The sequence below is a fragment of the Rattus norvegicus genome, chromosome 10 (assembly GCF_036323735.1).
Source record: "Rattus norvegicus strain BN/NHsdMcwi chromosome 10, GRCr8, whole genome shotgun sequence".
In the NCBI taxonomy this organism is placed as follows: domain Eukaryota; kingdom Metazoa; phylum Chordata; class Mammalia; order Rodentia; family Muridae; genus Rattus; species Rattus norvegicus.
In genome coordinates, this window is record NC_086028.1 from 14880980 (window position 1) to 15020676 (window position 139697).

Consider the following 139697-nt stretch of genomic DNA (forward strand, 5'->3'; position numbering starts at 1 on the left):
TCTGGCTCAAAGACTTTTATTTCTGGATCACTTAAAAGTTTGGACTGCGTGAGGGGCTTCAGATTTTCACTGGCCGCTCCTTTTTTCTTTTCTTTCTTTTTTAAAACGGGGAATGCTTTTTTTATGGTGCTGCCCCACAGCCGCCTGAGTCAGGACACATCTAAAGACACTGTCATCGGGGATTCTCAGGAATTGTTTAGCACTCGCTTACCACCTCAGTGGGAGAAGAAGCCAGACTAGAAGCCTGGGTGTACTTGGTCTCTCTTCTGTGTCTGTCAGTCTGATGGAGACGGTTGGACTATTCATTCCTTTTGCTGGGCTTTTCAGAGCCTAAAGTTTCCGATTAATTTTGTAAAATTACACTCAAGCAGGGCCGTCTGGTATTTCTCACAATTAGACTGAAGTCAGACATCTCCTGACACCATCACAGATGTGACTTAGACCTAGTTGTGTCTTATCAAAAGCCTGCCACTTCGGTTCCTGGTGCTTGATGCTTGATAAAAGGCCCCCAGCCTGCCCAGAGAAGTCCCTCTGTTCCCCCTCACTGCCATGCACTTAGCCATGGACCTAGGGCGGAGAGTGAAACTTTATCAGATTTCTTAACAGAATTTTAATCACTGATTCACTTATCTGTGACTCATAGTCTTCTATTTTAGTCAATGAATCTCCATGTCTTTCTTTCCTTCAGTTCCCATTCGCTATGCGAGGTTCCGACTGGGACTCCAGGGCCTCCTGCAAGCTGCTTCTGTCTTTAGGCTCCTGTTCTATTTCTTTTGCATCATCTAATTATGGAAAATAATTGCAAGCTCCTGCTGCACTTCCTTTGATCCAGAATCCTTCCACTGTCAAGTGATGTTTAGAAACCCCATCTGGGGATGGGTGCTGTATGTGGTTCTTGGAGTGTCTGCACTTTTGTCCCTTCTCAGGGGGACAAAGTTAGGGATTACATGCGCGCGTGTGTGTGTGTGCAAACTCAGACACACGCATGTGCATATGCAGTGCCCATGGGCACACATACTGCCAAATGAACTCTTTCTCTGGGGAGATTTAAACAACCACCAGCCCTCTCCTTATAAAAGCACTAATGACAAAATCAAGGAGTTGATTCCAAAGTCAAACTTGGGAAACTGTGGGGCAAGTGGACTGTGCCACCAGACAGAAGAACTGGTAAGGTCAAGCAGGCTCAAAACCCCGGGGAATCTCAGAATTGAGAATGGCAGGCACAGAGCCAGCTCCCTGCCAAACTACCTGATCCGGAACACGTAACCATGACACCCCACTGAGAGGACTGAGGCAATCAGTCAGGTAGCACCAAAACTTGGAGTTCTCCATGCTAATGGAGTGTTCAGCCAATGAGAGAGCTTCCCTTCCTGGGCGTTCCTTTCCACAAAAGGTATTAAATTCCTGGTTCACCCGGATTACATCCGCCATCAAATAAAACAGTTCGGACAAGCAAGGACCATCTCCTTTATCAAGGACGGCTATGGGGGGTTCATGGGGAGGGAGGCCTTCCTTGCAAAGAGCCCCACCTAAATCTCCCCCAAAAGGCCTTCTCTCTTCAAACCCCTCAGTACTCTTGGCACTCAGTCAGAACCAAATAGGATTCCACCCCAGTCCCAAGCTCAGCCATGCCCTTCCTGCCTGATGAATAGATACCCCAAGAGGACATGTGGACCCTGTTCCCAACTCCCAGTGGCACCCCAGTGGCATCTGAGCACACAGGAGACGGGGAACCACAGCATCTGTCTCAGACTCTGCTGTTTCTCACCAGGGACCCCTATTATGGACTGTGTTCTGTCTACCCTGAGCGGCTTGTGGGTGGTGCTCATGTACGCCAGCAGTGAGGCAGACAGGCAGCCTGACAAGGAACAAAGTGTTTCTTGGATTTACAGGACATGGATAAGGGATTGCTTACAGGAGGGTGGGTAAGCCCAAAGCAACTGATCTAATAGTCTCACCTCAACATGGACAAAGATTCCCCCTTCCCCACTTAACCTCCCATACTCTGTATACACTTGCACCTCTCCAGCCAATGAGGTTGTGTGCACTTAGGGCATGACTGCATAACAGCTAATGACCCTCACTATCCCTTCCTCCTCCTCTTCCTCCTCCTCCTCCTCTTTCTCCTCCTCCTCCTCCTCCTCTTTCTCCTCCTCCTCTTTCTCCTCCTCCTCTTTCTCCTCTTTCTCCTCCTCCTCCTCCTCTTTCTCCTCCTCTTTCTCCTCCTCTTTCTCCTCCTCCTCCTCCTCCTCCTCCTCCTCCTCCTCCTCCTCCTCCTCCTCCTCCTCCTCCTCTCTTCTTCTTCTTCTTCTTCTTCTTCTTCTTCTTCTTCTTCTTCTTCTTCTTCTTCTTCTTCTTCTTCTTCTTCTTCTTCTTCTTCTTCTGAGATAGGGTTTCTCTGTGTACCCCTGGGTGTCTTGGAACTCACCGTGTAGATCAGACTGTCCTGGAACTCATGGAGATCCTCCTGCCTCTGCCTCCCAAGTGCTGGGATCAGCTGTCTGGCCACCACTGTCTGGCTGGTCCCTTTTGTCTACGAAGGAATCAACTGACAACAGGCTGTTCTGATGAAGATGATAATTGTATGCTGTAGGATAGCACTCTCCGACACATCCCCGTGTGTGTACTCATGTTCACACACCCACACCTCATGCCTATGTTTCTATAGCTACAATGAAAACCTCAAGCTCTTGGTTACAATTCTCTCCCAAAGCGTCTCCCAGGTTTACTTCCTTTTTATCTTGGGCTGCTGGTCTACATTGACCTCCTGCCCGCTCTCCAGGTAATGAAGAGGGCAATCGAGCACCGGGTTGCCCTAGGTCTCCCAGCAGCCCTGATTCTGGCTCCAGTCTCTGGGTAGACCCCCTTCTCTCTCCATGGGGGAAACTAAGGCTCAGAGTGAGGTTATCAGCCAAAGTTTCATGTAGAGGCTCTGCCTATCCTGGTTCACTCAGTTTAGGCTCATTTCTAGGGGCTTCTATCACACCCCTAGGAGGTACCTAGCATAGGCTGGCTTTAATGTCACCATATAAGAGGCAGGTGGCTTAGGGGAGTCCCTGTTAGCATTGCACCTGGGCAGCTGGCCCAGAAGGCTGGTCACAGCCTCCCCCGCACCCACGTCTGGCATGCCCTCTGCTGGAGTCACTGAGAACTGTGGCGTAGGATCAAACCCTGCTTCGCAAATCGTTGTAGCTTACATAGGAAAGCCTCAGGGTTCCGCAAATGCAGGGATGCCCAAATTTAGCAAGGCTGCAACATCCAAAAGCAGCCCACTCTCATGCTTCCACAATAATTGGGAAATAAGCTTGGAAGCCAACGCCAGCACTAGCTGTAAGGATTATTATACATCTTCTTGGCTTTGTGGCTTCTTGAAGCCAACAATTATTTTCAGTTACGTTTTGAAAGTTCGCACTTAAAGATCTGTTCATTTCCAGAACATCCTTGATGCTGAACTAGACTGTGTCCTCTTAACACCTCTTTTTTGGGGCAAAACTTTCTCTTCGGATCCCAGGTTAGCAGCGACATTGCTACCACACCTCAGAATCTGCCATGCTGAGAACACCTTGCTCCTTTTGAATTTTGTGCCGGGATCTTTCTATGTGGTCCAGATCTCAACTCTCTTCCAGAATTACATGCATGGGCCACCACTCTCACCTTCTTACATTAGCTACTGGTTTGGTTAATCTCAGGTCTGAACCAATCAGCATTCTTGGGAGTACTAGGTCCACAGCCCCCAATTCAGTTGTGCATGCAGGCCCTAACCCCTATGGGCCCTCCATGGTTGGAATCTCCTGTATGACCTTAGGACATTCTCTCTCTGTCTCTCTGTCTCTCTGTCTCTGTCTCTCTTTGTCTCTCTGTCTCTGTCTCTGTCTCTCTCTCTCTCTGCCGTTTTTGGACCCCTGCCATTTCTGTCTTGTCAGCTTTGTTTGAGAGTGGTGGGGGCATCTTGTTAGAAGGTGAGCTTGCCCTCAGCTGCCCAAGGAATCCAGATGAGTAAGTCTCTGAGGTGTGCAGAGGGCAGGGCGGGGCAGTTCTCAGCGAAACCCAGGAAGTGTCAGTGGGGACCAAGCTTGTGATGGACTAGAGTTCAGGATGAAGAGGAGACTGTAAATCCCTGACCTGCAGGACAGAGGAGCCAGACAGTGGGGTGGATGGGGAGGCAGGACAGTGTTCATCCCTGGCTCTGGAGTGGTATCATCTGAGGAGAGGTTGGTAGCTTTTCAGGTTGCCCTCCTCTGCATGGGTTGCCCCTCAGTTGATGCAATTCTCTACGAAGGGCTCAGCTTATCAGATGTCCGATAAGCAGCGCCCCCCCCCCCCCATGCACACACATCAGGAGACCTGGGTAGATGTGGCCTGGAGGTCACAATGCAGGGTTTATCTGTAGAAGCTGCGTCTCATGGTCAGCAGAGCCCGCTGTACCAGGACACTTGGTACTGATCTCTGCCAAGATCAGCTGATTGCTATTTTGACAAGGGGCCGCATGTGATCCTCTCCAGTGGAAAGCTGAGCTCAACCCTGAGGACTTGGAGGACTTAAGACGAATGACGCTGTTACCCCTTGTGCCTTCTTGCTCCTTTTGGGATGGCTGGCAGACACCATCGTCTTCTGTCCTGTATCACTCTTGTAAAATGTTTTAGAGTGTGTCAACATGGCATGCTAGGATGACACTGAGCCAGGAGTCTTTTTGAGCCCCCTCTATATCCCAGGGACAGGATCCCCATCTGAACAGTTGGAAGAAGCACCAGTTCAGTGATGTAGAACACTCAGCTGAGAGATATCCTCAGTATGGGGTGCTCCGTCTATGGTGGAGGCCCCAAGACACAGAGCAGACCTAGTGGAGCCATATCTGCCCAGTTCTCCTGATGTGGAGGGCTGAGCCTTCCATTGGGCATTTCACCAGCTGAGGAGCAAGACACGAAGAGGGGACAAATCTGAGAAGAGGCTACCAGTCTCCTCTCAGAAGATACAGCTCCCCGGAGAGGGCTGGGGATGACCACTGTCCTGCCTGCCCATCCACCCCACTGCCTGACTCCTCTGTCCTGCAGGTGGACCCAGAGGAGTGATCTCAGAGGCCTTCCATAGCCTGAAATACCGAGACCCCATGCAGGGTGTGTGCATGTGTGTTTGGCTGGTCCTCTGGTTGTGCACTCAACCTCGTGACCTGTGGGCATCAGAAGGGCGGTGGGGACATATGTTACATGGAAGCTTTTGATCTAAACCATCATTTCCTTCATGTCTGGATTGGCGGGTGCTGTGTCCCTCCTCTCATGCACTCTGGTCTGGGAACATAAAAGGGCAGAGGACAGCAGGCCGATGAGAGAGGAGCCGAGACAGCCAAGGTAACATCCTTTCTCAGAGCCCCTGGTGTCTCTATGTCACCCTGAAGCAGAGTAATCAAGCTTGTGACCTTTGTAACCTGGTGCACCAAGACCCCAGACTCCTGAGATGAACCTACCCTCCATCTCACGGGCCCTGGTTCCATTCTGGACTTGATAATCTGCCCACCCCAGTCCAGCCCTGTCTCCCAGCTGGACTCAGACCGTACTCCTCACTGCTTTCAGATGCTGAAGCTGCTGCTGCTGCTGGCACTGTCCCCCCTGGCTAGTCTGGTGCACGCGGCCCCTTGTGAGTTGTCTTGATCCCTCCCCATCTCTCTCCCTGACCGTCACAGGCCACAGGAATGGGGGAGTTTGGAGAATCCATAGGATAGCTCCAACTCGGAAGGGCAAGCCAGGACACTGAGGTTGCTTCTTGTCTTTCTCCAGGCCCAGTCAAGCAGCGAGTGGGCATTGTGGGAGGACGAGAGGCTTCTGAAAGTAAGTGGCCCTGGCAGGTGAGCCTGAGATTTAAATTCAGCTTCTGGATGCATTTCTGTGGCGGCTCCCTCATTCACCCACAGTGGGTGCTCACTGCGGCACACTGTGTGGGACTGTAAGTTCCCCCACCCGGGCTTGGCATGGTGGGATGGGGGTCAAGATTATTCCCACAGCCCCCAGTGTTCCTGAGGATGTTCACATCCAAGCTGGAGCCTTCCAAAGCAGGATTTTACTCCTCTAGGCACATCAAAAGCCCAGAGCTCTTCCGTGTACAGCTTCGTGAGCAGTATCTATACTATGCGGACCAGCTACTGACTGTGAACCGGACCGTTGTGCACCCCCACTACTACACAGTCGAGGATGGGGCAGACATTGCCCTGCTGGAGCTTGAGAACCCTGTGAATGTCTCCACCCATATCCACCCCATATCCCTGCCCCCTGCCTCGGAGACCTTCCCCTCGGGGACTTCTTGCTGGGTAACAGGCTGGGGCGACATTGATAGTGACGGTATGTGGCACGGATTGCTGCCTGTTAGGCAGGGACTGGTCCATCCAACCCCAACACTGGAGGGTGGGTAGAGATCCCAGTGGCTGGCCAGGGATGATTACTAATGAGCTTCCCTCAAAGGCTGTGCTTCTCTCACCCCAGAGCCTCTCCTGCCACCTTATCCTCTGAAGCAAGTGAAGGTCCCCATTGTGGAAAACAGCCTGTGTGATCGGAAGTACCACACTGGCCTCTACACAGGAGATGATGTTCCCATTGTCCAGGATGGCATGCTGTGTGCTGGAAATACCAGGAGCGACTCCTGCCAGGTGGGTCCTGTGTCCCCTCTGCACCCCACCCCTTCTGGTCTCCATATGGTGTGCTGACTGACCCTGTCTCCCCCAGGGAGACTCAGGGGGCCCACTGGTCTGCAAAGTGAAGGGTACCTGGCTGCAAGCAGGAGTGGTCAGCTGGGGCGAGGGCTGCGCAGAGGCCAATCGTCCTGGCATTTACACCCGGGTGACGTACTACCTGGACTGGATTCACCGCTATGTCCCTCAGCGTTCCTGAGACCCATCCAGGGTCAGGGAAGAACCAGGCACCTGCTGTCTTTAACTCACTGCTTCCTGGCCAGATGGAACCCTGGCCTTCTTTGTACTCTGTCTCCCCTGTCTTCCGGGTGTCCCTCTGAGCCCCCACTTTGTTCCACCTTGAGTCCCTCGCCACTCCTGTCCCCTCTGCCTCCCACCACACACAGCTGCACTGTGCGGCTCCCTCTTTTCTGTGGCTCATTAAAGTATGTGAAAATTTTGCTCCAAGAGTTCAAGGTCATCCTTGTCTATGTATTGAGTTTGAGGCCAGTCTGGGATATGTGAGACACTATCCCAAGACCATAAAAATAAAAAATAAGTTCATGCAGTGGCACATCTGGCTGCTCTGGTCACCCAGTGGCACATCTGGCTGCTCCGGTCACCCAGTGGCACATCTGGCTGCTCCAGTCACACAGCGGCACATCTGGCTGCTCTGGTCACACAGTGGCACATCTGGCTGCTCTGGTCACACAGTGGCACATCTGGCTGCTCTGGTCACCCAGCGGCACATCTGGCTGCTCTAGCCATGCAGTGGCACATCTGGCTGGGTATTCTCATTTGAGCCTCTTGGCCCTTGGGTGCTCATGGCTATTCCTGCACACACATATGCCTGTATCTGAAACTTTCTGCTGAAGGGAGCTGTTGGCCCACGGATGGGCCAACATTGGGGTGTCTATTTCCTGTTGGTTGGAATGTCACCCATGTTCCATAACCCTGCCACAGCACTGCTGCCTCTTTCTCTCCTGCCTTCTTTCAGCTGTTCTGTATTGAGATACATCTGATGAGGGTGAGGTCCACATTTTATGATTAGTGCTGAGAGCTGACCTTTCCCTTTCTTGGATGGAGCCCTCATCCTTGATGGGAAATTAGGTCAGCTGTCCCACCCGGTGATAGGTGTCATCTCTGGGGGTGTGTGTGTGTATCACACTCTTAACCGCTGAACCATCTCTCGGCTTCCTTAGTTTTCATTTTTAATGTCAAACATAACGGACCCATCTATCACAAAAATAAAAGGTAACGGAATTCAGTCCCTTGTCCCTCCAGCCCGCCCATCTCACTCTTAGGGTGCTGTGGATGCTGATGGGTGGTGACAATCTGATAAGGGCATTCAGCCACCCTTTAGTGGAAAATGGGGGGATGGGAAGATGCAGAGTGGACTAGGATCCCCAGTGAGAAGCTCAGCCCAGCTCAGCCCAGCTCAGTCCAGCCCAGCTGAGCTGAGCTGTCAGGTGACAGATAAAAGTGGTCATTGGCTTCATCTCTGCCATGGGCTACAGGGGCCAGGCCTAGCTGAGAGCTTTCAGTGAGCAACACACAAACCCACTGTCTCAGCCAGAGGCCAGTACCCGGGTGAGCAGCCTACTTTAGCAGATGGAGCCCTAAGCTCTGGCTCTCCTTGGGGTCTGAGATACAGGAGACTCTGGTAGAACATGCTCTCTCTCTCTCTCTCTCTCTCTCTCTCTCTCTCTCTCTCTCTCTCTCTGGTGTGATGTGGTGTGGTGTCTGTGTCTGTCTGTGTCTGTGTCTGTGTCTGTCTGTGTCCAGGGCCAGGCTACCCCTGCCCTTGCTTTTCTGTCAGGTGGAAACAAGAATCCACTCCTGTCTTACATGGATGGAGTTTAGTCTGGGTAGCCGACCTGGCAGGAGAGTGTTGAGGGCTCTACAGGGAGTCGGGTAACAGTATATGTAGGGGTGTGTGTGTGTGTGTGTGTGTGTGTGTGTGTGTGTGTGTGTGTGTGAGAGAGAGAGAGAGAAAGTGAGTGTGTGTGTGAGTGTGTGTGTGTGTGTGTGTGTGTGTGTGAGAGAGAGAGAGAGAGAGAGAGAGAGAGAGAGAGAGAGTGTGTGTGTGTGTGTGTGTGTGTGTGTGAGATTGGGTCTGCAAATACCAAAAGCAAAAGGAGGTGGGACAGATAGGGGCCCTGAGGTTCTCCTATGGGGACCCAGAGAGAGTTTAGAAGTGTGTTTGATTCCATAAAAACACAGTGACATCAGGCTTGAGTTGGTTGGGATGACTTGTAAGAACACATGGACCCCCTTCCCTCCACTGCCTGCCATATGTTGGGATAAATTGGCAGACAGGTCTCATGTTCCCAACAGTCCCCTCTCAGGTGTATGGCTACCTAAGGGAGGCCAGTCACAGGGGCTGGGCTGATAGTGTACTTGTCTGTCACTAAGTCAAACATTTCGAATGCACCCTTGTGCTGTGGGCAGGTGGGCAGGAAGCAGGCAAAATTTACCCTGAAGGAGCCATGAGCAACTTTTTTTTTTTTTTTCCGGAGCTGGGGATCGAACCCAGGGCCTTGCGCTTGCTAGGCAAGCGCTCTACTGCTGAGCTAAATCCCCAACCCCCACGAGCAACTCTCTACTGACGGTTTCCCCACATCTAAGAGGGAATTCCTGACCTCAAAAGTGTCAGTGGACCCTCCAATCTTGGGTCTGTGATTTGGAGCTGGAAAAAGTTTCTGGCTCTGGCCACACTCTTGGCCAGCAGATCATTATGCTCCAGACGGACCAGAGCCCTATGCAGGCAGCCAGATCTGACTCTCTTTATCTTGGATGGAGTTAGGAGACTCGGGGCTGGATATGAGAACAGGGACACAGAGGAGCCTATGTCCTCAAGAGGGCCGGCCCCTCTGTGGTGCCTTGGAGGCTGAGAATCTAGAGGCTGGGAGATGCATACTCTGTAGGAACCGAGGCTGTGCTGCCTTCTCTCTACAATGGGAGAGGAGAAGCTGGGTGTGGACAGCTCGGTCCTACTCTGTCCCTACTATGTTCTGTGTCACTGGACTTGTCCCTTGCTGCCAAGGCTGGGTGTAGCCTTCATGTGAGACAAATGAAGTGACAGCCCCTCCCTGTGGTATGTAACAGGATCAGGTGAGGAGCCCGTATCCTTCTCCTTCCTGTCCTGCAGCAGGTGTAAGGCCATCTCTACCCAACCCCATTCTGGAAGGCCCAGGGCTGGGCAGGGGGACAGGGTGGTCCTGCCTCTGCTGTGGGAAGACACCATGGCCCTGGGGCCCTACTGTGGCTTCCTACTGCTTCTGGCTGTTCCTGGTGAGTGAACTGGCTTGGGGTCAGTGTGGCACTGCATGTATATCCTGTCCTGGGCTGGGAGTGGGCCTGCTTCCCCTCTGGACCCTCCCCTGCATTCACCTTATTTTCCACTCTGGGCTGGATCCCTGAGAAATCTGGGAGCCAAGTAAGAGGGATCTGGGTACCTTGAGGTTTGGGTACAGGTGAGCAAAAGCCAAGTTCTTCATGGTGGGCCTCTGCCTTGTCTGGGCTTCTCAACTGGGTCACTTGGCCATCACTGCTGGAAACAGGCTTGGGTGTATGTGTGGGGACACCTACAGGATCAGATCCTGGTAGGACCCACCTCAAGGAGGACCTAGAGGTTGTGAGGGCTGAGACTGGTCCAACACTCACTATCTCCCAACTGTTGTTTATGGCCCATGGCTGGTCCCACCCTACCCTGGGATTGGGATGGCAGTTGGCCAAGTCACAACCACCTAGCTGGGCCCCACCCAGCTGGGCCATACCTCCCTGACTAGATCCTAGCTTTAGCTGCCCTTGGGACCTTGCATGGGGCAGTGCTTAGGCCCACAGGACCAGAGTCACCCCCATGGACAGCTCCCCTAATCCTTCTGTCTCCATCCTTCAGGTATCTCCTGCGAAGCTTTACAGTCAGGTACGTCTCCAACAGATATTTCAGGGTTAGAGACCAGTCCTGGCAGGCAGACCCTAGAGGGGCAGTGGCTATGGTGGGGGAGAGTGACCTGGCCCAGGGAGGCTATGCACTTACTTGCCCCAGGCATCCCTGGTATTGTGGCTTATGGGGCACAGGCCAGCTTTGCCTGGGAAGCTGCATGTCTGCCCCATCTGTATCTTTGAGAGTCACTTTAGATCTCCTGTGCAACGTGCTGGTCCCTACGGCCCCTCCCTTTCTTCTGCTGATGTTGCTCTTGGGAAAGAGACTTAAGGCATCTTATTAGATGTCCTCAGGACTTACCTGGTGTTCTGGGTAGAAGGGGTGGGATCTCTTCTATTTCTTTTTAAATCAGTGTGAACCCAATTTCCAGTTTCATTCTGCCGTACAGATTAAGAGGGAAGCCCTCCCCTGTGGGTGATCTCTAGATTTTTTCATGAGAAAAAAAAAGAAGTCGAGGTGAAATTTACATCAAATTTACCCACGATACAGTGTAGCATTTGGTGACATTTAACACATCTCCAGTGTTTTGGGATATCACATCTATCTAATTCCAAACATCATTCTAAAAAGGAAAGCCCATTCTCACTGGGAAGGCATCCCCCCACCCCCAGCCTCCGGGGGCCTCCACAGCTCCCATCCATCACTCTCAGCCCTTCCCCACGTCTTTAATTCCAGGCGTAAACCGCTTACCCAGTTCCACTGAGCTATCTTTCTAAGGAGCCTGCCTCTGGGTAGTGTTCAGATGCCAAGATCCATGAACTTACTGCTTCTAGGGCAGCAGTTCTTAGCCTATGGTTGCAACCCCTTGTGGGAGGTCAAACTCTTTCACAGGGTTCCCCTAACATCATTTGCATATCAGATATTTATACTATGATTCATAACAGCAAAGATACAGTTATGAGGTCACAACGTAAATGATTTTATGGTTGGGGGTTTCCCCAATATGAGGAACTGTATTACAGGGTCCCAGTATTGGGAAGGTTGAAAACCTCTGTTTTGGGGCATGTACCCACAATGCGTCTGGAGAGAGACCAGCAGATGGGGAGCAGAGACATGTGTAGAGTCCCCAAGATGCTAGGATTCCCAAGATGAGAGTTATGGAGGGCTCCTAGACAAAGGGCATTGAGCAGAATGCCAGTCTTTGGATCCCCTAGCCAACAGTGCCTCCTCTGGATCAGGGTGTGGCCAGCCCCAGGTTTCACATGCAGGAAGTCGAATCGTGGGAGGGCACGCTGCCCAAGCTGGTGCATGGCCGTGGCAGGCTAGCCTCCGTCTGCAGAAGGTGCATGTGTGTGGAGGATCCCTGCTCAGTCCAGAATGGGTACTCACAGCAGCCCACTGCTTCTCTGGGTGAGTTACCTCATGAAGCCTGACTGCCTGGGCTTATGGGGCAGTGACAGCAAACAGGACGTTGCTTGGCCTGTGACTCACCCTTGGTCCAAGGTTCCCTATTCATTAGAGAAAACTACATTAAGGTCCACCCACCTGAAGTGGCAGCCTGCAGCCCCAGTGGGAGTGGGTGGGGCTCCTTTCCCACATCCGACATGGGAGGAGAATGCAATCTCTATCGGGCATAAGTGTGCTCCTGGCCACCCTTCTAGCTTGTATTTGGAAGTATCCTAAACCTAGTCAGCCCAAAGCCCTTCCACTTGTCTTGTACACTTCTGGTTGGGGAGAGTTTCCTGTCCCCAGAATGCCAGACACCTTCCAGCCAAAGGTGGCAGGACCAAAGACTGCTGTCCTTGGGTCCTTAAGTGGGAGGCACTGCCAGGTTCAGGCCCATGCACACAGTAGCTGTTTTTGTGCCGAGTACCGAGGACAGATGGGACATTGGGAGGGGTGGGCGGTGGATATTGGTGGTGGTCGTCATTGTTGGAGGGGGACACTCACGTCTCTCCCTGCCTCCCAGGTCTGTGAACTCGTCGGATTATGAGGTGCACTTGGGGGAGCTGACGATCACACTGTCTCCTCATTTCTCCACCGTAAAGCAAATTATCATGTACTCTAGTGCCCCAGGACCACCGGGGTCCAGTGGAGACATTGCCCTGGTGCAGCTGGCCACCCCGGTGGCTCTTTCCAGCCAGGTCCAGCCTGTGTGCCTTCCAGAGGCCTCAGCCGACTTCCACCCTGGGATGCAGTGTTGGGTGACAGGCTGGGGCTATACACAGGAGGGAGGTAAGGAGCCCCTTCTGAAATCCCCCACCATGGGGATAAGGGAAGGTAAGGGAGGGCTACCTGGGGAGGAGCAAGAGCCACTGGTGCCACCACTTGCTCCTAGTGGCCTTGCCTATCTCCCTTAAAGACCAACCACCTATTGGCCTCTGTCAAGACCCACGTCTGACCCACAGACTGGGGCCCAATAAGGCCAGCATGGTGGGACATTAATTACGTGAGAGATACGTGGCCTGCCGTATGTTTGCTCCCAGCACAGTGAGGCCGGTCACTCAACCTCCTCCCGAACCTTCCTTTCTCTCAGAGCCTCTGAAACCCCCATACAATCTTCAGGAGGCCAAGGTCTCTGTGGTGGATGTAGAGACCTGCAGCCAGGCTTACAGCAGCTCCAACGGCAGCCTCATTCAGTCAGACATGCTATGCGCCTGGGGCCCTGGGGATGCCTGCCAGGTGAGCTGGCTGGGAACATGGAGGAATGGTACGCCATGAAGCATGGTGAGAAACCCCCAGGTCCTTAGAACCCCATCTTGTTCTGACCTTCTGTCCTGCAGGATGACTCTGGAGGGCCACTAGTCTGCCGGGTGGCTGGGATCTGGCAGCAGGCTGGTGTTGTCAGCTGGGGTGAGGGCTGTGGCCGCCCTGACCGCCCTGGCGTCTATGCTCGGGTTACTGCCTATGTAAACTGGATCCACCGCCACATCCTGGAACCAGGGGGCTCAGGAATGCAAGGGCTCTCCTGGATTCCCCTCCTGGCTGGCCTCTTCTTGCCAAGTCTCTTCCTGCTGCTGGTCTCTGGAGTCGTGATGGCCAAGTACTGGCTGGGCTCTCCCTCCCACCCAGCCTTGGAGTTCTGACTGAGGTGCCGCAACCCAAGTGTCTTTCTTAAATAAGTTAGTGTTTATTCAGATTTGCCTTGCCCCTCCCCTCCCCTCCCCTCAGCTTTGACTTAGGAAGCCAAGTTTTCTGCATCAGATTATTGCAACATTTAACCTGAATTTGTAGAAACGGATGACATAAAGCAAATGGATGTCAAATGAATGTTGAGCCCAACAGCCTGGAATGGATGGGAAGCCCCACCTCAGTTGGGACTGCAATGTCTTATTGCATGGGTCAGTACTTCCCAGGGTCACTGCAAAGTTCTAGACCATCTAAGGGGATGGAATGGGGGAGGGGCACTGTGAGAGGGAAGGATGCCGAGTGGTGGACAGAAACAGGACTGTGAACGAAGGTGATATTGGGTGCGGTGGCTGCAGGACCCAATGTACACAGGCTCAAGCCTGTACTCCCTGTCGGAAACCTGTGTGTCACATGGATGGAGCTGTGGTGCCCTCCTGCCTGTGAGGAATTACTGGTCCTTCCCAGGACACAGCCTCTCCTCCTGAGACTGATGACCTGGTCCTGGTACAGCTTCTGGTGGTGGTTAAAACTCAGGAAAACCCAAACCTGAATCACCACGAGGGAGGCTCGTGGGGCCCGAGGCTGCTCCTGTGTCATGGTGCAGAGACGGGATGTCTGCTGCCTCTCCTGGGATGGTTATCTCCCGGTCCCTCTGCCTTAGTGGGGCCTAAGCCAGGGTCCACTCATGGCCCTACCACCCTGCAGGGAGCCAACAACCTCAATGCCAAAGCCCTGTGGACACGCAGCCCCATCTACACAGGCTCATCTCCACTGTCATCTGGGGCAGGAGTGGCTGGGGTAGACCCTGGTTTCTTCAAGGGGGTCTGGGGCACAGTGAGGTACAGTCCTTGTTCCTTCTCTGGGCAGTCACCAGAGGGCATAGAAAGTTCAGTTTCTAGTATCAGAGGCACTATAGCCCCCAAAGAGGAAACTCTGGGTTCTGGGGTCACACTTTGGTCACTGTCCAAGAAACAGTCTCCACCAGGTCCGCCCATGTCCAGAGGCTCAAAGGCAAAGTTGGGGACAGTCAGATGCTCTGCTCGGCAAGAGGCCTGGCCCCAGCGCTCACCCTTGGCTACAGGGTCCCCTCCGGTGCCTGGGCCTTCTGTAGGCTCTGGGCAGTCCCTATGGAGGGCAGCCTCACAGGATGGGGTTCGGCGCCTCAGGGTAGTGTTGCCTCCTTCGGCTGCAGGGGGCCGGGAAGAGCCCTCATCCTCAGTGGGAGGTTCAATGGAGATGCAGGGAGGGCTCATCTTCTTCTTCCTTCGTGACCCAAGAGCTGGTTCGAGCTCTGAGGCCCGGCCCCTCACTTCCCCGGACTCTAGGTGGCTTTCTCCGTTATCCAGTTCCACTGAGGACCACCGTTGTGCATCTGGCCGACCTGGTTTGTCCAGGAAGCTCTGAGCATCTACACTGCAGAACCTGCGTGGGTCCCGCCCACTGCCCATTGTGCCTTTCACAGGAGAGGCTGTTGGGGAGGCCTCAGGGCTGTGGGGCTCTGTAGCCGGCCAGGGGTGGGCTGAGCTGGTGATGTGGCTGACCTCCTCATCTGCTGGGTCTGCTGCTTCAGCCTCATCTCCTCCCAGGGTGGGAGGGCGGCTGGAGATGCAGCGTTGCCCAAACGTGTGCTTGCGGGTACGGACGCTGGCAGGTCGCGGGGAGCACGGAGGGGACCTCGGGGCACCTGTTGATGCCTGGCTCGTGGACATATTTTCAGCAGGCTCTGTGTAGTCTGGGATGCTGTCTCCTCCAACATCATCAACCTTCCCTTCCAGGGACTCAGAGTGCATGGCCTCCTAAATGACATGGAGGTCCAAGTCAAAGGCCCTTCTAGCACCCAGTAGTCAGGCTCCTGTTTACCCATCTGGGCCCTGGGAAGGTCAGGGCTGGCAATACTGTAGGGTAGCTCTCACTTTCTAGGCTGGTGGCTCGGGACTAAGTGGGACTGGGAGCTGTTGGTGTGAACATCCCAGACTTTGACCCACTGGCCTATCAGATGTCAGAGCATGAATCTGCTATACTGTGGGCAAATGGAGAAGAAGCCTGTGGGTTGAGCGCCTATAGTCTTCCAGGGCCTAGGGAAGCCTAAAGGACCCAGGTCACCTCCTTACTCTTGATCCCTACAGCCCAACTTGGTACTCCAAGAACAGGAAGTTCCCAAGAGCTCCCATGTTGTGAGAGACTCCTGTAACAGGGAGTGGGAACTGAGGGGGAAGGTCAGGCAGAGACTATGGACCAGGCTGGGTGGTGCAGGCACATTAGCCACTTTGGGGTTTGAGGTTTCTGCCTAAGAAAGGGACTTGAGTCCCATGAGGGACTATGCTACCACAGCTGGCCTGAGACCCACTAAACTCCAAGTCCAAAGATACCTGTAGCACATGTCCTCTTGAGCCTCCAGGCATGCTACCCCACCCCATGGAGCCCCCTCCCCCCCCAAAGACCTGTGAGATGAAGGTTTCCCTTACCTGTCTGCAGAGTATCCGTGAGAGACTCAGAGAGCGGGGTGTACCCCGGGGTGAAAGGGCACAAAGGGGGTCACTGACCCTGGCTGGGGAGGACGCGGCTGATGGGACCTGGAAAGAGGCGCGGGGCTCCAGGGGTGGCGAGTGAGCAGAGGTGACCGGGCCTGAGGCAGGGATGCATCTGAACCATGTGGCCCGAGGCCCGTGGACCCCATCTTTGCCACCCACCCTCCCCTGCTATGCTGCCCAATTTCCCATCTGCCCATCCTCCCTGCCTAGTCCCAGTTCCCTGCTGTCCCCGCCAGAGTCCATACCCAAAGAGATGCTACCTGTGTAGGTCTCCATCTCCACTTCCTGCAGTGGGTGGGAATGTGGGGCAGCCGCGGGAGCCACCGGCCTGAACATGTAGCTGTCATTGGGCAGCGAGAGCATCCTGGACACAGATACTTTTCGCACGACCAGGAGGTTCGGGGTGTCTGGCTGGGTACCTTGGCTTTCCTGTGGTGAGGGAGGCTGCTTATCACTCAGCAGCATCCCTCAGCCCCAGAACCCCTGGGACAACCCTAGGTGCCTGAGAAGCCTTACCTGTGCTGTAGGTGGGGGCTGGGCTGTGGACCCCTGTGCCATCTCCAGCTCGATCTCGGCGTCCATCTCTGCATCCTCGCGGGCCTCCTTGTTGCTCTCCTCCAGGTGCTTCATGAGCACGGCCACCACCACATTGACCAGCACGAACTGAGCCACCAGCACGAAGGTGACGAAGTAGACGGGTGAGAGCGCGGGCAGGTAGCTGAGGCAGTGCTTGTCCTCACGGGTACACTCACGGAGGGTATCCTAGGGCGGGCAGTGGGACCACGGCTCTGTCTTCCCTCTCTGTCAGAGCCAGGAACCGGGGTTGGGAGAGGAGCAGCCTCGCAATTACCTTCATAATCCCATTCCAGTTGTCCCCAGTGGACACTCGGAACAGTGTGAGGAAGGCCATGCCGAAGTTGGTGAAGGTAGCGTGCCTGCTCAGGCCCTCGCAGGGGTTATCCTCGCTGCACTCTGCAAAGAAGCGTCCCCACCTGTTCAGAGCACGCCGGCCTCTGGGGGACTGGGACAAGGTCAGCACACACATCCCATGTCGGGCTGGCTGGGACCCAGGCCTCCGTTGTACACTGACCTGTCCTCAGCAGACAGCACTGTCTGAGCTGCTAAGCACCCTCAAGCCCTAGGCCTGGCCTCCCTGCTCATGGGTAGTAGATACCAAGCAATGCAGTTGTCTGGGGTACAAGGTGGCCTGGCCGCCTAGTCTGGATCCCAGACCTATCTTGGGGAACTTGAAGGCAGGGAAGAAAGGATTCATAACTGTTGAGATGATTATGTCTGATGACTAGGTATGAGTCATGCCTGGACTCAGCTGTCCGGGCAGGTAGACAACGGGCTGTGACAACCTGCATGTCCTCTGTCCATCCGGGGCATATGAAGGCCCCCAGAAGATCCTCACAGTTAGGGCCTAGTAGAGTTGGAGAGAGTCCCCAACATGCCCTTGGCCTAGATGAGATAAGCTCGCAGACTTGCCTTAGGTCACAATACAGAAGACACATCACTGACATTTCCTGGGACAATGTTCAGGGCGAGGCAGGGGTATGTGTGAGCGTGTGCATGTCTTCTAAGGTACACATTCACCCTGGGATGTGGCCCTGCCTGCCTGGCTGGTTTGAGTGTGGACCGGTGCATTATAGACGTGGGAACGTGTCCCTGCGTGTACGTGTGTGTGTGTACATGGGCTCTATGTGTACCCACTCTAAGTGTTGGGTTGGTGAGGTGAAAGTGAACAGCGGTCTGAGGACACGCTTAGAGGCTTGTGGTCTACCTAGGCCAGTACCCTGTACTCTCCATCAACCTGTGGGGAGGCGGGGTGGGGCAGACGGAAAAGCCACGTTCCTGGGGAGGCACCGTGTGGCCACACTCACCTAGCCTCCCAAACAGCTCCACTCCCAGGGCAGCATAGATAAAAAACAGGAGCATGAAAAGAAGACCAAGGTTCCCTACCTACACAAGAGAGAAGCAGAACAACATCAGGCCTGTGCTGGCCTGCCCCGCCACCGATCCCAGCCCCGGGAAGAGGGTCCAGCTGCAGCTCCACTTAAGCCCCTCGGCCTTCCTGGGTGTCACCCATCCTCAGAGATCTCCGTTCTGACCCAGTATCCCTCTGCAAGTCAGCCTCTGCCCCTCCTCGATTCTCAGGGCAGCTGTCCTGGGAGCTGTTCTACCCTCTGGCTGGTCCCCAAAGCTTAGGGGGTCCCACTCAGGGGTCATGCCTACCCCATGCAGGGGCCACCTCAGTCCCCACACTGGGCTGGTCCTCAGTGGACAGGAGCACTAGCAGGGGTACAACCACCCATGAGCATCTGCCCAGCCCCAGCACCTGCACACACCACACCCCTGAATCTGCTTCAGCTCCTATTCAGGGCATTACCCAGGTCTCCCTCACCAACCCCATGGACAGCAAACATGGTGCAAAGTCACTCGGATGGGGCTCAAAATCCGAGCTGCTTAGGCATTATCAGGCAAGATGGAGACAGGCAGTCCAGGGGGCTGGAGAGTGGGCAAATGCGTGTAAGGGATCACGACAGACAGGTTGCTGTGGGCTGAGTAAGTGCATGGGGAGCCGGGTGAATAGGGACATGCTGAGTTTGCGGCCCGTCAGCTGGAGGATACGGGTGCAGGTGCAGGGGTATCCGGGCTGCAGGACAGGCTGTGGAGTGTGTGTGGATGTCTTCCAGGGTGTCCCCGCCTGGTGCAGATGGAACTCAAAACTGCAGGGGTGTCCTGCAGTCCAGGGATAGGGAGGCCCCGGGCAGGGCTGGAGGTATAGCAAGTCAGGAGATTGGTCTGCATTGACTCAAACCCGCCGCTGGAGACTTCTTGTCCACTGGCAAGCTCACCTGGGACCCTGCTGGCCTGGATGTGGCCCCTTACCTCCCACATGCACCAGCTGGGCAGGTACCAGTCACTAATGCTCTTGCCTAGAGCCTGAGGCCCAGGCGGGGGTGCCATCTCCGACCTCTTCCAGATCAGCTGAGCCAAACAGTTGGGCATGAGCCTGGCCTCAGGACAGAGCAAGCAAGCAAGCAAGGGACATACGCCAAGCCCTCCCGGAAGCTTGTCCCCTGAAGGCTTGTGTTGGGTCTTCGGGGTTGCTGGACCCCAACCTACCTGAGGCAGAGCTTGAACCACAGTATCCAGCAAGGCGCGCATGCCTGTGGCCATCTTCAGTAGCTTCAGCACTAGGGCGGGAGGCAGACGTCAGTCAGCAGGGCCAAGCTGAGCCAGAAGCCCAGGGGCCCCTAAACACAGTTCCCTTTGCTTTCTCGATACAGACCAAGGCCCCGCCCCTGGCTGCAGACATCCCAGCATCTGCTGAGGATGTAGCCTGTCTGTAGCCCATCCCACTCTGCGGCCTTCTGACAGCCTAGGTCACCCTGGACTGGGCCCGCAGGGGCCACCTACCACGGGCGATTCGAAGCACACGCATGATGCGGATGATGGTGGGATTGATGGGCAGGGCGGCGTTCATCTCAATCTCCTCCAGCGCAATGCCCATGATGGATAGGAGGACGATGGCCAAGTCCAGCTGGTTCCACCTGGCCGGCCGTGGGGGAAGTTTAGTGTTGTGTTGCCATGGCCTGGAGTAGCCGCAGTTCAGCCAAAGCTCACCCCATAGGGGAAAAGGGCCTCCTCCCTACTACCTGCAGCCTGTCCCAGGCCACCTGCGGCCCCAACCTGCCCTGCTTCCAAGGCCACCCACCTGTCCTTGAAGAACCTCCGGAACCCAAAGGCCACCAGCTTCAGTGCAGCCTCAAAGACGAAGACGATGGTAAAGACGTAGTTGCAGTACTTGAGGGCCTCATCCAGGGACTGAGGAGAGAGGAGGGGCTGTCTGAGGTGCCATGCGTGGCTCCTAGCTGCCCTATCTCCTTGATCCCTGAGCGCCAGCTCCGTGATACCTGTGGCATGCTTGAGGCTATCACATGAGCAGGCTGAGGATGTTAGGAAAAGGGATCAGGTGTTCCCTGCCCATACCCCATCAAAAAGCTCTGCTCAGGCGAGCCAGCCGCACTCCCCAGGGGAGGGCAGAGGGAAGCATTTCTGAATATGAGTGGAGGGCCATGAAAGGGACAGTGGCCCTCATATTCGAGGTCCCTGGCTGGCCCTCGTCAGTGCCCACACTTGCAGACAGAGCCCTGGTGAGTTTTAGCCCCTAGTTTGGTGTTAGACCACAAGCTCTGTGTCCCTCCCACCCCTGCTGGGGACCCTCTTCCCGGTCCAGCCCCTGCCTCTGGCCACCTTGGGCTGGTTGTAGTGCTCCATGGACATGGTGATGACATTGAGGCAGATGATGAAGGTGATGAAGAGGTCCAGGTAGTGGCTGGTGCACAGCGAATGGATGGAGCGGCGAGTGTGTGAATAGTCTGCGTAGTAGGGCCGGCGCTGGGCCTCTGTGGAAAAGGGGAATGGCTGAGCCACCCGGATGCTGAGCGACTGCCTGTGCCCTCCCCGCTTTGCCAGACAGAGGCCCTGACCTCAATTTGTTAAGAAGTGTTTCCTAGGAGTACATTATACCCAGGGAGCAGGACCGGGGCCTCCAACAGTGTCCAGGGCTGGATGAGCCGTCCCAGCCTCCCTCCGTGAGTGCCTGCCTAGACCCTATATTCCTCTGAGGCTTAGTCTGGGGAGCAGGGGGGACCATCCTCATCATCAGCCGTGTGCTCACAACACGGGGCTTCAGGCATCTCCCTGTCTGGGCTCAGCAGGCTCCATCTGGACAGAGATGACATAGAAGCCATCCCTGGCCTTCAGGCTCAGCTCCTCCCAGCCTCTAAGGGGCCACTAGTGACCGCCTGCGGCCTGGGATGTACCTCCAGCCAGCCCGAGGCAGATGTCAGGACAGGAGGCCACCTGGGGTAGGCCTCACCACACGCAGCCCCACAGGCTTATCTACACTAAATGTTGTGCCTGCAGCAGCCAACTCTTAGGGGACCTCAGTGTAGTTAAGGAGTCCCACCGGTGAGGGTTTCAGTCACCCTGCACCCCAGAACCCACATCGGCCTAGAACCACACACTCAGGGCCTGGAAGAACGGGTCTGATGGGCAACCATCCCACCCTGGACCCGCATGCTCCTCAGCCCAACATGCAGTCATCAGCAAACTCAGCTCAGTGCAAGCAGCCAGGGGGCCAGCAGCCAGCTGAGATGCCAGGGAGCAGCCAGGAAGCCTGGGGAACCAAGATGGACCTTGTTCTCTGGGCTCGCCAGACGTGTGCACATGCTAGCCACGAAGAGGGCCAAGCAAGGGCAGGGGCAGCAACACGGACACTGGTGGGCAAACCTTCTGCTCACCCTCTGGCACCCAGCACCCTGGCACTTGTGCCCCACCCTGAGGTGGCCCCTGGAGGCCTATGACGCCCATCTTTCCCACTGCAGCCATAGCAACAGCAGCAGTAGCAGCAGGCTGAGCATGCAGAGCAGGGAGGTACCTGGGTTGGGGAAAGTGCCTGGAAAAACAAGGACATGTCTGAGCGGTTGTGGTGGGGACACTGTGTGGGAAGCCCTCCGTGCTCCCAAGCTAGGGCCCGCTGTCCTGCCTCTCCAACTCATGAGGGGCTTGGGAGTGTCCCCTCTTTCTCCTGAGCCCTCGTGGGGGTACCCTGCATCCTGTCACAGCAGGCACCCCAGCGGCTCACTCTGGTAGGTCCCTCTTCCAAGACCTGGCCTCCATGCAAGGTGGCCACATGCAGAGCCATCTGGGCTGGGGGCGCTGCAGGCCCAGAGCTGGGTGCCACACAGCATGCTCTCAGGTACCGACCCTCCACCTTGGGGGCCGCCTTACTCCTGCGCCTCCTCTCCAGGCGCCGCAGCCGTTTCTCCTCCCGGCGCCGAGCCTCCTCAGCCTCCTGGTGCTGCCGGCACTTGTGGAAGTTCTCCACCACCACGCCCACAAACATGTTGAGCACGAAGAAGCTGACGATGAGCAGGAAGGAGATGAAGTAGAGCAGCATCCAGGGGTTGTGGTTCTGCACGGGCTGCAGCACACAAGAAGGTGGGTCCCCCACTATCCTCCTTCCTGCCCGGAAGCCCTCCCTGGGACTGACCTGTAGGGCCAGAGGAAGGGGCTGCACCATGGCAGCCAGAAATTCTGGGGGAAGGTTTCTGAGGCGACTTGCTCCAGTCCCAAAGACATGCAGGATTTTTTGTTCAAGGTCACCCATGAGAATGGTCCCAGCCTTGCTCACCTGCTGGTCGATGCCCACGGCATCCAGCCCGTCATACATGATGTTTACCCAGCCATCCTTAGATGACAGCACGAACAGAGACATCAGCGCCTGTGTGGGAGGGTAAGAGTCACTGGAAGGGTTAAGGACGGTAACCATGTCCCCCGCACAAGTGGTCACCTCTGTGGCCACACAGCACACCACCCGTACCTACCTGACCCAGGTTGTCAAAGTTGTATTTGCGCCTCACCCAGCGGTAGTGGGCAGCATGGCACTCGGCCTTGGTGGTGATATTCCTGGTATCTGTGCCCTCGCAGTAGTAGAATTTGCCCTTGAAAAGCTGACCGGAAGGGGCTGTTACTCAAGAGAGCCTGGCACAACCGCTGGCCCACAGACCTGCCTACCTCAGGCCTCTTAAGATTCCAAACTAGAGGTGCTGACCACCCAACCGGGGAGGACAGGACCCATCCCACCAGTGGGGAGCAGAGGCCCAGGGTGGGGCAGACTCTGGGCGAGCCAGGGCCACACACCTGCACCCCGAGGATGCCAAAGATGATGAAGAAGGCGCAGCAGATGAGGACGATGTTCCCAATGGGCCTGAGCGATGATATCAGAGTCTCTACAACCAGCTTGAGGCCTGGAGCTCGGCTGATGACCCTGCACCCAGGCAGAGGGGATCTAAGAGGGCGACCGGTGGGCAGAAGCGATGGTTCATGCAAGGCCCCCCCAGGGTGATGTGAACGTGGGGCTGGAGAGCCACACAGTTGGGCAGAGGTGGGGGTGGGCTTCTGGGTCCTTCCTGGACGTATATGGGTGGCCCCTGCCCCCTACACCCCACCTCAGAGGCCTCAGGGTCCGCAGCAGGCGCAGCACACGCAGGACGCCTAGGATCTTGGCACCGCCAGCTGAGGCCATGGCCACGATGATGTCAACCAGGGATACCAGGACAAGCAGCCCGTCCAGCACATTCCAACTGCTCTGTAGGTAGGCATGTTCACCCCACAGCAGTCCCAGGGCTACCACCTGGGGGAGGGGCAGCCATGTAAAGGCTTGGCAGAGAGCCCCAGGACAGGACAGTTTGGGACGGAGACCCAAGCGGGGAGGGGAACATCATACCTTCACCATCATCTCCACCACGAAGATGGCTGTGAAGATGTAGTTGGAGACGCTGAGGAAGGCCCGCTCCTGCAGGGAGAGACCAGTGGGAGGTCCAAGTCCACCTCACCCTGTCCCACCCAGAGGGCCAGCTTGCCTTCGGAGACTCACAGTGCTGCCTGGGTCAATGTCTGGCCTCTCCAGAGCAATGGTGATACAGTTGAGGAAGATGAAGACAAGGACCACGTGGTCAAACATCTTGTGTGCGATGACTTTCTGGCAGGAGACGCGTAGCCTGAGGTGAGAAGACCCCCCCGAACAGACTCCATGGCTGTTCCTGTTGCCTGAGGTGAAGTGCTTGGCCACCGGTTGGGTTAAGGCCAGCTCACTCTGCCCTCCCAGCAGGGTGGCTCACCTGTTCTGCGGTGGGAAGAGATACAGGGCCCAGGACTCCCGGCTACGGCACCACTGGGGTGCATAGGGTTCCAGCACTTTGTGTAGACGGAAGCAGCAGCTCTGGGGACACAGATGCATTCTGGGTCATGGTAGAACCCCTCCCCCTGGCTGCCTCCTAGCATAAGACTACCCTGACCTCCCCGCCTCAGGCCAGTCTTTGTGGCTACTTCCTGCCCCCACCATCTCACCTTCTCTACTTAGACAACAGGAGGGTGGCCCCGCTGGGAGGCCACAGAAATGTTAAGTGTTGACTGGCCAATAGGAGCTGCCTCCTTTCTTCAACCATAGAGGCAGCTCCTGACGCTGGGGGCCTGGCCCCCGATGGGCAGTAACTCCTAACCTGGGACAAACTTGAAGTTGGACCCCTGCCCTGGCTGGCCTGCTCCCTTCCCTTCTGAGTCACCATGAATGATACCCGGAATGCCTGCCTCAAATTCTGCTCTGAAGAGCCAGCCCTGAGACGGCTGAGTATAGTCCACGCCCCCTTGTCTCACCCACTCACATCCTCTATGTCATCATCAAACTCCGCTGCATCCTCCTTGTGGCTGTCGATGCGCAGAAAGAACTCGCTGGGCAGGGCCACCATCTGCCCGTTGCAGTCATGGAACTTGGTCGGCAGGAGGGCCGCAGGCCGTGGTGGACACAGGTCCAGCGTGCTGCGGTGGTCCAATGACTCGGCACGCCGCAGTGGCGTGGCTCGGGGCCCTGGCGAGGCCCCTGGGTGGGTTCCCGTGCTTGGTCTGCTGTCCTCGGCCTCGTCATCGGTGCTGCCCTTCCCCTCTCCAGAGAGCAGGGACTCGCGCTCCCCACACTGGCTGCGGCGTTTGAGGCTGGGTGCGCGGCCCAGGCTGTTCCAACTGGAGCGCCTGCTGCTCCCAGCGCTGTTGGGGCCCCATGGGGTGCAAGGGGAGCTGCGGAGGCTGGCCTGAGGGGTGGCAGGGAGTAAGCAGACTGGCACACCCCTAAGGATCACCACATAAACCAGTTTCTGGAATAGAAGGGACCTCCCCCAGATATTACTGTCAACTGCTATCATGGACATCTGTGATGCCTGGTCACACGTGGCAAGCAAGCTCTCTACCAGGGCACTACTGATGTCCTGTTTTCAGATAACACCTGACTCAGCTAGACACAGAAACCCAGAGTCAGCCAGGACTGGCAAACCTCTGGCAGAGTAGACAGAGCTCTTAACCTCGGAGTCGTCTCTCCAGCCTGCTTGGTTAAGCGTTTATCTCTGCTGTAACCTCACACTGCGGCAAGCAGAAGGTATCCTAACACACGCCCACTCCCCCCTCGTGTCCCTACGATCATTTCACAGGCACGGACACCCTGGCTTTCAGAAACAGAATGACCCTGGCTGTCCTAGACAGGGCTGGGGTGTTACAGGGACCCTCCCTTATTTCAGAGACTGGGGTCGGTCCCTACCAGAGACTTCTGGTCCCCCAGCTGGGGGTCCACAGAGCCGCTGCTGCTGCGCCGAGAGTCCAGGAGAGCATGGGCCACGTCCAGGTTTGGGGAGCTTTTGGGAGTAGGCATAGGCGTAGCTGCCGTGTGAGTGATGAGGGGCGGCGGCAGGCTGCCTCGGCCCTCTAGGTGCCCGTTAGGGGTCACTGCCAGTGAATACATCTTCATCTCTAGAGGTGAAGGGGCTGTCTGAGCCTCCAGAGGTCCCAGCAGTAGGAAACTACCTACCAGAACCCTGCCTCAGTCCACACCAGTGGTTCTCAATATCCCTAAGGCTGCAACCCTCTAAGGTAAGTTCCTCGTGTTGTGGTGACACCCCCTCCCCCCCCAAAAAAGCATAAAATCATTTCATTGCTACTTCGTAACTGCAATTTTGCCACTGTTATGAATCGTAGCGCAAGTATCTGATAGGCAGACTGTCTGGTATGTGACACACTCCCCACAAAGGGGTTGTATCCCATAGGCTGAGCAGCCCTGGTCTCCACCATCTAAGCACATACCTGTGGCTCGAAGATCTCTGAGCTTATCGAAATCTCCCTCTAGCTGGGTAGACGTCTTATCCTCGTCGGTGTCAGATCTGGTGGCGTCACCCTGCACCCAGGCAACACACGGTAAGTGTGGAGAGTCCCACAGCAGGACCCTCTGTCCCCAGCCCAAGTCCTGTGCTTAGGAGCACAGAGTGGATGTAAGGGCCTAGAGGTTGCTGCGTGAAGATGTGGGGGAGTCTGCCAAGGCAAAAACACCTCCATACCCAGACTCTATCCTCTTCACCCCTCACCTCTGCCTGGAAACCTTCCACCAGGATGGCTACCAGCAGGTTGAAGAGCACATAGTTCCCAAAGGTCATGAGGGCCACAAAGTAAAGGGCGGCCCAGGACGAAGTGGAGGCCATGCCGTTGTACAGAACCACGTTCCAGTCTTCCTGTGTCAAGATCTGCAAGGACAGGCGTTTGCAGGGCTCGAAATGGCTCTGGTCCCACAGGGAGACCCTGTGTACCTCCCTGGGGGATAGAGCCGGGGGTCTCTACAGTCCTTTGGCTCCTTGGAGCTTTAAGGGGCACCTGGGGCTGTACCTGAAACACGGTGACGATGGCCCACAGTAGGGAGTCGAAGTTCTTCCTGTCAGGGACGGTGTCTCCAGAGTCTGTCTTCAGGCTGAACTTACAGCCGAACAGGTGCATGCCCAGGATGCTGAGGGGGATGGGCACTGAGTGGGAGGGGCCCAGGACCTGCTCTGCCAGGGTCAGCTGCCAGCCCCTCTCACACGCACACACCCTGTGTTTTCAGTAAGGGCCAATCCTGAGGCTCAACAAGTTTTCTGTAGCTGAAAAGGCCTTGGCCATTAAAGGGGTGGACACAAAGGCCACCATTCTGCCTTTGGACAGGGATGGGGACAAACAGTCTCAGTGGCCTGTGAGATGCTCACTTTTCCACACTGTCCCCAAGGGTCGAGACGGGCACACACAAGGTGCTAAGCAACACCCACTAAAAGCCTGGCACCATCCCCGGGGCTTGCATTTGCGGACCTCACAGAGCAGAGAGCCACCCCCCCCCCCTTACACCCGAGGCCTTAGCATCAGTGTCAGTGCTGCCTGAGGGAGGAGCTTGGGCCCCACCCACCTGAAGATGAAGATGAACAGCATGAGGAGCATGCAGAAGGTGGCCACGTTGTCCATGGTCCTCATGAGCACCACGAGCTGGCGCCGCAGGGCCGGCAGGAAGCGCACCAGCTTCAGCACCCGCAGCAGCCTGAAGGTGCGCAGCACAGACAGGCCACCGTCTGCCTGCCCCACGATCTCCCAGACACTGTGGGTCGGGATGGTAGTGTGAGGGTCAGGATAGCCCATCCTGTGACCCCTGGGATCTTCTCTTCCTGCAGGCAGGATGGCCAGTCTGGGGGCCACCGTAGCCTCCGTTCAACACCAAAGCTGGCCCAGCGAGCAGCCCTGTCAGTCTCAGGGAGGCGCTGGCTCCCAGCCATCACTGACAGACAGTCTTCTACATGCCTGGCTCATCTGTATGTTCAAACCATCAGGCACAGGACCCTCCTCCTCCTCTGAAAGGAGCCAGAGGCCTAACCTCAAATGTTCCCATCATTCTGTGCTCCTTTTGCTATTGTAAATGCAGCCCCACCCCCACCCCAGGACCAGTATTACTCTGCTCATAAGCCAGCCCCCCCATATAGACATGGCTACCAACTGTACAACACAGACAAGGCTCCAAGGTGGGAGTTCAGGCCTGCTGGTCTGTTACATGTATGACCAGGGGCCTCAGGCTGTCGCCCTGCACACTATGAATTCCATCACTTTGCTCTCTTCGGTGCCTACCGAATGGGGCTCCCTGAGCCTCCGACCTGGGTGGGAAGGGGCCCTACCTTATGACGACAACAATGCCATCGAAGATGTTGTAGGGGTTCCGGATGTATCCCAGTGGGCCGCAGGCCAGCAGCTTCAGTAGCATCTCCAAGGCAAACATGCTGGTGAACACGATGTTGCTTATCTCCAGGGCGTTGGTCAGCTCCTCAGGCTATGGTCAGGAGAGGTGGTCAGGGCCCACCGTGGTTCCTCCCATTCGAGGGGCACAGAACCCAGGTACAAAAGCTAATTTACTGCCTCAAGATTGCCAGGAACTGATGGCTTCCCAGCACCTCAGTGAAGAGTGCCTACCAGGCTAGAAAGGGGATCTAGGGCCTGAGAACGTCTCGTCTAGACAGACAGCCGGCTTCTCCATGCTCTCCACTCAAACAGCCCCCCATCCTGACCTTTCGGGAATGACAGCTGTGTACAAGAGCTGCCAAGCTGCCCAAGATGCCCCTTCCTCTTCAGGCTCTGTAAATGCAGGCCAGGTCTGACTGACACTCTGTGCTGAGGCCTCAGGATGGGCTGTGGAGGCACATGGACAGCACTACAGTCTCACCTCCCCTTCCTCTCAAGAAGACCCCAGCAGCTCTCTTACTGTGAGTGTACGACCCTCCTCCACGTGTAGGTGTATGTGCATGTATGTCTGCCTATACCTGTAATGTTGTGACCTCCATGTGTGAATTCACACATACACGTCTGTAATGCTGGACAGTGTGGGCGTGTGTACTCTAGCACAATTTGAGCACAAACATGAACGTACATGTACTGGACACCTGATGTGTGGCAACACGCCCATATCGTCATACTCATGAGTTTACACGCACCTGCCTGACTGTGAAGTGTTTTTCAGGCTGGTAGGTGAATTGTGCTCGAGGTGCAAATGCGCGTGCACTGGCCTCCATGTAGATAGGTAGGTGTCGGCATATGCATGATGTGTGTGACTGTTCATGCATGTGTGCAGTGGAATCATGCACGTGCATTATACGTCCATGTGTATTACGTGAGCTAGATGTGGGTAGCATTTTCACATATGATGCACACAGGGGTTCAAGATGGAGCTGACCTATCCTCACCCACCTAGGTCTGCCTAAGGCCACAGTGGGTAGATTTTTTTTCCTACCTACTGTGAGGTAAGAAAAAGGAGAGGAAATGTTGTGGTTTGCCCTGAAGTTATCTGTATTTTGATGCTAATTCCACTGCCCCAAGGACAGCTGCCTTGCCTTGTCACTACTCAGAACTCAGGTGACTTCACCAGAGCCACCTCCCCATTGAATTTGTAAAGTACAGGTGAGGGGCAGGTACAGGATAGAAGGAGGCCTGTCATTGGAGGAGAAGGAAAGATGGGCGGGAGAGAAGTTTGAAGGAAGAGGAGGAGACTGGAGGAGGAGAGGGTGAGAAGCCATGGCAGGTGACGTTAAGATTCTGCTCTGTGTATTTACAGGTTGTTATCAATGTTCCTAAGGGATCGAAGGTACTGGGCTTTGTATGTTTAAGTGGGCAATTACATCTTACCAATTGGGTCAAAGATTATTGTGTTGTGTGTTCTTTTATGTGAGGGTTTGAGTGTAGGAAAGTGTGCGGCTGGGATGTGTTTCCGCCAAGATACCTAGCAGATATCTTGGGGCACCGCTGTGCAGACCTAAACGGGTAAAAGACAACTCTACTTTTTATTTACATATTTTTACAACAACAAGGAAAGGCCCCCAGGAATGCCTGTCACACCAGGCTTTGCCTTGTTTTCCCTAGTGTGGTGCTGAGGAAAGAAAAGGATGACCTACAGCATCCAGGCAGGTGTGGAATCCCAGGTAACCCTTGGTCCTCCTTGAAAACCAGCCGATGCTGCCGACCCCTTCTAGCCTCAGTTCCCCAAGGACATGAACGTTGAGGAGTCATAGGGAGCCCCTCCCGAGGGAGTCTGGGCAAAAGCTTGCCCCTTGGGATGAGGTAGCTGGGTGGAGGGGGTAGTCTGTGGTGATCTCAAGTCACCTGTCCCTCCCACAGGGGGAGAGTGGCTGAATTAGAGCCAAAATGGTATTGTGTGGATCATTCAGCAGAACCTAAAAATCCCAGATCAGATGGCTCCCTCAGAGACCTCAGGAAAGGGCTAGGAATTCCAGGCAGACACAGGGACCCTGAATTGTGCTTCTAAAACTGGTGTCATCATCCTGCAAGCCTGGCCCTGGTTTGCCCTGGGGGTCAGGGGAAGGAGGGCGTGTTTGCACACACACACACCTGTTCATGATACTCAACGCCCATGCTCAGAGTATTGACGAGGATGGCTGCCATGATGCCTCGGTTGAAGTACTTGCTGTCTACAATGCGACGTAGCTTGCCACTGAAGGATGCCCAGAGGTGGCCTATCCCTCCTGGTTGTGAGGCCTTCCGCAGTGGTGTCCGCCGCCGCTCATTGCTGTGGCCTGGTGTGCCCACTTCATGGGGCTGCTGCACAGGGTCCCGACAATCCCCATGCCGTACATCCTGGGTAAACTCATAGACTCCGTGGGCATCCGAGTCCCCGCTCTCTGAGCCACTGAATTCAAACTCGGGGTCCTCCAGGGCGCTGGCACAATATGGGCAGCTCTTCAGCTCACAGGTCAGCGTGCCAGCCTGGGGGCTGGGCAGGGGGCAAGGCACACTCAGGCCTGACAGGTGGCTAGAGGCTCGGCCTAGTCCTGTGAGGCAAAGGCATAAACAGTTGTGGCTAGGCCACTGCAGCAGTACCCAGGGCCCTGAGACTCTGGTCTCCATTTCCCCTCCAGCACAATCCCAATTCTAGTTTCTCCACATAGAAAGGGGCAGTGTTTCAGAGATAAATAGATACAAAGAAATGGCCTGACAGTTCCTCTTGGGGTCAGCCTGGAGCAATGGGATGAGGGCCCGGAATACTCAGGACCAAGGACCTGCCTTGCCTGGGTCCCCACTCTGCTCAACATGGCGGGGCTGGGTCCTCACCTTGTTCTCCCACCACATGCTGGATCTTCTCATAGGGTCTGGGGCTTCCCAGGCTCAGAGGGCTGTGTACTGCAGCCCCTGGGGCGCCAGCACCTCGTAGCCCCTTGGGTCGTGAGCTGGTGCCACCTTTGCTGTTGACTGTTCCTGAAGGTAGGATGGTGGGGTAGTTCATGGTACCCAAACCTGAGGCCAGCTTGAGGCTAGCAGCAGTGGCTATGGAGTGTGCCACTCGGGCTCGTTCCTGCGGCCCCTCCACGTGGCAGTCAGCATGGTAGATACTGTGCACAGACTCAGAGTCTGGTGGCCCATGGCCTGGGGATGGCGGCGAGGGTGGCGCACAGGCCCTGACCAACCTGTTGTCACCAGCACCTGGCTCTGGGCTGGGCCTGCGTGGGCCACCGTGGCTAAAGTGGTAATGGTGGTGATGGTGGTGGTGGTGGTGGTAGACCAGATGGTGCACTGAAGCTGTACGCCTGCCTGCCCGTCGTGGCCGCCGCCCAGGGCCTTGGCCATGCACGGTACTGCTGGGATCCACCTTCTTACGCCAGCGGCTCTGCCAGCGGGCATAAAGACGCAGGCTACGGCGTTTAACCTTCCGGAAGATGTGGCCTACATACTTGAGGAGCTCCTCGTAGCAGCTGCCGGGCTCTGAGAAGCTGGCCAGAGTGCTGTCGTTGGACAGATAGCGGGCCCGCTGTTCTCGCATCAGCTGGTTTTCCCTTTGCTTTGTCTCTGAGAACTGTGTGGCTATCACCACCAGGCACAGGTTGATCATGAAGAAGGAGCCCACCTGTGGCAGGGTGTGTGTGACTACCAGCACCTCCGCATCCAGCCCAGCCCGAACCTCTCTGGGGACTGGGGCCTAGTCACAATGCCACAGGCACTGATATTCTGGGAAGTGGCCTACTATAGGTACTTTGCAACTGTGTGATAATGGGTCAGGGACCTCCCCTTGGGGTCCTGCATGAATTCCTGATCCTTAGGTTTGTCCTCAACAAGCCCTCCACTGCAGCCACACTGTCCTTTGGCTTTCAGCGGGGCCTTCCCAGACAAGCTCTATGGCCAGTTCTGCCATTGCTGACTCCCCCCTTGTCCCTGCTGTGGGCTGTCTGAGACTACAACTGTATGACATCCCTTTCTTACCGGGGCCCTGCAGGCGGCTCCCTAAGCATCCAGGGATCTGGAAACGTCTGTTCGATGAACGGATAACGTCCTATCTGAGGACCATGGGATATTGGGGGGCAAGATAAAACTACATCTGAGACATGGATGCTTTGGGGGGCTGTGTGTGGGGTGAATGGTAATGGGGAGTCATGGGCCAAAGAAGTGTGCGGTGATGGATGTTTGAGAGACTCCCAGAGATCCGTGTTCACTACAGGGGGCTTTGCTAGGAGATCCCATGTTTGTTGTGGGAATGCTATGCTAGAGGTACAGTGGGGGACGTGGGGGGGCTGGGACTGACTGTTCTGAAGATTCTGAGCCTTGGGCCTAGGGGCCATATAGGTCTCCTCCCATCCTGAGTTCTTCCTTCAACCATAGGCTGAGCAGAAAAGCCCCCTGCCTGCCCACCCACCGAAGCCCATCCCGCAGCTGCCTCTGTACTACTGACAGCACTCTAGGAGGTCCAGAATGTATGAACGTCAAGGGGGAAGGGGCGGGATATGGCTTCCTCTCCCATCAAATTCGGGATGCCCACCAGCCGGTCACACCCACACTCACAATGATGAGGAGGATGAAGTAGATGAAGTTGTAGAACGAGTGGGCATCCATGACGTAGTACATGATGTCCACCCAGCCCTCCAGTGTGATGACCTGGGGAGGCAGGCAGCTGGACATGGGCCCACATTCTCCGGCCCCCAAGGACAGCAGTGCGTGTCCTACCCCAGTATGGGCACTTTCCTCGGGGTGCCATCACACACCCCCAGGTAACCCCAGGCTATCCCTACAGTATACCTGGAAGATGGCAATCCAAGCGTAGCCAATGTTGTCGAAGTTGATGGCACCGTTGTGAGGGTTGAATTCCCCCGAGCGGCACACGTTGTAATACTGGTTCCAGTTGATACAGGCGTTGCGGCCAGCACCCCCATCCTCAGCCTGTGGCTGCCCATAGGCCTCCCAGCCGAGTGTGCACTGCACTCGAAGCTCACGGCGGCTGGGGATGTGCGAGCACTTCTGCATGCCGTTGTCACGGCGGGAGGAGCAGATGAAAGGGTTCTCCTCACCCTCCTCCGTCTGGTAGTATGGCCGCAAGAAGGTCAGGTTGTTGTTCCTGGGTTACAGAAGGGCCAGGGCATCGCTAGGGGTTCCTGGGCAAACATCACTCCCCTCCCCCATCTACTCATCCAGTCTCACTCAGGACTGCTGAGCCTAAATCCCACATGCCCATCAACCAACTCCCTCTACTCCTCAACTGGGCCCTAGACTTGAAGATGAGGGAAAGGGTACTGGGTAGACAATGTGATTCCCAGCTGGAGTCTTACCATGGCAGTGGTGACTGACAAGCCACGCCTGAAGCATCTCAAGGCCTCTGGACCAACCACCATCAGTCCCTTCCCATGGTGCCCACAACATCCCACCTGACAATGAGTCCTTCCAAGTGGGGCTGGCAGCATAGCCAAGCAGGGTGTCTCCAACAGTTCCCTGCAGTCTCCTCATGAATGCCCCCCCCCATCTTCCTCTTTTTCAGTCCCTATACTCCTATCCACGAGCCTCTAAGAAGCTCTGAGACCCAACGACACAGAGAGCAGCAGGCACCTTGGCCTATAAGGTGTCTAGAGGCTTCGTGCACAAGTAACTGACTGGAGCTGGAAGGGGGCAGACAGTTCACTAGCAGTGCCTAGCAGAGAGCAGAGTGCCTCACAGAGCCATGCACGGTCACTTTCCAGGGATGCCCTAGCAGGTCAGCCTTGGGTCATGCATCTTCTAATGCTGTAGACTAGGGTCCAGGATGAAGGGGCTGGGCACACGTTCATCCCCGTGTAGCAAATGCCATGTTGGCACAGGGTGTCTACACTGAGGAAGCTCTTTAGTCAGGCAGATGCTGAAAAGCAAGGCCAGAGGGCAGCAGCCACCGGGGATACTGTGCCAGGAACGGGTAGGCGGAGAAGCACAGCTGCCTCCCTCAGGCAGGACCTCTGAGACTAAGGACACCTGGTGTCAAACCCTCACATTCACTCAGAGTAAAAACTTCTGAGAGAAAATAGCCTCCACCCAGGCTCTCCTAGAGCCTGCCCCTGAACCACCATGCGTACCTATGTATTCACCCCCACCTGGATCCTGTCTCTGGGGGCTGTACTTGCACCTATGGCCTGTCCTCGGACCTCAGCACAAGCTAGGACCCAGGTTCACTGTATGGGTATCCAAGGAGAGCACGTGTGTGTGTGTGTGTGTGTGTGTGTGTGTGTGTGTGTGTGTGTCCGTCCAGGTAAGGTAGAAGAACAGCCTTAGAGGGAGGATCCCTTTGGGGGGCGGGACCTACAGAAGGGGAAAAGCATCGCCCTGACGGTGAAGCCTGAAGGGCGGGATATCAAGAGAGAATATTCTGGGGCCATGGCTGGCTAGAGCGGGTAGAGCTGTACACCAGAGGTGGGGCCCTGCACACCTGACGAAGGCGCTGTCCAGGAAGCATCGGTTCCGAAGCAGGCCAGCCCAGAGCTGGACCCCAACAATGCCGAAGATGAAGAAGACGAAGAAGCAGAGGAGGAGGACATTCCCAAGCATGGGCAGCGTGTCCAGCAGCAGAGTGACCAGGATCCGCATACCTGAGGGGGCGGGGCCAGTGCTCAGCATCCTAGGGGCGCCTCCTCTTAAGCCCAGCCCACTACTCACAAATCACCACTATCAAGGCCATCTGTGGGCAGAGGCCAGGGCCGGGCAAGGCCTGATGGACTCCCACAGGCTGCAGCCCCAAACGGCCAGGGCAAACCTGTCCATCCCATCAGGCAACATCTCCAAGGCCCCAGTGGACCAGTCAAAAGGCCAGTGCAGGTTCTGTGGTGACCCTGGCACACTGGGCTCTGGGGTTCTGCTGTGGGGATGGGCTTTCTTATTCCCAGTGCAAGAGAGGGCCTGCATCAGGGCCCAGGGAAGGTATGAACCAGTGCAATATCTCAGAGAAACTCTGAAGACCCTTTTGCTGGGTGGTGCATGAACTTGAACAAATCTAGAAGTGGCCTGAGGTTCCCTGTCCTCATCCTGGGTCTGCCCCTTCTCAGACATCAAAAGAACACAGAGCACAAAATCTGTACTGGGTGAACTGAGGCTGTGGGCAGAGCACTGGGCCACACAACTAGGGCCCTCCGGTCACAGGCTTCTAGTCCAAGCTTCTAGAGGCACTAACATTTCAGCCAGGGAGAAATTGTCTCATGGGGCAGACAGAACCAACCAGGTCATGTGATCATGCAACCCCCAGGTCATGTGATCTAGGGGTCAGGGTAGACCTGAGGGTGCTGGGGTTGCTGTGAGGAACATTTCGTCTTGGCTAAGACAGAATTCCAGAGTCACCTGGACACTTAACCCCAAGAGCAAACCCTTTGGATGGGTGCAGGCCTAGGTTTCATCTCTGCTCCAGCACACAGGTTAACCAGGTGGAGGATTCACGGGGTTTGCTGTGTAGGCGGAACACAGAGGGTGCTAGGTAGAGCCCTCCTAACTGTACATGTGCCTCCTTCACCTAACACCCATTGATGTCCTTGGAAAATATATCCTGCACCCCAGTGTTTCAGAGGGAGCCTGGGGTTCATAAGAGGTTTGGTAACTTGCCCAGTGTCACAGAGCATTTGACCCCTATCTGATCTCAGATGCCAAGGCCAGGCCGGTCAATGGGTGGCTGAGTGTTGAGGCCAAAAGGTCCAGATCAGGCAGCTGAAAAGGGGTGTGTAATGCCCAGGTAGATCCAGGAACCACACCTGTTCATGCATACGCGCACACCTTGTACAGCTCCATGGGTGGTGCACCTTCCACCTCCAACCTGAACATCTGAATTCAGCTACTGAGAGAAAGACGCCGAACTATCCACATGTGAAGGCAGATGCCAGCACTGGGACAGGCCACGCCCCAAGCACAGCCACGTGACTTCCTGCAAGCTCTCCCTCCATGTGTAGTGGGAGCATGCAGTGTGTTTCTTTCCCTCTTGTTCCAGAAGCCCTGAACTCACTTTCCTTGTATGGATGGACAGTGGGCTGCAGAGTGTCCCTGAAAGCCCAGACTCTCACACGCACCTCCACCTGCCTGAGGCCCTCACTAGACACTGAAGTAACTGGGAACCTTCTCAGCCCCCAGGCTCACCCCAAACTGGTACAGCCAAGTCTGCTGGTGTCTGGGTACATGGCGGGGCCAGCAGAATACAGGCTGAACTCTTATCCAGGGCGGGAGAGACACTTACTGGGGACTCGGTTGATGGCGCGGAGGGGCCGCAGCACACGCACGGTTCGGATGGCAGAGAGGCTCACGTTGTGTCCGTCCAGAGAGTACTCCATCATGCTGGGGGAGCAGGGGTGCTCAGGGAGGGGTCCCCATCTCCTATCACCGCCACCCGCCGCCCCATGGGGGCCATCAACGTGTGCATCCTGTCAAACCTGAGCCTCTCTCAGGTCTCAGCCCTGAGGCTGAGGTTCCAGGGTTTCCCAAGCATGTTGAGATGAGGCTTCGTACCCCGCCATGACAATGAAGAAGTCCAGCCTGTTCCAGGTGTCACCCAGGTAGCATTTTTGCCCAAACAGCCCCAAAGCCACCATCTTGATCACCATCTCCACGGCGAAGAAGGCAAAGATGAAGTCGTCGAAGGCCTGAGGGAAAGGGGGTCAGATGAGGCGGGAGGGCACACCTGGTGCCTCCTGGTTCTCCTCACAGTCCTCGACACCTACCTCCAAGATGCTGCAACGTTCGGAGCGGCACTCAACATCCTCACAGGGCCTGAACATGCCCAGTGTCACGCAGTTCAGCATGATGACCAGCATGCTGATGTGCTCGAACCACCTGCGGGCTGTGTGTTAAGGGCCGTGCAGTAGACAGTCCCTGCTCTGCCTGCCCCCAGGAGAGCTCCCGCTCACACAAGTGCAGTCAGTGAATGGGGTGGACCCTCTCCCAAGCCTGGGGGCAAGGTTTCAGCCCCAAGTCCACGGTGCAGGCAACGACACCAGAATATGACCACCAGGTGGCGCCACGGCACCACGCTGGCCCCTCTGGCTCTCCAGAGTCCCGAGTTCTCCCTGGAAGGATAATCACTGTTCTCTTGACCCCGCTTCCTTCTGAGATGGCCCTGGAAATATCTCCACGAGCTAGCAGTGTCACATGTGGGGGCCCAGGTGAGGACGTCAAACACACTGGAGCCTGGTAGCCTCAGTGAGGGGCAAACTCTGTATACAGGGCATGAAAGAAAGGCCCAAGCTTAGCTGGAAGGACCCAGGAGCTTAAGAACATGTGTGGTAGGGAGAAATGAAACCTCCCGAAGGTGACCTTGAACAGGTCATGTGCCTCTGAGTCTGCACGGATTTCCGATCCACGAAGTGCCCTTGAGAACAGTAGCACAGAGCCCCACCCAGCATGTGTCCACCCCATCAGCAGCACTATCAGCTCAGCCTGTGAACATCGGCTGGTGTTGGTGTGGTTGGTGGTCACCATCCACGGAACCTGTCAGAGGTCTAGGGATAGAAGAAGCTGGGAGGCATCGGTATGAAGGGCAGGGCTGTACTATCCCATCCATGGGGCTACCTGGGAGCAGGGGAAGAAGGGGAGGGCTAGGCCACTTTCTGAATGCCCTTCTTGCAGTCCTGACCCTGACCCCTCTCATACCCACGGAGCTGGGCCCCGTAGCCCACATAGGCGGTGTGCTCAGTGGTGCCAAGCCACTGAGGTAATTACAGGCTCCTGCCGAGAGCGTCATAATTACACTTAATGGGTTCAGCAGTAACAAGCGCCTTTGCCACAATGGGGCTGTGGAAAACAAAAATCAGCCTCCTGCTAGTGCAGCACTGGCCTGCCTCTGACAGGCAGCGCGGCTCCCAGGCCGAGACTGTCGAGATCTCACCCCTGGTACTTGTCCACACAACTGGCTTGAGAGCCTGTAGCCCCGAGTGGCTTCTGCACACCCGACGCCAGGCAATTCCCGGCTTTGCCGAGCTCATTCCCACCACTCCGTGCTATTCTCCATGTGGACAGACAAGAGATGACAAAGGGGTGGGCATTCTAGGGTGGCCTTACTGTGGTTCTGGTGTGCACTGTCATGTGGGTCAGTGGTAGACTTTAATTACCAAGTTGAGGGGGTCTTGCTTACCTGGGTGAGATGGGAGCGGGCTTGGGGAAGAAACACAAAGCCGGAGTGGGGGGTGGGGGACAGGATCCCTCTGTTTCACTGGGCAAGGGAGGTCAGGTCACCAGTAGGGCATACCAAACTAACATGAATGGCTCCCAAGCGTAACTGGACTCTGAGTCTACCAGATGTCATGTCCTTCCTCGCCTGTCTGCCAGTGGAGGGGGTAAGTGTCCCTCTCTTGACAGTACAAGGCCTTACTACCCTGACCACTCTGAGCTCTGCCTGCCCTATTTCTGGAAGAGGCCATCAAGTGGAGATAGGCTTCCTAGCTCATCCTGGTTACCCCGCCTACTCAGACGCCCAGGACTGCAGCCTGCTTCTGGACTTCTTTGCCCACCATTTAGTTGCTCTCAGGCTTGGGCCACATATACCCACTCACAGACTCTGATAAAGGGGCTACAGTCTCCTGAAGCTGGCTTGCCTGGACTCTCTAGAACCTTAGGTTGACTGTGGAATTCCAGGCCCCAGCTGTTACCTTCACATACAGCTCCCACCAAGACGGATACCTTCTTGGTTGGGGTACCTTCCCTGAGTGATTGCTGCTTCTGGACAAGAGGCAGCCAAGGGCATCTTTAGAGCAGGGGAAACATGCAGGAGGCCTACCAGGACCCCCCCCAAAAAAAAAACTAGTAGGGAAATAGATCAGGCCAGGGTCCAGGGCTGGTCTCTCCCAGGCACAGATCTGCCTAAGTGGGAAATTTCAGCTTCCTACAAGAGCAAGGATATACCTCACGTGTCAGGCTGCCCCCGGTCATGTTCTGTGGGCTGCTAAGGACAGGCGGCACCAAGTGGTCATAACACGTGGAGCCGGGTGACTTCTAGAGGCTTAATTACAACAGATAGATTTTCTGGGTTTAATTAAAATTCCTGCAGGCTTTGAACTGACGTCTACAAATTAGAATCAATTTGCATGGGGGTTAGAGGAAACCAAACAGATATGTGGGCAGGAGGTGGTGCTGGTGCAGTCCAGGGCCTGAACCCAGCCAAGTGGGCTAATCTGGTCCCTCCTTTCGGGAGTCTCTCACTCAGACAGCAAAGGCCCACCCCGCTCTGAGGCTTAGCAAGCAGCAAAGGTCCGAGAAGCAAGGGGAGTGACTGAACAGGAGGTCCCAGAAGATCCCCCTGGAGGGCAGAGAGCCCTGTGGCTAGAGACCATCAAACACACACGGTAGCTACCTTGTTGGGGCCCCACTTCAAGCTCCAAGCATCCCCACCATTTGCCTGGCCACCTCTCCAAGTCTGCTCACTTTGGAGGGGCTCAAGTGCCTTCCCACTCTGCCCCACACCATGGGGCCAGAATCGCAGTCAGCACCCAGCAAAGGGAAGGCCCTGCCATGGAGATGTCAAAACATTAGGTAAAGAAGCCTCTAGGATCTCTGGGGTATCTGCTATGGACGCGGCTACCCCACGGCAAGGTCCCTTCTCCTTCTCACCTGTACAGGAAACCCCACACTGGGCCCATGACCAGAGTCCACAGAAGGGTCTTCAGGTCACAGCTATGTGGTCTCTAATGCACCACAAATAAAAACCCCCTCAATGCAGCCTTCCCTGAACCTGCAGATGAGGCCGCAGAACCGAAGGCATTGGCGGTCGCTGTCCGTGGTGCTGAAGCAGCCGTCCCACCTGGGGCCTGCTCAGGGTGGGCAGGAGGTGGGGCTGGGGAAAGGGTGCAAACCAGGGAGTAGGGTCCCTCATTAGAGCAGAGTAGCTCTTCTGAATGCACATGTTGGGCCTGCCTTTCTTCACTCAAAGGGAACCAGGGGGAAGAGACGCATGCCGAGACAGCTTGTCATTTGCCACGGTCCCTTGTCCTAGCAGAGGTGAAGCTACAGGACCCTGCTGGTTGGGTGGCCACTGTCACTTCTGCGAAGTCTCTCAGGGAAGAGTCTCTTGCTGCTTGTTTGGTTAACTTAACAAGCTGTTGGCTCCCATGGGTGATAGTCCCAGCTGAGTCGCTAGATGGAATACAATTCCTCATTGTGGAACTACGTGGTGCAGGATGGTATGGCCCAGTGTGGCCCAGTACCCTCAGACCCCAGCCTTTATGAACACCCAGCTTGACACGGCCCGCATGTTGGCTTACAGTCCTCACCCAATCCTACTGACTCGTGTCTGAGGGACATGATCTGCCCTGATTCGACTATGACTGCCCCTCTTTGGGTCTCAGTTTCTCCATCTGTCACAACACTTATTGGATTTACGAAGACCCTTCTGGGATAGCAACAGCAGGGCCTTAAGTCCTCCTGACATGTGCTCAGCTCCCGGGCAGGGTTTCTGAGTATCACCTGCAACAGGGTCAACCTGCACAAGAGGGACCAGGGAAGGGTGCCATCAGAAAAGCAAGGTGGCGGGAGCAGTGAGCTTTGCAGTCCCTAACCCAGTGAGACAGCCCCACACTCTCATTCCAATAGGTAGTGTGGCCACGCTAGCTGGGGTGAGGGGTGGGGAGTCTTCATGTGTGGCTGCTTCTTGGCCTCCATTGTCAGGGTAGCCCCCAATCAAGACGAGGGTTTCAACAAGGCCTCCCTGCTAGGCCATACTTGAGACCAGAGGATTAGCATTTGAGCTGCTCCAGCCCCGCCTGCCTGCCCCCAGAGCAATCTGCACAGCCAGCTAAGCTCCATTAGGCCAGATCCAGAACAGCTTGGTTTGCGTGCTTGCGTGTGAGAGGATGGGCAGGAGGGATGGAAGGCTGGAGGGCCACTATAGGAAAAGAGGTCAGACAGCCGGCACCGTGCTCAAGGTCCCATGCCTCCCGCCTTCCCTCTGCAGGGACCCTGGTCTTACAGAGCCCCCCTTGTCCTTGGGGTCTGGAGCGTCCTTCTCTGTCACTCTGCAGTGTGAAGCTCACAGACGGTCTTCACTGCAGCCTTGGCGGGCACTGTGTTCTCAGGAGCACTCAACCTTACTTTCCGATTTGTTTGAGAAGAAAGGGGCATGTTTATTCATGGTGAAGGACTGTCCTGAGTAGGTCAGCCCAGCCTGGTGAGGAGTGAGTCTGTCAAGGAGTCTTTGTATGCTTCACAGCAGCTGTCTGTCTCTGCTGACAGAGTAACAGCTTCCGGTCCTGCATCAGATAACCCTCCTGGGCAGGTAGCTGCAGTGCCCTGTACTCAGTGGACATTAAAATAATTTCTGCCCTAGAAACAGTTCGACTCCCCCCAGCATGGCCTTCTTGGCCTGACTCTCTAGGACAATGGGGCCTGGATGAGCTACTCACCCACAAGTCTATACAACCGTGGTGGTCAGGGAGGCCCAAGGGCTTCTAGCCCAAGCACAAGGCTCCCTGTGTTGCAAAGAATCCAAAATGGCAGAACTTTCTAGGTGAGGGCACGTGGCTTACCACACACATGGCATGTAGCCTGGGCACTGTCGTTTTAAAAAAAATGTCACTGGGGCTGGAGAGATGGCTCAGTGGTTAAGAGCACTGACTGCTCTTCCAGAGGTCCTGAGTTCAATTCCCAGCAACCACATGGTGGCTCACAACCATCTGTAAAGAGATCCGATGCCCTCTTCTGGTGTGTCTGAAGACAGCTACAGTGTACTCATATATAATAAATTAATAAATCTTTTTAAAAAATGTCACTGATTTATAAATTAGGACACAGTGACACGAGGGGAGCAGAAAAGGGGGCAAGAGCAAGTTATGGAAGGCACATGGTCTCATCTATGGGCAATGTCACAACGCAGCTACAAAACTGTCCCTCTAGGATGCACATTCCCTGCGTGAGCATAAAGCCAAGGACAATCGGGGCCATCATGCATCCATGGGCACTGGGGAAGGTACAAGGTCGGAGACAGAGGGATGGGACAGTCACTCAGTCTTAGCTCCCTTCACCCAACATTATCACATCTTTGGATTTTTTTTGGGGGGGGGGTACTGCTTCTACCTGTGTTAGTGCTATGCCTTCAACGAGGAGTGCTGGGCTCCTGAAGTGGAAGGGCCCAGCAACCTCCAGTTGGCAGATAGCAAGGAGATGTCACCTAGGCCTCCAGGGACCAGCTCATTTACTGTCAGAACAAAGAGATAATAAGAAAAAGGGTACAGGGGCACTTCAGCCCTGGGCTGCCAGTCCTGTGAACCTGACCAACTCTTCCCATAGTTGGATAGAGTGAGGGGCTCCATGCTTAGTGGCCTTCATGGCCCCTCATTATCTGTGCCTCTGGCAGACCTTCTGATCCTGGAGAACTGAGAGCCTGGAAGGGTCTGGGACAGGTCCCCAAGACAAAAGGCCCCTCTCACCAGGGGAGGGAGCAGATGTGGGAAGGCCAGGGACATGGCTATGTTCTGAGGAAGTCAGTATTCCACCAGTCCCAGCCAGCACTGTCTTTGCAGCCAGCGGAGCCCGAGACCAGGCACAGCCCAGGTGGTTGGCTCCTGTGGGCTGGATGTGATTGTATAGGTCCCTCAGCCTATACAATACGGATGGACTGGGTTAACTAGCTCACACTATGGCAGTGGGCATGTCTGGGGCAAGGTGTCTGAAGATCTCAGGACTCTCCGAAGGAAGACAGAAACCACCCAGTAGGGGCTGACACGCTCTACACCAATGTCCATGCACAATGCACTGTGCACGTTACCCTGCCGAGGTCTCCAAGTCTGGGGTCTCATGCCCCCAATCTTTCCCTTTCCTTATCCTCCAGGGCTGAAGTGCCCCTGTACCCTTTTTCTTATTATCTCTTTGTTCTGACAGTAAATGAGCTGGATATCCTTGGTCCCTCAACCCCAGGGACTAGCCTTTAGCATGGCTCACTCCTCAAACTCTTAGGTTCCACCCTCAATCCCAAATAACTGGGCCTCCACAGTGCCATTTCTCACAGTCCATTGTGACCCAGAAACATCCCTCTGAGAGGCCTCAGGTCTGTCCTTGCTCCCGCTATGACACCACCCTGCCCCTGTGCTGCCCCTAAGAAGAAGCATTAGCCTGGCACCCTCTCATGGCTTCCTAGTGCCCTGGATACAGTCCAAACTGTGCGGCCCTGTGCAGCCTGGCCCTGGGAAAGTAATTGCCCTGACTGCTCCAGGGATCCAGTCCCCTGCCACTCCCTGTGACGACCCCTCCAGCCTGTAAGTGGCTCTCTCTCAGTGTCCCTGTAAGTTGTAACGAATGGAGCCTGAGTGAGTGATTTCGGGAACCTTTACTGATGTGCAGAGTCCTTCAGCCATACACCCGGCAAGCTCAGTACAGGTGTCTCTGGTGTCACCTTCATCAGAAGGCTCTGGGAAGACGCTCTGAAGGGCAGGTAGGCCACCCTTCACTAAGTAGAACGTGAGGGGATGCTAGCTAGCTAGCTGCAGGGGCTAAATGGGCTTTGCTACCCTTACATGCTCCTCTATGACAAGGTAAGCCACACCTTGGGTGGGCTCCCTCCAGATGGGTAGGACGGAGGGAGCACTGTGGCTGAGGTCAACTGCGACCCTGGAAGGAACCCCAAAGCTGGCCGCAGCGTTGGAGCCTGCTGCCCCTTTCCCTGGGGATGCCTGAAACGCGCAGGGGGTTTGCAGATTACCCGGTACGGCCATATCCTCCAGTCTGAGATTGCTACCCATGACCTACTGCAAACAAAGCCAGCCCCCAGCCCTCTGGGTTTATATGCCTGCCTTCTCCCCCCAGAAGAGGTGTGGAAATCCCAAACCCTTCTCCCGGGTAGGTGCCCAGGGAACTTCTCTGTGGGCATTTGTCCGGGGCTCCTGTGAGGTCTCAGGGGTGGAGCAGGATGTGATGATTGAAGAAGGTTTCTCTTTCTTCCCTGAGGCTGTTGCCATGCCGACAGGCTGATAATAAGGTGAGGAGGAACCTGGAGACCCAATTAGGGCAAAGGCAGAGGGGATCCCCAGCCCAGCTCCATTTCCATCAGCCCTGGCCCAGCCACCCATTCCTGTACTGTACTGCCGGTCTCACAATTCGAGAATGTGTGTTGAGCATCTTATTTAGGTCTGGGATTTGGAAACAAAGATGGGGGTGACAGGAGGGGTCAGGACAAGACAGTCCTGTTGGGGTCATCAGAGTGATCCCACACAAGGAGCGCAGGCACACGTGGCAGCTTCCTTTCCTCTGCTCCTCCTTGAGGGACATAGTGTGTCCCTCATCAGACCCCTGTACTTGGGCCAGCTGGTCTGACCCAGAGCTTCCCAGAAGTGGACTGCTGAGTGTGTGCGGGTCTGTCCCAGCTACCACAGGACCAGCTATGCCTCCACCTAGGTCCTTGCTAAGGCTGGGGGGATGTGCAGCTTTTATCTAAGGTCACCTGGGTCTCGATCTCTCAGGAGGCCAGGAGGCATCCAGAGCCGAGACAAGTGGGCTGTTACCAGATGCCCAGGGTTCAGTACACCTGTGGCAGTTACCTGAAGATGGCCTAGCTCCACGGAGCTCAGAGCCTGCCCTTGGGATAGGTGGAGGGGAACAGGTGGGGTAGTTGACCAGTGCATCGCCTCTGTCCAAAGCTCAGATCTTGGGGGGTGGAGGGACCTTGGCCATGTCCTCCCTTCGCTAGCCTTTCTAACCGCCCCCTCCATTGCCTAGCGGACCTGCTTCCTTCTCTCCATTCCCGTTCTATGAGACCTTTTTCCTTTATCCCCACCCCCATGGCCGACCAGGGAACATGGCCTGGGAGCCTGGGCCTAGGCCTGCGTGACTCACAGCAGGCTGGGCTGAGCTGGGGCTGGGGGTGGGGGTGGGGAGTGAGGGCAGCGGACCAAACATGGAGCTGTTTGTTCTCCAGCTGCCTGCTCTGCTCGGGGTCACCCAGGGGAAGGGTGGGGGCAGGCTGTCTGTGGGAGAATACTTCCTCCTGAAGCCAGGGTATGGGAGCCACTCCCCACTAGAGCCCCTCAAATGGGGAGGACAGGTCACTATGAGTACTCAACTCTAGCCGCCAGAACATTCCGGTTCATCCTCATCCTCCCCTGTGCCCTGTGAGGCACTCTGCTCTCCCAGTCCCTTATTAACAACCGTGGTGAGCTGACATCCCCATGGCCAGGGTGATGTACAGCAGTCCCACCCCCGGCTCATTGATCTGGCCCTAGATAAAGTGTGTGCTTGGTCAGCCACAGGGGCAGGACGTACAGTGGGGCACCCAGAACGGGGCTCGGCGTGTACCCATACGCCCACGTGTAAACTACTATCCGTTCTAGTGTACTGCACATGTTGCAAACACACACAACAGGGGCCCCTGTACTGCAAATGTAAACACACCCTATGAGGTCTTCAAAGGAGGGCAGGACCCCAGGTCTTCCCGGGCCAAGCCCTCCCTATCTGCAGAGACTGACATGGTGGAGCCTGGCTGAGTGCTTGCCAATGGCTCTAATTGTGCAGTTTTTAAAGCCATGCTAATTAGAAAGTGCGCTAATGTCTCTGCTTAGCTCTTAATAAAGAGCTTGATTCGGGATCTTTTCAAGGGATAATTGAGTGGAAAAGTGCCTGATCCCACCCCTCTAGTCCCTGTGCCTGCAGGAAGGCAGGCTGTGTAGGCGAGAAACCTCACCCAGACTGTGCCAGCCACTTGGTGGCAGCACGTAACCTCCCCCACCCAAATCCCACGAGGAGAGGGGGAGGAGGGGGGTGCTGCTTGGAAGAGGAACCTGTTTCCTACATTCTCAGGCGCTCCTAGCTACTCCTCACTGAGGACCAGTCATAGTGGCAGCCCCTCCCCACCAGCTGCTCCTCAAACAATTCCTCCAACCCCACTCAAGTTTAATCCTGGGAGAAGGTGAGAGGGTGAGCTTGACCTCTGCCCAACAGGATCCCCAAAAGCATTCTGCACAACCCGCTCCAATAGTCCTGGAAGGGAAAGACGGAAGGCAGACAAAAACCAGAGCAAGGTGATTCCTGGGAGAGAGGACTGCTGGCCCACAGGACGGGCTTTCAGGGACCTCTTTGCTGGAATTCTCTGGGCCAGAAATAACTGCCTGGGCCTCGCTGCACAGCTGCCTGAAGCTCAAATTAGTGACCCAAGGGGATTGGACACTCCTTCCATGGGAACATGGCCTGGTACTCTTCCCTTCCCCCAACCCCCAGGGTCTGGCTCCTTTCCTCAGGAGAATCCTGGAGCCCATCTGGATGGGGCCCCCATGTAGCTTCTGATCTCCATGGCTAGTTAGTATGGATAGAGGCCAGCCTGGGAGAGCACAGAGCCCTTCTTTGGGACCCAGAACTGACTATTGTAGCCCTGTGGGAACCTTCAGTGTCTGAGGTTGACTCAAGGGAAGGGTCACAGGGCATCTCTTCAGTATGCAGTTTTGCCCCTTCATGCCTAGGCTGCTCTGCCCAGGATTCTGCCTCAGTCCTGTGTCTCTACTGCCATGCCTTACCTAGCTCCACATAGCACTCACTGAGGATGAAGAGAGTTATACTGGGAGGAGCCACTACCAGCCATGTTTTTGCCACCAACAAAGGGCCCCGAAGCCACGCCTCTCTCATGTCCCCACCACATGCACTCAGCACATAGCAGATCCTCTAGGTTCTCTGAGGATCAGGAGACTTTATCTGTCCCTCAAGGGATGGAGGGTCTGAGTGGTCTATGTGAGCAGGTGCAGGTGAGGGGTGGCAGCCTTTCTGGGTGGGCCTCGGTGCCCCAGTCCACGTGGCTGGGCCCTTCTCTTTTCTACACACTGCTGGGGACATTACCATCTCCACCTTCCTGAGAAAACCCGACTTATACTTGTGATCTGAGGTGTGTGTATGTTGACTGCTGCAAACACAAATCTGGGCCGACCTGGGAGCTGGGTTCCCAAGGCATACTGGGAAAGGGGACAGGTAGGGCACCTTGTGGCATAATGGCTAGCATTCATGGGAAACCACGAACCCTGCAGCAGGCTGTGTTCCAACTGGGTCCTTGACCCCCACCCCCAATCCATCTATGCAAAGCCTGGCTATCCCTACCACTGTTGCCTGGCAACCGGGTATTTATTTAAAAGGGAAACCTCACAGCAATGCCTACCACCAGCCTGCTCTCCCAGCCTGCCGTAACCTCCCCCCCTTCTCTCTGACTCCCACACTCTCGGAGACATACTCCTTTGCCTGTACCTGGGCCCCAAGTCCATCCTAATCCTGCCATTCACTTTCCTGAAACCCTAAAAGCACTGGGGGACAGTGGACAACACTTCAGTAATTGTACTTTTCTAGCAGGGTTGGGGACAGCTGCTCTGTTCACAGATCTTGCCAGTCTGCAGGGCTCAAAAGCGTCCTGCACCTAGGACTGCCTGGCCACAATTTATGGGCACCGATGTACAAGGTCCCAGGTTTCTGTATGTCAATGAGGCAGGGCCTCCTGAGCTGCTAGGCCACAGGGAGCTCTATATAGAGGCTATGGCCAGAGCAGATGTGGACAGACCTCAAGGCCCAATAGGAGGCTTACACCCCAGTACAGAACCTTCAAGTTCCAGGTATCGGTGGTAAGTTAGGCACCTTCCCTCCCGAGGACACCTAAGCCCTAGTTGGATGCTGGAGGACACTGAATATATGCTGTTAGATGCTGTCCAGCCTCTACCTGTCAGGCCTCCAGTCCATGCAGAATCCTGGAATCCCCCTAACTCTTGAAGCTTCCTGTAAAAAGAAAACCTGTTCTCCCGCCTAGATGTGTCTGACAGGCTGCCAGACAGTTCCCCTCCTCTCAATGGACACACAGAAGCATCAAAGCGGGGGGAAGCCCCCATTTCTGTCATCTCTGGGTCCTCCAGGGAAGCCCTGCCCTGAGCAGACCTCAGTTAGGCTGACCCTCACCACACGCCCCCTCCATACCAAGCCTCACACAGTTTTCTTACATCTACACGGGGCCTGACCTATATCCCTAAGGCTGTGAATGAGCTAACTGGCTTTGGCCTTGTCCCTGTCCTCCCTCCACCAGCGGCCATGTTATTAATAGTGGTGACATTTTAAAAGGATGGCCCAGACCACTCCCTCCCCGGAAAATCTGATTTCAAAGTGAAACTTGCTGGACCTTGGTTTCTCAAGGCTGCTGCTTCATCCCCGAGACCCTGGCATCCTGCTACCTGGGTGTCAGCCCCAGCATGACATTTATACGCTGAGAAGGGTCTCAGAGGCTCTGCCCCAAAGTTCAGAACCATAAGCCCTGCTCTTCCCTCCCTGGGAAGCCACTGTCCATGTGCCAAGCTGGTTGGGCCAAGATGGCCCATACACCTGCTTCAGCTGTGACCCAGAGGTGGGTGAAGTACATGGTACGGAGGAGTCCCACAAAGTGGAAGGGGGGGGCTTGCTGGTCCCGGGAACTTTCATACAATTTATGTTTTAGTCTGGAGGCTGGAAACCAAGATGACGGTTACAGGCAAGGTTTTAGGCCACAGGCAGCTGACTCCTGTGTCCATAAATGGCAGAGATCCTGTACACAGGTGACTCTAAGCACCCTTACCCCTCATAACCACATCTGATCAGATAACACAACCCACAAAGGCCCCAGCGTCTGCTTCTAACATACTACTGGGATGTTACGATAGCTGAACTAAAGGGAAAATAAGCACTCGGTCCATGGCTAACGGTCAGTTAACCTTGGAAGGCCAGTCCCTGTCAGGTAGAATAAGAATATGGGCTAGATCGAGGACCAAGAACTTGAGACATGTGGACAGGGGGTCTTCAGGGAATGAACAGAAGGATGGTTCAAAGCCTTTCTTTGTTTACCAGCACAGGTCCTCATGGGAAGAAATCAGGGCACACACAGATCATATGAGGGCGGCGGTGTGAGAACACAGGAAGTAGACACCATGCACACAAGCTGGCATAGAATTTATGTGACAGGCCCTGTAGATGTAACCTGTTCTGGTGGAAACACTGATACTCTGGGTATCTCGTATCTGCCAGGTCACTGACGGGCCTGGCTGAGCACCCATCGGTGAATGTCGCTCTTTGGCCTCTGCCCCAGAGAACAGGGTCACAGACAGTCCTTGTGCTCAGAGTATATGGGCTGGCCACACCCTGCAGGGACAGGTCCTTCTAGGCCCACACCAACTTGCCTAGACTAAGGAACAGCCAAACTCATGGGCAGGGTGGGACAACATAGAAACAACATAGACAATCACAGCTATGCCATGTGTTTGCACCCCAAGTCAGTGGCGGCTACCCGCCAGGCACTAATTGCAGCTCCATGTGGCTTGCCCGAGGAACAGTCGGGGCAGCTCCAGCACAAATATTTCAAACCACACGGTATTTGTGTTTAATGGGATGAAATTCTTTAAGCCCAGAACCCAGCTGAGCCATTACGCCAGCCAATTTACAGAGAAGTGGGAAGCGCCGTGCAGGAGCCTCACTGACATGGCTCAACCACATGACTGGAGAGGAAGCGGAGTCGGCTAAGCACAGCCCACCTCCTGACCCCGGAGGCTGATGCCACCTTGGTCTGGAAATGTTGCAGCCTGGGGACACAGGGTCAGGCAGAGCCAGTAGAACCCTGGGGGTGGGGAAGCAGTCACACTGGGAGCCTAACTGGGAGAACAGTGATCATGGCTGACCTGAGTCTGGTGTCAGTTAGATACTCAGCAGTGCCCCCTTCTTTCTGCTCAGGTAAACTCTACTCAGGAAGTCTTCCCTGGGAAAGGACCAGACTCCTCTGTTGCTCTCCCATCGCTGAGCAGCAAAATCCATCCATCAGGGGTACCTACTGTATGTCAGGGATGTGCTCCAAGTCCATGAACTGAGGGTCAACTGACAGAGGCTGGTCTCCATCAAGTGGGGGACAGTGAAGGACACACTCCTGATGGATAAGCAGATGTCACGCAGTGAGGGGAGGGAGCCTTGAAACCACTTGTGGACATTACCCATTGCCGTAGCCCTGTGACAGGATCAGTGCAGGGCTCTGTGCGTTCAAGTGATCATCCCACATAGAGGCTTTACAGTGCAAACACATAAGCAGATCTACTTAGGGACAAGGAGCCCACTGGGCCTCCTCAGAGCACCCCAGAGCTTCCTCCAACAGTGGGACAGGGACATGAGAAAGAGTCCTTATTCACAGTAGGGATTTACATCATGTGGGACCACAGACGTACAGTATAGTTTAAATGGATCACACATTAGGGCACAACACACAAGAGGGATATTTGGAATTATATGCACAGTTGTACATGTACCCACACACCTCCCTCTCCTCACTTCTCTCTCCACAGAAGGCCCCCAATACAGAGACAAGGCTACCCTACCGAAACTGTGACTGCCTTGTGGCTACCAGGAGCTAGGTGCCTCTCACTGGCTGCCTGCCTGCCTACCAGCCTGCTGACCACAGACCTAGACCCCAGGGAGTCTCCTAGCTTAGTGCCATACCAATTTGCTGGGCCTGGCTCCCATCCAACTACCCGTGTCTCAATCGATCCCCTAATAACTCGATCCATTATGTTGAAGCAGGATTCTTGGAAACAGGCAGGAAAAGGAAGCTCTGTGAACTGTCTGAGTCATTTTTTTTTAAACTAACAATGGGGCATCTCTCCCCTCCCCAGTGAGGCAAGCTGCACTGCCTCCGCGTGTTCTAGAAGGTTCTGTGTGATGTTTGGGGAGGTACTCAATATCCCTGCTGGGGGAGGTGGGTCAGGACAGCCTCTCACAGAGCATGGTCTCCCTAATGGAACTAACGAAGCCCCATTCCTTCTTCCTCTCAGGCTAGCCCTATACCAGCTTCCAAACCATCGAGGCTGGCTGGCCCTGTGGCTCTGGCTACCCATAGCTGGGGAATCCTGGTGCTATCCCCCTCCCTGGGAGCCAGGGAGACACCCCCCCCCACACACACACATGCAAATTTGAGGATGAGCTCAATTTACACTTGGTTGTGGGAGTGTGTTACTCATGGCGCCTCAGTTCCTCACAGTTGGTCTGTGCACTTCAGGGTCCAGCACCTAATAAAGGGGGAAGGAAAAGTGTGCCCAGCTCTCTCCCTGGCCTCAGAAGCCCACAGTCAGGGCTAAGAACCCAATATACAGAGGCAAGACACATGACCCATGTCCTGGGTGATTGGGGTGGGAGGGTGGTTCAGTCTCCAAAAAGACCATTCTCTGTGGTGTGGGAGTATGAATTCTTCCTCCCATGTCTTGCTCCTCCACTAGCCAGTTCTCCATCAAGACAGAAGGCTGAGACCCCAAAGATTAACAAGTAATGCCCCTGCTCCCACTGAACCTCTGTATTGGGGGGCGGGGGAAGAAATCAGCCATTTTTCATGAAACAGTGTGTTAAACACACAAGGTGTTATTTTTTTACGGTGTTTCAAGGTGAACTGTCCAGTCAGGAATTTTAAATTTTCCTAGTTTCCAGTTTATTTTTAAATCGTGCAAGTATGTGTCTGTGCTTGTGTGGTGTGCGTGCCCTCAGAGGAACCAGAGTTACAAGTGAGATGTGGGTGCTGGGAACCAAACTTGGGCCCTCTGCGAGAGTAGTTAGTGCATGCTCTCAGTTACGGAGTCATTCCTAGCCCCCGAGCTTCCAAGGTTTTAAACGTCATTCTGATAAAGCACCAGAACCTCACTCCAGCTGCATACGCTGACAGGCTCCTGAGACCCCGGAGCAAGCAGAACAGTCAGCCCTGAGGGCTGTAGGTTAGGTGCAACCTCATCAGAGAACAAGGGCCCTTACCTGAGTGCCCCCATTGTGTCAGGGTTCCCATTTACTCTGTCTAACTGGGCTTTGCAACACCCCACTTGGTGGTACCAGCAAAGACCTTCCCCCTACACACACTTCCCACTGGCCAGGGTTCCTATGGGCCACTGTATTTATTTATCTGTAGCTTCAGACCATAAGCTCAGTAACTATACCAGCTCTGTACCCCAACATCTCTAGGGTCTCCACGCTGCTCTAGGCAGGTGCCTCCCCTCCTCCAGATACCAACCACTTGGCACAATGTCTCTCTCTCCCTTCCTGTCCCTAGGATGTCTCTGAGTCTGGCCTGTGGTTATACAAATCACCTTAGGCCAGGACAGGCTGATGACCCTGGCCTCTGCTTAATCCCAGGAACTAAGTTGTTGAGTCTCACAAACATCTTGGGCTCTAAGGAGACATGGAGCGCCAGTTAGAGCTACTGGTGAGCTATCCTTTAAGTAGGGGTGTCACATTGCATGCTGTCCACCAGAGCAGCCCCTGTGGGATGCCTGCTTGTCCCCCACAGCAGCAGTAGAAAGCAGGTTCCAAGGAAGACAGCTGCTTTAATAATAAATTGCTTAATTAGGGAATCTCCAGGCTCCCATGAGGAGCCAGCGCAGTGTGGAGCCCCGGCTTGAGGGATGTTACCTGCTGCTCCCACATCTTGGGGATCCCCCCCACACACATACACACCAAGGAGCTGATGCTTCAAGATTCAGCACACAATGCAGATATAATCCTGACAGAATGTCATAGAGAAGCAGCCCAAACCCCAGCACAGGATCCACTAAGGTGGGAGGAGGACTAGGAGATAGCCTAAAGGGGTTTATTCTCTCACAAGATGGGATAGCTATCATAGCCGTAGATGCTGCTCCAGGCTCTACTAGGTTAAGAAGGCCAGACAGACAAGGACTAGCCTGTGGCCCCTCCAACCACTTAGACAGCCCCGCCCACTCTGGCATGGCCTCAGACACACCCCTGGCAATGGCACGCGGAGACAGGGGACCTGCCAAGTGGCAAAAGTGAAGGTATGCAGGACCTGAGCCAGCTGGGCCAAGGGGGTTTACTAGAAATCACTATACCTTCCCCCACCCTAGGCACCTCAAGGCCTCTCATGGTACTGCGCGCACGTGCGTGCGCACACACACACACACACACACACACACACACACACACACACATACACACACACATACACACACACACCTGCCACCACCATGGGACTTACACAGCACGAGAACATCCCTTACTACCTCCTTTGATATGAGGCTCAGTGTGTGGGGCAAGGTAGCCACGCTTTGAGGTATGAGATGGGGGAGGGGCTTCAGAGGAATTCACACTTTGCTCTGCCTGTCCCTGGGTGAGAATGGCTTAAGACAGGTGGTGTGGACCAAAATGGTCCGCAGCTATGGAGCTGGAGGACAGAAGACAGTGAAAGGGAGCACTAAGCGTGGCAGGTTGCAGGCTCCCTGGGCCCTGGGACTTTATAGAGAATGAAACTCCAGCACACCCGATTCCTTGCTTCTCCAAGATTCAGGTTTGTTTCTAGAAGTCTCCATGTATTAGTCTCTGCTGAATGGTTAAAAAAGAAAAACAGAAAATAAAAAACAAAAACAAAAAACCGGCAGCACCCGGCTCCATTTAAATGGCCCTGTCCTCCGAGCCTGGGGCCCTCCTCTCCTAATTACCCAAGTCTTACCTCGCAGAGCCTGCCAAGGGGAAAAAAAAAATCTAGATTGTTCTGTGGGAGGATACCCACAGTACAGAGGGTTCCAGGACACCACCAAGAGAGGAACTACCAGCCCGGCCTACAGGAGAGAGGCTAAGTTAGGTAGAGACCTAGAGGGGGCTGGGATGGGAAAGCCTCTGCTGTCTGTGGGTGGTGACTGAGATGGACACAGGGGCTCCACCCCCACCCTCCCACCATGCAACACCCCCCCCCCCAGCCCAGTTCAGGCCCCTATTTCTTCAGGGCTAGGGATATCTGAGTCTTGGCTCTTGGGCCACCAGGCAGTGTTATGGCCCCCAGGCGAGATCCTTCTTGTATGCTCTCTGAATAAGTTGTGGCCAGACACACCGGAAGAGAGGCAATTGGCCAAGACCCAGTCCCTGCTGTCTAGGAGGATCAAGTTGTAGGTCCTGCTTTCAAGGGTCCCTACCTTCTCCCTGTAGGCTCCCCACAAGCCTGGGTGGCTGGGCAGCCCCTCACTCTGTTGACATGGCAACCAGGAAGGCAGCCCAGGGGCCTGTCAGACCAGTCCTTTGCAGAATGTATTTCCTGATTAAAGCCAAGCAGTCCGACCCCCAGGCAGTCCTTAGAGCTCATAAAGGAGCAAAGAGTAGTGGTCAGTGAGGGGCTCCCTCCCGCCTGTTTCCGTTTCTGTCTCCTCAGGCGACAGCTGGACCCATCCAGAACTGCGCCAGATTCTGCTCCCTACCCTGTGCCTCCACCCAGGCAGCCTGGCTGGCAGGGCAGTCTAGCTACAGCATGACCTCAGCTCCCCATCCCAACGAGGCCTGTGAGCATGTGGGGAGGGGGCTGCCTTCACAAAGAGGGCTCTGTGGTGGGACCCAGAGGAGGGCAGTGCTCCCTAACCTGGGAGCCCCTGCAGGGCTGGTGGAGATGTTACATGGGGCTCGTGGTGGTGGGGCTAGGGGCCAGGTTCTGTCTAGGTAGCTCCCTGATACCCCAGGGGACCCTACAAGCCCCAGACAGCTGGGAAGAGAGGGTGATGAGGAGGGAGGTACTGAGGGGCAGGCAGAAACTCCAGCCCAGCACATAAACAGTCTAAATTAGGAATTAAAATATCCAGAGGCCAATCCCAGCCACCATCACTGGGCAGGGTGTATTTCAAAGGAGTAGGAAAACATCCTTCCATTAGCACTGAATTTCTCAGTTCGGTGGTGGCCAGAGACATCTGTGTCCACACATACCTGCATGGACACGGCTCTGTGTGCACGTGGACAGCTCATCCTAGGGACAGGGACAAGCCTGAGAGGGGAGACAGACAAAAGCTCCCCCAGGGAGAGACTGGGCAGGACTGTCCCAAGCCCCTCACACACACACAGCAGTCAGACTATTCTATGGCCTCCTGCCAACCCCATCCCCCACACCATGGCTTAGCCTAGCTCTGGGTTTTCAGGAGAGGAAGCCCCAGGGCTTGTGTACTGGGCGAGGATGCTCCCTCCCAATCCTGTGACTAGGACCACCAGTCCTGGCCCTGCTCCTCCAGGAGAGAATCCAGGGTTAAGAGGTGAAGAGCAGGAACCAGGAGGGGCAGCAGTGGGAACACAGCACCTTCTGCCTGAGCTGTGGCTTTGGAAGTCCAAGTTCAAGAGCATCTGGTAGTCAGGGGAGTTTCTGTATCCCTCTGCCACATCCTGTCCTGCCTTTCTGACCTGAACACCTACAGCACTGTTCCAATGGGATCAGGGGGCAGTCCCCAGGAGGGAGGGGCTCTATGGTGCAACTTGGACAGAGGGGCAGTCAGTGTCTCAGGGTGCCAGGCTGTGGAAAGAGCTTCACTAGGGGTTACCTATGGGCTAAGAGGGTGAGCAGGCTTAACCAGGAAAGTCCTTTGGTGCCACAGGGGCTGAGGGTCAACAGGCGGGTCACTCTCCAGGTCAGAAGTGAAGAGTTGCTTCTGGTTGGGGGACAAGCAAACTCAAACACCCGGACACCATAGGGGCTCCATGCTATTATCTTCTGACTATGTGTTATGTTCGACACTGTCTCATGGGCCTGACCTTTGACCTCACCCCATCTGTCAGCCTTCTGTTTCCCCTAACACAGCAGAAAAATAAACCCTTGGCTACCAGCACACATCAGCAGACATAAGTCTTGGGCCACATGGCCCAGCAATGGAGACTCTGCTATTCTGTTGCACCAGGCCTAGAGGTGTAGACCCTCAGATCCCAGCTAACCAAGGGACGTGGGACTAGGTCCCAACAGCATCAGCTGCCACCATGGTCACCAGCTCCAAATCCAATATAACAAAATGATAAAAGACTACTCGAGTGAATGCCTCAGTCACAGGGGTCACATTGCTGCAGTGACTTAAAAAAAGAGGGATTGGGCTGATGTCCCTGAGTTGTTGGTGCTGGACCCCTGGGTCAACCCACCAGTTTCGGGTCTAGTCTAGCCCTTCACCATATCCATTCACCCAGTTCTCCACCAAGGCAGACACTAACCATCACAGGTTCTGAAACATGAGGTGTAAGCGGAAGCAACCCCAGTGAAATTATAAAGCACACCTGAGTGTGTCTCTGCGGGTGTTTCCAGAGATGACTACGTGGGGGCCATGTCTGGTATACAAGCAGCGCCATCCCATAGTTTGGGGACCCAAAGGAAGGAAGGTAAAACCTTCTGATGTTCATGAGTTATTTGTGCTCCCTGGCCTTCTCCACACACTCCCTGGATGGATGGATGGATGGATGGATGGATGGATGGATGGATGTGTGTGTGTGTGTGTGTGTGTGTGTGTGTGTGTGTGTGTGTGTCAGTTGACACAAACTGAAACTTTTGAAACCATGAACTAAAATCAGTCTTTCTCCTAATTTCTTTTCACATACTCAGTCATTTGTCGTAGAGACCCTGCCCCCCCAACAAAAAGACTCATGCAGGGGCCACAGATGTCCTGGAACAAAGGAGTCAGGTCACATGCTGACTCCTGGAGACACCAAGGCCTAGCTAGCATTGTGTGGCCATGTCATCCACCCTGGCCCTTCCCACCCACACCTTCGCCGCCTTCTACATCCACATCTTAGAAGCTGGGAGAGGCCTCCTGCCCAACGCCCTCCTGGAGGCCTCTTTGTGTCTGACCACCCCTTCCCTGCAGGCCTCTACAAGATGCCCTGAGAACGCAGGATGACCGTGGCCAGTAGTCAGCCCAGGAAGAGATCATTGGGTTGAGAAGCTGAAGGCCCAATGTCTGGTGTTTATGACTCCCCTGGGTGACATAGAACCTTCCCTTTGTCCTCTCATGGCTCCTCAACTATTTACTGCATAGCTGATCCCTCAAACTCAGGGACTCCCCAGCACTGCTCTCTGACCCGGCTGTGGGCAGGTTTAACCCACACAGCAGTTCTCCCAGACCCTGAAACCTTATCACACAGGTCACCTGGTGGGTGGGACACTAGGATTTAGGGTTTGTTTCTCCAAGACCCACAGAGCTCCATCAAGCTGGCAATCAGGGGCCAGAGAGGCCATGCACTTGGGTGGCAACTATCCGAGTGTGGTCCAATGAATCCTACTTTAGGCCCAGCATGTTCCTTGCCGGCCAGGATACTTCAGAGTAGGAACTCCGACCTACCCAGTCCATGTCACGTTCTCTCTCTAGCAAAGCCCGAGATGCTCTATCTGTTCTCCAAATTTTGGGGATCCCACGTGTGGCCCTAGAGGAACGGTGGTGCTCCAGGGAGCCTGGTGGGGCTGGGAGCAGCTAGGATCACAGTAAGAGGCTTTATGTAACCATAAACGGGCAGCTGGCTCCTGGGGCCAGGCCGGTAAACCAGGAGCTGGCTGGGGATTAGTGACAGGCGTTGCCACGGCAACCCGAAGAGAAGGAAGCATGCTTGGTCTGAGCATAGCTCAGCCTTCCTCTAGCTCTGCAAAGGTAAGAGGAAACCCCAGAGATTCATTAGCAACAGGTTCCCATGGCAACCTCACCAAGCTCATTAATAATTTTTTTTTATTCCAAGTGTGGGTGTTGAAATCCTCCCGAGAATGAAGGGAGGGACGGATGCAGAGCAAACACACGCGCGCCAGCTACTCCTACCCACGGCCGAGACACCACCTGACAGTGACACCTGTCCCCACCCCAACCGGGAGCCGTGACCTAGCCGTTCCTCATAGCAGGGAGCAGTCAAGCTCAGGGACCACAGCCAAGACCCCAACTTGGGACCCTGCTACACACCAGACAAATGTCTTGTTAGGCCACCTTGGGGCCCAGACTCATAGGTGGGATAAAGGGTTAGCAAGTGGGGGTTGTTTTGTAAAGCCCCTGGAAGTTTCGCATGTGACCAAACGATGATCCTATGTGACCTGGCAATCCTATTCCTGCCGTCTATCCAGAAGGATGAAACCCAGAAAATCGAGTTGGTTTCGGAACCCGCCCATTCACTGCAGCATTTTCAGCCACGCACCTGGACGCGTGTCCGCGAACACAAAAAGCTCTAACTGCACCTTGGAAGGGTACCCATCAAAGAGAACTGGACACTGGGGCCAGCGGCGGTGAAACCAAACCTTGGGGTTTGGTTCACTGTACTCCATGCGACACACACAAGGGTGTGATCCCACTAAATGGTGCCTCCGGAAGAGGGAAAACAGGGACAAAGTGGGTGGTCAGCAGAGATGCATGGACATGGCGCTCTCTGCACGGTGAGAAGTGCTCTGAAGCATACTGTAGCCATGGATGCCCAGGTGTAAGACCAGGGTGACAGACGCAGAGCACATAAGTTATGTGACGTGTGACCTACCCTAAGAGTCTAAGTAGTGTTGCGCTCAGCCTGCCAGTCCGGCACAGTAGCTGCTGCTGCTGTCTTCTCTGAGCCCCTGGTCCACGGTGAGACACACAGGGGCTTGGTGAGGTAAATAAGGTGCAGAGACTTAGGGATGTCCTGTGCCAGGCAGATGGGCAAGCAGGCAGGGGCTCTGGCCTTCTGCTCTGGACATGTGACTAAAGACCACTGACTTCTGGGACAAGCTGGGCCAGTAAGGAAGTTGGCAACATTCAGGGTCACCTAGCAAACTCCATGAAGCTCATGACACTCACACTGGGTCCCAGAGCACCTCCCGGGATAAAATGTGATCTCTCACCCACCATGCCACTGAGGCCGCTAGAGGCTTGATGTCTCCTTTATTGGTCCTTGCCAGGCCTCGAGAAAGCCATCAAGTAACCAGCAATTCACACACACACACACACACACACACACACACACACACACACACACCTCTCTCACAACCAGGGACACCACGCCCCCTTTCCAGCAAAGTGAAGACAAGGGAGTGGTCACAGAGATATGGCAACGCATAATCAAAAGGCAGAGACCAGGAGCCGTTTGCAGCCTGTGCCACACAGACACTCACACCCCACACTGTAATAACCGCCCAGTGCGTCAGGCCCAGACAGTCAATTTCCCAATTAGGAGCCATGAGCCCGCCCAGGCACAGGGGACAGTGGAATCCATTCTTTCACTGCAAATGGGAAGAAACCAGCTACCCCCCCCATACTCCATGAAAACCAGCAAGTCAGTGGGGGAAGGTCCAGGGGGGAGACCATCCTATTGTCGTGGTGAAGCAGGCAGAGCTACAAACAGTGTGCGCCTTGGGAAGGGTGGTACACACTGCCACCTGGGGATGGAGTTGGGACACATAGTGAATGACGAGGACTTGGGAGTGGGAAGAGATAGAATGGCTTGAAGGCTTCTCCCTCTGGGTCTCTGAATTCCTAAGGCTGACGCTCCAGTACTAGAGTGCCAAGCACCCCCACCCCGAGAAGCTCTACTGAACCAGGCCTTGGTGGGTAAGACTCTCTACCCCTTCCTAACATACACTCAGCCTCCCCCTCCCCGCCCTCCCCATGGCGTCATGCTGGTCGGACCTTGCTCCATTTGCTTGGTGACCCAGATCCCTATGTGGAGAAGCACAGGAGGTTCTGGAATATTATGGAAGAATGTGGCAGCAGGCCCAGTTTCTGACACAAACACCATGGCCTGGTATCTGCTACTGGTTGGTGAGCCTTTGTTCCCAGGCCCACCTGACAAACTTGTTCCCATCTGTCTGTCTGGCGCTGTCTGGCTTGGGGAACATTCCTTTTGATAATGGCACTTGAGAACACAATGGTTTGAGGGACTCATTCTTGGGCAGCGGCCTCACCTCCTAGACATCTGCCATCCCTACGACAACCCACAACCCGCTCCACGGGGAAGCCTTCAGACCACCCACCTCACCAACAGGTCAACACGACCGACCCCGTGTCACCCAAGAGTGTGTTTCATATCCTAGAATTTTCACAGAACCAAAATCACCTGGAGTCACTGCCTGGAGGGAGCTCCTGGTGGACACACATTAGGGGCGGGGCGGGGCAGAGGCACTGAAAGGAGGGAAAGCCATCAACATCCATGAGCTGGGAAAACACTAGGGAGCTGGAGTGACCTGTACTCAGAAACTCAACTGGGGCCACGAGCCACCCCATGCCTCGATACCTCCTAGCCCTGAGCTACAATGGCCCACACCCAGCTAGTCACTGGCAGTACAAGCAAACCCCACATAGACCAACCATATTGCACAAGGTCCTTTCTACAGGCTTCAGAAAGGCGTCTGGCAGGGTCTGTTAGGCAAAAACAATGAAGACACAGGACCAACTCTGGAGACCTCAGCAGGAGGTTGTGTCACCAACCACCTGGTCCCACCAAGGCTCCCTTAGAGGATGAGGTGGGGAGGCAGCAGCCAGTCCATGCCTACAGCCAGGACTGGCTGTGTCAGGGTTGTGAGTGGGGCTAGTCACTGGCAGTCCCAGGACTAGGAAAAAGGGCAGAGCTTGGTGGGCACAGTATCCACACGGGCCAAGCTGCGGAAGAATAAACTGAGACTCCAGACTCGGTACTGGTAGCCGAATCATACACTCGGGTAGCATGTAATGGCCCATACACGCCCACTTCTCAGCTCACAGGACAGGGCCGAGGTGTTGCAAGTGGGTACCATTGTACCAGGTCAGGCACCAGAGGCCTTCCTGGAACCAGGGTCTGAAAGGCTAACCAGGGCTAACCAGAGATACGTCCACACAGCCTGTCAGATAGTGCTGATGACACCAATGAGGATCCCACACCCTGAGAAATGAGGGCCAGCTATGTCCACACTTGGTAGCCAAAGTCCTCTAAGCGCCCACGCTTGGGGTGAGCTCGTCGAATTCCTAAGACTTAAAAAGACGCAGGGGCTGGAGACAGGTCAGTTGGTAGAGTGCGTGCCTAGCATGCACAGAGCTCCAAGTCTGAGCCCCAACATCAGATGAATTAGGCATGGTGGTGCAGACCCATAATCCCAGCATTCGGTCCGGAAGAGGAAAAGTTCAAGGCCATCCTCAGTTACATATAAAGTCAAGGCCTGCCTGGGATACATGAGATTCTGCTTCAAAAGAAAGACCCTGGGATGGCTCTGCAGGTAACCACATATGCCACTCAGCCTCCAAGACCCACACCATGCAAGGTGAGATCCAACTCCCACAAGTTGTCCTCTGACCTCCGCAGGGGCAGTGGCGCGCGGGCGCGGGTGCACACGCACACATTCGTACGTAAGATACAATGAACAAATGCCCAAACCTGAGAGTCCTGGATTTTAAATAAAAAGCCACTCTTCATCCATGTTTCAGTGACTTTCCTGGTAGTTTCATTTGTATCTTTTGGTGGAAATGTTAATTCCACAGGGTACCCTGGGTTCCCAGCAGCAACAAGCCCCAGCCATGGAGCTGGCCTCTATCACCCACAGACAGCTAGGCATGGCTGGCTGTACCTACCCCAACTCCACATGGCCCCAGCACCTACAGCTGTTTCTTATTGGCCCCTCACTCCACAGTGATGAGAGAAAATGATGGTGGAGGATGGCACAATCGGCCACAGTTGTAGGACATGTGCAGGTCCCACCTAGTCACCACAGTGACACAGCAGGCCTAGGCCACCACTACCCCAGAAAGGACTGGAGCAAAATGTCCTATGGCCACCCTGAGCTTCGCCGAGTCCAGGGTGCGGTGGAGTGAGGGGGGATGCAGCAAGCGCCAACAGTCAGAGTGGAGGCCTCAGTCAGCCTTCCACACAGCCAGGGCAAGGGCAGGAGACGACTGGGCTTCCCTCAGCAGCCGGGGAAGAGCCTGTCCATTTTAATGAGGCACTAATGCAGGCTGACTCACCAACCGTTGGCCAGAGGCTGGACTGGCAACTGCGGCCAAAGACAAAGGGACATGATAGGGACATTGCCACGTGGTCCCCGCGTCTCTCTGTGCCTTCAAACAGCAGTGGCTGGGCATCTGGGCAGGGTTCTCATCCCTGTGTCAGGTTAAGCTGCTCCTAGGAGAACACCGATCAGGAATCCTAGGATTAGAACCCTTGGCCTGGAAAGATAGCAGGAGTCATCCTGCTGAAGAGCAGACATCCCAATATTGCTTCAACCCAAGGCCTTCTACAGGGTTCCTGGTTCTCAGCAAGCCCTCCACCACCTTCAGATGCGTGACAGGGGCCAGACACATCACAGACGGGGCCATGATATTTTAAATAGTGTATAGACCCTCCACTTGCAGGCTATCTCTCCTGATTGACACACAGAACAAAGAGGTTGGGGTTCATGAACCCCCAAAATCTTGAGAGTCAGTTTTCCTCAAGGCAGAAGCACATGGCCACTAGACAGGAGGTGCCCAAGTCAGCTTCAAGGCTGACCACACTTTCACATAATAACCACACAAACACCTCAAGGTTCTCACTCTTGGGCTAAAGCTATTCCCCCTCCAGCTATCCCTGTTCAAATCCACCCGATGTCTTTTTAACCTGATCACTATCCAATGGTCAGCTTAGGAGAGTAGGGCCTAACTGTCCCCGGGAGAAACCTAATGGACCATAATGTCCTTCTCTGCATTCTCTTGAGATGGAGCTGGAAGCTGGGGGCAGGGTGCAGCTTCTGACTAGAGCAATTTCCTCCCTGGCCATCTGGGGTCAACACTCCTCTCCATGGACACCAAGAGGGAGATGGCCCTGCTCCTCTGGGGACAACTAGAACAGCTAGAGACAAGTGACATCTGAAGTCTTAGGGTTCTGGGAATCTAAACATCGGCGTTCACAGTAAAGTGGTTTTTGTCTGATGTTTCGACTTTTCTGCTCAAAACCTAAGCAAAGACAACCGGGATACAAAGAGGGTTGAGGAATCCCAGGAGTATCTCCTCAGCAGGCTCCCTCATGGGCAGAATGGTCCGATTTGTAAAAACTCACCAGAGACTCCCATTTTTGGACTGACCTTCAGGGCATCTTCTAGAAAGTCCCTGGGCTGGATCAGAGTGGTTCAGATCTCCCTAGAAACACACCAGACACCTGCAGTAGCCTCTGGGAGGGGCCTCTGACCAGAACAAGGAGCCCCATGCCCAGCCTGACTGGCCGACCAGGCGGTCAGAACGACCAATTTCATGGCTGATTTTCTCCTCTCCCTAGGAGGCCCACCTCTTCTCCAAGAGCCTGACACTGAGCATCTGATTTATCCCAAGTGGCCACCTCCAGTTAGCACATCGCAGCCTCCTGCCTAGAGCTGCTCGTCTCCCTCCAGGAGCAGGGTGTGCTATCTGGGAAAGGCTCATTCAGGCGTGCACGCATAGAAGGGGCACACTTTGCCGTGTGGGCAAGCATGCCACCAGCTGGGCTAAGGTTCTGTGTCTTTGTCAAAAGCACCAAAGGCCAGCGGCCTCAAACAACACGAACTTACTCCTACTCTGTCTGGGCTCCAAGTCCCCAGTCCCGGCCTCAGCAGGGACTGCTTATCTCCAAGGTTCTGGGGAGGCTGTGCCTGGCCTTCTACAACTCCTGGTGTGAGCGACAGTCCTTGTGTTCCATGGCTGTGGCCATGCTGCTTCAGGTTCTTCCTCTCACAGTTGCCACACAGTCTATCCTCTCCCCAAGAGACTCCCATCACTGGGTCTGAGGCACCCAGTCCAACCTATCCCTCAGATCAGTTACAACTCACATCTGAACATGTCCCATCGCCAAACAGGGGCAGCCTCGCAATTCTGCTGGTCATGGATTCTGAAGGGGACAACATTCAGCCCAACACAGGGAAGGAAGCATCACCAGTATAGCCCTCCCTTGTTGCTCAGCTAGAGGCCACAGGGCCACAGGGGAGAAAACCGAGGCCCGAAAGGTGATCTGTCCACAGAAACAATGCAATTCTGGTACCTCTTCCACAACGCCAACTTTGGAGGCCCCTCAAGTCTGCTTACACCACTCCCACTATTTTCCAGAAAATCCACTGAATCCTTTGGTTTTTGTCACCATGGGCCAGAGTATATGGGCCAACATGACAAGACCCAGGGAACCCAGGTGCTACTCAGAGCCAACCGGAGTTCCTACCGCGTACCTGCTGCACCTGCCCTGTGTACAACAGACCTGGCCAACAGTCTCTCGCCCTGCACCACATCCAGCCACTGCACCTGCCCATTCTGCACCCTGCCCCCAACTACTCTGTACACACAAGCCTCAGAGTCGACTAGGCTGCTAACCTTCCTGCAGCTACAGGGACCTAGTACTCAAAAAGTTCCAGTTCCTCCAACTGTAAAGGTCACTGTCCCCTAACACAGTGTCAGGGTACCTCCTTTAATCTTCACACCCAGAACTGGCCCCACCCCCCACCCCATACCAAGAGCCTCACCAGGTAGAGACAGGTAAAGGCGGCCAGAACAAAGTGGGGTGGGCACAGCAATCTGCCCTTATACCTTTGAAGCCCCTTCCCCAGGCCACTGTCCCAGCTGCACCAACCTGGAGCACAGCTTGTGGAGGGGACGACATTAGCAAAGTCCAGAGAGAAGAGGACAGAGCAACCAAGCCAATCCCTGTGCCTGCCAGGAACATCCTGTGTGCTGCCAGGGCCGGGCCATGCCGGGATGCAACAGCCATCCCTTTCCATCTAGCCAGGCAGGGGTTGTGGTTCCCGGGACTGGCCTGTTCTCCAGCCCCAAACAGGTCCTCTGCCTATGGCCTGCTGCAGGGCTGGCCAGACAAGAGGCTGAGGCTCCATGCTGGTGCCAGGGTGATGAAACATTGACTCTGTACCTAATGCTCACATACAAGGAACCCATTTTTGTGCCTTGGTTACTTCCCTTGTGAAACAACACAGAAGTTCCAAGGGACACAAACAGCAAAGGGTGAAGAGACCTGACTAAGACCAGGCAGGACTGAGGCCTTGCCCATGGGTCTCTGCTCCGGAGATGGTGAGCATAGGTGCAGGGATGGTGTGCCTGGTGGACCCCCTCCAACTTGGGCAGCCACCGTTAACTGCCTTAATCTTAGGGGAACCCTCAACTCTTAGAGCACAGGGAAGGCTTCTAAGTCCAGGCTCCAACTTTGGCCGAGACTTGGATAGCCTATGCGTTTAAAAAAAAAAAAAAAGAGTTCTCTGGGACCCCTGAAATCCTCCTGCAACCAAGGTCAGTCTGTGCTGGACCAGGAGGCACTGGTTCCTGACTGTCCAGGGCTCCTCTACCCAAAGCTCACACATCCTGGCAGGGCTGGAAGCAGCCATTATGCAGAGACTGGTGTTCCCCACTCTAGCATCTAATCAGCCTATTCCTCAGCTGTCCTTGATATCTGCCCCTGCCGACAGAACCCCAATCTCCCTGCCAGCCTGTAGCTTCACCTCCCCCCACCCTTGCCAGTCTCAGTGCCTGGAGCAATTGAAGAAGCCAGAAGACACCAGCCATAGCAGACACGGCAGGCACGGTTCAAGCCTGCTCCATAAGGCCCTCCCTGAGAAAATGGTGAGTGGCTTGAGAATCTAGCCTCCATCATTCCAGGCAGGCACGACACACTGGGTATGGTACCCAGACCTTCTGCCAACTCTCTTGAGCTGGTGATGGGTCGGAGGGCCAGTAGGGTCCTTTTCTTCTGCATCCCTGGCTCCCTGGACTACATCCTGTCTGTGCCTGTGTCCCTTACCTTTCATCAAGGACCCAGCCCTACACCACAACACCACACCTTGCCTCTGCCCAGGGCTATGGCCTTAAATCCCAGGCTTAGAAATTTAACCTAGGAAATTTCTTAGGGGTGCTCCAAGTTAGGCCAAGACTAACCACCCAGGAGAAGAGAGAAGGTTAAGGCCTCCCAAGGTAGGAAAGAACATTTTGAGTCAGGTCCCAAGAGCTGCTGCCCCCTCCCCAGCAGGCTCAGCTCAGCACCAGGGCCAACATCTGCATAAACAAAGGTAACGGATTTGCACGCCTGACCTTGACTGCTCAAGCCTGAGGATTGGACTTGGCCACAGGCCACTGCTCTGGATTCATCCCTGTTTGACAGGCTGCCCCATCCCCCGCATTCTTCCACATCCTGACCCTGAATGGGGCGTCTGCCAGCGGCACTGGGAGCCAGGCCCACTGCACACGAGGAAGCAAAGGGAGCTCCCAGACCACCCTGTGTGCTCCTGCAGGCCACGGAGACACCCGAAGCCTGCATCAGTGGCTTCCTCTACCAGCATGGTGCTGGGGTGTCTCAGCCTGCTATACAGGCCAAGCCTCCAAAACATGAGGACACCAGCACCCACTTCTCAGACCTTGTACTGCAGTCCTCCTCACCTCAATTTCCTACTGGGCTGGGTTCCAACACTGCCCTCTTCCTGAGGAAGGGTCCAAAGCCTGATCAGGGAGCACAGTGGATTCCTGAGTTCCCAGGTCAGCCTATCCACTCCTCTCAGATATCCCAGTTCTCCATCTCACCTCACATTCCCACACTGCTAACAGCAAGCTCTAGGGATCCAAAGCCCTCTCCACCATATCCCCTTCTGCCTCAGACCACTTACCTTACCTCAGGAACAGAACCATGGCACTTGCTACCCTGTCTGGTCCTTCTACTGGCCTCCTCTCACACAGACAGAGTGGTCACCAAGTAGCTACCACCTCCCTGGTCCTAGCACCAGCAGCCTCTAGTCCAGACCCCACCGGCCACAGGCACAAGGACCGCTGAATTCCAAATGGTCCTGTTGAGGAGACCTTTGCTGAATGAAGTAGCCAAGGCCACTGGTATTAGGAGCCCTCCCTTCACAACTTCTCCCCAACCCAGGGGGTTCAAGGATCAATCAGGGAAGGTACACGTCAAGAATGAGGGGTGTATGGGGGTCTGCTATGGTCTCCACGTAGCTGATGGCCAGGCTCTTCTGTCCCCTTGAGGTGCTGAGACTATCAGAAAGTGGCACTGGGTTTGGTCAACACCAGGGTGATTAGGAACAAGCAGGCTAAGGCCTGGTACAAGGAGTCACCATCCACTGGCAACACAAGTGAGCCTGGGGCCACCTCCCCCAGGGTGCCAGGATGCAAGTGTGTGATGTATTAGTTAGGAAGATGATGTCTTAATTAAGAGGGCAAGACTGTCAGTCCACCTGGACACAGCCTTGACGCTACACAGCCATCCCTGAGCCACACATGCAGAACTGGGAGGCACAGTCCCTACAAGCAGAGCCTGTCCTGGACTAAGCTTCCAATCCTTATGTGTACCCTGCTGTCCTTCAACAGGACACGCTCGGCCTCACTGGCGTCATGCCCGTTCCGTGAAGGGATGAGACAGGAAAAGTGACATCACATGGGTGTGTCGCCTCCGTGATGAAAGTATGAATGACTCTCCAAAGAAAAGTTTAGGGAGACCCTGTCCTGGGGGACATCCATCTGGCGGTCCTTCCCAATATCTCACCAACTACGGCTATCTCCCCTGTACCAAACAAGTCCCGGAGCCACGGTGTGCCCTCAGCCAGACAAAGCATGAAGGACACCTGCTCCGGATTCCCACTGGGTAGGTGTTAGCAAGGCGCTCCCAAAGTTGTCCTGAAACTCCTCTCCCAACAATGACCTGCACTGGCTGAACGCTCAGCTCGAGGACCTTAGGGAAGGCTGACTCCTGAAATGTGGGGCCAACGTCCCTAGGTAGGTAAGAGTAAGAGTGCCTGTCAAGACCCTGGAAGCTGGTGCTTCTCTGATCCACATCCCATAATCCTAACTGGGTCAGCGCGGTAGATATGGAAGGAGCCAGCAGTGACTCTGTCTGGCCAGAGTCTCCAGAGTCCAGAGAAGCTGGCGAGGACAGTAGGGGAAGACTCAGGAGGTCTCCGGTTACGGATAGGGAGGCTTAGGAGGGAGCAACCCTCCCACCAAGAACGCTTAGAGGATCCTCACGAGACCACAACATTCCTCAAGCAGAGTACCAGCCAAGGCCACAGAAGCCTTTGCTACTTAGTATTCCTGGCTCAGAATTCAGGCCCAATAGTCCCTAGAGGCCCAGTAAACGTGCACACCCCTCCCCCCCAAACCCTCCAGCAACCAACACGGTTCCCGAGAACCAGTTTAGATGCTCTAAAGCAGCAGTGATGGACCCTTCTCAAAGTTTAAGAAACAGGCCAAGCCAGAGGCAAGGGCAGGACTGACTGTCTCCTCACCCCTAAGACCAGCACCCTGTCCATCTTCACTGGGGACATGCACGCCTGAACCAGGTACTGGCAGCCACCCTGGAGCAGCTTGCCCTGGGCATCTCAAAGCATCCATTTTTAAGAGACGGCATACACACTTACTTAGGCTTGTCTAGCCAAGGGTTCAACAAATGTGTGAGCTTCCAAGCTGGGTTTGGCCCAAGCAGCTCCTCTTCACCTACATGACCTTGACATGCCCTTCATTTTCTGTCAGTTATGGGGGGAGGAGCAGTTAAAGGGGATCCCCCTAAAGATTGTCCCCTCTAAATACCCCAGATTTCCTCCTAGATCCTCAGTACCTATCGCTCACTCTCCTAGCTGACACAGGCCAGCTGGATGCCCACTCCTGAGCTTCACGCCCCTGAGAGGCCCCACCTTCCCTTGCTGGGGCAGGCAGCTGCACTGCAGGCAGTTCTGGGTCAGGAGCCTGGGGTGGGGTGGGGTGGGGGAGCCGGGGCAGAACATAACCCAGTGGAGCAGGCTACAACACACGGGTCCCACCCACCTTCCTCTATAAATAAGCCTGTGTAGGAGAAACAGCGCTCTCCCCAAAAGTTCCAGCCCGATTGTATTTTTAAAGAGGGAACTAAATCAATAAAGACAAAGGCTGTCCTTGGAGGCTCCTTTGCCACACGGATGGGAGACACCATCCATGTAGAACTGGGACTATGTTTATGTTGGTACCTCCCGCTAGCCACATGAGAGTTCCAGGAAGGTCCGAGACTGGAAGAAAGTACTTTCCTATGTTCTGACAGCCAATAGAAGCCCAGCCATGGCTGGCAAGGGATCTGCTGGGAGCCGGCAGCTGCTTCTCAGAGCAAAGGTTCACCTGAGCAAAGCTGGCTTTCCTCCCTCTAGGAAAGACAAAAGGTCCTGCTGACACTATGTCTACCTGCAGGGGAACACTGAGGGCCAGGAAACACTCTAGCCACAGGGCACTCACTACACAGTCCCTTGTAAAATCCTGGCCATGCCAATCATCCAGGCTCCCCTGCCTCATACAAAGCCACCCCCACCCAATGCCCAGGAATGTAAAGAGCCTCAAAGAGCTCAGAAAGCCTCGGCCCACATGGGCTTCCCCAGTAAGCTGATCCCCCGCCTGCCCGGGCTTGCAGCTTATTTTAGGATCTCCCGGAGGCCCAGGTTCACACCCCTACTCCTGAGCCTAGCATCTGCTGTGGGGTCAGACCCATCCCCATGTGGCCAGGGCTCTGAACCCACCCCACTGGACAGATGCAGAGTGCTGACAAGGCCAAATAATCTGGAAAACCAGCTCTTTATAGAGCATCTCCCTAGCCTGAGGATACAAAGAATCCTTGGGTTTCAGAAGTAGGAGAATCAAACTCCTAAGGTACACGCGGCAAGAAGATGGGGGTGTGGCAGGCCTCCTGGAAACAGTCAGCAGCTCCAGGACAAGGATGTATGTGTGTATATGTTTCTCTACCTTGTGTGTTTAACTGTATAAACCTGCAGGGATAGCATGGCAATCTCTCCCTCAGCTGAGAGCTCCACTCACCGACCTGCCCACTCACCCAGCCCTGATAACACCCAAGTCTCTCTTAGGTCTACAAGGGCACCTTCCACTTGAGGTCACACAGTCAGCTCAGGTCAGGTGGCAATGCTAGCTCCATAGGCCTTGAGGGCTCAGTCTACCTGCGTGAGCCATCCGGTCCCCCACCTTCCCTGAACGCAGCAACACAAACAATCTTGTTAGAAGTCCTCGGGGACACAGCAGCCAGAGAACCAGGGTCAGCCTCAGACTCCTATGCAGCCACATCCTGGCCATCAGGAGAGCAGGTCTAGACCCGCTCCACTCTTCTGATTTGTACCGCTTGGAAACAACAAACTCAGGTGTTAACACAGGGCTGGCCTTTGTCACCTCCCCAAGGTCCACAGTAGCACTGTCCGGTGGCCCACGACTATGCCCTGCCACACCACTTCTCTACCAAAACCAAGTGATCCAGTCACCTCCCATCTAAATCCTGCAGAGGGGACAAACTGACAGCTGGCATACAAGGTCACCCTGTTCCTGCACAGGGGGCTAGTCAACCCAGAGGAGGCCCACCACGGGCAGTCACTACAGTTAACAGCAAAGGACGAAGGCAGCAGGCAGTGAAGGCCAAGCCGGAGCCCTGGGACCACCATCCTCCTTTATAAGCAGAGAAAAATCTGACTCACCCAATGTTTGGATTGGAGTGAAAAGAAACACGGGCTTTATTACTTTTTTTGGTACAGATTTCTCTTTTGTATTTAATATTTATACAGTTAAACACACAAGGTAGAGAAACATATACACACATTGCTCATTTTGCCTCTGTCTCTGACTCTGCAGAAGAGTGTTTATGGGCCCATGTCAACTCCCCTTGGCCCTCCACCCACCCAGCCCAGGAAGGAAGCAGCAGCACCCACAGCCTAGCCTACACTGGTGACCAGCTCCGAGGAGTTGCTGGGGGGCAGGGGGGGATAACAGGCATTATTTCAGCTCTTCTCTGAGCCTACCAGGGTAAGCCCCGAACGGCCACCTGCTCGGGGGCCAGAAGCCCCCTTTGCACCCCAGAAATGTCTCCAGCACTGACCAAACACTGTTCTGGAAGCTTCTGTGAAAGTCTGTGACCTGGGGGGGGGGAGGTGCAATCCCTTTCTCTCTACCCAGGCAATTGTGGAGAAGGGGGTCGGGATCAAAGCTAGATGCCTCCCTGCCCCCCCTCCACCCCCAGCTGCGCATGACTTAAATCAGCCCCTGAACAGACTTCAGCCTGGAAGAGTGAGTTCTCAAACCAACGTCACTCCGCGGAGAACTAAGGACCAGCCCTGCCCGGAACACAGCGCCCACAGAGCAAGTGGAAACTTTCTCCCTTTCCGGCCCCCCAGACTCCAGTAAGGGTCTTCACACAGGTTCAGGTATTCGTTTGGAAAGCTAAGAAGGCGGGGATTCCCATCCCCCTTCTCTCCCCCCTCCCGCCCCGGTAGGACGCCAAGAGTTAACTACCTTTCGTCCCCTTGCGAGCCGGCGGCATCCTCGCCGCTTCTGCCCATACACTCCCGTCCCGAGGTGCCTCTGAACCCAGATTCCATGGGCAAGTTCTGAGGCTAACCTTACCATCTCTGAGAAGAACGCTGCCTTAGCACCCCTATCCAGTCCGCGCCGGATCCCACAAGCCGGGGTTCACAGGGTGTACGCAGAGGGAGTCCCACACCCCAGTCCCCAGCGCCCTGACAACCCTGTAAGGATATGGGTTACAAACCAGTCGGAGGCACCAGCTGCGCGGCCGCGTGGTTTGCCCGAGGCAGAAGAAGACTGTGGCAGCCAGAGCTGGGTATGGGACCGGCTGTTCCTCGTCGGCGCCCAGGTCCGCACCACACTCGGTCCCTGGGCTCTCGGGAGCCAACACGCCCGACCCGGATCCTCCCTGCTCCTCGCGCCCCGGCGCCCCAGGGCTCGCTGGGGAAGCCCTCACCGGCGCTGCAGGGGCCGGCGGCGAAGCGCCCAGGGGCACCCGGACTTCGTCCGCTGCCAGCGTGCCCTCGGTCATGGTGGCGGAGGGCAGCACCTGCGGAGAGAGGGCAGGAGGTGACCCTGGCCCAGGAACGACGCCCCCGCCCCGCCTCAGGCGGAGCGGAGCTGCGGGAACAGCCGCGGCCGCCGGGATGTCTTTGTCTCTCCTTATTAGAGACAAATGCGCCCCCCGCCCCCTCCCGCCGGCAAAGCCTGGCAGCCCCACCCCCAAGGCCGAGGCGAAGGGTTGCGGGAGCCCTAGGGGCTCGGAGCCCACAGAGCTCAAGTTCAAAGGGTCCCAGGCGCGCAGTAAGCGCGCGTACCCTCCGCATCTCACCTCGCTCCGGTGGCTAGCGGCGTCCCCGTGGGCATAGCCCGGGCGGCGCTGTCACTGGGGACCCAGTCCAGAGCCCGGAGCTGGGCCAGTACCGCCTCCTCGGCCCGCGCCCCCGGCCCACCCGGCACCAGCTCTCGCGGAAGCTCTGGCTCCGGCCCGCCCAGCAGCGGCAACGGTGTCCCGATGCGGAAAACCGCTAAATGCACGGCGGGGCGGGCGCGGACCGCAGGCACGGGCCGGGGGCGCGGCCAAGCCGGAGAGGGAGCGAGCGAGCCCTGGAGCCGGTCCGCGCTCAGCGCAGGAAACTTCGGAGTGAGCAGTGGCGGGGGGGCGGGGCGGCGGGGGCGGCCCATGGGGCGGGGCCAAGGCGGCCGGGGCGGGCCGGGGGCGACCCGCAGGGACCGAGATAGGGACGGAGAGTGGGCGGGGGTCATCAGCCCGGCCCGCCCCCACCCAGACGTAAGCTATCCCAAGACATCCCTTGGTCGGTGCTTCTCTCGTGCCGGTACGCCGCCAGCCCCTAGTCCAGGACTGGGCGAGCCGGGTCCGCGCCCCCCTCCCCGACCTCTCCTCCCGCCCCATACCGTCTCGCGGGAGAGCACGGCAGCAGGGGGCGCTCGCAGGGATGCTCGGGCGAGGGGCGGGGGAAGCGGCGCCAACGTCCTTCCCCGCCCCCACTGCGGGGGCGCAGAGCCGGCGGGGACCCCCTCCTTTTCTCGCGCGCCGCCCCTTCCCTTCACTGCTAGGGTCGGCTAGGGGGCGGGGCTCGGCAGGCGTGGGAGGCACGCCGTGACCATGTCCGCGAGGCGCGTGCCCTTCCCCCACCGCGTGTGTCTTGGGTGTGCCGGGGCGCCAGTGTCCTGGAGCGCGTGGGCGACGTGGGGCGCGATGCGCGACGCGACACCAATTGTACTGGGGCAGTCCGGGTGTTCTGGTACGCAGCTCCCCCACACTCCTTCCAGTTTCCGCAAACTTGCCGGTGCCCATCCCCCCCCTCCTCCTGGGGACTGGGGCGCTCGGAAGGACCTGGTGAAGGGAGTACAAGCCTAATAGGGCCTCTGAGCACCCGCCAGCACACAGAGGGCATACCCCGAGCATGTCGCTGAATCTCCCTTCATACTCCAGTGGTTACATGACCCTTATCCCTTGAAGGCATGAGCTGAGGGGCTGCTCCCCCTCTCCAGCTGGAGGTATGCAGGGATTTTTACTTTCACACAATTACCACACTAGGGTCATAAAATTCCAGCTCTTAGGTCTATATCCACTCAAGTTTCAACCAACAAGGGGCTCTTTCACCTTCAGGCCCTGTTATTGGGAAAGACCACTCCTGTGGTAGACAAAGAGCAGCCTCCCTCTCTCTGCCCTGGGGTAGCCCGGCTCTTTGGAGGGCCAGAGCAACATAGCAACCCCAGACCTGGATGGCCCCCTGGCAGGATGAACTGCAGAGAAGTGAAGCTTCCCATATGTGATTCTGGGATTCTGAGAGGATCTCACCACTGAGCCTGAGAAGGGCACAGGCTGGAAGAAAGAGGTGGAAAGCAAGAACCATGTCCTCTGAATGGAGGTCCAGGCCGGGCAGGCCCCTGGGGCCAGCAGCACCTTGTCTTGTATATGTGAACTTTTCAAGAAAAGGAAAACATTTACTCTATTTTAATGCTCCTACTTACCAGTGGGTGGCTGCGGCTCATAATTAAGGTCCTCAAAGAGCAATTAAGGACCTAGCCACCCGGGAGAGGGATCAGGAAGAGCCTTGAGCCTTGAACACAGAGAGAGAAGCATGGCCAAGCAGGCGAATTGTGCCAAAGCAGGGTCCCAGCCGATAAGCACTGCTACTTTCCTCAAGCCCTTGTTAGAGGTTAAGATGAAGTGCAACGTTCGGTGGTTTGCTTGAAGACCGGTAAGGTGCCAGGCCCTGATTGGAGCGGAAAGTACAACGGAGGTGACACTATACATCTTATTCTTGTTCCTGGGAGCTTCATTCCAGTGGGAGGCAGGCCAGGAACAAGTGTGCGTGTTGGGGGCTGGGGGGCGGGATACTGCTGGCCGGGGCCAGTGTCTCCCCAAGGATAAGGAAACAGGATCTGAGGGCTCTCCAGCTTCAAGCCCTCTATGCAAAGGCACTCTGGAGGACGCATCCTTGTGGAGGCTTGCAGGAAGGCGGGAAGAGAGGGCCAGAGCTGGTTTTCTATGGGGCCCCGTGGAGCCTGGAGGGAGCTTCATACACCCTAGATTTGAGGGCTGACTCTCACCCATTTCTGTTCACACTCCGCCATTCAAATTTCTGGAGAAGGGAAAGGACCCTGGACTTGGTGTGTTTGTGTATATGTATGACCGAGCCATTCCCACAGTTAGCAGGACCCAAAGCCATTTATGGACCAGCTGAAGGGGCACCTACATTGTGATTTACACCTTAGGGAACTTCTTCCCATGTCTCCTCCTCCTGCTCTATCAAGCCTTCTGAGGACCTGCTGCACTGCCCTTATAGGGTCTCCTGTCCCTGGGCTGATATTCTGTCTGCTCAGCATCCTGTGGCAGTGGTCATTTGTGGCGGCCTTCCACACCTGAGCACCCATCAGCCTAGATAATGTCCGCTTCGCTGCAGGGGATGAGCACATCCACGTGATACAGACTTGCCTTCAGGAGAGGAAATGAAAAGCAGACACTGCTCAGATATGAGATGAGAAAATAGGGGTTCAAAACAATGAACACATAATACATTCACGTGGTGAGCAAGGAATGAGAGAGACAAGCATAGGACAACTTGGAAGTTGGCGTTAAAATTGTTTAATTAAACCGTACAGAGTGTTCGGATGCATTTTAAAATCCTCCAGGCCTCTGGAAAATTTGGTTCTTTTTTTTTTTTTTTTGCTATTTCCTTTGTGTGTGTGTTTGGTGTGTGTGTGGTGTGGTGTGGTATGTGTGTGTGTGGTGTGTGGGGTGTGTGTGTGTGTGTGTGTGTGTGTGTATGTGGTATGTGTGTGGCCTGTGGTGTGTGGTATGGTATGTGTGTGTGTGGTGTGTGGTATGTGTATGTGTGTGTGTATGTGGTATGTGTGTGGCCTGTGGTGTGTGTGTGTGTGTGTGGTGTGTGGTATGTGTGTGGTGTGTATGGTATATGTGTGGTATATGTGTGGTCTGTGGTGTGTGTGTGTATGTGTGGTATATGTATGGTCTGTGGTGTGTGTATGGTGTGTGGTGTGTGGTGTGTGTAGTGTGTGGTGTATGTGTGTGTGGTGTGTGTGTAGTGTGTGTGGTGTGTGTGTGTGGTGTGATATGGTGTGTGTGTGTGTGTGGTGTGTTTGTATGTGTGATGTGTGTGTGGTGTGGTGTGTGTATGTGTGTGGTGTGGTATGGTGTGTGTGTGTGTGTGGTGTGTTTGTATGTGGTGTGTGTGTGTGTGTGTGTGTGTGTGTGTGTGTGTGTGTGTGTGTGTGTAGAGCTGTTGCTGGACAAAGAACTGAAGGCTGGAGGGGGAATGAATAACCTGGGAATTCAGTCAATGGGAGCCTCATAACCGTGACCCTGGAGATCACTGGTCCTTCCACCCAACAGTTTATGGTCAGCTGAAGGCAGGCTGGCCCACAGGGCAGTAGGCAGTGGGAATGCCATTGCCACAGCCTGTGGGCACCTATCCAGCTCAGAAGGTGCTCTTGGCATCCACTCCCAGGCAGCTACAGACGCCCAAGACCTTCCAGTCTATCTTCATGTATCTTTGTCCTCTGCCCCGTATACCTATGCCCCTCCCGAGAATCCCAGTGGTTCTCAACGCTGCTTGAATCAAGTCTGGAGTTGATCTACATCCTCTGTGAGTGAGTGTGTATCCACACCCAGGCACCATGTATCCTAACTTCCTCTTTGAACTGTCTCCATCAGACACAGCACTTTCTACCTGCCACATTGGCCCTTTCAGAATCCCAGCCTGTTGCTTTGACCTACAGTTAGGTCCTTCAAACTCAGAGGGCCTGGGGTCCCCTTGGATTCCACCGTCCAAAGCTTCTGTCATTCAGCTTCCCAGCCCTGTAGCCCTCACCTACGTGTCCATGAGGCCAGGTGTCTCTGCAGGTTCTATATGGTACCCCTGTGGGTGCTCCCATCCCTGGGGTGGGTAGACAGGAGGCATGAGTGAGTGATGGCACAGTTAGGGCTCAGAGTAGCCAGTGGGATCACCAAGCAGGCTAGCAGCCTCAAACATGTGTCCATTGAGCTGTATGGAGTTGAAGATCTCAACTCCATACTCTGCCCTCCCTAGGGATGCCAAGCAACTCTGAAGCCCTGGGAGTACAGAATTCAAAGGTGGGGGCTGGGTACCTTAGGTTGTCATAGATTGTAGCCTCCTTACATGTCTGAAAGGATAGAGTCTGGGACAGTAGGATCAGGCAAAGCACTGGAGATACTACATTCTCTGAGTGGCCCTGAGATGGCCCTGTGTACCGGCCAGTTTTATGTCAACTTGCCATATGCTACAATCATCAGAGGAGGAAGCCTCAATTGAGACAATGTCTCCATAAGATCGGGCTGTAAGCAAGCCTATAGGGCACATATATATATGTACATATATATATATGTGTGTGTGTGTATATATGTATATATATATATGTATATATATGTATATATATGTATATATATGTATATATATGTATATACACACACACATACATATATATACTGGTATTGATTTGGGAGGGCTCACACAGTTTTCGGGGTTCGTAAATGAGACCACTCCTGGGCTGGTAGCCCTAGATTGTATAAGAAAGCAGGCTGAGCAAACCATGGGAAACAAAAATGGCTGAACAAACCAGAGCAAAACCAGTAAGCAGCACCCCTTCATGTCCTTGGCATCCTGACTCCTGTGTGAATTCCTTCCTCACCGCTGTTTATGATGGATTGCTATATGGAACTGTGTTCTATGGAACCCTTTTCCTGCACAAGTTGCTTTTGGTCACAGTGTTTTCATCAAAGCAACCCCTAACCAAGAGAAGCTGGTACCGGAATAGATGGGTCTCGCTGGGACTGACTTGAGCATGCTGTTTTCTGGAGGATTATGGAAGGACGTTGGAACTTTTAGGTAGAACAGCTGTCGAGTGTTGAGAGCTCAGTGGGCTGTTTCGTTGGAGCTTTGAGATAATGTTGAGAGCAGTGCAGACAAGGGAGGCCTGGCTTGGGAAGTTTCAGAGGGAAATAGCAAAGACTCCACCAGGCCGTTTGAATGAAGAGTCTTCGGTATCTGGTCAGATGGTGTTGAAGAATCAGCCATGATTAATAAGACAACCTAAGCGCTGAAGTAAAACATTTGCTTTGCTGGAACCATGGATGTTGGCCACCTGGAGTTAAAGAATCCGTTGTGGTTAAGAAGAGACCAGCATCGTGGAGGTGAAATCTTCTGGGAAGTGTTTCTTCAGGGTCAGCACACAGAAGCCATGCTCCAAAGTCAGCCGAGGCTGTACCTCCGGCTGGCAGTCAGATTTGGTGATGTAAGAGTCGCCCAGGTGGTACTGGTTTTGAAGGCATGAAGGAGTCACAGAGAGTAGTTGAGGTTTGGCACCACGTTGCAGGGCTGGAGTCCTTGAAGAGAGCCCAGGAAAGGTTATTGGTGAAGCTACAGCCCAGTTGCAGCAAGGGACCCCAACAGTTTTGGAGATGCTGGTACTGTTGGATGACCACCAAGAACAGCAGCAGCAGTGGAGTAGAACCATCCAGAGCCTAGAAGACAAGCGAAGTGTGCTGCAGAGGGCAGAAGCAGAGAAGTGACCCAAGCCACCCAGAGGAGCCCAGAAGATCATGAGTGAACCCCAGATAATTGGGCACTGAATTATTTACACTGTTAATGACTTTGGATTCACTTTGTTCAGAGTATGGCTATGCTATGGTTCTTCCCTCTTAGAGAAGGAACTTAACTTCATTTTTATTTTTACAGTAGCCCACAGCTGAAAGACTTTGAACTTTTCAAAAGAGATTTTGGATTTTTTAAAGAGAACAGGTGTTTTAAAAAGACTCAACACAGGGGTTGGGGATTTAGCTCAGTGGTAGAGCGCTTGCCTAGCAAGCGCGAGGCCCTGGGTTTGGTCCTCAGCTCCGAGGGGGGGAAAAAAAAAAAGACTCAACACTTAGTATGTTTGAATTTGTAAAAACTGGGACCTTCGTGCTTGGTATTGTTATATTAATATGGACACATGATTTGGGGGATAGATGAAAAAGGAAAGGCTCTAATTGAAAAGTGATGTGTTCTGCGTCAAGTTGACAAGGGGTCAGTTGTACTGGCTAGTTTTATGACAACTTGACACAGGCTGGCATCATCCGTGGAGGGAACTTCAGTTGAGAAAATGCCTCCATAAGAGCCAGCTGTAGGCACGCCTATAGGGCATTTCCTTAATTAGTGATCAGTGATGGAGGCCCCAGACCATTGTGGATGGAGCCACCCCTGGGCTGGTGGTCCTGTGCTCTATAAGAAAGCAGGCTGAGCAAGCCATGGGAAGCAAGCCAGTAAGCAGCAACCCTTTATGGCCTCTGCATCAGCTCCTGCCTCCAGGTTCCTGCCCTGCGTGAGTTCCTGCCCTCACTGCTTTTGATGATGAACTGTGAGGTGGAACAGCAAGCAAACTAAACCGTACGTTAGTTTAAACTAAGCTCCCCAGTTGCTGTTGGTCAAGGCGTTTCATTATAGCAGTGGTAACTGTAACTCAAGACACCATGTTTCCCCACTGTCTGGTCTGTGAGCTGGACGCAGAGCCGGATGAACATAGAGCTATGCTCATACGGTCTAAGGCTTAGCCATGATGCCATGTCTACAGACCAGGAAGGCCCTTTCTCCTTTCTGGCCCATGTAAGCAAGTAACTACTTTCCTTAGACCACTATCGATAAAGGTCTGTCCTACCCCAATGCTTAATTAGTGGCCAACACTATTCCGTTTGGTGTTCCAATGCTAGTGGGGCTAGCCTGGGCCTCCATGTAGGAATATTCCATCAGAGCAAGCAGTGGGCCATGCTAATCTCTGGGCTGGACCCAGTTCTATTATATCTTGGCTATGTGGCCTTGCACAAATGTTCTGACCAGAGAACTAAATTTCTTTCACTGGAAAAGATTTTAATGACAAGAAGAGGTGAAAAGGCCTGAGAACAGTTAAGTGTGGAACAGTTCTCGAAGGCACCCATACCTCAAGAAGACAGCCAAATGCAGAAGACAATATCCATGGCTTTGTGTGTATGGAAATGTCAGCACCTGTAAAGACATAGAGACACAGCCAGCTATGGCTTCCAGCAGAGGACGCTGGGTGACAGCAGTGGTGGGGGACCTTTGTGAGTGATAAAGGGTTGTCTGAGAGGATCATAGTGACTGAACCTGCTGAAGCCCACAACTTGTATCTCTGAAGGAACCTTATCTCTGTGAAGCTCTGGAGGCAGCAGGAAAGGGGCAGGCTGGACTTGGAGACTCGTGGGGGAGTTGGAGCCCCTTGGGCGCAGCCTCCATGGAAGGTGGTTGGCATAGCTGCTATCCTGGGCAAGGGATCAAGGCTTACAGCCTGCCCTGTGGATCCTTGGGGTCTCAGGAGTTCTGGAAGTTGGGACATGAGCTGCAGAAACATCTGGCCAGCCAAATGGGGTGGACCCTTGGGAATCCAGCTCAGGCTGTGAGCTTGCAGACATCGGAGGGCCTGTGGGAAACACAGGCAGATGCCAGGCTCTGCGGATGGCTGGCCCTGCCCAGGCTGGAACCCGCCTACTGTCTCTACAGTAGAAAGGGAAGGCTGAGCCCTTGCAGATCTACTCACAGAGCTCTGCGCCCCCCTCAAGGTGGGCCTTTTTCACAGAGGGATGCCTAGAGGTATACATGGCAGATCCCCAGTCACAGACAAACAGACCATACCTCCCTAAGTTCCTCCAACCCCATTTATGTAGTCTGGCTGAGACCCTGGGGCTAGCGATGCCTACTTTGGCCAAAACAGTTGGGGAGAGAACTTGAAAGAGAGGGGCCATCACTGTCTGGAATACTGGAAGCATCTCAGGGACCTCTGAAAGGGCACCAAGGGGTAGAGACTAGGGTTTGGGTTCCTGCTAAGTGCATGGGTGTATAGACAACACTCTATCTCTTGGCTTTTGTTGTAGAGACTGAACAAGAGGCACAACCAATTTAGCGCCCACATAGGCAGGTAAAGAGGCCGGGTGGACTGTCGGAGGTCAGCAGGATCCAGGGCTGCAAAGACTTTGCCCAGCTGGGAGTCTAGGCTGAGTCTGACTCATCTCTCTTTCATACAGTCACCCCCAGGGAGGCTTTCCCTCTTTACAGTTAACTGAGTTAAGTCATCAACTGTCAAATATTTGAGCAGCCTCTCTAGGGATGCCCTCATCCAGTTGTGACAAAGGTTAGCACCTGCCCCCACTACCCCCACCCCTGTCCCCCACTGCAGCCTCAGTGGATGGTGGTGGCAAATCACATGTCTGCCCAGCCATTGCTGAGGCCTGCTCCTTGGCCTTGTTTGAGGGCTCCAGCACCATTTACATAATTTATTGTTAATCGTTTGCTCGTTGTTTAATGGTCTGTTGATTCTACTTAATACCGGTTTCCTCAGCTGTCCTGCCCGGGTAAGATGCAGACAGTATATTCAGGGAAAGGCCACTGTACCCAGCATAGCAGATGTGGGTAATCAGGGCAGCCACAGTGGACATCCCTGGAGCAACAGTGTACTGGATTTGTGGAACAGACATCATGTGTTGGCTATCTAGTTCCAGCTGTGGTGACCCCACTGTGGCCAGCGTCCCTTTTAGGTCCTTCCTCCCCAGGAGATCGAGTAGGGATTGATAGGGCATCCAGAGTCTAGAACCTTCCTGGGGATTCATCTCCAATGGAGGCAGTGGCCGTCTACCAGGATGCTCAGGTTGGGCAAAGAATACCTCATTGTTACGGGACAGTGGACCATGCCAGGGAATTTGGTAAGGTTTAGTGGGTCCAAGACCCGGCACCCAGGCACTCACCTGAGATGGCGGGTGTCTCCCTGCTCCCTGCTAGGTTCCTTGCCTGGAACACGAGGTCACACTCCCCACGTTGGTCATGGTCATGTAGACCAGAATAGAGTTCTCCGTGCTAATGAGGTATCTAGAGGCCCTGAGGGGCTTAGCCAATAAGCTCCCTTCCTGGACATTCCTCCCTGGCAAAGGTATTTACTCTCCGGTCCAGCGTGAGGAGTTTGTGTGCGTCCATTTTCCGTGATGAACAACCAATAAACAGTCTGGAACCAAGGACTGTCTCTTCTGTCAGAGCCACCGTGGGAGCACAGGGAAGCCTTGCCCTCAGAGCTGCAGCCTACATCTCCTACAGGAACTTCTCTGCACTCCCAGACAACCACCACTAAGCTAAGGACCTTTGCCACTGAGCTAAGCAGGGATTCCCCATCCCCATGGCCCAAGGCTCATCATCCTCTTCAGCCCATGAACTCCCAACATCGTTCTGAACTTCCTTCCCAATCCCCCAAGACCCAGCAGTGCCTGGATGTCCAGTTTGGGAGCCCCTGGCCCCAGCTTCATCACAGGCCCGGGACACCCCCAACCCTTTGTTCCCAACTCCTTTGTGTGTTTTCCGGCAGCAGCTGGATGCCCGGGAGCTTGGGAACCCTAGCTTTGGCCTCCCACATCTTAGGCTGCATTTCTCACCCCCTGAAGCATGTGTGTTGGGACTTCATTCAAGCCTGGCCCCGACAGTGGTAGCACAGAGGAAACGTAGTCTAGTGCTCCATCTTCGCCTGCCCAAGCATCATGTCCCACACCCCCAGCAGTGGGGCGAAATGTGGACCCACACATTTATGTTAAAATGTCGGGAATGACCAAGAATTGGAAATAGTGGCGAAAAAGCAGATGAGAGTGGTTGGTGTGGCTGGGATCTTGAGTGGGGTCTTGGCATTGTCCAAAGGCAGGAGACACTAGGATATGGGAGGCTAGGGCGAAAGTCCACATACCGAGAGGAGCTGTGATTGGACCTGAGGTGTCCCTCCAAGGTCCCGGTATGGAAGGGTTGGCCTCTAGGTAATTGAACCTGGGGGCTATGATGTGTCAATAGGTAACTCACTTGATGAATTCAATATGCTGGCTTTACTGGGAGGTGGGCAAGGTTAGAAGGGGCTTGGCTGGAAGAAGTGTGTTACCCTGTGGATATGCCTGCTTGCTCGTGTCCACAACGCCATCTTTTCCTCTTCCTCTCTCTCTCCCCTCTCCCTCCCACATCCTCCCTGGCCATAAGGACAAGAGATCTGCTCTACCACACCCTCCCACCATCTTGCTCCGCTTTATATTATCCCAGAAACAGAGCCAGCTGATAGTGAGACTGAAACCCCTGAAACCACGAGCCAAATAAGTCTTCTTTAATCTGAGTATTCATTACAGGGACGAAAGCTTCTGACCAACACAGTGGAGTTTTGCAACACATTACAGCCGCTCTGGGAAACCATGTGGCAGTTTCTTAGGGTGGGAAACACATCCTTACCACATGAGCCTAGACATACACTGTCCCATGAAGACTTGTCTAAATGACCCAGGCAGTCCCTTAGGGAGACCATGCCCAATACCAGGTTCCTCCCTAACAAGTCACAGCTCTGCGGCATGGGACAGAATCCTGCATGCACACCAAGGATTGAATGAACCTTTGGTGTCATACACAGGCGACAGCCAAAGCAATCGTGCTGAATGAAAAAAGCCAAACAAGAAAGAGTATAGTGTGCTGGTTTCTCTGTGTAATTATGGAAAATGCAAACTGGCCTGCAGTGACAGGAAACAGGTGGGCAGCTACTTTGGAGTCAGGGAGGAGGGAGGCACTGCAGCTTGAGAGTGACAGATGTTTCCACCATCTTGATTGAAGTGCTGGCTTTGCAAATGTACATGTGTCAAACTTCAAATGTGTACAGTGCACTTGATTATATCTCGGCAAAGCTCTTTAAAATGCATGTGCTCAAAGGAAAAAAAACCTCCCCACCAGGCCTGGTGGTGTAGGTAGGCCTGACTATCCAGCTACTCAGAAGGCCAAGGCAGGAAGATCTAAAGTTCTGGGCCAGCCTGCACTATAGAAGGAATTCAATACCAGCCTGGGCAATTTAGTGAGACTCTGTCTCACAACTAAAAGTAGAAAGAGGGCTGGGGCCGACATTTAGTGGTAGGAAGCTTCACCTAGCATAGGCAGGGCCCCAGGTGTAGGATGTGAACACACACACACACACACACACACACACACACACACACACAAAATAAAATAGCACCCCGAATTCAAAGAGTTGGCTGCCTTATAGCCATGCATTTCTTCATGGTTATAGAGAGTCTAAAAGGAGATTTGCCCAGGCTCATAAAGTGGAGAAAAGACTTTTACATAGGTTCGGGGAGCCGGCTGACCTGCTTGCCTGTGTCCCGCATCCTATGTCAGCCCCATCCTGACTGCCCTGCTGGGGCCCCTGAGGCCTGAGCCTGACTGTGGATTCCCGATCGGTACAGCGAGTTCTTGGAGATGTTTTAGTCATAGACCACACACATCCTCTTATTTGCACCGTGTCGTCTGTCTTCCTGGATCTGATCCTTCTGCCGACGGCAGGCTCAGAGATGCAGCTTGTGCAATGCTGTACAGAATTCCAGAACTCTGGATCACCACTCTTAGGGCCAGAGACGCTCCAAGCCCTCCGGATCTTTCAGTCCCTAGTGTACGCCCCTGGGCTTCTGTAGCTCTTATAGAGTCACAGTGGGAGCCACCAGAGCAGGTCCCACCACAGGCCATAGCCCTGAGAGGCAATCACAGACTGACCTAGCAGCTCCACTGACATAGCTGAGTTCTCTGCCCCACAAGGCTCCATCTCTTCCCACCACCCTTTGCATGATAAAAGCCAATATCTCATTCCCCTAAAGGAACACTGCAGCCCAGTGAGTAGAAGGGGCTTTCCCAGGGTCATTCTGTTAGGTGACAACGAGTGGGAAGGGCTGCCGTCTGAGGCCTCTAATCCCAGAGACAGTATGGGCGGCAGGCATGATGAGCTGGCCTGAGAAACCTAGGCAATGCTTGCTCTATATGGGACCCTTCCTTCACAGTCAAGACCTCAGACCAGCATTACCTGAGGGCAGCTGGGAAGGTCCCTAACCCTTCCCTGAGGATGTGTGTGTAGGGTCTTCTCTCTTGCCACTGCCCAGCCGCACTTCAGTGTTCATCTCAGTAAGCTCACCTTGTCTTTTGAAGCCAGATACTTTTTCAGTCTGAAATTAGGGGTTAGCCTTCCCCACCTGGCTGAGAGGTATCCAGCTACTCTGTGGGGTAAGGGATGTAAGAGACCCGAATTCAAGTCCAGATCTGGCCCCAGTGGCCAGGAGTACTAAGCCTTGGTTTTCCTTCCATGAAATTCGGAAGGAAACTACTTGCATGGCAGGACCTCATCTGAAGGCACTGAAACCAAGCTTCGTCTCCCCACTTAACCACACTGTCCTCCAAGAGCCCTTGCTTTTGTGGCCGGTGTCTACAACAGTGTCACAAACTGGGGCTGTTAAAACAACAGAAGTCAACTCTACCGAGGCTCTGGAGGACTCTTCCCTGCCTCTCTGGGTTCTGGTGTGGCCACCAGCCTCAGTGTTCCTCATCTTAAAGCTTCTTGGTGCAACCTTTTACTTCCCACTGAGCTGTCTCCTCTCTGTGCTAAACACCTATCCAGATGTTCCCAGGTGACCCTGCCTCAAGATTCTTTGCTAAATTACCCATGCCAAGATCCCGAGTCCAACACAGTGATCTCAGTAGATTAACAGGGCGAGGATGAGGGTGAGGATGTGGGCATGCCTCTCAGGGACCACCATTCATTCTAAGGCAGCCTCAGGCTGAGAGAAGTTACTGGACTCTTGCCCAGCCATTGTGGCAGTTCAGCTCTGAGTCCAGCCTGGGGCTCCTAGTTATCCAGACCCTGATTTGCCCATTTTGTCCACAGAGATCTGGCCCCATTCAGAGGCGTCCAGAAACCTGGTGCACAAAGCCTTGTTTGTGGCCTGAGGAAGGGCCTGGAGCTGCACAGGCTTCCCAGGGGAAAGGCTCTCGGCTGATGTATATAGATTGACTTTGTTGCCACTTCCTTATAGCTGTATTGAGCGGCTGCTGCAGCCACCTGGCAGATGACCCCCTTGCGCTGCCAGGACTGGCATCTTCTCCGTCTTTTTATTTCGCCTTAGCTGGAACACGGACAGCACCCTCATCAATGTTTAATGTCTGTGCCAAGACAAGCTTCAAGCTTGCTCTGTGTCCCCAGGGCATGTGGTTGGCCCAGGGGTTAGGGAACTGGCTATATTGGTAGCTGTGGATCCTTGGAACTTTTAAGTCTTCAAGGTAGACTCCAGCCAAGACTAGGGCCCAAGGGGATGCCAGAGGAAGAGTCTAGAAGTCCCAAGGACCATGGAACCACAGAAAAAAGTGGACTTGAAATCTACTCAGACAATGTCCCAAGTGCCAGCCACATTGAATAAACAGATAAACATTACCCCAGGAAGTGGATTTATCAGAAGGGGAAGAAAATATTCTCCACAGAACCAGGCAGACAACCCAACTTATATGCCTGTTCCGATGGATGAGTATGAGGACATGGATCAAGGGCTGAAATCAGGATCCTCAGTGATAGGCAGCCTGGAAGAGGTTCACAGTCAGGCATGGTCTGCTTTCCTCAGACTTAGGGTGGGGGAGAATGTGGTCTCCGGGAAATGTCACCTGTATTTCACAAAGGTTCATGAACTTACACCTCCAGGGCTGGAACTCCTCCAGCTAAGAAATTGAGAAATCCACAGAGAAATTGATTCCCAGCCAGTGATACCCAAAGCCATGGCAAGTGTTATGTCATAGCTTCTCAGGGACAACCCTCCGGCCGGGCCTGAACTCACAGTACCTGGCAGATGACTTCCTTGGGTTGCCAGGACTAGTGTCAGCTTCTTCATATTCACCATCAATAAGAGCCAGCTGGGCTGAAAATCCCAGCAGCAAATTGAAAATTAGGGGAAATTTTTCAAATTAAAATCCTAAGGTCAGAAATAAAATACTATGGGGGGAAAGGGGTGGACCTTACAGATAACTGAACTACAATCGTTGAAGTAAAAAAAAAAAAAAGAAATCAAACAGATGGATCAGATAGCTAATTGAACACGGCTAGTGAGAGAATTAGCAAAGTGGAAGACAAAAGACAGAAAATCACTGGATGCCCCACAGCCCATGGGAGAGCTGGAAGACTGGGTCCTACGTGCTTCTCCAATGGCCTATCAAGGGTAATTGGGGTCACTATGTAGCCTTATAATAGTGCTTTGCTGGGACACCTTCCTGCAGCTGCTCACACCCAGTCCTACTGATACAGGTTTTCGTATTGAACCAAAGGCGTTAAAAAGTTGCAACAGTTGCAACAGGCCACCTGGACTATAATGTCTACAAAGTTTCAATCAGGCTCTTTCCAGAAAAAGTTAGAGAGCTGCTCTAGAAGTTCTAGAAAGATAAAGAGTAAGTGGAAACCATTGCTGAAGTAAAAGCTGAGAATCTTCCAAAGTCGGTGAATCCTCTGCATTCTCAGAGTTGGGAAACATAATGAGCTCCAAACTCCATAAACCTGCAGGCTCCCCAAGGGGAACTTGAAACTGAATGCTAAGGATTGAGGAAAGCCGGTGGCCTGAGAACAGCAGGTGAACCTGGCCTGGTGTAGTTACATAGTTCCAGCTACTTGGGAGGCTAAAGATGGTGCCTGAGCACCTTAGTGAGTCCCCACTTCAAAATAAATAAAACAAAGGGCTAGGGATGTAGCTCACTGGTAGAGCACTTGCCTAGCCTGTGTGAAGCCGGGGTCCAACGGGTAAAACAGCCAGCACAGCACACAGAGAACCCGTTTCCCACAACTGCAAGGAGAAACCCAGAGGCTTCCCCCAAACCAAGAACTCCCCTTTTAAGACAGAAGCCGCACATGGGACTAACAGTGGAAACAGCACAACATGTTCCTCAAAGTCATAAAGGAAGACCCGGAACCCTGGGTGAGCCCATACACTCACAGAAGGAAAGGCTCGATGATGGCCATACCCAAGTTAATTTCCACACTCAATGTACTTTCCATCAAATTCCCAGCAGGTGTTTTTTGGGTTCTGAGGAGATGACCCTATATTTTAGCTGCCATGACTAAAGAGCCAAGAGTAGCCAAGCCTTTGAGAAAGGTTAGGGAAGAGCCCTTCCATCAGATTTCAGGGCTCCATGGCTAAAGCACTAGGGAACAGAGAGCAGGAATATGGCAGAATCAACAACGAGAGTAGGTTCCACAGGCCAGACACATGGCCTAAGTAGAGATGTCACACTGCAGTCAGGGGAGTGGAGGTTGCCACCAGCCCCAGCAGGTGCTTAAGCAGGTGACACAGCCCTGTGTGGGAGCAGGTTCCTCTGAGCCGGTGGGTAAACCTTCAGGAAATTAGTAAGCTGCTTGTTAAACACAGCCACCAGTAAGAATTACGTTATGCAAACTTACAATTAGTGCCGAAGTTGAAAGAAGCTTCTGTTTGATGAGCATCATCCGTGGCAGGGCGAGAAGCAGTTGAACAGTGGATCACATCTTGACTTAGTGAGCACACACCTGGTGGGGAGAGAGCTGGCCTGGTGGGGTAAGGCACTGTTCTCAGACTGCAGTCTGCACTGTAGCCCTCCAATACAGGAGGGGAGGGGAGGCAAAAGCCAAGGGAGGGGTTCCGTGAGACTCCACAGACTATGTGGGACTTATGATCAAGAGCATCCGAAACTATCTTTCTTTCTGTCAGATTGTTGGCGACGCGTGGTTTAGCTCAGTCCCCGCTTTTTAAGCGACAGAGCTCGTGCAGATGCTTGCCCGCATTGCTGGATGGTGTTCACACCTAGACTGAAGTGGCAACTCCCAAAGAAATCTGCCAAGCGCGCCTCAGTCCCAGAAGTTTGCAAACACCCAAAGCCTTAGGATGCTGTGCTACTGCAAAAAGGGCGGGGAAGGCTTTTTTAGTATATGTAAAATATATCATAGTGTGGGAGTTGTATTTAGACTGAAAAAGGTCCAGCTCTCAAGGTCCCCGGCTGTGTGTCCTCTACAGACACCCCTCTGGCCCTTATCACCCTAGGCAGATCCCACAGGATGGGACCATGCAGGCTCAGCCTGTCCATTGGGTCCATCTAGAAGCCTAGAGCAGTAGATGCTCTTCCTTCTGTCTTTTCCATTTCCACCAGACAGATCCTTAGGGACAAGAGGGGACCTTCCCTTCCTGCCTAGTGTGGGCAGGAAAGCAGTGCTGGGGTAGGACCCCACAGGTAGAGGAGCCCCCAAGAGACAAGTCAGCACCGTGAAAACCAAGAATACCCTGCTCCAGACCCCTTCCCCCTTCCAGGCTCCTCCCCAACCCCACTTTGGTGCCAGGCCCCTCTCTCACTTTGCCCCTCTCTGACCCCTCCCCTGCCCAGAGACCGCCCCTCCTCCATCCCATTCCCCAATCCCACCTCCCATTCAAGCTGATGGGCTTGGGTAAGGGAGGGGAGCACCAGCCCAGTCCCCACAACCGCGGAGAATCGATCCAATTGTAATTGGGACTTGGAAGAGGTTTAATATTTAACTGGATTAAATATTTAAACAGGACAAGCTGGCAGCCAGTATGCCAGCCCGGAAGATGTGGGGAACAGGTCCTGAGATTGGAGCAGCCCCTCTGGAAAGGATACTCAGGCTCTGCCTCTATGTAAAGAACGGGCTCTCGGAGACTCCTTGGAGGAGTGTCTTGGCCCTGACTCAGGTAATCACTGGGCCTTAATTTGTGTCCCCGACTGAGCACAACAGACCCCTCTTCAACTCAGCCTATGACCCCACCTGCCAGTTCTCAATTCACAGCCGGCAGATGGCATAGGATGGGGAAGCACCCTGAGCTTGGAGTCAAGAGCACTGGGAGGTTTGAGTATTATTCTGGGTGAAGTCAAGGCCTTTGCCATGTACTCCAAGTCATGGTCTGTGTCCCTCTTATGACAAAGACGAACACCAGACCCCCCGCCCCATTATTCCCTCCCCTTCTTTCTGCAGACTAAGAAATGCTTTGTCTTTTGGAAGGACAGTCTGACCCCAAAGGTGTGTCCCTAAGAGATTACATAACTGGGCAGGACCCTACACCATCCTGGCCTCATGTCCCCACTCTGCAAGGTCCAGTCCCTGCTCTGTGGGGGAAGCTGTCCATCAGGTGTCCAGGACTCCTCTGGGCCTCATCACCTCTGCTAGATCAACTCCCTTTGAGTTAGAAAGCCACTATGGTTCCTGAAGTGCCCGCCCCTGAACACTTCCCCTTGCTTGCCTAGCAGCGGGGTATTGACTGTGGAGCCCTATCCTGACTATTGGCAGCTGCTTCTGCACCTCACACCTCATATGAACTGTCAACTCTGTGAGGAAAGAGTGAGCGGGTGGTTGCCCATTTTGATGTCTTAGGAAGACAGAGCCTGTATACTAGGCCTGGCCACCTGGGCTTGAGGGTACTGCGTTGGATCCCAGAGCGTGACCGGGGCTGAAGAAGAATAAGGGAGGGGAGAAAGAAGCTGGGAGAGCCCCGTGGGTATCAGGTCCCTGGGATGCAGACCTAGGTAACAGGTCACATGGACCTCCTGGCTGTGTGACCTCAGCAGGTGACTTTCACACCCAGCCTCGATTTTCTTCCACTGTAAGTGGGTTTGATAATCAGCTCTGTGTAGGGGAAGGCCAAGTGCTCAGCTGGGATCTCCATGCCTGGTGCCTGGGTCAGCTTCATAGGGTCTCCTGCCAAGGGAAAGACAGGCAAAGGAAAGAAAGGCAAAGTCAAGGGTGGCAGAAGGGAGGCCAGGCAGTCGAGGGAGGCTTCTGTGACTCCCCCCTCCCCAACTCCCAGTTTTCCTTAAGGCACCAGGCATCTGGGAGAAGGGCCTGACCCACATTCCTCAATGCTGCTGGCCCCAGCAGCTCACTCCCAGCATCTGGCTCCTTTGCACTTGGAGGTCAGTGCCTTTTATGGAATATCTGTCCTCGTTCTGGGCTCTGACCTTTGAGCAAAAGCCCAGCCCCAAGGTCTTGCCCTAGGGTGTCTGAGAGGCTACAGGAAAGGAAGGGAGAGAGAGCCCGAATCACATACAGGCAGGTGGGAGGGAGGCTGAGGAGAGACTCCAGGCTTAAAGGGGGGGTGGTGGCTCTGGAGGCCCCCACCTGCTCTTTTCTGTCAGGTGCTGGGCAGCCATCTAGCCAGGCCTGAGAATGGACTCTGTTCCCAGGGGGCCTCAACCAGTCAGTGGCCATGATGGGACAAGACCCAGGCATCTGGAGGCAGAGACTCACATAGGAGAGTTGCTAGGGTTAGTGGGGAAACTGAAGCAGAGTCCCTTGGGTAGGACAACATGATGGGTGGGATTGTGACATACACAGCAAGTAGGGGACTTGCCCTGGGACTTGCCCTCCACTGGCTTAGGGATGAGGCTAGGCTGTACTTATTCTCTGTCTTGACTGGTCAGCAGGCATAGGGGATGGAATTATGGTGTGTGGATGGGTAGGGTGGGAGGGTGGGTGAGTAGATGGTGGATAGGCAGTGGATAGATCCTTACCACTCTCGGCTAACCCAGGGAGTACCCAGATGTCGGTTACATTTACAGAACCGAGGCTAGCCAGCAAGCCTCTGTGCTGGGAACATGGGGACGAATGGTTGCCTGTCAGCTGGAATGCATGGTCCTGAGGGCTGAGGCTCTCTCCTCCCATCTGGATGAAGGATGAAGGTTGATAGACAGACAGATACACACAGAGCTGTTCAGACTTTCTTGGGTTTCTAAAGCAGGGAAAAAAGACCAGATGAGATAGATCTGAAAGGGCTACCCAAGCCACTGGCTGGACCACTGAAGCCTTACATCAAGCCGTGGCTTGTCCCTGAGCAGCAGACCTCAACCAGCTCAGGTGACACCAGTAGCCTGCTTTCAGTCACGTTACTGCAGTGTGTCATGGGTCACCTGGACTTGGTGGGTGCCTGCCAGGTAGACTGCAGTCTGTACTTTTCTGAGGAGACTCTTGTCACAAAGCTGATAAGCAGAGACTGTGGTACTCAGCTATCCCCTAGAGGGGCAGGGAGGACACCATGAGGCCTTCACAGTGTGTGTGCATTGGCGAACTCTTAGAATGTGCCTAGAAGTGCTCCCGTTGTATGGCCCGTGTGCCCGGGTGAGCATGTGGGTGCTGTGACCCTGCATGTGTGCGCATGTGTCATGTTGCAGCCCCACACCAAGGCCTCTCCCTGCTTCTTTGATCAGCTGCAAGGCCTGCCTGCTTGTGGCTGGTCTGCCGTCATTGCCGCCCCAGCTTCCTAATGAGTTTGCTCACAGTGTTTGATCCAATGTGGAAACTGCTTTCAGAATGAAGCATTAAGCTAAGGCCTAGCTAATTTCAGCTGCCAAGGTAGAGGTGGGGATGAGCCGGGCCAGGCAGGGCTGATGGAGAGGAGGAAGGAGGCTCTTCTCTGTGGGAACCCAGGTCCTAGTGGGGCTTGGCTTTTATTATGTTAAGATGAAGCTGCTGGAGTTCTGAGAATGTATGCCTCCCCCTGCCCCGAGGGATGTTGCATTTGCTTTGAAATCGACCACATTAGTGCAGAGAGGGTGGTCTGAAAGCTTTGAGGCTCCTTCACGGTTGGAGATGTGGGTGCCAGGTCTGTGAGGGAGGAGCCTCACCCAGGGTTTGAATCCCTGAGCGTCCCATATTTGTAGAATTTCTCCAAGCTTCCGAGTGGCCCTATGTAGGGGACTGCAGTTGGGCCCTAGGTATCTCAAGGAACAAGGTAGCTGTGGCAATCCGTCCTTTACCTTGTCCCGTCAGCCTCTGGGTCCTTCCTTCCCAGGGAAGGAAGTCTCCAGCCTATCTGTAGGCAGGAGAGTGTGACTCCTGCAGCTGGTATCCCTGTTCCTGGGTTAGACCAAGGCCAATGTTTAGGACCTCTGAGGCTTCTGTGACAAATGGCCAGGGACTGCAGACACCTGCTGCCCCAGCTCTGGAACCCAGAAGTCCTGCCCAGGTGGGACAGGTATTCACAGGTTCATTATGCTCAGATGGAACCTTCCGGTCTCACTTTGATTGTTATTCTGTTGTCATGCCCCGCCCTCCCTGTGCCTCCCATCTCTTAGGAGGACAATGTCACCGGACTTGGGGCCACTCAGATAATCCATGCGATGATCCAGGATGATCCTAGCTTAGGAGCTTCCAGCATAACGGCATCTGCTGAGATCCCTTTTCCGTAAGACCACATTCCCCAGTCCCAAGGGTCAAGCCTCACGCATGTCTTTTGGAGGCTGCTGTCCCACCATCCTGCCCTCTCACCCTCCCAGCATATCTCAGAGGCTCATTGGAAGTAAGTATGCAAGATGTCGCTCTCCAGCAGGGCCAGAGGTAGCCTCTGATTTTCAGCCAACATCAGTGAGGGGATATGGTCAGTCAGTCCTGAGTGCTATGACCACCATTACCTGGCAAGGGCAGAACAGGGTCAGTCATTTAAGTAGATTCTGGGAAACTGGAGGTCTTTCGGTTTCTATTCAGGCATGAACTGACTGTTTCTAAAAAAATCACACATTTAACCCTTGAGGTACTCCTGCTTTCAAGACCCCCCAAACCACGAATCGGTGACCACAGGAGAACTATACTTGTACGACCTCTCGGCTAGTGGTGTTTTCTGACCAAACACATTCCTACAAACTCCCATGGGGGCTGTACGCTTAAAAGCTGGCTTTTTGCTGCATATAGTGACTCTTTGAAGACACCAGAAAATAGATCAGGCAGAAAGTAGCCCCTGATCCTGGGTGGAGGCTGAGTGGGGGTGGACACTGTGGGCTAACAGGGAGGGGCTTGTGAGGTAACACGGGTTGATTTGATTTGCTGATGTGGTTGCAGTGGTCAGGCCAAGGCAGGGTTCTCCTTCATTGTTCCCTCTGTTGCTCAGAGAGGTCCCGGGCTGGGTGGAAACTTAGGATGGCCAACCCCACTGCCCCGAATAAAGAGAGACCTGTGACTGTATGTCCAAGGAACTGGGGAGGCCCTGCCTAGGTGACTGTGTCTCTTCCTCTCTCCCAGAATGCATCCTGCCTGCATCATAACCTCGCCCCTCACAGGCTCATCCTAGCTCTCTGTAGACATGTGGAGCCTGAGTGGCCTGGCAGGGAAGGTCTCCACAGAAACAGCCATGGTGACCAGCTTGTGGGCAGCTAAGCCAAGGGCCTTCTGACACTATCCAGAGGCAGTAGGCTGGCTAGAGCAAGGCTACCAGGACCTGCTGCCGGGAGGCTGGGTATCGGTTTAGACAAGGGAGGCTAGAGGCGGCAAGGAGACTCCTTCCACATGCAGCCTTTGGCTGCAGGGTCAGAGGTCTTGCCAGGCAGACGAGTGTCCCCATGTCAGCCTGTGCTCTGACGCTCATGCATCCCAGCTGAGAAGGTTCTTGAGAGCGGTGCCCTGGAGCACAGCTTCTGGAACCTTCCATTCATTTCATAAACATGTGGCCTGCACCCCTGTGTGCCAAGGGCTATGCTGGCTGCTGGGGGCAGGGTGCGTGTGTGTGACATGAACCAACTGGTCCCATCTGGGCCCCTGGGACTCAGGGGCTGAGAGGCTTCTCCGAGACACAATTTCCAAATCCCCAGGACTAGCTGGGTAATCATTTGTACACTGGCCACTGAGTCTTCATCCCCATAGGACCCAGGATGTCTGGGGCACAGGAGCGGGGCAAAAATTCCGATTTGTCCTAGGTTCCCCAACCCCTAGTTCCCACCCCTGAGATAGAGAGGTCAGGTCTCCTTAAACTGCAGTTCCCCGAGAAATACTGATAACTCAGCCCAGGATGGGGGTAAATGCTAGCAGGTCTCCTGCTCCCCCCTTAGACAGGCAGAGGCGTTGCTTGGCCTGGCACAGCCGGGAGCTCAGAACACAGTGTTTGGTTTCCAGGGCTGCAGGCCTGGCAATGCAAATGTCGGCTCTGTTTCCAACAAACAGTCGGGCAGTCTGCAATCTGCCTGGAGGAGCCCAGAAACCCTGGTGAGACGGCCACGCCCACTGCCTCCTGTGAGTCAGCTTCAGGGCAGGGTGCCCACCCCCTTCATCCCCACGGTCACCTGTGGCCCCACTGCAGGTTTTATAAATGATAATCCGGCCACACACCAGGGGCCTGGGAGACCACAGTGAGGCCTGCTGGACCTGGATGGGTCAGCCTGTGCTTCCAAGGTTCTGCCCAAGGGGCCTCAAATTCTCAGGAGAGGGGGGTATGGGGGGGGGGGTCACAGCTTCTTCTCCCAGGATTAGGCTAGAAGCCATAATCTGAGGCCTGTCTTTACCCTAGGTCACCTGGCAGGAACAAACGTACCAAAGAACAACATAGTCTTTGCTCTGGCTTCCCTGGATGCTAGGTTCGGGCCAGGGGGGCAAAGGTTTTGAGAAGTTGTGGGCATAGACACAGCCACAGAACTTCTGACCATGCAACTGAGCTGGACTTGAACCCTTCTCATCTTTCTCTCTGCCCAAACCTGAAGGCAGGGACCCAGGATGCAGGATGCAGGAGCAGGGTCTCTGGGGTACAGAGGCTACTTACAGTTTCCACCCCCCGTTAACTTTGACTCTTGTCTCTTGGGTACTAAGGTCTGTGGTCTGTCTCTGGCCCACGGGAACTAGCAGTGGAAAAAAAGGTAGCAATTCTTGCTCTACATAGCAGGTGCTGACTGATTGCTACCTGGAGTTTGTGGGCACAGCCAGTAATGAGACACTCCATTTCTCCACCCTCACGCCGGCTAGCCCCTCAGACGGTGGCTTTCCTGGGATCTGTGGCTATTGCCATGTTCTGGGCCAGGTTCAGTAAGTGGTGTTTGGTAGGGATTAATTCTGGATGCTTAGATCTGCTGCTGAGGGTGCTTGGAGGGCATCCCAGAGGTTAAAAACCAACCAAACAATTTCACTCCATTGGGGGGGGGAGGCATGGGGGTGGTCTCTTGCCCTTATCAGCTGTATCAGTCCACAGCATGACTAAGCGTCTTTTCCTGGGACCAGCCTGAGCTTGTTGAGGCCTTTGCCCCCCCAAAATAGCCTAGCTGAGACCCTCACCGTGCTTCCTGTGCCCTTTGTAACACAGAGATGTTCAAGAGGTTGGACCAGGCCCCCTCTACCTGATGGCAGTCCCTCAAATGCACCCAACACAGGAAGGACAGACTGCCTCAGGACCTTTGCTTCTACTGCCCTTTCCCACAGTGCAGCACCTACCTCCTCCTCTCCCCTGTGATTTTCCTGTCATTACCCTCAGGGACCCACTGGTTCCTGAGGTATTCTTCCCTAGCTAGAGACGTTTCTGGGGTGGAATGGTCAGGAAGCAGGTAGAGCTGCTGTTCTAGCCCCGGTGGCTGGGAAAGTAGAGTTCACAGGTCATCCATCGAGTGCTGTAGAGTTGAGATGGGAGAGGGTCACCTCTGTCCCCAGAGCTCTTCACAATGGCTTAGATATGTCACACCAGGTCCTAGTCCTGCCTTGTGCCCAGTAGTGTAACCTCAAGTGGCAATGAGGTCACTTCCTGGATGGTAGGCAATTGCGTTTTCAACCCCCCACTGGTTGATGTCACAATACCTTTAATTGGAGCCTCACACCCATCCAGTGATCCTCAGATTGTCACACGGGCGGAGGGCATGCCACCCCTGGTCTAAAATTGGGTTTTCACTGCTCTGAGTTGTGCAATCTCTGGGGCCAATAGCTGCAGATTAGGCTAGCAAAGTCTGGGCATCCGTTTTCTCACCTAGAATAATAAAGACTGCCCATCCCCCAGGGCTCCTTCGGAGGCTTAAGTGAGGCCAAGGAGCACAGGTGGGGCAGGACAGAAACTGGGAGAACTGGATGCTGTGTATAGGGGTTTGGAGCCATAGATGTTCCTGGCACCCAGCAGACCTGGCTGAATCCCCTACTCCTCTTCCACTGAGACCGGCAACCCAGAATCCTCCCTGAGGGACAGAGACACGGGCCTGACCGGGGCAGACACTGGGGTGATTTCCCTCCACTGTCCCCTCCTGGCCTGGCCATCTGGGCCCACGGGCAGGAGTGCTGAGCAGAGACAGAGATGGCTGCGTGGGCGCAGGGGCTCAGGCGCGCAGGCAGGGGGTTGCCAGGCAACAGCCACACGCATCCGGCGCATCTCCTGCACCGAGGGGCTGGATGAGCACAGGTTCCAGCCAAATGTAGGAGCTTTGCTTGCTGCTGGCTAAGCCCTGATTTTGCTTGGGGCAGCAGGGACAGGAGGGCTTCATGACAGCTCTTTGGTGCTCAGGGAGACCACCCTGGAGGGCAGTGACTATAGTCTGCTCCTCTCAAGTTCAGTTCTCAGCAGAGGGACCACGTCCGCTGAGCAGATGCTGTCGCTCGGATGTTGGGAGCAGAGACAGGATAAAACCTGACTCCATGTCTCCCACCTCCAACCTTGGTGGGGCACAGAGGCTTCTGTTAGACCGGAATGTCATTAGATGCTGATGTCTCCCTGCCTGGACCAGAGTGAAGAGAAACCCAGATAGGGCCCAGCCTACCCTGGGTTACCTGGATCAGGCCTCAGCAGGTAGCCTCCCTGGAATATGCTTTGAGCTGAACTCTGTCATGAGAAAACTAGGGTGGAAGTTTACAGCCCCTAACCTCTGTAGGTTTCAGTCTCCCCAAAGCATACAGGGCATCTAGGGTGGCCTCGTGGATCAACTAATCTAGGTAACCTAAAGCCCACAGATCTTGCAGGTAGTCAGAGGTGGAACCCCCAGGCTATGAGAGAAGCATGGGGCTAGAAAGCATGAACCTGAGCATGCCTGAAGTCTTCCAGGGGAAGGCAGTTGGGATTCCAGCTGACTGCTGTAGAAGTCAAGGCTTGTGGATATTACACATTGAATTCATAGAGAAGATCCGCAGCCCCTGTGAACCGAACTGTTCAATCAGGACCACTGGGGACAGGGCTGGCAGTCTGTCTGTGCACCTCCTATGATCCATCCGCTCTCCAGCCCAAGACAGTGGCCAATATTCCCCACACGTCCAGTTTTGTTGACATGAGACGTGTTCAGAACTGGACTCTGAGCCCTTTGTGTGGGTGGAGCTTGGGGCTGTAGCTATAACCTTCGCTGGGATGACCTCCCCCCTGCAACAGACATCACACCCTACAAGCAATGCTTTTCCCACCACCCATTTGGGAGCCTAATGTCCTCTCTGTAGCAGTAGAGGTATGATCCTGTGTGATCCTGGCTCCTATACCATAGTGATTCAATCTACTACCGTACCCTCATGTCCAGCAGGCTGCTCATCCCCCAGCTGTGGCTACCATATGTGATCGAGCAAAGCTAATCACAGTTCTGGCCTCTCTGTTCAACAAGGGCTGTGTCCCAGCTCTGCCAGCTCCAGACCTGGCCCTTTGCAGAGACAAGCAGGGGGAGATGGTGGGGCTACACTGTGGGTAGGGATGCAGTGTGGGTAGGAAGAACTTTCTGACGGAGCTGGCATTGAAAGAGGTCAATGCATCAGAACCCGTGGCTGTCCCTGGTTCCTACATCTAAGCTATATTGGGCAGTTTATCTCCAGGCCTCTGGGACTTGGTCAGCAAGCCCTGCTTGTCATTAGAAGGGAGCATCTGTAACCAGCAATTTTCCATGGCCTGTAGACACTTCTCTTTCCACGTAATTATCAAAGCTCCTTCCTTCTCATCTCAAGGCTCCTTCCTTCTCATCTCAAAGCTCCTTCCTTCTCATCTCCAACTGTGACATTTAAATCTTGTGAGTCCAGGATCCACTCTATCTCAGGGCAATGTCTAGAGCCAAGCCCCACCCCCATCCCTACAGCCCCTGTCCCAGAGTGATGCCTGCCCAGGAGGATATACAGAAATGCCAGCAGCTTTGTCTAGATACAGACTGGGCCCTGCTGAGACACCAGGGTTCTGGCAGGGCAGGATCATCCTGGAGAAACAAGCCTTCCCGGCTTAGGGAGGAGGTTTATCATCACTAAGCGCAGGGATCAGAGAAGCTTTGGGGGAATGTGATGTTTAATTAGCTCCCCCCCCCCTGCTGGAAAGGTCTCAGGTATGTCTACAGTTGATGATGTATCCTTAGTGAGGACAGAGGATATCATCTCATCTCTTCTGCCAAAGGTCTTAGTGTCAGAGTTCTTCTTCTGGTGGTCCAGGGTGGCTGAGAACCCCAGAACCACTAGCCAAAGCCTCCTAAGAATTCTGAGGTTGAGAACTAGGATCTCAGGAACAGCCCCTAACATACATGCTTTCAATAGCTACTAAGAGACAGACGTGTGGTTGCACAGATACACACTCCCCAGGGCTGTCCTCTTTACATCCAGTATGTGTAAGAGTCTTAGATACCACGTCTGTGCAGACTTGTCCTGTGATCCTTCAGAACTCCCAAACTGGATCATGATGTCACCCACGGGATAGTGGCCCCAGCTAGCCCCTGAATCTGGGACCTGTGTTCAGGACTCTATCCCTCTAACCATTCTGCAGCCAGAGTGAATGCCTCCCAATGCCAGGAGCTCTTTAGCCATCTCCTCAATCCCTGAGGTAGAAGAAGCTAGGTACCTACTCTCCCTGAGCATCCCCCTTCCTGTGATGACTGTTCCTGCTCCTCTTCTGGGGTTCCACAGCCTCAACCATCGTGAAGACCCTCCCTGGGCTGTGTGTTCCAAATCCAACAACTTTGACCTTTCAGAACCACCTTGACTGGCCACCAAACCACCTGTACCTGGTTGTGGCTTCAGATAGTGGTGACTGAGGAGGGGGACCAGCCTGGCAGCTGCCTGACGAGACCTTGACTTTCTCTATGACAGTTTTCCCATCTCGAAAACCCCACTAGATCGCTCACACACCATTGAGGAGTTTAAAAATAACAATTCCTCACATATCCTGTTGGCTGGAGTTCAAGGTAGGTGATGTGTGCTCAATTGAGAGTCAGCTTTCTGTCATGTGACAGGCTCACCTTTGGAGAGGGTGGGGAGTTGTCCAAGGTAGGGACACTGAGTTTCCCAGGAGAGTGGCAGGGGTGGATTATTTTCTTTCTGGGTTCCCTGGGAAACCTCTGTGCATTCTAGGGCCCAGAAAACTACAGGAAGAGTCCCTTGTATGCTCCGGATATGTGGAAGGGTATCATCTCTCATAATTCTATATTTACATCCATTCTTTCTGTGTATGTATATGAGCTTATGTGTTCGTGTATGTAGTTGTGTGTGCAAATATATACACATGCGGAGGCCAGAATCAATGTCTGGCATCTTCCTTGGCCACTCTCCCATCTTATTTTGTGACAGAACTTCTTATTGGACATACGACTCATCAATTCAGGTAGATCAGTTAGCTAACAAGCTCCAGAGATCCTCCTGTCTCTGTCTCCCCAGAACTGGAATTATAGGTACCCAAGATTTTAGTTTGAAGTCTATTTTGTCAGGTATTAGGATAGCAACGCCTGATTGTTTGTGGATCCCATTAATGGGTTCTTTTCCCACCCTTTCCCTTTAAGGTTGTGCCTGTCTTTAAATCTAGGACATCATTCCAGAAACACGGATTTTGTTTCTTTTCTTTCTTTTATCTTTTTTAGAATTATTTATTTTATGTGAGTACACTGTAGCTGTCTTTAGACACACAGAAGAGGGCATCAGATCCTATAACAGATGGTTGTGAGCCACCATGTGGTTGCTGGGAATTGAACTCAGGACCTCTGGAAGAGCAGTCAGTGCTCTTAACCACTGAGCCATCTCTCCAGCCCTGGGTCTTGTTTCTTTCTTTCTTTCTTTCTTTCTTTCTTTCTTTCTTTCTTTCTTTCTTTCTTTCTTTCTTTCTTTTTTTTTTCTTTTTTTCGGAGCTGGGGACCGAACCCAGGGCCTTGCGCTTGCTAGGCAAGCGCTCCTGGATCTTATTTCTTAATCCATTCAGCTTGCCTGTGTCTTTTGAGTGGAGAGTGGAGACCATTAGTATTTAAAGTTGTAATTGAAAGGTGTATGTTGACTTGCAATAATTTCGTCGTTTGTTTTGCTTTTGCTGTTTGTGTTCTTGTGTTTTGTATTTTATTAATTACAGGTTCATTTGTTTTTTTTGCTAGAGTCTTCTAGAGGTGCTTATTCCTGTCTTTGCTTTGAAATATTGGTGAGTTTAACTTTCTGCTTAATGTTTTGCTGTTGTTGAGTGTGACTTCTTTTTTTTTTTTTTTTTTTTTTTTTGGTTCTTTTTTTGGAGCTGGGGACCGAACCCAGGGCCTTGCACTTGCTAGGCAAGCACTCTACCACTGAGCTAAATCCCCAATCCCGACTTTTTAAGGATGTTTGGATCACGGAAGTTTTTCTTTATGCTTCAACTTTGATGGATAGTTTTACTGGGTATAGTAGTCTAGGCTTGCAGTCATGGTCTTTTAAAACAGAGAATGTATTGCTCTGGCTTCCAGAATTTCCACTGATGGGTTTTCCTTTGTATGTGACTTATGTTTTTTGTCTTGCAGCCTTCAGTGTTTTTTCTTTGTTCTGTATATTTGGTGTTTTAACTATGATAAGCCCAGGGGAGTTTCTTTTCTTATCCAAGTTGGAGTTCTGTGTACTTCTTGTATCTGTATGGGTGTGTCTTTCTAGTTTGGAGATGTTTTCTTCTTTTATATTCCTAATGCTATGGTCTATATCATTGTCCTGGGGTTCTTCCTCATCCATGCCTATAACTAGAAGATTTGATTTTGAAAGGTGCTCTTTTCCCCTCTATTCTTTGCTGTTTCTTTTCTTATTCTTTGCTGCTTCTATCTTGTTTGGTTCATCCTACCTGTCAGACTTTCCCTTGAGTTTTCTAACTGGGATATTGGGGTTTTCATTTCCATCTTCTTTTCTCTTGTGCTCCCTTCATTTCTTTATTGAATTTGGTTTTTACATCCTGAATTATCTCTGTCATTTCATTCAGCTGCATATTTGTATTTTCTTGAAGATCGCTGAGGTGTTTTTTATTATTCTCAATGTTCAATGAAGTGTCTATGTTATCTTTAAATTCTTTGAATTTTTTTTTTTTTTGGTTCTTTTTTTCGGAGCTGGGGACCGAACCCAGGGCCTTGCGCTTCCTAGGTAAGCGCTCTACCACTGAGCTAAATCCCCAGCCCCAATTCTTTGAATTTTTATAAAGTTTATGATTGTTCTTTTAAATTCTGTGTCTTGGGTTCATTTCATCAGAAAATGCTTCTCTAGGGCTAGTGAGGGTGATGGGAGATATGTTGTCTTGGTCATTCAAGCATTCAAGCTGGTTTTGTTTTTATGATCTCACCTAGGTACTATTTCCTCCTCCTCCCTCCCCCCTCTTCTTCCTCCTCCTCCTCCTCCTCCTCCTCCTCTTCCTTATCCTCCCCCTTCTTGGTTGTGTCTGGTGTGAGAAATCTGTCCTGCCTTAGATTGGTCCAGTACAGGTGATGCATGACTAGAGCTGGGCCAGGCCAAGCTGGTAGATGAGATGTTTAATTAGACCAAGCGAAAATGACTCCCAACCCATGGGCATGGAGCTTGGTCTATGGGTGCAGAGATGTATACCCGATGTATGAATGATCCATCTCAAACCTCATGTTTGTGTGGAAAGCATCTTTTCAGCCCTCCTCTCCATCCTTTGGTTAAGACAATGTACTTGCTCCCTTCTCTAGGGTAATGAGCTTCTAAAGTGGGTGGATGGGGTCTCGGCATCTCAGTGAGGCAACTCATTGAACTCATTGCTGTACTCAAGGAGTAGAAAGTTGGGGAGAAGGATTTGAGTCCAAACAACTTGAGTTACGAGTGACTGTCAGTCAAATTCTAGTGTTGGAGAAGGTGTTCATATCCTTGGCAGGCCTCTGGCCTCCAAGGCTAGTGGAGAAGGACACCAGGTAGGGAAGACCCACAGGTAGATGTGTGAGAAGGTGCATGAGAAAGTGAGAAAGTGTCCCAACACAGGGGCTCTTGGGTAGTCTGGGCAGACAGGGGTGACTCTCAGTGGCAAAGTTTTAACCTTTGGTGATGGGGGACCCAGATCGACCCTCACCCTTGACTCCCCAGGCCTGGTGAGTACTTTCTCACTGAGATACAAGGTGTATGGCCTTTTGTCTTAGAATCAGGCCATGTTACCAGAATGTACCATGGCCTTCTGTGTCTCCTCTCTGGCTAGTGCTTGGGCTGAGAGAGGAGAAGCCTCTTCTGGTTTGTTCAAAGAACATCAAAGGCCATTTCCAGGTAGCACTCTTGCCTTACATGAGCAGCAGGCAGAGCTCGCTACTCAAGCACCCAGGCCTCCTGATGCCCGCACACACATCCCTTCCCACATCATGCTATGCCACTACCACCAGCCCACCAACTGGCCAATGGATTTGCTAAGCCCCAGCGCAGCCCAGGCAAGACATATGTCAGCTCCAAGCTAGCAGGGAGCCCCCAGGAACCACAGGAGCAGAGCAGAGAAGATCTTTTCTGGTGTGTGTGTGTGTGTGTGTGTGTGTATCTTGTAGGGCCCTGCCACACCCCAAGGTCACAGTCTTGAGGTTTCAGAACCATGGAGAATCAATTGTTTTTTTTGTTTTTTTGTTTTTTTGATTTTTTTTTTTTTTTGGTTCTTTTTTTTGGAGCTGGGGACCGAACCCAGGGCCTTGCACTTCCTAGGCAAGCGCTCTACCACTGAGCTAAATCCCCAACCCTGAGAATCAATTGTTTTAAGCCACCAAATCTATGGGGTTGGCCTAGAGTGTCTCTAGGAACTAATGTACTGCCTTAATGATTATCACTCTGATCTTTAACACCCAGACTATAGGATGGGAGATGGAAGTGAGGAAAATCCCAGGCACAGGTAGGATGGCATGGGAGGGCTGGAGGTGGTCAGGTGTGTGCAGGACCCAGTGCAGACATGGGGTCAGAATGATCAAGGAAAGGACCGGTAGGAACGTGGTGGAAGACTGGGACAGGGAAGACTGGAGAAGAGCAGATACGAAGTGACCTTGAGGCTGGTAGTGTCTCCAGCAAAGCAGGCCCTGTGCATCTGGAGCCAGGGCACAGAGTCTATTCCTGATCAAGGCTGGCTCCCTGAGCACCCTCGCTGTTGTTCAGAAAAGCTCCACTTACAATAATGCACAGTGCATTAGCACCAGGGAGGGGTCTGTTACCAGCCCGCCTTGGCCCTGGCGCCTTTACAGGCCCTTTGTGTTGGCTGCTGCTAGGCTATTTCAAGCCTGATCAGGGGCCTCTAGGGGGAGGCCTTGTTAATGGGGAGCAGCCAAGGCCACACCCCTGTGCCTCTGTGGTAGCTCCACCCTTCACCCTGGCCCTGCTCTGGTGCTGAGAGGCCCTCCCCATCCTGACTTGCTGTTTATGAGGCCGCACCTGCATTTAACTACTGTGTGTGTGCAGGGACCTCCCTGCCCTTTCAAGGGTAGATATTAGCCTAGTCCATGACTTGGGGACATGCCAAGTAGAAAGTGAGGTCCTTTGTGGGCCTGGGGGTTAGGGCAGTCCACTGCTGCCTTTAATCTTGATGTTCAGTGAGTACCTAGTACTCGAGGAGAACACCGTGGAGTCTGAGATTGGGGCTCAGGCTGGCTCTGTGGGAAGGAAGGAATGCAGGGAAGGGGCTCCTGTGTGGAAGTCAAGGCCAGATGTCTGGAGGCTGGAATGGAACCAGGCAATGAGGATGTGAATGGGGCCCGGGTGGTGTGGACCGATTGGGCGGGAGGGCAGAGATTGGCCTGCTGTTTCCTCCTGCACATAATGGGTGGTTTGCTCCCTCCTGGTTGAGACTTGAACTTTGAGTGCTTCTGGCTCCATCTGCTAAGTGGCTGGCTCTAGGCTGCAGCCACGGCTCCCAAGAGGACCTTTGGGGTCACAGCATGTGAGTTGACTTTCTTTGTGTCTATTTTCAGGGGCTCTTTGGACTAAGTGATGGGCGGAGCCCAGACCCTCTTGTCTATTTCTGTCCTTGGGTGGTGGGCAGAAAAGAGCTGGGCTAGGCTTCTAGACCAGCACCATTCATGGGCCTGACCACTCCCAGATACACTTGGCAGGGATCCCTGGGTGTCCTGACTTCAAGGTAGTACTGTCCCCTTTATCTGCCATCTCCTCCTAGGGCAGAGCCAGAGGATAGGGGAACCAGAACCAGGGCATCAGGAGAGGCTGGGACAGTAGGGGGGACCCTGCCATCCCAGCCTGTTCTTAGCACCTGCCCTCCAAACGACCCTCAGTCCCTTATCTCTCACCAGCACAGCCCTAATCGGCTCTGCTGTGACAGCATCTTTAGGAAGGCGCAGGGCCTCTTAACATCACTGGGGCTGAGAACTCCCAGTGCTTCCCCATCCCCCTCAGCTAAGATAGTCAAGGTCACAGGGCTGCTGTCCCTGCTGGAACCAAAGGCGTGCCTAGCCAGTGTGGTGACTAGGAAGAAACATCAGGCTGGCTGACCAGAGGCCTCGATCAGGGTGTCCCCAACAACTAATACCACCACAACGGAGGGGACCAGAGGCCATGGGTTTGTTGCCACTGTGGAGGGGCTCCACTCTTCTCCCTACAAGGCCCCGGGGCAGAAGTGTGCCCACTTTCCCGCTGTTCTCCAGAGACCCCAGTGGCTACCTTGCCTAGCTCTCTGGGCAGGGTGTAGTGGGAGATCATGGATCTGACAAGCCCCTAGGGATATCTGGTAGAGAAGGGGCAGAGAAGTGTGGGTGGTTGATCCAGTGGCCCCCTGAGCCCATGCAGGTGGGGGTTTTGGTGGATCGGATGGCTGGACTAGCCACCAAGTATTGGCCTTGGACTGCTTTCACTTTGATGGTCGAAACCCCACTGACAGTGTCTGCCCTGAGAGGGTCCCATGAGTCTCCAACACCTTCCAGGCTGGGCCAGCCCCTCAGCACTTGGCAACCTTGGCTGGCTCTACTGATTAAGTCCTGTGTCTCCAAGCCCTGGGATGAACCAGGTTCCTAAGGACCCATGAACCGAGGCTGGCTGACCTTGCACGATAGGCAGGAACGTGACTACATTGTTCTCCTGATCAATGGAGAGATTATTATTATTTTTTTTTTTGGTTCTTTTTTTTTTTTCGGAGCTGGGGACCGAACCCAGGGCCTTGCGCTTCCTAGGTAAGCACTCTACCACTGAGCTAAATCCCCAGCCCCCAATGGAGAGATTCTTGACTTTGGGTGCCGCTGCTGGCCCTTCAGTGGCTGATAAGTATTCTGGGGGCTTGAAAAATCACAGACACTGGGAAGCTCCTGCTTCTTTGGTTGAAGATTCTGCCAGCTCCTTCTGGACCAGAGCCACTGTGTGTTTGTGCACACATTTGTGTGTGTGTGTGTGTGTGTCTGTGTGTGTGTGTGTGAGTGCAGCATACCAGTCTGACTTCCCTGCTCTGCGTGGGGATTTTCCTTGGGGGCCATGGCAGGGCAGAAGCCAGCAGTCCCCTTGGTCCCTGCCTACCTGTAGCCCTCCAGCAGGAGTGACCAAGGGGCCAGAGTTCCTATTCTGACACTTGGAGATGTGAGAGTGGGGTGGTTGGGTCTCTGATTTCTAGCCCTGGGTGAGGGCTGGTGAGGCCAGAGGTATGTACACCCAGGTGATTAGGCCCAACTTCTGGGCTGACCTTGGGCTACAGCTCCATTCTCATCTGCTTCACAGCCAAGAGACACAGCTCCGGTAGAGCCTGAGGTTGGGAGACATTGCAGGAAGAACATAACTGAGTGACTCAGAGTTCACTGGAACTCAGGATGCAGAAGGGTCAAGGGCATGCGTCTACCCTTGTTAGACACCAGCTGCTACCTACGTTAGAATTCTACCCCATAATAAACCTACTGAGACCTCCCTGGGACTTGTAGAACAGCCCCAGCCTCTGGATGAGCATTATGGGGGGGGGGGGCTATGATGCTCATCTCCCTGGGAGGCTCCCACTTTGTCCCTGGGGCAAGCACTGTAATCACACTTAGGAGCGCCCGGGAGTATGGCCACACAGGTCCTCTGTAAACTGATGGAAACTCTTGGAACCTCTGTTTCTGCACCTAGGCATTTGGGTGCGGAGGGTAACGGAAGTGGAAATCCCGGTGGCCTCTGTATAGCACCGGCTGAAGTTGTCCTTTCTGTTGGCCTTTGAGCCTGCAGGGCCAGGCGGCGGGGTCAGGTCAGGTACTTCCCACCAGCTAGGACTCTCAGCTCATCAGCCTCCATTGAGTTAGTCCGTCCCAGCCCTGCCCCGGGGCCGACTCAGAATCTCTGCTAAATCCTCTATTTAATTTTCTTCTCAGGGAATTGTAGGAGGTTTTTCAGATAAAGCTGAGCTGATAAAGTGGGGATTTGGCTGTTCTCAAAGGCAGTAGGCCCTGGGCACTGTCTCACAGGCATGGCGGGTATGAGGCAGCTCCACTGGTAGAGCTGTGCTCCCCCTGGCTCCCCAGGGTGAGGGTGCATGAAGGTCAGACCCCGGTGTCTCAGCCTTGTCACTAGGTCTAGGTTTCTGTACATTTCATAGGCTCCTCCTGGCTGAATGGGCGGTTGGGGCCAGCCAGGGTAATGCTCGGGCCCCAGGAGTCCTCACTGTCCTATAGGAAATCCAAAGGCCCATTGCTGAGGGAAATCAGGGCCAGTCTTCTCGGAACCACCCCTTCCTCTTCAGGATGGCTGTATCTCTATCTCTCTCTCTCTCTCTCTCTCTCTCTTTTTTCTCTCTCCTGGCTGGCTAGCCTCTGCCCAGCTCCCAGGACGGATGCCAGGCAAGGCCTCCTGATGGCTTGGTATCGAAACCTCAGATTTTCCTGGGTACCAACTTTGTGTCTCTCCCGTCTCTGCCTGGTTCCTCTATGACATTCTGATAAATAGCTGCCTGTGTCCCTGCAGTAATGGCAGGCTCACTCCCGCAGGAAGCTCAGCCGGGACCCCAGCTCCCTGCCCACCTCACCCCGTGTATATGCCTCTGCGTGTTTTGAATGGGCACCTCTGGTCCCAGATATACTGTCCTTGGAGAGGAGTCCTCACTGTGGCACTGCTTGCCTTCCTGGTAGGAGCAGGTCCCTGCTATTTTTCTAGTGATGGTGTTGTTGGGACAAAGCTTGCTGCAAAATGTTGTTCCCAGTCCCTTTTGAACCTCGTTCCTTCATTTGGAGTCATTTCCTCTGGCTGCGTTTCAAAGCCTAGCATCGCTTAGTGGCTGGGCGGTCCCTGCGCCTCCTGATTAAGAACTGGATGCCCTGCTGAGATGCTCTTAGAGGCAGTACGGACTCTCTTTCCCCAACATGTCCATACTGGGTTTCTATATTTTGATGTTTTCTCCTATTTGGCAAGTGTGGAGGTAGTTAATATTTTTCAGGCATGGAAAGGTGCAACTCAAAGCCTCTCACTGAAGTGCTGTTTCATTTCTTTATTTTTATTTATTAGGGGTTTGTTCTGTTTTCGTAGTGCTAGGGACAGAACTCAGCTCTTGTCCGGCTGGACAACTGCTCTGCCAACTACATTCCAGCCCTTTTTTGCTTTTCGTATTGAGACAATCTTTTACTTGAACTTGAACTTGCGATCTTCCTGTTCTATCATTTCCAGAAGCTGGGATTCTAGGCAAGCACCATCAGACCTGGCGAGAGTTTCTTTTCTATATTTTTAAAGCCATGCATGGTCTTGGAGATGTGTGTACATATGGTATGTGCATGTGAATGTGCACGCTTGCATGTGTATGCACACGTACGTGTGTGGCCTCTCAATATCTTCACTTTTCCTTTTTTTTTTTTGAGACAGCCTCTAACTGAACCCGTAGCTCAATGATTGGCTAAGCTAGCTGTCCAGCAAGCCCCAGGAGTCTTCCTGCATCCATCTTCCCAGCTCTGGGATTAGAGGTATGTGCAGCCACTCCCAGCTCTTTACAAAAGTGCTGAACACTCAGACTCGGGTTTTTCCTTGTGTTTGTGTGGCAAGCATTTGACTGACCAAGCTAACCTTAGGGACATTTAAAGAAGTGCTTGTTCTCATGCATCCTCGGCGTTATGGCTGGGAAGCCTCTCACTTCCATGAGGTGGGGACATGGTAAATGCCAGGCTGAGTAGCTCTGGGTCCTTGAGGTGGACACAGCTGTCTGGACAACCACACACAGCTAGGCACCTTCAGGCCACACGTGCTTCATCCCAGAGTTCCTTGTCTGAGTCTTGCTTCCCTCTTGCTCAGGAAGGCAGAGATGCCCTGTGTTCACTGCTTGGGGAAAGGCGAGAGTGAGGTAGGAGTGAGTCATTAGCCCATCAGCTTCCTGGTCCTGCCTTGCCAAGAGGAGAGAGAGACTCATGCCTACCTCAGTTGATGGCCAGGCCCCTGTACTCAGCCGTCTGCCAGCATGTGTCCATGCCACATCTTGCTTTGTGTTGTTCTCTAGGGCCGATGGCTGATGGGAAGCAGGGCTTTCACAGTGGCCCCTGGAGTCATCAGAGGAGGGGCTCACCACCGACATCCCCTGCACAGCTCTTGCCTGCCTTCATCCAAACTGCTCTTAGAAACTTGGACTCCAGGATTCTTCTTCCCGGAAGTCCTTGGCTGGATCCTCCTTCTTGCTTGATGCCTACTGCAGCACTGGTTCAGCCATGCCAAAGAGCTTTGGATCCTTCTGTAATTAAAATGTCCCACTGGTCTGGGGAAAGATGTGGCTGTACCTCCCACTGCTCCTGCCTCTGTGTCTGCTCCAGCCAGGACGGCTCCCTGGTTTCTTGTTCTCAGTTACAAGTATTCTGGCTAGGGTAGGAGGCGGCCAGATGGTAATCTCTCCTCTGTTGGCCTTATCCTGTCAGCGTGACCTTGGACCCATCCCAGCCTGGGGCCCGCAGGTTGTGTCAATTAGAGTCAATGAGGCTGTATGGCTTCCCTCCCATTTAGAACCTTGCAGGTTGGGGGCGGAGCTAGAGGGATGTCCTCTAACCTTGGGGAACTGCTGCTAGACTTCAAAAGGGACCCTTTTGCCCACGTCCATCCCACTCATGATGTCTAGAGTTTGTAAAGGTATCTGTGCAGGGGACATCTGTGCTCTTCGTCAGTCTTCCTGCCCCTCTGTTTCCTAGGCATCCTGCAGGGCTGTCCAGTGTGGAGGGATCTGGTTCTTGGGGACACAGGCAAAGTGTCCATGGAGCCTGCACTCCCAGCCCCATCAAGCTGCAGCTGTGCTGTGGGAACTTTCACATGCCCCCCAGACTCACTTTCCACTGCAACTGCAACATGGGAAGAAGAGGGACATAAGAGAGGACCCCACCCCCCACTCCATACAGTCCCGCAGCCCACCACCATTGTGCCCACACGTCCCATTCAGTTTGTCTGTGCTCACTGTAGCTTTGCCTGCCTGTTCCCCACTTAGCCCTAGCTATGAGTATAGTTGTGACGGCTTCATCAGCCCCAGGGAAACCTTGTGCAATGATTGGTGTTCCTCCCCGAGAGGCTGGGAGGGGCTACACACTAGCACCGTCAGAGTACAAATGCCTTTCTCTGGACTGAGGGTCAGACTAGAGGCTGTGGATGATGGGGACAAAGGTTCAACACCTCCCTGAAAGTGTCTGGTGAGTCTTGACCCCTCAAGCTGGGGACTAAGGTTGAAGCTCTACCTTGGAGTCTATCCCAACCCAGGGGACCCTACATTGAGACCTGGCCTTCCTCATCAGCCCTGGGGTTCAATGGGATCATCACCTACCTGCCATGCCCAGTACTTGGATACTTCAGGTGAAGATCAAGCAGAGCCACTGGGCCCAGGTCTCTTCCTTTGCAGTCCCTGGGTCTACGTGCCAGGGATGAATCTAAGGAGAAACCACGCTTGTGCTCTGGGTGGCTCTGAACCTGCTACCATGTGGAGAAACCAAGGTACAGAGGAGATAGAGGGAGGTCCACACTGGCCCCCAAAGGCTCTTGGCCTCCAGCTCTTGAGGAACAATGGCAACTCTTGCTCAGTCTGGTTATGAATTCTTAAGGCTTCTACCCAACCAAACACACATGTACAAAGCATCTACTGGTGGAAATGCCAGGGCTCACCGTCAGAAGATTGACAGGGAGCACGGGGTGAGGGGATGACTGCTAGGGGGTCAGCACCAGGGAGGGTGCCAGGAAGGCACAGCCTGGGCAGAAGCATGGGGGTGAAACCAAGCTTGTGTGCCAAGCTGAGGGAGCCTGAGGTTCTTGAGGTTGGAAATGGGATGGGACAGAGTGAGGGAAGAGGCCGAGGGGCTGTGGTGTAGATCCGATGCTGACTAAGGTTGTAGATTTCTTTCAGAAAGCACCCAGTACATGGGGAGCCTCTCGGGAAGACCAGGAGGGAGGGGAACCAGAAGTCGGGAAATAGGTGTCTGGCACATTCTGCAGTCAATGTCGCCCTCTGTTGGTCACATTGGCAATCGACTTAGACTAGGATTTCTTATGCCCAGGTTGGACGGCAGGGTTTCCTGACCAAGTAGCATCCTGGGAACAACTGCCCAACAGAACGTGCCTCCTTTTTCTTGAGCAGATCAGGACATTTGACTCCAGATACATCCAGTGTGTGAAACCTCTCATAACACTGGCCCAAATCCCCAGGAGGCTCTGGGATACAGAAGAAAGAAGTGAGGTCTGGCCCTTACACAGTGGCCCTGGCAACAGATGGGGTGAGGGTCCCTGTGGATACTCCCACAGGGTCAGCTCCAAAAGTGAGTCCTGGAGGCTGAGGTAGGGTGGATGTTTGGTCCTCTGGGCTTGCACGAGGGGTTCAGACCACATGCGCAATGGGGTCAAGTTATGGGATCATAGGGTGGTTTAGGGTATGTTGGTGGTGTTGAGGATGAGAAGCACTTCTCACCCTGAGGAATCTGGTCATGTTTCCATGACCATCCACCTCCCACAGGTCACCCCAAGGGGTCTTTAAGGAGGCAGAACCTTCCCCATCCTGCTCCAGCAGAGCAAAGACAATGTGCAGGATCAGACCATGGAGGAAAATCTCAGGAAAGAGGGGCTGAGGAGCTGGGGAGGAGGACAGGGTGTCAGAGATTTCAGGACCCTTTCCTACCCGAGTCCAAGGGTCCTCTAGTGAATGAGTCCTGAGCTTCTGAGGCTTGGGCCACAGTGTGGTGAAGAGCTGAGAGTTGGGGATTGCTTGACCCCATTTGTGTGTGTGTGTGTGTGTGTGTGTGTGTGTGTGTGTGTGTGTGTGTGTGCGCGCGCACGCGCGTATGTATGCATATGGGTATTTGTGTGCATGTGGAGGCCAGAGAGAAAACCTTAGGGGACATTTCTCAAGCACCATTCATCTTGGGGTTTTGTCTGATTTTGTTGTTGTTAGGGGTTTTGTTTGAGATGAGAGATCCCACTATATAGCCCAGATCAGATTGGAACTCACTATGTAGACCAGGATGTCCTTGAGATCAGAGAGCACCACTTGTCTATGCCTCCTGGGTGCTGGGGTTAGAAGTATTTGCCACTATGCCTGGCCAATCTTATTTTCCAACATTCATCAAATACAGTTGGACTGGTTGGCCTGTGAACTCACAGATTAACGGTTTCTGCCTTCCCAGCGCCGGAATTGCAAGCGTGTGCCACCACACCCATCCCTCCCCAACCCCACCCCCACCCCGTGTTCTGGGAATCAAGCTCAGTTTCTTGTAAGGCAAACACTTTTCCCCATTTAAGCTATCTTCCCTGCCACTGCTTGGCCCTTTAAGAGGGCAATTCCGCCCCACCCCCTCGAGTGACCCCGTTGCTCAGCAACAGGAGGCAGTTGGTGTATACAATGTTCCTGAGGCAACCAGGAGCCTTGCTTGGGACAGAGTGACCAGTACTGCTCCACTGATCGTGCCTGGACGATTGCCCAGTGACCCTCTCTTCATTCCGCCTCCCTGCCCAGCCAGGGAGTAAGCACCATGGCACAAGCCGAAGTGCTCCTGACCAAGGAGCCAGCCCCGCAGTCAATTGATGTCTGTGAGCTACCCCAAAAAAAATATGAAGTGGCTTGTAATACCGGTGCCTATACATCCGCCGGTCTGGCCACCGCTGGCTTCCGCACAGCCAAATACCTCATGGACGAGTGGTTTCAGAACTCTTATGCACGCTACCACCAGGCCTTTGCAGACCGGGACTACTCTGAGAGGCAGCGGCATGAAAGCAAGCAGCTGGCAGCCGAGACTGGGGAACTTGCCTATCGCACACAACTTGACTCCACACGAAGGGTGGGAGAGCGTCTGGAGGACATGCATTGCTGGAAGTCGGAGCTGCAGCGAGAGATAGACGAGCTGTCTTCCGAGACTGATCAGATGATGGCCCAGAAGCTTCGGCTACAACGCGCCTTGGATGCTTTGTCCGTGCCCTTCTCCATCGCTACTGACAACCTACAGTGCCGAGAACGCCGCCAGCACCCAGACCTTGTCCGGGACTATGTGGAGGTGGAGCTGCTGAAGGTGCGGCCAGTGGCTCAGGCGCAGAGTGGGAGGCAGACTTGGGCACTCAGTGGATAACACAGGACCCCAGGGTTCACACAGCACTATGCCCTTCTGCCCATGCAGGACCCCTGATCCTGATCCTTCAGACAGTGGTGGGTTGTTTTTTTTTTTTCCTTCCCACATCCAAATAATTTTCTCTCTTTTGGGATTCCTTCCAGTCCACACGATTTCAAAGATGTTAAGTCTGACCCTGAGGGGGTTTTTTGTTATGGTGGTGGTGGCTTTAGGGTTGGTTTGTAGTTTGTTTGTTTTCCAAGACAGGGTTTCTTTGTGTAGTTCTGGCTGTCCTGGAACTTACACTCTGTAGAGCAAAGCAGGCCTCAAACTAGGACATTCATTCAGCTGCCTCTGCCTCCCAAGGACTGGGATTAAATGTGCTACAGCCTTTGGGCTGAGGTTGTTTTGTTTTGGGCTAAGCCAAAGGCTCTCCCTGTACCAGCATGCATGCCCCTTGCTTCTCTAGTGTACTTCAGGGTAGAAAGCCGGGCCAGCCAGTGCTGCAGGTATGGAGGTATGGAGGCCATGGCATCTGTCCTTGAGCCCCAGAGCCCCAGAGCCCCTCAGCCCCAGAGCCTCCTAGTATACACTTACAATCCCAGCATTGGGGAAACTGAGGAAAGGGGACCACAAGCTCCAGGCCAGCCTGGACTACATGTGAGACTCTTAAACAAACAAACAAACAAACAAACAAGCAAGCAAGCAAACACCAAAACTCAACCAAAACCAAAACCTACTACCTCCTCCTCCCTTCATTAGATACCTTTTCCCTCTAACCCCAGTACAGCTTGCTTTGGGGAGCCTTGAATGGTTATGGGGGTCACTCAGCCTAGTGACTCACAACTCAGAATTCCTCAGAGCAGGAGCCTCCTGTGGTGGGCAAAGATGAATGATGGGACTGGGGAATAAGTCACCCGGCTGAGGTCTCAGGGAACTCCTGCCCTACCTCCAGGCCTTGCCCACTGCTGGCAGTGGGTGCAGAGAGGGAAGGGGGACCGAGGACACCAGACACTGGAGATCATGACCCATGTGGGCTTGCACATGAAAGAATTCCTAGCCCCCAGAAAATGTTGGGGTAAAAGGAAACTTAGAGTTTCCTACCTATTCTTGGTGGGAAGTGGGCAGCAGACAGAGGGCATCTGACGTCTTATGGGCTTGAGTTCCTCAGAGAGGCTCTAGGACCTGATCTAACTAAGGCCGAGACTCCTCAGTATACTGTGGGAGTGTTGAGGATGACCCCAGAGTCTAGACAGCTGTCTTAGGCGATCCAACAGCCAAAAGACACTCTTTTTTTTTTTTTTTTTTTTTTTTTTCGGAGCTGGGGACCGAACCCAGGGCCTTGTGCTTCCTAGGTAAGCGCTCTACCACTGAGCTAAATCCCCAGCCCCCAAAAGACACTCTTAGAGGAAACGACATGCTAAAACTTTCCCAGAATGAACCTCGCACATACTCCTTTTTCTGGGGTTGCGGGGAAATTAAGGCAAAAGTCAATGGTGGTGAGGCCCACACCTGGACTCCTGGTGAGTCCCTAAGTCCCTCCGCAGGCGGAGGGGAGGATTACTTAGAGGGGACCTGTCTCATCTCCAGGAAACTGAACTCATCAGGAACATCCAGGAACTCCTGAAGAGGACGATGGGACAAGCTGTGGGCCAGATACGGTGGGTCACAGCAGCCCCTGAGGGACCTGAGGGGTGGACATACCTGAACTCTGTCCTCAAGGCTGGTCTGAGGTGGGAGGCAAGACAGGTTAGGGTACCTGACGCTGTGACTGAGAGGTCAGAAGGCTTTGGATCTTAGCCAGAGGAATGCAGGCATTGCTCGGCTGGGCATATACAACTGTTCCCACTTTTGTTCTGGAACCTGGGCCCCGCTGGCCCTGGAAGGCTGTCTGAGCGCAAACTGGCGCCCCCCTGAGGCTGATATGGGGCTTGCCTGCTTTCCAGTTCTCCCTGACACATAGCCCTGAATCTCCTCTCTTCCCTAGGCTGAACCGGGAACATAAGGAGAACTGTGAGATAAACTGGTCAGACAAAGTAGAAGTCTACAACATTGACGATACCTGCGCCCGCTACACCAATGAGAGCACCCAGGTGCAGTTTTATCCGCATTCCAGCAAGTTCGAGGAGAGGTAGGCTTCTAGGCACTGTACTCTGTTTGCCCCTTCCACTCTCTTGGCTCTACTTCCAAAATCTGAGGAAGAAATGCCACACGAGGACCTGTCCCAGCTCTCCCGGAGAAGCTCTCTCTGATTGTGGGGTGGACTAACAGGAAAGCCTCTTAATCAAGTGCATGGCACCCACATTTCACCCAAGGCTGGTGACCTGCGGGTGCCCTGGAAAGCGTTTCTGCTCGCGGCCAGCAGAGGGCACGCAACCACCACTAGAGGCCTGGGAGAACCTCGGGATGTCTGTGGGAGGCGGGATACGGAGCACATTGGGGATCGCCGACATTGTCAGAGTCTCCGCGTGGCTACACCTGACCAGGCCTCAACCTTCACCCTCAGTGCCTCCACGCCTGAGACGTGGGGTAAGTTCACTCAGGACGTCCTGCTTCGAGCCGAGCGCGAACGGCTAGCCTCGGTTAACCTGCGGAAGTTAATTGACTGCATCCTGAGGGATACTGCCGAGGACCTGCGGTTGCAGTGCGACGCAGTAAACCTGGCTTTCTCAAACCGCTGCGAAGAGCTGAACGACGCACGCCAAAAGCTGCAGTACCACCTGCTAAAGGTGGGACTACAGGGCTCGCCCGCCTTTGGACACGCCCACCTGTTTGGGCACACCTAGGACACGCCTACCAGCGAGCCCGTCCCATGCTTAGGGGGTACCTACTCATATCTGTGCTCAACTCCTCCCCGCCCCTGGAACACCCACCATCCCCCACTCTAGCCATGCCCATCCCTCATCTAAGACTCGTTCCCTTAATCACAGGGACCAGGGTTGATAACCACTCTATACTCAGTAGCGACCTGGCTTCAAGGGTCCTTTTGTGACCAGTTCACCCAGAGTTTCTGGGAGTGGTCTGCTGGCACAGCAGGACTGTAGGAGCTGTGTGCTGTGGGGGTTGGGAGGAAGATACTGTGGGGCATAGTGTGGCTATGGGGCCCCTGCTTCTAAGCTCCCAGCATTAGAGAGCAAACAGACTGCCCTGACTCATGAGACCCCCTGAGAGCATTCTACAGGGTTGTAACCACCCTGGTCACAGACCAAGGACTTGGTGTCTCTAGTCAAAGCTAGGAGATGAGGGACCAACCCGTTTAGCCCTTCCCACATGCTGGGTTAGGATAGGCAGTTTTCCTGTTTGCTCCAGGCTTGAGTCAGCCTCAGGCTCACACACTGCCCTTACAGATCCTGAGTGAGATCACGGACCAGGAACACCAGATTGCAGCCTTGAAGCAGGCCATCAAGGACAAGGAGGCCCCTCTGCGTGTGGCCCAAACTCGACTTTACCAGAGGTCACACCGGCCCAATGTGGAGTTGTGCCGGGACAATGCCCAGTTCAGGTACTGCTTGCTGTTTGAGCAGCCCCGAGTGGCTGGAGTCATCCCCTAGGAGCATTTGAGGCCACAATGAACCCCTCCCACCGGGTCAGTCCTACATACAAGCAGACACAGGGCTTGTGGGAAAGACTCTGGAGGGGTTTTGAGTATCAGGAACAACACAGGGTCCTGTGACACTCTGGAATGATTTGCCTTCCTGGAAGGAGCCAAAAGCCTAGAAACCTAGATTCCAGAGACCACAGGGCAGGGAGGCCAGGCTGGACTACCACCCACTCCTGTAACTCTGATGTAATCCTGTGCTCTATGTACCTCCTACAGGCATGATGTAGTATGCCTTTTACTTTTCTGATCTATCCAGTTTCAATATATCCAGACCCTTCTAAGAATAAGCGCCTGTCTTCTTCCTCCTTCCTCGACTGTAATTTTGTTCTAGAAATCAAAGCTTCAAGGGTTAGCTCCTATTCAGGATGCCATTGCTTATTTTCACCACAAGGTGGCAGTGTTTCAAGACTCCCTTTCCCTGCTCCAGAGCAGCTGAGGGAGGCCCCCTTTGGGTTGGAAACGAGGGTCTTTTTGATCCCTGCCAGTTCCCAGGATTTTTTTTTTTGTTGCAACACTAGCCACTTTGGTGGAGTCTGTGCAAGCCTGCTAGGGTCCTCTGTAGCGTCACTGCCCTTTCCTTGGTCTCTCCCCTAGCTTACCAAGTCCTTCCCCCTGCAGGTTGATGAGCGAGGTGGAGGAGCTGAACATGTCCCTCAAAGTGCTAAAGGAGAAGCTTCAGGATGCAGAGCAGGCACTGCGGAACCTGGAGGACTCACGCATGAGTCTAGAGAAGGACATCGCAGTCAAGACCAACAGCCTTTTCATCGACCGCCAGAAGTGTATGACCCACCGCAACCGCTACCCCTCGGTCCTCCAGCTGGCTGGCTACCAGTGACTGGGGCTGGCACCCGGCCTCACTGTCTCGTTCAAATAAAGAGCGCTTTAGTTTTCCACCTAGAGTGGCGTGGTGCAGGTGGGGGTGGGGCAGGTGGCTGTCCGTTCGGACAGGTATTTCAGAACTCTTACACAGCCAGACTTTGTCCACGAGTCTACCATCCTCCATACTTCAGGGGACATCGTCAGCCTAGGTGAGGCCAGATACTCCCCCACAGCCCCTCTTAGAGACCCACCAAACTGCTGGTTTCTCCTATCGTCACCAGCAGTTCAAAGGACTTGTGTATCTCTTAGGGATAGTGCACTGTTCTCTCTCTCTCTCTCTCTCTCTCTCTCTCTCTCTCTCTCTCTCTCTGTCTCTGTCTCTGTCTCTGTCTCTCTCATCTCCTAGGCCTGAGGCTCAGCTCATATCCCTTTGATTAGTCTATTTGCTCCACACAATGGCCCTCCTGCAGTCAGCTCCACTCAGAGAAATTATCCAGCCCCCATCTCGGCACCTCTCACTGCCCAGTGCTCCTAGGGTGGAGCCCGGAGGTCAGTTTAAACCCCATGACTGGGGGTCAGGAGTAGGGGTACTGATTTCTTATCCTGGAGTGTAGGGGGGAGGGAAGAGGAGTTACACGCCACCACCACAAGCTACCCACACATAGACAGACACCTGACTCCATTCTGGCCCCTGCTCTCCACATCCGATGATACCTGCTCCGGGGGAAATTGCTACATTGTCCGCATGCTCCCGGTGGATCAACATCTGGAGAGGAGGTTTTGCAGACATCAGAGTGTTCCTGGAAATCAAAGCCTGGAGAGGGACATGGGACAGCTGCATGGGGGCAGTTGAGGACAGGCAGGGCTCGCTGGGTGTGGTAGCCTGGATTTCACGGCAGAGAACACTGCACTAGTCCCGGACCAGGGGAGAATGCAGCCATATTGGGCTGATGGGGCCAACTAGTTTCTCACCTACTCTGGAGTTCACCAGGACCTGGCTCCTTAATTCCCCGAAAACATTGACCTTGGTTCCCTCTGGGAGGATGTGTGTGCAATGGGGTTTTATCAGGGAGGGCTTCCAGAGGAGGTGCACGGTCCCTGAGAGAGAGGCCCAGTTCAGACAGAAAGTTCAGCCTATGACCACCAGCACCTCCCGCCCAGACAACCACCGTCTGGGCCTTGCTACGATAGCCTTTGTCCTTTCCCTTCAGCCCCTGCAGCCAGGGGTGGGAGATGCATCCCCTCAGCCCCCATTGCACTATTCAGAGGACACGTCACCACGGAAACCATGCCATTTGTCACAGTTGTTGGTCACCACAGCGACAGCCAGAAAGCTGCTCTTGCTCTTTGGGGTGCAGTTTAGAACGTGCCCTGGGTACTGACACCATAGGGCCCAACATCAGAATAGTTCACGGGTTCAGGGGTACATGACAGCGCACCCCAAAACCTTAGAGGTGGGAGGGTAGGAGCAGAGGCTGAAGGGTACCTGGGGGGTCCTGAGCTGGGGTTTGGTGGGTGGGGGCTACAGAACCCCGACTGCTTGCCTTGGAGTGGTATAGTAGGTTCTGGCCCAGGTCTGGGTAGAAGTGTTTTCTTGGCAGCCTAGGGGACAGTAGCCAGGAGCTCCCCTGCAGCAGTGGGTGACGGCAGCAAGGCCTCGCTGCTGTACCCACTTGTGTTCTCTCCAAACCTTCCCTTCCCCCACCTCAGCAGCCACATGCCCCCGCCTCTCCCGGGAAAGTGGAAACCATCCAGGAAGAGAATCAATCTAGGAGCTTCCTGGGTGAGCCAACCTCTCAGTCTCCATGAAGGCCTTTCTGTTTGCTCCAGCCCATCAGCAGAGCAGACCTCCTCTGACTCCCCAAGGATGGTGGTCTAGCGGTGGGATGGTGCCCAGGCTCGGGCCCAGGGCAGCTGGGCACTCTTTTAAGTATGCCATGTGTCTAAGTGTTGCCCCACTGTGGTGGGTCCTGCTATTTTATAACTGGAGAAAGCAAAGCCAGGAGGGTCCCTGGCCACTCATGCTCACACTCCAAATAGCTAGAAAATACCCCCCGCCCCCAGCCCCTGTGACCTCAGACACCTGGCCCATGGCAGGTGAGCCTTGTCCCCAGGGTCTGATTTCTTCAGGCAAAGCTGGTGACCATAAGGTAATGAAGCTGCTGCAGACCCAGACCCAGCTCTGTAACTTCTTCTAGGAGAACCCCTCTGACTCCATGGCCCAGGCGGAGAGAGAGAGACTCTAGTCACTTCAGATAGGTGCAGGCACTGACGGACCAACGAGAGGGATCTGGCCAAGTCCAGCTTAGAGAGCCAGTGGATTAATTGGGTTATTTATGGGTGCCTGTGTACCATCTGGAGTTTCCTCGGGCATCGCATGGGCGACTGCACCACTAACGAGTCCTAGAGGCATGGGTGACTCACAGAAAACCTGAAGACACCCCCCCCAATACCACCCCAGCCAACCTCTACCTCTTCCAGAGGATGGAAGTGCTCTATGAGGATCGCTGAGACTTTCCCCTCATGGAGACGAGTCCATAGGCTGGGTCTCAAGATTCTCAGGCTGAGCGATCATAGCTACTCTGGTTCAAGATGGCAGGGGTCATGTCCAACCTAAGAAGACTGACATGTAATACTCTTGCTGCTCTGGGCCCGTGGATTAAAGTTGAAAGAAGAAACACAGGTGCACGCTCTAGGGCTGCACTGTCCAGGAACATCTATGGGACAAGTGTGGTAATATTGCTTGAACTATTCCTGGGGGATGGAGGACAAATGCTTTTTCTCCCCCTCCCCATCCCTGCTCTGCTGCACCCCCTTCCCACAACAACAACAGCAACAACAACAACAGACCAAAGTAATTCCACTCCATTCTAGCTTGTTGAAGTAATGAATCTATTAATGACTACCTACAGAGCATAGGTAGGGGGTTACTTACAGTCACCTGGGCACACCCTTACCCCAACAGCTGCACCACTGAACCATCTCACCCCAGCACGGACAACTCACTCACACCACCCCATCCCTGAGGTAACCCTGACATTCTATATACCGGAACATCTCCTGAGCCACCATGACTGCACACAGCTGGCCCGGAGGGGTAGGAAGGAAAGGCTGAGATCTCTGGTGAGGGACGTGGAACCCTCCCATCCTTTTCTTTGATGAGAGAAGGTCAACAGTCAGCACCTTCACCGATCGTGAAGGTCTCACACACACAAGTGCTCCCAGCTTCTCTGTTGACGATGTTGGCTGAAGGAGAGGATTCCATAGCAGGCGGGCACTGACCTATTTGAGACCTATCGATCCTAAGGTCCTAACTGTGGATCTATTACCCATTCTTCCTTGAACTGGCTGGCCTTGACTGGCTGCTGTGGGATCTGTCATGGTGGTGCATGTGGCTTCAGACTCCTCCCCCTGTCACTGGGGCTGGAACAATAGAGCCCCAAACCTCTGATGCTCACCAAGTTATCTCCGCTGTTCCTAGATCATCTCTGTGGGGGGAGGAGAGGGTGTAATTCGTAGAGTGTTGGGTTGCTGAGTCCCCCGTGCCTGGACACCCCAGCTATCCCCACCGGCACAAGCTTCCAAGCTCCCAGCGCTACACTGTAGAGAACATGACTTTGCAAGCTTCTGAGGCAAGGGACAGCAAAGGGTGTGTATAGTTTTTCCATGGCACAGCAAGACATCTACCTACCGCTGGGGGCTATGACACCCTGTCGTCACGGTGATGCTGGTGGCTGCACTCAGCCAGAGCTATTTCTGGCCTGGAGACTCGCTGTCCTGTCCACTGAGTCACCCTGAGTGCTGACCCCTCTGTTCAGCATGCAGAGATACATAAATCTGTCTGGCCATTCCCCCAGCCAGAGAGACACCCCAGCTCCCCTGTAGACTTGAAAACCCCAGACTGCTCCCTAGCCTTCACCCCTAGAAAGGTCCTTCTCCTACACACTTTACTCACGAGGAGAGTCCCTGGTAATCCCACCAGAGGGCATACCTTCTTAGGGCCACTGAGGGTGTCAAAGGGAAAGGACTCTGGGCGCTAGAGCAGGCTGGAGCCAGTCGTCTTCTTCACTGATGTCACTGTCTTTCCTGCTCCAGGGGCTGCACCTGGACCTGCTGAGCTGCTGTGAAAGCCCATTTATTTCAGAGGCCAATGCTCAGACCTAGGGTGCCATCTTTCTCAGGAGACCGCAGAGAAGCCCCAGCCCTGGCACTAGGTACTTAACTTCTTTCAGGGAGAATTCTCTATTGTCTTCCTCATCGAGGTCAAGCCGAAATGCTCCAGGAAGGGGGGCTGCAGGGCCTGAGGGAAGGTGATTCAGTCACTGGGTGTCTGTCTTCACTCTTCCCCCTGACTGAGCCGCCATAGCCGACAATGGGTGACAGCAGCTGCCCCCACAGAGGGGCCTCTGTGTCCACTGTGTGCTGAGCTGGTGTGAACTGTCATCAGTAGCCGGCAGTCATGGCTGCCCTTCGTTTCAACCAGAGCTCACCTGCAGCTAGCACACAAGAGTCCTCAAAGATACACGTTCCGGGTCTCTTCCTCACTTCCTGCCCTCCTTCCCTGGTCAGCAGAGTAAATGGTCTAAAGAGGAGCTGGGAATGTGGATAGACTCCAGCTACACCGACCTATAGGATGAGGGCAGGCTACCCCCCCCCCACACTAGCTATGTGCTTCCCTCAATGAGCAGCTTAGCTCAGGGACACTCAGCCCTTGGGGTAATGCGTGCTCTGGTCAGGGACTGAGCAGGAATAAGAGGGTCCTATGTGGGTCTGACCTTGGATCAGCAGGGAAGATCCCCATCAGTCAGGTAGCTCAGGGGTTCAAACCTCTGCCTAGGTGATTCAGGTATCATTATGGGGGCGGGAGGTGGGGGTGGAGAAGGATATCACATAGAAAGACTGAATGCTACTCTGCCCACAGCTAGACACAGTGACCAGTGAGTCAGTGGCCCAGCCTGGTGCAGCATGGTGTCCCCAGCCTGAATCCCCTATGCCAGATTCCTCACCAAGTCCTGTCTTGTGGAACCCACAACCCAAGACGAGCAGCAAGCTCAACTCCCTGTAGCAGAGGGGATGACAGCCTGAGGTACTGTACTCCACAGAGTATGAAGGTGGACCCCAGAGCCTGTGAAGAGCTTGATGCAGGTAGCCTATGGCAGGCTGGGTGGTGGATGGAACGCCTCTCACAGCATTCTGCCCAGCTCTGTGGAGCCAGCCCTCAACCTATTGGTCTTGGATAAACCAGGGGAAGCCCCAGTCGCCAGGCAGCATGAAAGGTAATGGGGAAAGAGCTGTATCCAGAGCTGACCCGAAGGCAGCCCTTCTCAGAGAGTAACAGGAAGTAGAAGGTGATCTTGGGGTCGGGGGAGGTATCCTCATGCCACCCCGGGGCAAGTTGGTCAGGCTCCCCTTTGCCTGCTAGTGAGTTGATTTTGTCGGGAATATCTGTTGTGTGGTACCCGGTATACCCGGTACCAGGGACACCAGAGACTCAGAACTCTAAGAGTGCACACCTCAACAACTACACTGCACAGAGGCATCCCCAGCGGTCACTTGCATTGTGGCTCACAATGGCCCCCATTCCATACCTGGCACTGCAGAGCCGGTATTTGAATGCCAGCTGCTCTCAGGAGTGTATGATTCAGTCCTATTCTCATGGAGTCAGTCACAGATTAATATCCATAGTACAAAGAGCTGAGGGGCTGGGCATGTGGCTGGTGCCTGAAATGCCTCTCATAGCACTGTTGCGGGTAGCTGGGCTTTGGGAATGACACTGCTATAGCCTACTTCAGGGCTCAGGAGCTGCAAAAGCCCTGTGTAAAACCGGCCCATTAATTGTCCCACAGGGAAGGGAGAGGGGCTCACACAGCTGTGCCCCTCCCTCAGGCTTACAGGGGGTTAACTGTTGCTGGGAAGGGGAACCCAATAAGGTCCTTCCCCTCCTTCAGGATTACAGATAGGTACTGGGGGTCAGGACTTACAAAGCTCCACCCTTCCTTTTAGATTTTATGGGCAGTTAACAGTTGTTAGGTGTGGTTGTCATGGGCTCTGCCTCTCCCTAAGGATACATAGGCACTTGTCAACTGTTGAGAGAGACATTTTCTTGAGTGAGGTAGGGGCTCAGAAGTTGCCCGTACTTCCGTGAGTAACTCCAGTTAAACCCTTTGGTTTACCAAGCTAGACTTGAACACAGGCCCCCAAACTTAAGACTAGACTCCAGGAAGTCTCTTTGTCCTTAGACATGTGAAAGTCACTTTGTCTGACTGGACCCCTCTTCTGTGTAAAACGTATGTGGTTGTGGCAAGACATGTCTCGACCTCCATCTGCCCTCAGGTTGGAGTGACCGAGACTGACATCTCCTACGCCTGTCTTTAGCCAACCCCACTGGGTCCCTGTGAGCTTTTTCTCCTCTTCCCCGCTCTTCTCTCACACTCTGGCCTCCTCCTAGGGCATCTCTAAGAGTTTTGTTTGGCACGCAAAGGCTGGCCAAGTTGGCTAGGATCCAGGAAGCCTACACAGCTGCAGTCAGAGACACAGAAGCATGGCAGAAGGTGTCAACTGGTGGTCCAAGGGCTCTTCTTTCCTTGTGCGTGCCAGGGTTATTGGTGCTGGACAGTCATGGGTCTCCAGGTGCCTAAAGTCCCTTGGGTTTTGCCTAGGAGGCCTTTGGCCTATGAGCCCTGACCCTGTTCCTTCCTACATCCCCAGTGGCCAATAGGTAAGTGTCACCATGACCCCTCAAGGTCACCACAATGAACCAAGGTTGAAACATCTCTGCCTGCACACCTAAAATGGCAGACAGGTCCCAGGTGCCAGGATGGCCAACAGGCCAGATATAACGGACACTGTATCAGCAAATTGTCACCTGCAGTACGCCCTCACCAGGAAGCTGGCTGTGGAAGCCAGGTGGCCTCTTATTTCAAGTCCCCTTGTCTGGGGATGAGCTGTGCAGGGAGGAGCACAGAGCAAAGCAGCCCCAGAGTGAAAACGCTGGCCTTGGGACGGTAACCATCTCTGACGGGTCTTACTGGTGTTTGCCTGTCCTAAGACGTAATGGTGAGAACTGGAAGGCAGAAGGTGTTCGGTCAAGGGAAGTCCAGCCACAGAGACAAAGCTCAATTCAGGAACTGCAGCTGACTGCTTCAACTTCCCCACTTGGTTTTGGCTACATGTTTCTATGCTCCTGGCATTAGATGACGCTCTCCCTAATTTTTTCTCTTATTTGGAAGCCTCATCTGAGGGGACAGACACTCTGCTCTGCCCAGGATATTCTCCACTGGGAACTGCAGCGGGCTGTCTTAAACGACTCAATTTCTGATGAATGTTTTAAGCACTCAAGTTGAGGTTTTGCTGTCTTTTTCTAGTTATTATTTTTTCCTTTTTGCTTTGTTTGAGACAGCATTTCTCTGTATAGCCCTGACTGTCCTCGAACTCAGTCTGTAGACCAGGCTGGCCTCTAACTCAGACATTTGCCTGCCCCTGCCTCCCAAGTGTTGGGATTAAAGGCCTGGGTGCCACCATTACCCGGATAATCATCCTTTTACTTGGCTTGCTAAGCATTAACTAATTCAAAATGGCAAGGGAGGCTATTGTAGTTTAGTCTCTGGACCATACAGAACTCAGGGCTGGTCAGCTGTAGGGGTCAGAGGAAGGGAGGGGCAAGGCACAGTGGGCATGGCTCCATCCTCTGGCTCTGCACAATACCAGTCTGTTTGACTGTCTCCCTTAGACAGTCCCAGGGCTATCCCAGTTCTAACTCTTGAGAATCTCCCATTTCCTTACTCAGAGATGTCTACTCCAAGTGTCCTGTTCAGCTCCTGAAAAGAAAGACGACCCTGACACAGGAGGTCACCAAGACCAAGGCAGGTCTGCAAACACTTAAGCATAAAGGTCCAGAAAGATCCCAGTGGACGGGGTGGGAGGGGTGCCCAGGACTGCCCTCATCTCAGGAACCCACTCAGGATGCTGAGGCTGATGAAGCTCAAGTTACACTTTGACCCTCGGTTTGTGTATACTGAAGCTAGAATAGGAGGCCACACCCAGGGTGCTGGGCAACGTAGAGGTATGTCATGAACTGCCTTCAAGTGCTGGTGGAGAATGCAGAACAGAAAGGGTTCCCTGTAGAGATAAAGGTACCCACACAGGAAGGAGGATGTCCAAGGGGGAGTCCTCCCAGGTCCCGGTGCCCTCCCCCCTCCCCAGATGCTGATGTCCACCGTGGGTAGCAGAGAAGCCTGAGGCAGGGACCTGGCTGTGCATCTCTAGGTCTGTTGCCTGACCAGTGAGGCACCAGGATGAACGGTCAGCACTCACAGGAGCCTGCTGGACTCCAGTGCAGGGGACAGTGCTCTCTCTGCCTTGTTCTGAGGTGTGAGGTTTATCCCGGCTGCATTCGTATGAATCTGCATCTGCGTTCTGTCCAGTTCACACGTGCAGCGGTGTGCAAAGGGCCTCCACTGGGGCCTCCACAATCAGACCTGTTCTGCAGCCCCAGGGAGCCCCACTACATTTTGACAGCCTTACAGTGTGAACACAGCTGGTTCTTCAAGGCTGCTAGGCAGCCTGGGAGAGAGGCTTCCAGGTGACTCGGAAGGGCAGAGGGATTGGCACCTGGCCTTGGTGCAGACATCTGGCCTCTTGCTGTTGAGATGAAGGGACATGTGGGAAGAGTAGCCCGGGACTACGGGGTGGCGACAAGGCCAGAGGATGCATGCTCTCCTAGGCTGCTGTCTTTGCAGCCTTTGCAAGGGACTCCCAGACAACAATACCTTCACTCAGCCCTGAACCAGCACCTCAGAGCTACAGAGCAGGGGCTCCCATGTGCAGATGGATGCAGGAAATATGACTCTACCCACGGAACCCAAAATACACCTTCCACCAGGCTGGAGAGACAGGAAAACCACAGCCAGGCCTGCTTCTAGGTGACCCATTTGGAGAGACAGAACTGAGCTCACAGAGAGACCATGTTACCATGGGCTGATACAAATCCTGCCGGAGTGTGGGCAGGGCTGAACAGGAGAAGGGGAAGGCAGCGAAAGAGTGTGGGGGAGCCAGGTTCTTAGGGCAACGCAGGACTCAGGGTTGGCTCTTGGGGCTGTGCCTGCACCTCACCCCCTACCCTCACATAGTGATTTCTTCTCCCTCCCGGCTCATTTATCTTGAAAAGACCCCAGAGCTGGAAAAGGGTGTGAGAGTCAGGATTCGATTTTCTGCACAGTGATAAAAGCCTGTGGGACACGGCCGACCCTGGCAGAGTGGTAAGCACACCTTGTGAAAGAGCCCACAATGGAAAATCAATGCCACCCTGGCCAGTGCCCTGAGCAATTAGAGATTACAGTTAGAGGGAATTTATGGCAGCAGCCAGGACAGCCAGCTGTGCAGATCCAGAGTTAATCAGGAACATGTTGGCTCTACTCCATGTGATAAAACTAAGAAAAACAGAGGGGCTGGTGGGATGGCTCAGCGGTTAAGGCTGCTTGCTGCCCTCCCAGACTTTGACTCTCAAAACCCACGGTTGGCAGCCCACACCGACCTGTAACACCAGCTCCAGGGGATCTGGCTTCTCTGGCTTCCATGGGTACCTGCAACTCATATGCATTTATCCATATTCATACACATATACCTACACAGAATTAAAAATAAGCAAAAATCAATCTTCTAAGAACAGAAATAGCCAGGTGTGGAGGTGAACACCTTTAAAGCCAACTCTTGGGAGGCAGAGGCAGACAGATCTCTGGGAGTTTGAGGCCAGCCAAGGAGGGAGGAAGGAAGAGAATCCAGGTGTAGACATTCTGGAGCTGTCCCTGCCAAGGAAGCTTCGTCTTGTGTTTGACTTGCAGCTGAGTGGATTCCCATCGAAGCAAAACCCTGAATCATTAGCTGAAACCCACACAACCTGACAGTTCCTACTTGGAAGCAATCAGCTGAGTAGCATTTAACACACAACTTGGAAAGCCTCTGTCTCCACTCAGTACCTCAAGGAGCCTGTGTTTATGGGTGGACACTCAGTCTCCTCCTGGGCCCTAGTGGTTGGACTCCATTCTTGACCTCATGGCTCTGCCTAGCCCAGACTAGCCTTGAGCATACCATGTAGTTGAGGCTAGCCTTGAGCTCCTGGTCCTCCTGCTACCAATTGCTAGGGTTACAGGTTTATGCAAGCACATCTGGTTTATCGCTATCCAGCCCAAATGATGACAAGGCCTGACAAGCATGAAGCATGCCTCAGATGTGCTAGGACACGGTTCAGGATGTGCTGACACCTGTCATGGATGGACCTTTGGGGACATTATGCCGGTGTGATAAGCTGGCGATGGGACCATGATTGCATGTACACAAGATTCTTGGTGAAGTGTGATCCACCGACAGGAAGGACATGGCATTGTTGGGGGCTACGGGAGGGAGCATTGCTGGTTGGGCGGGAGGAGCACCCCTGACTTGTTCTAGGAAACCTAGTATAACTACTTGGGGCTGAATTAGGAGCAAGGACATCTCCCCAGCCTCAAGAATCACAATTTCGAGGCGAATCTCAGATACAGAAAGAGACGCTGTCTCTGAGGTAATAGGCTTGACCATGGGCTCCTTCTCAGAAGCTTCAGCCTTCGTGGGAGGGAGGAGAATCAGGGGCCAGATGGACAGGCGTCCCCTCCAATGATTAGAGTGAAAGCTCACATATTTCCAACGTGCCTGCCATCCTTCGCACTGGCCTGTACTCACTCTGAATGGTGATGGGCCCTTTTAGTTGTGCCTGACGGTGGAGAGCCTAGGGGGGATCAGGAAGGAGAGAGGTGGATGCCACCATCCCTGGCTGTCCCTGTTGGGACCTCTCTCTTATATTCTCTTCTGGATTGGTGATTCTGTCCCTGCCCTCTGTCTCAGCATATATAAGCTCCCACTGTTTCCAGAAGCACCATAAAACTTTTCTGTTGTCACCCCCACAGAGAGGCCCCTGTTTCCCATCACAGAGCACAGGATCCCGGGAAACATGAAAGACAGGCCCTGAAATTGTGGCTGTCACCAGCCCTACTCTCTTGAGAACTTTCCGTGTCTCCTACTTAGTAAGAGGCGACAGTGTCCCCAGGCACCTGAGCCAGTGGCAGCCTGTGACCTTTACTCACCAACCCATCCTTCTTCCCTAGGATACCTGAAAGTGGTGGCTGATAGGAACCACCCTCCTCACAGCCACAATCTGCCCGGGGAATCCTGACAGGACTCCTGCTGATATGGCTTGGGAAGAGGCCCCGCTGTGGCACGACTAAGGGGACTGTTTCATTGTTAGCACCATTTCCAGCCTGCACCCCACCCAGCCAGGCAAACAGACATCTCCTGTCCCCCTCTGCATCCTCGGCCCTGCCCCTCAGGCTGGATTTCCTGGGCAAGGTCGCTCTGTCACCAGAACCCAGTGACTGATAAAACTCACGGATGCAGACAGCCATAAAGTAGATCAGCAGATCGCCACAGTGGCCCCAGGATGTTTGCTCTACAACTCTCCATGGCTCCAGTGGAGGACATCTCAGCCCTCATGGTGCCCAGGGCCCATGGCCCTCCTGTACACCCTCCAGACCTTTAATTCAGGTGCCTCTGGCTCCTGTCTCCTGCTGGGGCCTTGTCTCCTCTGCCCATCCATACCAGCCAAGTTTGAGCTGCATTGAACCTTCCAGAATATTCCACACATTTCTGAATCCTGAGTCGTCTTTCCCTACCTCGCTCCCTAGTCAGGAACCAGTTCCATCTTCCCCACCTAGCTTGTCCAGGCCACGTCCTGCCCTGTTCCTGGTAGCCTAGCATCTGTATACTATGCCCCCCCCGACTCTTGCTTCGTCCAGTGTCACAGAAGCTCATCCTCACTTGCGGGTGGTCCATGATGAGACCCTTGAGGCTGAGTTGGGACTCCATGTAGTCCTCTTTCCTGCTGCAACCTGTCCCTGACACCCCTGCCTATTCTGGCAGGAGGGTGAGCTTGCCTGAGCTTCTTGACCTCTGAGACCTCAGTGGTGCTGTCAGAACACTCTCTCGGTCTTGTTGCAGGGAGCAGAGGACTGACTGGTGCTGGCCCAAGGGGTCAGTATGGTAGAGCCACCAGGGATAGTTGAGAAGGGGGGTTGAGTACCAGTAGTTTGGGGTCTTCGGGAGGGATGGTATGCATTTGACCAGGGTAGGGGAACGAGCAAAGGTCACAAGAGTATGGCTACATTGCAGCCCTATTGGGGTACAGGAGTGGAGTTCAGGCTCTCTCGGGGCTAGGTTCCGATGCTGCCTCCTGCCATATGGGGCTTCAGGCTGGCAAGATGGGGAACAGGGTGTGTAGAGGTATAAGGGAAGCTTTTAGGACGAAGGATAATCTAAGAGGCACCCTCCATCCATCCCTAGGTCCTACTTCATGGGGCCTGTTAGTCCCTAGCTCCTTGCAGGAGGATGCAGGCTGACCGTCACATCTGTACTCCTGAGGGCACTCTTGCCTTGTTAGGGACCCCCTTTGTCAAAACTGTTGGCAGAGATCTGAGCCCTCTGCTAATTCTCCTGGGTCATTTGGTACGGATGCTTTTTGCAACGCCATCCCAGGAGGCTCGACGGTGGGCAAAGGCTGGGGGGTGGGGGATGGGGTAAAGTGACACACCTCTCTTCAGGAGTGGAGTCACGGTGGGTAGGGTGGTTTTTGCCACCAGCTCCTAAGAACTGAGGATGGAACCACCAGCTGGGGTGGACCCCTGCCTCACCTGGGGTCAGTTCTCGGGGAGTTGGTGATGTTGCACCTTGTGGGGGCTCTCTGCTTTAGGCTGGCTTCACTTGGTTCTACCGACAATATTTGCTTGGGGAAAGAAGCTGACAGTTTATTTCCTAATTTATTCAGAGGCAGGCTGTCGAACAGGAGGGCCCTCATTTTGAGGGCTGAGCTTCCAGGGTTGGCCTCTGCCTAGGGAGGGGTCGCACTTGAGACACAGCAGCTCCCACAACCTTCTCTCTGCTCAGTCCTGCTGGCCTGGCCTCTGCACCCTCTCAGGGAGCCAGGCATGCCAGGGAGGGCAACCCAGAGCAGAAGAAAAGTGGGATTAACATCCTTCTCCAGCCCTGGGGACACCATGGCAAAATGAGGATATGGGAGCTCTGAGCACATTCTGGGTCTGGAGTAGAGAAGCTGCTGGAAGCGTCTGAGGAGGGATCACAGATTCACCAGGGGCTTGGCCCTCTCTGGCACTGGTATTTGCACTCTCTCACAGGGTAGGTCTTTCCAGGCTCTGCTGTTTGTGCTGGGAGCAGTTCCTGCCTGCTACCTGCTTGCCTTGCTCCCTCTCCAGGGACAGAGCCCCAACCTTAAAGAGATAGAGGGCTGTTAAGTCCCCAGTGCGTTCTCCTAGTCTCTAAGCCTCAGTAGAACCTTTTCCCAGGGTCACCCTAACTGGGCCAGATTCTAGTGTGTCCCCTCCTCTTCCCACTCTTCACCATGTGTCTGCCCCACCAACCCACTCCCATCATAAAGGCCAAGGCCTCGCTTTCCTTGTGCTGGAGAAAGATGGGGAGCAGCCAGAATAGGGTCCCAGGGTTTCTTCTCTGCTGTCCCAGGACCAGTGCAGCTTGGTTGCAACTGTTGCCTCAAAGTACATGCAGCTACAGGATCGCAGAGGTTAAACACACGTGAACACCTTTCATTTGTCCTCCATGCTGACCAGAACATGGATTGGTGGCTGAGGGCTAGCAGCCCAGCACAGCTTCAGGGTGGGTAATTACCAGCACACACTAATAGTCTACAAGAGAATCACCTCTTGACTCCCTCTTGGAAAATCACTTCTTGGCCTTGAGAGACTGACAAGAATTATGCCACAGCAGGGGTGGAGGTGCCTGAATATTTCCAGGGGCAAAATCCAGCCCTTTCTCCCTGCTAAGTCAGTCATGTGGTCTCCAAACTCTCACCCCTGGTCTGGCAGAACATTTTGGTGAGAGAGATGGTCAGTCACCACGGGAAGACACCTGCTGTGCTACGTCTGCCCATGGCTTAAGCCACACACAGCTGTCTTCACACTGCCACCGAGAGGAGTCCAACTTGTAGGCCTGGGGGTGAATGCATCTCAGCAAACTCTCAGATCCCAGAAGACAACACCGTGGAGGCCTGGAGGACCCCCAGGGTGTTACAGGGGCATTCAAATCCTGCTGGTCTGCATGAGCCCATTGGCCTCGCAGCTGCGTGTGGGCAGTGTGGCCTGAGGCCGCCCACTCTTGTCTGGCCGTGGCTCTATGGCGTCCGCATCCTCCATACCGTATCCTCTACGTAGGCACAGAACCTTCCGGAAGCTCTGGCGGAAGTTGTCCGAGAGAAAGCCGTAGAGCAGGGGGTTGGCACAGCTATTGGCATAAGATAGGACCACCACAAAGAAATAGAGGCCGGCAGATGTGGGTTCCTCGGGCAGTGTGAAGGCCAGGTTGACGATGTTGACAATGAAGAAAGGCAGCCAGCAGCCCACAAACACCAGCACCACGACCACCACCATGCGAGTCACCTTGCGCTCCGAGCGCCTCCGCCTTGAGGAGCCTACGCGCATGCCTGCAGCCTTCACCTTGACCACAATGAGCAGGTAGCACAAGCAGATGACCAGCAGGGGCCCAAAGAAGCCCAACACAGACGTGTAGGTGATGAAGGCTGCACCCCACAGCCCCACAGGCTCTGGCCAGCTCAGGTTGCAGGTGCCCCAGCCCTCCTGGACATCCGCGAAGACCAAGAGCGGCAGAGACATGAGCAGCGAAAAGACCCAGACGGCCGCGCTGGCCATCTTGGCTACCCGTGGGCGACGCCACCGGGCTGAGCGGAGAGGGTGGACCACGGCCAGGTAGCGGTCAACACTCATGACCATCAGGCAGAAGATACTGGTGAACTGGTTGATGCCATCCAGTGTCATGACCAGGCGGCACAAGAAGGAGCCGAAGGGCCAGTAGGAGACGGCGTTCTGCGTGGCCAGGAAAGGAAGTCCCAACATAAATAATACGTCAGCCACGGCCAGGTTCAGGATGTACACGTTAGTAACTGTCTTCATCTTGGCGTGCCGCAGCACCACATAAATGACCAGTGTATTTCCACTCAGTCCCACGGTGCACACCAACAGGTAGAGCACAGGCACTAATACTGCCCGGGCTCCCATTGGCGATGCTGAGCCCACCAGTGACCAGTTATGGTTACCACTGGAAGCAGCCGAGGCATTCCAGCTTGGTGTGGAGGCCAGAGAGAGGGGCTCCATGCTGTCAGCTTCAGGCCGGGTGCCAGACCACGCGTGTCTCTGCAAGAGAAGAGGGTGTCACTAGTGGGCACATTCAGGCATTCCTTCCCCCGGCTGTCCCCAGCCCGCCTGCCTGACGTTGATGGGTAAACACCATTAGTCACGTTCAACTTGGCTGGGAATCACATTAAGCAAATTGTTTGGAAAACAAGCTAGAGAGGAAGAAGAAGCCACCGCAGGGACAAGAGGATGGGTGGCTGGGTGAGCCAAGAGGGGTATTATCTGTCGATACAGATACTGCAGTGGCTGCCCTATGACCCATAACCCACGACTTTCCCGGCTTGGCCTCTGCTCTCCAGCACTCTCTCCAAAACCTCTCAGAGCCCCGAGGGCAGCATTTCAGGAATGACATGAGCTCAAAAGGTATCACTTCCCTAGGAGTCCCCAGACTATGAGAAGTAGCTGATAGAAAAAGACTGGGAGGGTGAGATGCCATGGCTGTGGTAAGCCCACCATACCCGACACATGCAGCATCCTAGACCTGTTCTGTCAATAAGTCCAAGGCTGGACTCTCTCTGGGGCAGGGCCTTCCCTCCACAGGAGGGTCTAGGGAATGCTGTCCTCAGTAGACAGTTTCTACCCCCTGCAGAGCCTGAGGCTCTCAGAAGCAGCAATGACTCCAGAGGTCCCTGGATGACATTTTGGCTGGCCGACTTCTCACCCCTGAGGATACTGGGTTGATGCTAGTGCCTGCCCAGGGCAAAGGTCAGTTTCCTGCTCAGCCAAGGCAGATATCCTTAAGCCCTGGGCTTAGTGCATAGTGCGCATCTGAAAGGTGCCTAAAGCAGGGAGGCAAACGCACGGAACAGACGTGACAGCCAATGGGAACACACCAGGCTTCGGACATAGCACAGGAGGGGCACACAACCCACCACGTAGCGGAGTCAGAGGGCAGTGAGCTGAGTCCTGGGAAGCAGAGTGAGGAGGGTGCATGGGCTTTGTAGAGAAGGTAGGGAGGCAGGTGTGGGAGGACAGAGCCTGACAGATGAGTGGCAGGTGCCCACACTCCCTCGCTTGCTTTGTGTCTCACTGCTTGAAGTCTTTCATAAAAACAAAGATGCCCAAGAAGAAATAAACTAAACGCCTCCATCACTTGGGAAGAAGATGGGCAGGACTGGCGCCTATGGTTGGGCAATCATCATGAAATGTGGGAAGGACACAGGCCAAGGACAGGCCACAGGGAGACAGGAGTCCCTAGCCTGCTCAGCTGATCTGCAGGGGCCTGAGCCAGGCAGACATGGGACACTCCAATAGCTGTCAGGGCAGGACCTAGTCCTAGGGTGACAAGGATCATGCAGAAACAATTACAATCTGATATACAAGGAAAGGCAGGCCAGGAAGTGAACAGCACAGAGAGGGAAAGAAAAGGTTTCTCCCCCAAGAGGCCAACACACCAGAGGTTCATGGTTCATGCTCTCAAGGTTCATGGATGCTAAGGTATATGACCTGGAAAGCCAAGGGGAAAGGGATTGGCAGTGTATTGGCCAGGAAAAGGTGAAACAAAATCAGCTGACTTAACTAGCATGCCTTGGACACGTTTCAGTAAGCGCAAGATCTTTGAGTAAGGCATGGATAAAATATTTTTGAGGAGCAAAGGGTAAACAGAGCAGCCCCCACCTCACCCCCACACAAACCTTTTAAGTCACAGACTTTGGGCATGAAAAGTAGTCATTTTAATGTTGGGAGAGACGGCTCATCTGGTAAGGATGCAGACCGTTCTTGCAGAGGACCCAATTTTGATTCCCAGCACTTAGGTGAGGCACCTTACAACTGCCTGGAATTCCAGCTCCCGGGGGTCTGATACCTCTGGCATGTGTACAACCACACACAATCAAAAAATAAAACAAAACAATCTCCTAAAAGTGGAAAATAGAGTCATTTAAATAAACAACTAAGGGGGAAAAAAAGGAAGCCCACAAAACCCACGATTAATTCTAATCTAGATATCTAGATAGTGTTGAGGAGAGAATTGGTGAATTAGAGTATACTGAGGGATGCTCAGAGATGCATACATGGAAGAGACAGGAAGACCAAGCAGGGACCACAAGGACAATGAGGAAGGATGAGACCTCATCTTGCAGAGAGGATGCCATATGACTCCTCCTGGCTAATCGTGTCTCTAGTAGGATTAAGTCACTATACACCAGCATCATCTCTGAGCTACAGAGCATCACATAAGGAGAAAATCCTGAAGAGTGTTAGCAGGACACACCATGGAAACACTACAGTGAGAATGACAGTACTATTCCATCAGCAAAGATGGGAGGTGCGTGATAACCCTTATTTAATAAAAAAGGCCAAGGGAAGACCTAAGGATGTAGAGTGATTACCTAGCAGGCATGATTACCTGAGTTCAATTCCTAGCATAAACCAGATGTGATAGCACTGGCTTGTGATTCCTGAGAGAGACTGAGGCAGAGGATCAGAAGCTCAAGGTCTTCCATGGCTACATACTAGGTTTGAGGCCAGCCTGGGATACAAGAGACCTGGTCTTAAGATAAGAAAGGGTTGAAGAGATGGCTCAGTGTTTGAGAGCACTAGCTGCCCTTCCAGAGGAACCCAGGTTCGATTCCCAGCACTCTCATGACAGCTCACTGTCTATAACTCCAGTCCCAGGGGATCAAGGCTCTCTCATGGCCTCTGCATGCACAGCACTGCATACATGTGGTACATAGATATACATGAAGGCAAAATACCCATACACATATAAGAAAACTTAAAAAGACAGTGTTAGAGGAGCTTCCTTGGAGGTCAGTAGGTGGAACTACAGACTGGCTCACAGCAGGACCATGGTTTAGAGCCAACCAGGAGTAGTGAAATGTCAATCAGGAGACCAGTGTGCATGGAACTCGCAGAGACTTGCGAGTCGCCTGTCCCGGAAAGACCAACCTAGGGACCTGAAGTGAGTTTGAGAAAGATGATGGCTCAGCCCCTGAAGATAGGCTGTCTGCTGCCAGGGGTCGTGGGGGAGGGCTGATGGGCTCAGGCCCTCCAGAAGAGGCTCTGCCTTGGGGTAGCAGTTCTTGAGCACGTGTGTCTGACCTTAAGTCTAGCTCTTAGTTTCTCTGGGCTCCTCTGAGGCTACTCTCTGACCGGCTCCTTCTCACTGCTACCCAGAGCCCAGGAGTGGCTTAGCAGACCACTAGCCCTTGCTGTCTGTGCAAACACTACAGCTCCCAACCAGTCTCAGGACTGCAAAGAATAAAATGGGCCCTAGAGCTGCTCCTGTCTTTTGGAACATAATTCTGCAAGACCCGTTTTTAAAAGAGTAATATTTTTTTTCTACTCACAAGAATTACATGTTCAGGGGAAACTGCCCCTCCGGCCATTTCAGTTGTGGGAGGGTGGGGTTTTCACGTCAGAGTCCAACCAAAGACCTGTTTAGCCAACCCCCGTTAATGTCACTTCCCCAGCACATGCTGGCCCTGCCCACCTCACACCTGTTATCTTTGAGACTTTGGTGTTTGACCGGACACTGATTCATCTGGAGATGCAAGTGTCAGATCGCCCATCCTGTAGGCTTCTGTCCCTGCTTTGCTGAGGGAGGGGCTAGAGCCACACCCACCCTCCCCATCCCATCCCCACCCACAGCGATTAACGATCCCCCTCTTGCTGCCTTTCCCCAAATACACTCCACCTCTGAACACTTCTGGAGACAGCCAGAGCCAAGGCAGGGGGGAACATTAGGCAGGTAGGCCTGCCAGGTGGACCAACAGGAAGGCTAGGACAACACAAACCTCTCGAAGGGGCTCAAGTGGGTCCCCCTGCCCTGAAGAAGGATATTTCCATTTCCAACCCATTTCCTCGGAAATCTGAGCCTTTACTTTATGGAGAACCCAATACCGGCTTATGATTGGTCATTGCTGCTACTGGATGCTCTGGTGCATCCCACCTGACCCAGCGATGCATTCTGTTGCTCGGCAACAGTTCCAACATCTGACTTCGGGCACCCGGGTTCTGGCTATCATAACCCTAAGTCATGCAACTGGTGGCAGGGACGGGAAGGGCCCTGAACATCAAAGAAAGTTCTAGGACGTTCTCCATCCCACGTAGGGGGCATTATGACTGGAGGACCGTGAGGCTTCAAGACACCAGTGACCCGCCATGGCCATGTGGGGACTCAATTCCCAGAGGGAAGGGGTGTACCCAGATTTCCTGCTCTGGTGCAAACAATCCTGGGGACCTTAGATCCCATAGGGCGTCTATAAGTGCCAGGCCACAGCCCTATGGTTGACACCACTCTGCCGCCCTCCCGCGGACCCATATGCGTTCGCCACTGCTCCTCCCCGACCGTCCCCCACCCTCGGCGTCCAGCTGCAGACCTCCTGGCCTGCCTGATGCTCCCTCTGCGCCCTCCCACCTTCCCTCCGAGACCGTGGCTCCAGAGGCCTCTGGGCTCACCCTCGCAACCCTCCCTGGCACTAGGCGCGCGCGCCACGGAGAGACCAGGGGCGCATAAGCAGAGGGAGTCGTCTGAGTCCCCTGTGGCTTCTGACCTGACTCAGGCACACCGGGAGGCCTCCGAGTCTCCGAGACAGAGGCAAAGGGATGCAGCTCCGGGGTTGGGGAGCGGACGCGAGAGGGGCTGGGGCAGAGGCAGGTGAGCCCAGCAGATGCCCAGAGGAGCTTGGCAGCTGCAGGCAGGGGCCGAATGGCGGGACCCCAGGCCTGAACTGCTCTCAGAGACAGCAGGAAGAAGCGACAGACCTGTGCAGGACAGGGTGCCCACGCCGGGGCGGGCACGGCGGCGGTACTTCGCAGTTAGGCAGCGCACTCGGGCTCAAAGAGCAGTGTGCTCACTCGATTGCTGTACGAAGTCGGCGCCCGCCCTCAGGCTAGGGGGAGGGCAAAGAGGGTGGAGGAGATAGAGAGGGCGGGGCGAAGCCGGGCAGGGCGAGAGCCTCCGGTGGGGTGGGCTGGTGAGGCAGGGTAGAAAGGGCGAGCTCCCGTGTGCAGGTCGAGAAAGGGGGTTTCCGGGAGGATCTGGGGGTCGGGGCAGTGGAGTCTGGTTGCCTGAGTGAACGCTTGTCTAGCTACACGATGCCCCAAGTCACCTAAGTCTACCAGTCTCTGAGACCTTTGTGCAGCCCTGTAGACAGTGACTTAGACCACGCCCCCATCTCATCCTTTTTCCAACAACCAGTTTGGTTTGCGACTGGAAGCTTAAGGCTGAAGGGAGTCCCCCTCTGGTGCCTGGAGAGTTTGAGTCCTCACTCCTGAGAGAAGTCTGGTGGCCTATAGAGATGTCTGAGGTGAGGTTCCAAGAACAGAGGGGAGGCAGTGGTGTGATCCCTGAACAGGTAGGGGTGAGCCGGGCAATCTGTACTTCCCACCAGGCCCCAGGCTTTGGGAAGCTGCTCGCTGAAGAGTTGCTAACTTTAACAAGAGTTGAGTGCCTGCCTCCTCTGGTTCTAGGGACAGAGGCTGTCCCAGCAGCTCTCTGACCCAGAGAGCTGGCACACAATTCAGTTCTTTACCATGATCTGAAGCTCTGCAGTACCACCAGAACAACTGAGAGACACACATCCAGTTGACATCAGGACCTGGCCAAAGGGGATCTGGGAGTCAGCTTGTCCTCAAGTGGAGATGCTTCAGCTCATCAGGTAGGTGGTGCCTTCTCTCTCTCTCTCTCTCTCTCTCTCTCTCTCTCTCTCTCTCTCTCTCTCTCTCACATCTCTCTCATTCTATGGTTTCTCTATGGAACTTGGATTAGGTGTGCAGTGGAGAGAACTCAACCGCTTAGCAATGGTCCGTGCTCCAGCTCCTCATGTTACTCCTCCCCAGGCAGACTTGGACTCCACATTTAGGAAGAGTTCAACCTTTCCTTTGTCCAGGGCTCCATCTCTTAAGTGACTGTCAGCTTCCCGAGGAGGTTGTCCAAAATCCCGCCACAAGGACACCGCCGCTGTTCTGCAGACTGAGCGTGGGTCCTCTCTGGCTTTGGATGGCAGCTGCTAGCCCTTTCCCTCCAGGAGCTGACAGCTGCCTTCTCTGGTGCCCTACAGGGTATATCAAGACAGATTGAGCCACTCTGGATCCCCAGGGTCTCTGCTAGATACAGGCATGGCATGAGCGGAAAACCAGATGTTCGAGGTGATGTGGGAGGCTTTCTGGTGACTGTGTGGGATGAGGAGACAGGCTGAGGTGCAGGAGAGTGTCCTCTCATTTGGTAGGAACCCTCTCTGTGTTTAAGTAGGAGATCGTTTCTGAGCACGCCCAGTGAGGTATACGCCCCCACCAAGACAAAAACAGCGTCTGTCCCACTAGTTCAGTGTGTAGCAGAGAGCAATAAACAATAACAAAAATTAATAAGACTAAGATTCGATCCCCAGCTCAAAATGGTCTGTAACTCTGGTTTCGGGGAATTTGGTGTCCTCTTCTGGCCTCCGGGGACACCAGGCACACACATAGTACACAGGTACAACACCATACACAGAAATAAAATAATAAAAATAAGAAATATTTAGATTGTAATAAAGACAAGCAGGAAGCTGGGAACCATCTTTGATGCAGTGTGGGCTACTGAGGAAGAGGAAATCAGCAGACTGAAGGCCCCAGAGCAGAGAGAAGCTCGTGGCTGAGCGAGGGAGCCATACACAGTCCAGACGTGACTCCTTGTTCTGTTCCACAATTCTAGCCCTTCTCCGTTCCAGCCACTGTCCATTCATGCTTCTGCTACCTGTCACCAGCCCTCTCCTTCACCCATACTGCTTACTGTGGTTATGTCCGAGATTGGAAGATGGGCAGAGTAGGCAGTCGAGGCTGGCCAGAGACCAGCAAAGGAGGCCGCAGGAGGCTGCTTCCAGATAGCACATCTGCCTAGCCTAATCTGCCCTAGACTCCTCCAACTGAGACAACAGAGACAAGCTACTCACCTCACCTCAGAGCCTAATCTTTCCACCACCCCAGTCTCCAACAGAACCCCATTCAGGCTGATCCCCACCTGACCACACCTCAGGCCAACAGAGTACACTTCGTGGTGGACAGGGTCCCATGTCTCCAGCTCCCTTGTCTCTGAGCTGGCAAAGACTGAGGCTACCCACATCCAAAACTCCAGCAAACGCACCCTCACGACCTTGCTTGGCCACACCAAAGTTGGCTCCTTCTCAGAGAATTTTTCCATTATGCGACATGGGATGAAGTGTGGCAGGAGCTGGCCTCTGGCTGCCATCTGAGCCAGAGGTGCTGCAGGCTGAACGTAGGGGTTGCCTTTGGTCATAAAGCCACCCTAGAGATGGCACTAGTGGGACATAGGCTGGGCCACAGTGGACCTTGCTCTCAGAGTCTCACGTGAAGACTAACTCTGTAGGCTGGTCACTGAGGGGTGGGTGGCCAAACTCATTCCCCACCTTACGGAATTCAGGTCAGCCCCTCACTTGGGCCCTGTAGTAGCAGGCTGGGGGAAACCACTGCTCCTTCCCGAGGGCAGGCCAGTTCCCACAGGTATCTGTCTGTCATATTGGTCCAGAGGCAAGCTCTGCTGTATCTTGATGGCCTAAGGTTCTCGAGACAATCAGGTCTCTCTCCTCCAGACACAGAGCCAGGTTGCTGGACATCTGTGGGCTGCTCATCTATATGAAGTCTTAATACAAGGTCCCAAGGCAGGAGGCAAGGGGTGTCCAGAAGGACAGGTGAAAGGATGGGTGGGCCCAGAGTCTCCTCAAAGGAATGTGATGTCCAGACATGGTCAGCAAAAGGACCCAGCCTGAGAGTCTAGGTGTTTTCAGCCACCTATTGTGTCTGTCATACACAGAGAGCTCCATGCCTCTCGGCCCCCACTAATTCGAGATCTGGTTCCCAGATCTGCCTGTTGACTCTGCTCTGTGCGATGTCTTTCTTGGCTGCCTAGCCTTGTCCAGCACTCTGGATAGCCTCCTGTGCAGGTGCTAATGACTGCCACCTTCTACTCCACAGGTTAGGCATGTGAAGTACGTGAGCAGCAGGAGCCCCAGGAGCAAGATGGAGAACAAACCAGCCTTTCTCGGCAATAGAGGGCTCTGGCACACGTAACTCTCTGCCCTCCATACA

At 54.1% G+C, this 139697-nt stretch overlaps 5 protein-coding genes and 1 long non-coding RNA gene across 12 annotated transcripts; 4 read left to right on the top strand and 2 right to left on the bottom strand.

The window, feature by feature from the left end:
- Positions 1–5330: 5330 nt before the first annotated feature.
- Positions 5331–7123, top strand: Tpsb2 (tryptase beta 2). Its single transcript, NM_019180.2, is given in 6 exon segments — positions 5331–5345; positions 5568–5631; positions 5772–5937; positions 6064–6329; positions 6471–6634; positions 6711–7123. Coding segments are annotated over 5 exon segments (825 nt in total). The 5' UTR covers positions 5331–5345; the 3' UTR covers positions 6876–7123.
- A 1735-nt stretch (positions 7124–8858) lies between these two features.
- On the top strand, positions 8859–14626 carry Tpsg1 (tryptase gamma 1). Of its 2 annotated transcripts, XM_063268927.1 has the most exons (6): positions 8859–9949; positions 10557–10583; positions 11783–11954; positions 12514–12779; positions 13081–13226; positions 13328–14626. In XM_063268927.1, exons 1-6 carry the CDS (start codon positions 9901–9903, stop codon positions 13628–13630), a joined length of 963 nt encoding a protein of 320 aa, XP_063124997.1. In that variant the 5' UTR covers positions 8859–9900; the 3' UTR covers positions 13631–14626. The 2 variants fall into 2 exon arrangements, with proteins under 2 accessions (XP_063124997.1, NP_783183.1); NM_175593.2 differs by lacking the exon at positions 10557–10583 and having other exon boundaries at positions 9901–9949; positions 13328–13807.
- On the bottom strand, positions 13651–71338 carry Cacna1h (calcium voltage-gated channel subunit alpha1 H). 5 transcript variants are annotated; one of them, XM_063268284.1, is made up of 34 exons: positions 36580–42362; positions 36368–36501; positions 36099–36196; positions 34317–34476; positions 32669–32984; positions 32435–32527; positions 30716–31505; positions 29996–30435; positions 27778–27929; positions 27024–27209; positions 26477–26594; positions 26182–26337; positions 25904–25994; positions 25365–25573; positions 24442–24864; positions 23899–23999; positions 23655–23778; positions 23505–23573; positions 23227–23411; positions 22919–23045; positions 22603–22728; positions 22410–22499; positions 22007–22199; positions 21654–21671; positions 20465–20616; positions 19926–20035; positions 19628–19761; positions 19330–19404; positions 18088–18162; positions 17055–17176; positions 16721–16966; positions 16465–16648; positions 16139–16299; positions 13651–15469 (listed from the first exon to the last, which is right to left on the bottom strand). In XM_063268284.1, exons 1-34 carry the CDS (start codon positions 36670–36672, stop codon positions 14426–14428), a joined length of 6795 nt encoding a protein of 2264 aa, XP_063124354.1. In that variant the 5' UTR covers positions 36673–42362; the 3' UTR covers positions 13651–14425.
- A 23236-nt stretch (positions 71339–94574) lies between these two features.
- On the top strand, positions 94575–108208 carry LOC102547952 (uncharacterized). Its single transcript, XR_005490062.2, has 3 exons — positions 94575–96169; positions 107311–107408; positions 107936–108208. It is a non-coding gene; the product is annotated as an uncharacterized LOC102547952 (long non-coding RNA).
- Positions 108209–111304: 3096 nt separating this feature from the next.
- Tekt4 (tektin 4) lies at positions 111305–116481 on the top strand. The gene is made up of 6 exons (NM_001013965.1): positions 111305–111953; positions 113580–113650; positions 113977–114120; positions 114496–114718; positions 115337–115491; positions 116209–116481. The coding sequence occupies exons 1-6, from the start codon at positions 111420–111422 to the stop codon at positions 116423–116425; spliced, it is 1344 nt and encodes a 447-aa protein (NP_001013987.1). The 5' UTR covers positions 111305–111419; the 3' UTR covers positions 116426–116481.
- A 12748-nt stretch (positions 116482–129229) lies between these two features.
- Positions 129230–136490, bottom strand: Sstr5 (somatostatin receptor 5). Of its 2 annotated transcripts, none has more exons than XM_063268457.1 (2): positions 136166–136453; positions 129230–131669 (listed from the first exon to the last, which is right to left on the bottom strand). In XM_063268457.1, exon 2 carries the CDS (start codon positions 131628–131630, stop codon positions 130542–130544), a length of 1089 nt encoding a protein of 362 aa, XP_063124527.1. In that variant the 5' UTR covers positions 131631–131669; positions 136166–136453; the 3' UTR covers positions 129230–130541. The 2 variants fall into 2 exon arrangements, with proteins under 2 accessions (XP_063124527.1, NP_037014.2); NM_012882.2 differs by having other exon boundaries at positions 130412–131669; positions 136377–136490.
- Between the last annotated feature and the right edge of the window lie 3207 nt (positions 136491–139697).

Excerpts from the sequence above, each read along its gene's own strand:
- Tpsg1 (XM_063268927.1), top strand. The coding sequence starts at position 9,901 with ATGGCCCTGGGGCCCTACTGTGGCTTCCTACTGCTTCTGGCTGTTCCT. Across the intron at positions 9,950-10,556 it reads ACTGCTTCTGGCTGTTCCTG|GTATCTCCTGCGAAGCTTTA; the intron begins GTGAGTGAACTG and ends TCCATCCTTCAG. Across the intron at positions 11,955-12,513 it reads GCAGCCCACTGCTTCTCTGG|GTCTGTGAACTCGTCGGATT; the intron begins GTGAGTTACCTC and ends CCTGCCTCCCAG.
- Cacna1h (XM_063268284.1), bottom strand. The coding sequence starts at position 36,672 with ATGCTGGTCATCATGCTGAACTGCGTGACACTGGGCATGTTCAGGCCC. Across the intron at positions 25,574-25,903 it reads CAGAGATCTTCGAGCCACAG|AGATGAAGATGTATTCACTG; the intron begins GTATGTGCTTAG and ends CTTCACCTCTAG. Across the intron at positions 23,574-23,654 it reads ACATTGACCCAGGCAGCACT|GAGCGGGCCTTCCTCAGCGT; the intron begins GTGAGTCTCCGA and ends CTCTCCCTGCAG.
- Tekt4 (NM_001013965.1), top strand. The coding sequence starts at position 111,420 with ATGGCACAAGCCGAAGTGCTCCTGACCAAGGAGCCAGCCCCGCAGTCA. Across the intron at positions 114,121-114,495 it reads TCCAGCAAGTTCGAGGAGAG|TGCCTCCACGCCTGAGACGT; the intron begins GTAGGCTTCTAG and ends CTTCACCCTCAG. Across the intron at positions 115,492-116,208 it reads CGGGACAATGCCCAGTTCAG|GTTGATGAGCGAGGTGGAGG; the intron begins GTACTGCTTGCT and ends TTCCCCCTGCAG.
- Sstr5 (XM_063268457.1), bottom strand. The coding sequence starts at position 131,630 with ATGGAGCCCCTCTCTCTGGCCTCCACACCAAGCTGGAATGCCTCGGCT.